This window comes from Silene latifolia, chromosome 10 (assembly GCF_048544455.1).
Source record: "Silene latifolia isolate original U9 population chromosome 10, ASM4854445v1, whole genome shotgun sequence".
Classification (NCBI taxonomy): domain Eukaryota; kingdom Viridiplantae; phylum Streptophyta; class Magnoliopsida; order Caryophyllales; family Caryophyllaceae; genus Silene; species Silene latifolia.
In genome coordinates this window covers 52,824,111-52,968,289 of record NC_133535.1, presented here as the reverse complement: position 1 = coordinate 52,968,289, position 144,179 = coordinate 52,824,111, and the positions used below count along the sequence as shown (strand labels likewise).

At 34.8% G+C, this 144,179-nt stretch overlaps 3 protein-coding genes across 3 annotated transcripts; 2 read left to right on the top strand and 1 right to left on the bottom strand.

Moving 5' to 3' along the window:
- Nucleotides 1-16,794: 16,794 nt before the first annotated feature.
- On the top strand, nt 16,795-17,241 carry LOC141607588 (uncharacterized). Its single transcript, XM_074426939.1, has one exon. The coding sequence runs from the start codon at nt 16,795-16,797 to the stop codon at nt 17,239-17,241; it is 447 nt and encodes a 148-aa protein (XP_074283040.1).
- Nucleotides 17,242-48,805: 31,564 nt separating this feature from the next.
- On the bottom strand, nt 48,806-105,757 carry LOC141605632 (protein NRT1/ PTR FAMILY 5.4-like). Its single transcript, XM_074424494.1, has 4 exons — nt 105,446-105,757; nt 104,751-104,968; nt 70,681-71,195; nt 48,806-49,808 (listed from the first exon to the last, which is right to left on the bottom strand). Exons 1-4 carry the CDS (start codon nt 105,510-105,512, stop codon nt 48,977-48,979), a joined length of 1,632 nt encoding a protein of 543 aa, XP_074280595.1. The 5' UTR covers nt 105,513-105,757; the 3' UTR covers nt 48,806-48,976.
- A 654-nt stretch (nt 105,758-106,411) lies between these two features.
- On the top strand, nt 106,412-108,875 carry LOC141608996 (pectinesterase QRT1-like). Its single transcript, XM_074428277.1, has 3 exons — nt 106,412-106,704; nt 107,880-108,075; nt 108,384-108,875. The coding sequence occupies exons 1-3, from the start codon at nt 106,652-106,654 to the stop codon at nt 108,447-108,449; spliced, it is 315 nt and encodes a 104-aa protein (XP_074284378.1). The 5' UTR covers nt 106,412-106,651; the 3' UTR covers nt 108,450-108,875.
- The last annotated feature ends 35,304 nt before the right edge of the window (nt 108,876-144,179 follow it).

Sequence of the window (144,179 nt, the reverse complement as noted above, 5' to 3'; positions counted from 1 at the left end):
TCAGCTATGTCCAGTTTCTCGTACAGCCCTTCCTGATGTTCTTCTAATACTTCGTTTTTACCAAGCACCTCAATAAGATATTGATCCAGTGAATCTCTTTCGCGTTTTATTTCAGCGAGATCATACTCAACTTCAGCGAGTTTTTGCTCGATATCCGACATTATTTCCACATTGGTAACGGAACTCATATTCTGGTTCAGGCAAAAAATAAACGTATTTTAAAAAGAGTGACAATAAACTTAAGGCATTATGGGAAGTACCAACTTCAACCATATTTAAGGCCATACTATAGGGTAAACCAAATTAACGTGGGCTTTCACATTGTATAATCATGCAAAGAGCAAACAATGTTATTGTGAAAACAGACACAAACAAAAGGTAAAATAATCTTCTCCTGCAAATATTAAGCACATTGCCAGATTGAAATATCTACTATACTTAATTTTGGCAAAACGTTCGAGCCACAAATGTAGTTTGATTTTCAGACCTGAAACAACTTTTAATTCGTCTGGGGACTATAGTATATATTTCTTTTCGCAAGATAAAAAAACATACTGATTAATCAAATAATACTTATAAATGAAATAATCTGAATGTTATATAGGCTACTATTTACATAAAGATATGCATTTCTTTTACAGGGATAAAATAATAAGAACAAAAAAAAACCAGAAACCAGAAACCAGAGCACCTTTTCAAGGGGGTGAAGCGTTTTCTGTATGATTATTCCATAGATTTTGCAATTAGCACACTAGTTTAGACAAGTATTTATAGTGAGTTTTATATTTAAACTGATTTTGAAACAGTATTGAATGGCTTTTGTAAGTATTTCTAATATTAATTAAATAGTATTGTGTCGTTTACTGTCATTAACATTCAATACATTTTTTATATATGCTATATCAAAGTGCACAATAATATTTCGTATGAACATTATCAATAAAATAAATGTTCCTTTAAAGGCATGACAATGGACATTGGCAGGAATACATTATATACGAACCTTTATTTGTATGAAATAAATTACCAGAGCATATTAGAATTCCATTACTGCATTATTCTTGCAATTATATTCAATATACTTATTTACATGAAGATATGCATTTCTTTTGCAGGGAAAAAATAATAGGAACAAAAAAAAACAGAAATTAGAGTACCTTTTTAAGGGAGTGAAGACGGTTTGTATGATTATTCCTTAGATTTTGTAATTAGCACACTAGTTTAGATAAGTATTTATAGTGAGTTTTATATATAAACTGCTTTGGATTAGAATAGGAGAAGTTACAATTTATGAGTGTAGTATTATTTGTCTTTTCACATGCATTAGTTTACAACTGCCATTTGACACATGTCTCATTTGATCAAATAATCATGAATAGTGGTGTCTTTTCACCTGAATTATTTTACAACTTACATCTGAGAGTGTAATTATTAGATGCATTAATTTATATTATTTAATTTAAATGGTACATTGTTATTGCACGTAATGGACATTGTAAATACAGTGATGGGACAATTCTTTTCATGATGTATCGAAAATCCAAAAATTACAAAAGGTACTACGTCAATATCATGAAATATCGGTAACAAATAAGAGAATGTATTTATATTCTTATATTCTGAATGGACATTGAAAATCAACAGTAGGTACAAGGGGTATGAGGTAAATATAAAACTTATACTCAAATGTACCTCAGCTGTTTATATATAGTATTACTCGGTTTGATTTAATAGAATAAAAGCAAGTTCGACCGCTGGTCGGGAAATTGATGTTGGGATAGAGTCAAAATCTTCTTTTTCACTGTCTACAACAACAAGATTTCCTAACTCGGGTGCCAAATGATATTGAAACAGGTGCAATGTCCTCCTTGTTAAGAGATTGTCTGTCAAGTAACAAAGACACCTTCGGAAAACCACTACATTATCCCTGGTAGTCGTTCTAAACCCAAATGAAATGCTTGTCTGTAATCTGCTTTCATATTCCTCTCTTAAACGGGCTTCCTCATTGTGTAAGATAAACATCTTAGCCCAACACTTGCATACTGCTTCCATGTAATGTTTGTCATCTTGATTAACTTTTTGAAAGATTTGTACCATGTAAGTTTCATCTTGTAGTACTGTGTTTTTTGCATAGTTGTCCTCCACCCCTGCAATTATGGCGTCCTTCCCATTGAATAGCCATCCTAGCATTGTCTTCTTTGCGTCAAGATGATGTTCAATGAATTGTTTTCTATCTTCCTCTTCAGAATTTGTTACCAATCCCAAGCAAAATAATGACATGATTTCCTCTGTAGACAGATTAAGAATGGTTATTCCGAAATGTTCATTGAACGATAGCATTTAGAACATCATACTGTAAACTTTAAAAACACTATTAATTGAACGATGAACACTGTGAGCAATATTCGAAATTGAGTAAATTGTACATTAGTATTTTAATTTACCTATTACTCCTATTTCATATGTTGTACACAATTTTCCTACTTGCCCCAATTACCCCAACACACGTAAAATCTCATACAATTGTAATAAATACATAACATCCCATTAAACTTGACATGAACATCCAATTAAACTGAAAACGACGAAATGTAACCAACAAAAGAGGCGTGATTTTCAGGTGATTTTGTCAATGGTTTAAATCAACCAAGTATAATTACCTAAAAAATACACCAAAAGAATGGACGAAATTCAGGACAAGTTAGTAAATGAACGTGATTACCTGACAATGAAAAAGTATTGAAAACGAAGGTGGAGTATAATCAAAATTTATGGAGAAGTTACCTAATACTCCATAGTTGAAAGAAGTATTTTCTTTGGAAAGATTGTTTGAAAGAAGTATTCCTTTTATCTATTTTGGATTTACACCTAATTGTGTGTTTTATAATTGAACATAAATTGGCTATACTTCCATAATAGGTATTATTAGGTCCACCCTAGATTTACGTGTGTTGGGGTTATTTGGGGAAGTAGGAAAATTGTGTGCAACATATGATATAGAAGTAATAGTTAAATTAAAATACTAATTGTACATATTTACTCAATTTCGAATATTGCTATTTCCCTTCTCTTTTCTGCCCTCTTCTCATATGATTTGTTTAAATATTAGTGTATACGGAGTATATTTTTTTTATTTTCCTTAAAATGAACATTCTCGTATTAAAATGACCACGCACGATATAAATTAATTGTATCAATTGTGAGATCCTAAAGCAAGAAAGTTGCACAGGATGTAAATTTGTTTTCCTTAAAATGAACATTCTCGTATTAAAGCAAGAACATCATTGATTTTGGTGAACATTTATTTTCCTTAAAATGGACAATTGATCATTATAGAATGTACATTATAACAAGTAGCTTGGGATGAATGCACATCCAGTACAACTTTGGTGTACATACGCCAAAGATCAAAAGTACATTATCAATACAGCAAACCCAATAGACATCAACTAACGCCAGATATGTCGACAGCACAAAAGAAAACTAATAAATCATATTCAGGAACTATTTGTGAATGTCGTGACACGCTAATGCATGTCTAATAATGTTGTTACGATGTTTGTTGTGCTGAAATGTTAGTAGCGTGCATAGGTACTTGAATCTCAGCATTGTTAACGATCTCATCTGCAAAAAAAAAAAAAAAAAAAAAAAAAAAAAAAAAAAAAAAAACATGAAATTAGAATTTAATAACCAACAAGATAACATTGATTTGTTCTAAATAAGTTACAATTAAAATGTAAAACTCACTTCAATTTTGGACAGTGCACAGTCCCAAGTGGCTATTCCCATAAATGTTTCCATGTGCCGTAAATACCACAGTCAAAAATATTTCTGTTATTTCTCCATGGAAGCATTGTTATTGTAGGATCCATGCCCATTACTATATTACTTTTCTCCATAGTTGATTGATTTTCAGCCAAAAACCGTGCAAAAGCATCACCCTGTAACACAATAATAAAAATTAGACGAGATGAACCATAATGTACATGAATTTACCAATGCAAGTGAACGATAATAATTCATAGTTGAGGAGAATGTAAATTTACCAGTTCAAGTACACTATCAGCATACTCTTCTAAGACACTCCCCCTTCTAATGCGATTGTCAAGAATCATGAGACATTTCCTTTGCAGGTCGAAAACGTACAACACAAAATAATTCTCAAGTGCAATAGGGAAGAAGAACTGGCATCAGGGAAAGAAACAATTATAAGGTCACTGACAGGTAAAGGTTAATTTCATGTTAAGTAATAGCACATTTTGAAAACTTTGACAATACATTCACTGACTTCTATTCAAATAGACTACTACAGTAATACTGAATTTAATTTCAATTACTAAATGAAGTGAGGGACTGACTAGTTCAATGGATGGAAGATCAATCCACTCAAACTCATTTAATTCTACTTCGATGCGACGCTTGAAAGGTTTGTAACGATGATCATCAATAGAAGCACATGTGTTCTTCGTTAATAACAACTGCACAATGAAGATAAAATTTTAGTAATGTGAAAATGTTGGAAATAGTAAACTAAAATACATGAAAACACTTACCAAACTTACATATGTAAGCGTACTAAAAAAGAATCGTGTGGGATTGGTTGGATTCCCATCCTTTTCTTTGTAGTTTAGATATGCCGACCAAGAATCTATGACAAAGCTTGAGATATAGTGATACGGTTTTAATGACAATAGTTGATCGCAGGGAAGGACATTATTTTTGAACTCAAATAACGTATTACTACACAAAAAACAGTAATAGCATTATGATTAGCAGCAGATATGTAAAGATGAACTATGTAAATGAATATAAAATATTAAATCTTCTGTATGTAATTACCAACTGTTATCCACAGAGCCCTGGCCAGTGAACACATAATTTGAAATCTGATATTGCATTGATGTCAAAGGTATGAAGGGATTCGTGTTGTCAATAGCATCAAGGAGAGGTTCACAGGAAGGACTCCTACTAAAATGATATTGATTCCCTGTTTTCGGATATAAAGGTGGACGATCAGCAGACAGTTTCATTCTTTATTTACCCTGCTCTGGTGCTGCATAAACAGAAGAGTCCTCATCTTCTGGGAACACACCTAAACTGAATGACACAGCAGCGTTTGTAGGCGCATCCTTATTCCTCTCAGCAATTAATTTTCTCACTTTACGAAGAGCCGCTATGTGTTTGCTAGCAGAAGTGGGTTGTTTGTTGAAAACCTGGTCTGTTTGATATGACCTTTGAATAGGTGTTTCAGTTAAATGAGCAAGAATTTCTATAGGTGGCATCGCATGACTTGTTCCTAAGGTGGCCCTAACAATGTCATGTTTGTCCCTCACAATCTGTTTAATGCGTGGCCAGTTACAAGATGGATCAATAATCCCATCTTCAATGGGGCTGTCAGGAACATCAATCAACAAAGGATAAGAGGAGTTTTTTAAGATGCTACACGAAGTGCGGCGAACTCTAGGACGATTAACAATCTCTTCTATTGTAGGGCTGTCGGGAACATCAATTATCGCAACAGAAAAAGAGTTTTTGTCAACTGTTTGTAAAGTATGACAAATGCTAGGATGATGTACTACTCTTATTGTAGGACTGTCAGAAACTTCAATTATCTCAGCAGAAGAAGAGTCTGTGGTGAATCTTGATAGAGGTTGACAAACAGTAGGTGAATCAGGACTGATTTGCACAACCATAGTGACATCTGTGTTCTTCAGTTTTAAATGTTGTTTTTTTTTTAAAAAAAAAAAAGAAAAAAAAAACATATAAGACAGAAACATAAAGCCATTAAAAATACAGATATCCAGAAAGGACATGCTAAACATTAAGAAAATACATGAAGAAAATACATCCTAAATATTAAGCCATAGCAAAGAACATCAAAATTATTAGGAAATAATGCGTACAAATTCCGACATATTGATATGAAGCACAGGTATCCAGAAAGTAAATGCTAAACATTAACAAACTACTTCAAAATCATTAGCAAACAATGCGTATAAATTCCGACATATTGATATGAAGGACACGTATCCAGAAAGTAAATGCTAAACATTAAAAAAGTACATGAAGAAAATACATCCTAAACATTTAAAAATATTAAGCCATAGCAAAGTACATCAAAATCATTAGGAAACAATGCGTATAAATTCCGACATATTGATGCACCTGAGAAATAATATTAGGACTGATTTATAATGAACATCCTCGAACATTAATAGCTAAGGAAACTATGTAAAATTCGAAGCAGATGAAAAGTAAACACAGTTGTTTTTAGCAAATAATTAAAGGCAAAGAGTATAACCTTCATTCCGATAGAGAGCGATAAGAGTAAGTGAACGATCTGAGAATGAGAAAACGTGCGGGTACAATTTAATTGTGAGTTTATCAAAAAGTAGTAAGATATTAAAGAGAAGAAGTTTAAAGTGGCGGTATTTTTTTAAAAAATTGGGTCATACTATAATGCCATAAGTCCATTCTTTTTTTTTCTTTTTTTGTTTATTCCAACTGCTAGAACCATTTGAACCTCTACTTTTATATACCCATTTTATACTTAAAAACTTCAGATTAGGTCAAATTAGGATATATGGCCATTTAACACAATGGTAATGTTATAATTTGTCAATGTATTTTCTAAAAGTTCTAAATGTACTTTTTCGACATTCATAATGTACAAATTAGCTCAAGTTGTTGGATTACGAACGACCACAAGATCGAAAGACACCCTAGAGAGGGCGAGTGAACGCTTTTTGGGGACGGGATTAAAACTAGGGGGCCAAGTATCCTAAAATGGCATGGGAAAGGGTTTAGGTTGGATTATGAACGGCCGCAAGACCAAAAGACACCCTAGAGGAGGCGACTGAACCCTTTTTGGGGACGGGATTAAAACTAGGGGGTCAGGTATCCTAAAATGGGACGGGAAAGCGTTTAGGGTTGCATTAGGCAGACCGCTACCGCGAATCCACCTAATCCAACTCTAAACCCTTTCCCTTTGTGTGGTTTGTATAGCCGCAAGACCAAAAGACACCCAACAAGGGGCGAGTGAACCCATTTTTTGGGAAGGGGTTAAAAATAGATCTTTGACAGTTTATTAAACAGGTTTTCCTGTTTACACTGTATATATTATGTAATTTATGTAAACAGTTTAATTAAAATGTCCATTATCTATATTCATAATGTGCATGTTCTGATAATTAGGTGCAACTAAAATATCATTAAGCACTGTTTGAAAAATGTACATTATATTATATTTAAAGGTACATTAAATTATTTTAAAAAGAACATGAAATATTAATTAAATTGTAATGCATGTGATCGTTCAATAAGATAGAAAACTTCAAAAGTTCATTCATATACTTAGATTATGATGTCGCTATAGATAGATCTTTGACGTGATTTTAGACCTATTTTCCTGTTTTCAATGTATAATAGAAATAAATGTGCTTTCAATTTAATTCAAATGTCCATTATGTATGTTCATAATGTGCATGTACTGTTTTACAAAAGAGATTTAAAAGCAGACCTGAAATGTACATTATATTATTTTGCTAATTCAGTACATCATAAGTCGCTATTAAAGGAGATAATAACGTTGAAGTAAATAGCACGCCAAAAATAGACAAAGTAGTACTTTAATTAAGTGCAACAAAACATTGATTCACAAATTCAACATTTTGCTTATGCAATTACAAATCATTACACATACTAACGTACACTAGAATTAAAACATCATACTACATGAACAGGGATGTCATCAGACAAATTCTAACGTACTACGTAGATAATAATTGAACATTAAATGTAATCACTAGCTTTAGAGAAATGACCCTTCTTCGCATGATCAACGACAGTTTCATGGCAATCGTTGTGGTCCAACATAAGTAATGAGCATAGATATTTGTATCGTAACACTTTAAGCACGCTCCGCTGCCAAACAGAAGCCAACAATTAACAAGATAGGCAAAACACAATGAACATGAATTTCTTTAAAATAAGAACCAACACTCACATCATTTTTCATCAGGCCACATTTCCAAGAGATTAATCCCATAAATGTTTCCATGTGTCTCATTGTGTATATACCACAGTCATCAACATCGTAGTTATTTCTCCAACTAAACTTTGCAACAATGGGATCCATAGCCAACACAACGTTGCTAGAGTCAGAAGTTTTTGGGTTCTCACCCAAAAACCTTCCAAGAGCATCAATCTATGACAAAACATTTTAAACCAGTGTTAAGCGCGACTAATAGTCAAAATTCAATAGAACAACAAGAATGTGTCAAATTCAAACATATTGTTAACAGTGGAGATACACCATATTTCTTGATGACGTCTTCATCTGAGAGTGAGTTGTTAAGAATGACGAAACGCTTCCTCACCAGGTCAACCACATATAAGAAAAAGTGTTTCTCGTGTACAATTGGGAAAAAAAACTGAAATTACAAAACAAATGACGTACAACCATAAGTACAGTCAAACTCTTCGAAGGGTACATTTTAACTAATCGTGAGGCACATGTAAAAGATGAGAACGATACATTGCAATATAAAGTGACCTCATTTAATACAAACGCAAAGAAAATTCCCTTTGACTCAAGCAGTTGAAATAAAACAAAAGCAGAATGCAGACATGGAATGATAGTATGACTCATGGTCTATGTTCCCAGCGTGTGCATATAGTTGCAACTGCTCATGCATATTAGATATTCCCCACATTGAGAAATTACAACATTAATATTGTAAATGTTTAAAAAGTACATTTAGTACGTTTAGAAAGTACATTGAGAAATTATAGCATTAACATTGTGTTAAATGGCCATTTATCCTAATTTGGCCTAATCTGAACTTTTTTTAATATAAAATGGGTATATACAAGTTGAGGTTCAAATGAGTTTAGAAGTTGGAATTAAAGAAAAAAAAGAAAGGACTTATGCGATAATAATATGTCTCAATTTTTTAAAAATGCAATACAACAATGGCAAAGAAAATTGCAAAGTATTTCAAGCAAACAATAACAACTTACGAGTGCGATTGAAGTTATGTCTATTCCCGGAAAAGCTGCAACTCCATTTTTACACGAGCCTCGAATAATTCATAAATTTTTTCATCACTTAAACCTGGGCTGGGCTTCGCTAATACAGACTGCATGGGAAAGTAACGAAAGAGGGAAGTGCAATATTTCAAAATACATATTACACACAGCATTTAAGAGTGTATGTAAATGTACTTACATGCACAAGCGTGGTAAAAAAGAACCGCTTCGGAGTACCAAGATTATTTTCTTCCTCTTTAAAATTCAAATATGATGACCAGTAATCAATTACAACACTCGAAACATGTTCAGACGACTTTAATGACCACAAATGCATTCGCATTATAAATAAGTCTTGTACGAATATAAGTGCTCACTAGAGCAAAAAATATAACAAATTACTTGTCAGGTGTGAAACAGTGAAAATGACATACACAAAATGGTAATTTAGCAAGTACACATTTTAGATTTCCTGGAACGACGATTGTTAGTGCCCCGGTCACTGAAAACATAATCAGCCACTTGAAGGTGCACCGCAGTAAGAGGTGTTAACACATTGGTGACATCTTGGATAGCAGAAAACAGCGGATCAAAACGAGATGACTGTTGCTTGTTGCTGGATAGAGGTATATAAGAAGTACTTGCCATGAAATGAACCCTTTTGGTAGCTGAAGAAGATTCACCAGTGACAGGGCGATCCCGTTTAATCCCTTTAGCTGCGGCTAACTTTGCCTCACTCTCAGCAAAGTCTTTCTCCAACCCTAAATCGAACGAAAATTCACGAGTGACAGGTACGGATGAATTTCTCCACTTAGCACATTGTTCTCTGTGTTTAGCACGAGCAAGTTTCAATTTGTACGCTTTCTCAGCTGCATTTGCTACAGCAATAAACTGTTCATCCTCATCTAGTGTGCTGGATTCCCACGGCGGTGCACACGACACATCTTCGGTACCACCACCATATGTCAAATATACAAATTCAGTTGCTGAATGGGCCTGTTTGACACACTCTTCACCTGGAAAACATTGTAAACCAACCGCGTATTTCTCATCTAACACAACCATATCTTCCATGACTCTCTTTGCTGAAGCTGTGTAGTCATCTGCAAACTCCTTGGATAAGGCACAGTATGAAAGTACATCTTTAGTACTATGAAGGTACAAAGAAAATATTTCAAAGTGAATCTTGAAAAGGAATAGTGAATACTTCGAGAATCAATGGATATACCTCCGGAGACGAGTACGAAATTGGAGATTTTGTATCAGGACTAACATCCCTCGACACTCTCCGCACTTTTTCAACCACTTGTCTACATGGATTAGAAAATCTAATTCTTTCCATCGGTCGACCTTTTACACGACCAAGACCAAACTGACCAGCTTCCATCTCCTGCTTTTCCCTTGAGAAAAGTGCAGTAGATGTCCAATTCAAAAAAGTATAGTAATCTCTTTCTACGAATCGTTTTTCATGGACAACACGGTCAACATAAACAAGCTGCAAGTAAAAACAGGATTATGACTGGAAAAGGGCAGGTTTTAAAACCATAATAACTAACAATAAATGTAACCCAGAAGATTTGTACTATTAGAAACAGGAGAGGTCCACCAAAGTGATTCTTCTTCCGCTTCTTGACCCAATCCTTTGTTATACCGCAAACTCTCCGTGACAAATTGACACCAATCAAGCTGACCAATGGCAGACACATTCCTCAGCGATTTAGTACATGGTGATTGACGAACGGTTTCTGATTGTTGCGCATTAACAAAGACACAGAAAGCACCACAAAATTAATCTTAAATTGATCACTGTAATCATCATGACAAATAATATGCTCTACAAGGGTCTTGATATACACTTGACCATCAACATGAAATTGAGCTTTCCAATGCGCGTAAAACGCATCACATTCTGCATCTTCGTCACTACAGCATGAAAGTAAAACATGTTTTCCTCCAATTGGGAGGCCAACAGCATCATGAATACAAGAAGCAGAAACACGAAAGCGCTGTTTATCAGGTAGAATGATGAAATACGAATACGGGTTGTAGTTCTCAATTAACCAATAACCAAGGCGTAAAGGAAGCCTTGTAACCCTTAGCCAGAACAATGAAGAAAAACCAATCTCTTACAGAGCACACCATTGATTGTAATCAAGGTGTCGAAGGACATCAACAAAACTTTTAGGTGACATCCGGGTGGTAATACGGGAGAACGTTGGAGTAGGATCATCAACAGTAGGACTGAGGTTGTTCAACCTCGGAGAAATACGGCGTGTAACAGTTCCAGGATCACCTTTGCGCTTCAATAACTGAAAGTAGTTTTGCATGTAATATTAATCAGTTGTGTTGTGTTGTATATGTTTCACGAAAAAATGTCCTATCAGTTTTATTGAAATGTGTATGATCTACAACAATAATGTGCACGCAATAATGACCTTTTGCATGTGGTCTTAAATTGATGCTACTTACGTTAAAAGTAATTAAAATTCAACAAAAATCCAAAAAAGCACAAATTAGATCAAACTAAAAAACAAATAACAAATCGATATGTATAAGCAAGTTACGAAATCAACAAACAATGTGACAAATACAAATTCCGATAGCATGCAAATGAAAACGCAAATTTCGATTTTAACAACAATACTGAACTCAAAATTCAACAATAAATGAATAATCTGGCAAAATGAACATAAGAAACATTAATTTAGGTTACAGTAGAGTTTCATAAAACGGACTAAATAAATTAAGGACGAAATCGAAAAAAGCTTGAAGCTAAACAGTATATACCTTCATGACGAAATAGGTAAGAGAAAATCCAACAGAAAGACGAAAATGCAACTCTACAGAGAATAAGGAGAGAGAAATAGTTGAAAGCTTAACAAAGAAGGTCGGAATCCATGGTTGAAAGCATAACGAAGAATCGTGAGTTAAATTTCAGGGAAAAAGAAAGACAAAGCCCTCAAGTTTTGGTAAAGGAGCGCGCGTTATAGGCCCTTAGATTAGCCGCGTCAGACAAGATCCAACGACTGACGCGCGTTCTCACCGTTCTCACGCTTGTGCCATTCTCATATGATCCAAAATCTAATAATAATTGTAATACTCCGTATTTATAAGTCTTGGGGTACTCTATCGAGTAGGCCTTACTCTGTCGAGTAAGGGTAAGTTGCGTTTTAGAAAAGTTTCTGACCTGTTGGGTACTCGATCGAGTAGCTGGGGCACTCGATCGAGTAAGGGGGTACTCGATCGAGTACCTTGGGTACTCGATCGAGTAGCGGTTTTCTGGGAGTTTTCTTGGGTTTTGTTAATTATGCGATTAAGGTATATAAGCTTTGTCGTCATTATTCTAAATCACTTTTGCAAAACCTAAATTACTGTTTAAGAGAGAAAGAAAGCAAGTTCTTCATCCTAATCGCATTATTAGCAATACCCGGAGTTTGGAAGGTCAGTTCTTAGCGTTGATTATACCGTTGAGTTCCTTGCGTCGAGGGTAAGATCTATGTACCCTTTTTATTGTCCTTCCTTTAATTTGGTTAAACCCTAATTTCGAGATTTGGGGGTTTATGTGTAGTATGTAATTTGGTAGCCTTTATGTGTTGTATGATAGGAGGGGGGTTCATAGAGGAAGCTTTTTATTCAGCAAAGAGAGACCGTCGATTGTGTGCTTACCGGTAGGATTTCCTACTCGGTATTAGTCCCATAATGGGATATTGGTTGATGTGTTGAGATTGATTGTTGATATAGTAATTGTATTGTGACGGTTGTGATTGCGATTGTGTTTGTGATTGTTGTCTGTGGTTCTCGAGGCGTGTCCTCGGCTGAGTGGGGTCACTTGCGGGAGTGGCTTCACGCCCTAGTTTCGCCTTTCGTGGAACCCGCCACGAAAGGGGATGTGCACATTAATGGACAGGGTTATCGCTCACTATGTGGAGCGGGGATTTGATGGGTGCAAGGCTGCGGTCCCCCCAGCGTGGTGGTCCGGTGGACGATCAATGATTGAGATGATTGGATTTGGCGTGATTGTGTGTGTGTGTGAAAGTTAAGCTGCTGTTTATCTTTTGTTAGTATATATTGAATTGTGTGATTAGTATCGACCCGGTGTTGTTTTGTAAACTGCGGTGATCCATTCGGGGATGGTGAGCAGATATTGAGCAGTATTGAGATGAGTCTTGGGATAGCCGGGATTGCCACGACATGATGATAGGAGTCTTCATTTGTAGCTTATTAGTTATTTACATTTCAGTTAGAACGATCGGTTTGAGAACATGTATCGTACTTTTGGTTTGGTTTTGAGAATTGTAACTCTTCGCTAAGTATTTATAATTAAACGTTGTTTCTTCATTGTTATTTGATTATCATTGCCTCGGGTAACCGAGATGGTAATGTCTTCATACAGGTGGTCCTGGTAAGGCACTTGGGTATGGGGGTGTTACAAATAATAATAATAATAATAATAATAATAATAATAATAATAATAATAATAATAATAATAATAATAATAATAATAATAATAATAATAATAATAATAATAATAATAATAATAATAATAATAATAATAATAATAATAATAATAATAATAATAATAATAATAATAATAATAATAATAATAATAATAATAATAATAATAATAATAATAATAATAATAATAATAATAATAATAATAATAATAATAATAATAATAATAATAATAATAATAATAATAATAATAATAATAATAATAATAATAATAATAATAATAATAATAATAATAAATAATATATAAATAATATATAATAATAATAATAATAATAATAATAATAATAATAATAATAATAATAATAATAATAATAATAATAATAATAATAATAATAATAATAATAATAATAATAATAATAATAATAATAATAATAATAATAATAATAATAATAATAATAATAATATTATTATTATTATTATTATTATTATTATTATTATTATTATTATTATTATTATTATTATTATTATTATTATTATTATTGTTGTTGTTGTTGTTGTTGTTGTTGTTGAGGATGTTTTTGGGGACCACGTTGTTTCTCAGATCTTGCATCTTGTGGGCGTTAAACATCGGCATAACCTTGTCCGGGACACTCTTTTCGACATCCGCTATAGGTCCGGTATTCTGCGGGAAAGGAGGTTGATATCGGTTTGGTTGATGGACATGGTGGCTCTCTTCGTCCTGCGGATTTATTGCTTTATTCTTGGGACGGGGGCGTGATGTGTGCGTTGACTTGACAGGTTCTTCTCCTTTGACTCTCGGGAGGATGGCGGATTTTGTGCCTGGCGGGTTGTCGCCCGATCTTTGCTCGGCGAAAGTGTGCTAAGTAAGGGGATTTGTGCGCGGTGGCGGGTTACGGTTTCCTTCCTTTCTCTTTCTCTTCACTTGGGGAGTGGGTTCGGATCTTTGTTGCCTTGCTCAGCGGATCCAGAAATTCTTGGTATCTCGGGATGCGGGGGCTCGGGTGGCCGCTTACATTTTTACTAGACTTAGCTTTGCTATTGCTAAGGGTGTGGGAGCCTAGATTGTATCTCGGCTCCCCACCAATTTCATGTAAACTTTTATTTTTCTTTTAATGAAAGTCACACAAGCATCCTTCCATAATAATAATAATAATAATAATAATAATAATAATAATAATAATAATAATAATAATAATAATAATAATAATAATAATAATAATAATAATAATAATAATAATAATAATAATAATAATAATAATAATAATAATAATAATAATAATAATAATAATAATAATAATAATAATAATAATAATAATAATAATAATAATAATATTAATATTAATATTAATATTAATATTAATATTAATATTAATATTAATATTAATATTAATATTAATATTAATATTAATATTAATAAAAACTATTAAGTTTAAGATTCGCAAAATTGAAATTGGAAATTGGTGAATTTAGTAGATTTGAATCAAGTGAGTGAAATTTGAATCGAATGAGTTGAGTTGAGTTGAATGAATCGAATCGAATAGAGTGAATCGAATCGAATCGAATCGAATAGAGTTGAGTTGATTTGAATCGAATCGAATCGGATAGAGCCGAAATTTGAATCAAGTGAGTGAAAATAAGCCAGAAAGAACAAGGCCTAAATATGCATGGAGATGCGTGCAAATGAAGTACAAAAAGTCTATATAATATGCACGCATCACACCTTACACAACTTACTCTTCCTTCCTTTTCTCAAAAGAACACGTTTTGAGAAAATAATTTTTTTGTTCCAAAATCTAATATATTCAAGTTACTAGAAGTAGTAATAGAAAATAATAATTAGATTATTTTTAAGGTTGGCTACTAATGTAATATAGTTAATTAGTTAGTAGTTTTAAGAGGGTTATCTTGGTACAAATTCTTGAGTAGTAGATTCCAATATTGAATCTAAGTTCATCCTTAGAGCACTAGGATTTTCTTAAGAAGACTAATTTGGAAGGTGTCCAATTAGTATAACCATTCGGCCCTTTATGTAAATTGATCGATTTCTTCTTACTTTATGTTATTTTGTTATGCATGCATAAGATCTAGTTAGTTTATGACTAAACTAAATTTATATAGTTATTAAAAATGTCTACCTGGGCATTCCCTATCAGGGACTTGATTGACTGGTGCAGGTGCTGAACAGGCACGGTGCTTCAGAGAGGAGTACAAAATGCCATAGTGATGAGCCTGATGTACCAGGTATGGCAACAGAGAAATAGAAGCAGGAATGAGATGGTTCTGATTAGGCCTGAAAGGGTGGCAGGTGCAATATTGGAGGATATGAGGTCAAGAGTTCGAACCCGGGAAAAAACAATGATGAATCTTGCAGAACGAGATTGGCTTGCTAAAATGCGTCTTATAGAATGATATCTTTTGTATGATCACCATAATGTAATTATCTTTTTCATATTAATATAATTCTCACATTTCACCAAAAAAAAAAATGTCTAATAAGAGATTAATGAATCCTACAATTGGTATCAGAGCAATGGTTGTTGCACGCATAATCGGTCATTATTTTTCCGAATTAAAATGTTAACATATAAAACTAGAAATTTGTGATTTATGAGGATAAATACCACGAAATTTTTGCATGAATAACATTCTGTTCTTAAATTGATTTTAGGTCATTTTGATGATTTATGGTATTTTATTGCTCTTTAATATGATTTTTGTATTTTTATTACATATTATTGAATAAAATGACACTTAAAATACTAAAATTAGTTAGATTATGATTCTGACCTTAAAATTTTTACACAACCTCACATGCATATTTTGCACATTGTATGTAAAATTTCATATAAAATGCTTTTATATAGCATGATTTATGATTTTTACATGATAAAAATTGATTAAATAGAGGTATTTTGGTTAAAAGTGGTTAGACTTCGTTTATGCCCATGAAATTTTATTATGTTGTCACATACAATATTTACACACTGTATGTAAATTTTGAGATAAAATAGTTTTATTTTTCAAGATTTATGATTTTTAGATGTAATAATCACATAAATATTGACTATTTTAGCAAAAATAGCTAAAATGAATTTTATGGCATGAAAATTTTTCCCAATGTTGTGTATATGATATGAACATCAGATCTAAAGTTACATGTCAAATTTAGTTTGATTTGGATGATTATTGATTTTTATATTGTAAACTTAATAAATAGCAACTTTAAATAGTCATAATTAAAATGTGGAAGGGGTAATATGGAATGAATGGGTGATTCCTAAACATCAGATCATGGGTTGGCTCCTAGCTCATGGAGCTTTCAAAACTAAAGATAAGCTGATTAGGTATGGGGTGGATATTGATGATAGTTGTTGGCTATGTGGACAAGCATCAGAAGATTTGGCTCACCTGTTTTTTGGATGTGATTACAGTACCAGGATAGTTCAGCATTTGCAACAGAAAACTGGTCTAAAACTACCAGTCTGCAATGCACTGGACTGGTGTATGCAGGGTATTGGCACTAAGATGCAGAGGGGGGTAAGAGCAGGACTGATTGTGGGAGCTGTTTATCACGTTTGGCATCATAGAAACAAATGCAGGAATGAGGGTGTTCTCCTAAGGCCACAGCAAGTTGCATCAAACATTGTTGAAGAGATGAAGATGAGAATCCATCGTAAAGGCAAACAACATTTAACTATCCTAGAGCTAGATTGGCTTAAGGGCATTGGCCTGATGTAACTGGTTTTGATTCTTTGTATTGCCTAAACTCCTTCTTTTTTTGATATATATATATATACCTCTCACATTTCACCAAAAAAAATAAATAGTCATAATTATAAATTCAATTTTTGGGCTTGAAAATTTGTCATTTACAGGTTATAGATATTTAAATAGGATATTCAAAAATTTGATTTTGATTTTTACATAATTTTATGTTTAATTTGGAATTAAAAGTTTAAAATTATGTATTATACGATTTATTTGTGAAATAAGTTGAATATATTTTATGGGAAATTTTTTATTAAATTTATGAATGTTGGGAATTTTCCAGAATATACAAAATTATGATTTTGAAATTTTCGAATTTTTATGACTTATTGGGAATTATTTCTTTTTATTATGAATAAAAGTGTTTAAAGAGCAATAATAAAATATCAAGTTGAATTATTGTCAAATATTTAGTAAAGACTAAATTTTTGAGTACTAAGATGGTTGGGGTAATTAACTTGGACATAGATTTGATTTATGTAATATTGTGTGATTTTAATAAGTTAATAGTCACAATTATCCATAAAACCGGACCGACTATACGATATTAGCTTAAATAGGGCGATTTGGCACATCATATGGCATGATTCATACATATATTAATGCTGAATTTTTATTATGATTGTCATATTTTAATTTATATATAATTTTGAATTATGTAATTTGTACTTAGTATGGCCTTAGTTTTTAAATTGATATTTCCCGAAATGAATGGGGATATCGATTCGGTTGTAATTAATGTGATCTCGTATCACTTTTATTTTTCTTTTTTCTTTTTATTTTTTATAATGTATAAAGTAGAAAAGCTATGTAATTTATTTATCTCGGAGATCCTTGAAGACGGTGCCATTCCAGAAGGCATTCCGACAAAGATGGTATTGTCATGGAGTACGTGCCAAATGAAGTTCAAGGGACCAAAGGAGGTTTCCGAATTTGTAAATAGTTTATTATATTTATTATTTTAGGAAAGCCATACTAGGATTTTATTGTTTTGCTTTGCATTTGTTTTATATGTTTGCATGCATGGCCAAATCGCCATAACTACAAATGCATATCATATTTTATCGTATCATCGACCGTGTCAATTATAATTATCGCTAGTTCACCGCTTTAGTTCACTTAAAATGAGATAGATAATAAAATGACAAGACCTCTCACTAAATAATAATTGAGAATTAGCCTTACCAAATAGTAGAACCATGAGTCCCAATTTCATAAGGAAGTAGGCTCGGCTCACCGGGGTGCTAAACTTGTTACGTTGGGTAAGTGGGTGGTAAATTGTTACTACATTAAGATTTGGATTGAGCTCAACGGAAGTATTCGCGACCGTAGCCGCATGTGTTCCGGGCTTAAGATAAATATTAAAGTAATTTTATCGACCGAGAGTTCTAGAAGTAGAATCGATTAAAGTGTTAATCCACCGAGTTATATTAATTAGGGATGAATCGGCTCACCGTGCCCGAGTTGATATGTATTTGGATCTCGAGATCATTTATAATAGTTGGGTAGAGGTCACTATATAAATGATAAAACATTCTTAAATGTTTTTATATATAACGATGAATGTTTGATTTTCCCACTATTTCGTTGTTTTATGTTCTTTATTATCGCTCCTAAACATATATGATATCAATTCGATTGTAACACGAGTCTCTGCTAAACCAATATTACTTACGACAAATAGAATCTCTTTCTAAAATGAACTGTATCATAGGTTGTGGACTAGATCCATAGGAATCGTTCTATTCCATAGAACTCGATAGGAATCGTTCTATGCAACTATAAGATTAACATCTTAAAATTTCTTACATACTTATATTCTCTTGTGAAGAATATGATTAGAAGTATTACTTGATCAAAATATGTTTTGATAATATCTTCTATGCATCCATGGTTCAAAAGTCTTATTGCTCAAGCTAAACACTTGTCATCAAAGCACTTAAGTTGTTAAGCACATGACAATGTAAAATTGGTAAATTAATTTGTTATAAATTTTGATTAACCAAATACCACAATAGAGTTCATCCTTGTAAAGTATTAACTAGGAATTTATATGAGGATAAGTCTTCATCAAGTAGAAATTCTTGAAGTGAGTGAGAGCAATAAGAAGTAAAGTATCTATCTTAATTGTTAAAGATAGAACTAGGCTCGAAAGAGAAGGTGTTAGACGCTAAAATAGAGACAAATCCCTAATAAGTAAAGATCAAGGTAGTTGGTCGTGTGACACCAACATATTCCTTCTTGAATATGTATGACATTGACATAGCCTTCTTGCGAGTTATCACGTCATGAGTATTTGATACAAATTTGTGAACAATGTTAGGAAATACCACATTTCATGATTATGAAATATGGCAAAAGGATATCAAAAACCACCTTTCTAAATGAGTATTTAGAGGAGGATGTGTTCATAACACAATCCGAGGGTTTTTTAAATCCTTAGAATCCTTACATTAAATTATCGTACGACGACTAGCAAGAATAAATTCAGAAATTTACATAAATGGAACTAGGGTAGTTGCCATTTCATCCATGGACATATAAGTGTTATAGTGTATTCATTTTAATTATGTATTTAGAATTGTACTTCAATACTTGTTATGATGTACACTAAGTCTAAATAAGAATATAATTCAAGTTTTTGTAGAAAAACGCAAAGGGTTTCACTATTGTGCAATTAAAACAAGTGTTGTGCCCTTACATATCACGATTAAGGTTATGGTAAAACCATATATATCTAGGTAATTATATTCAAACTAAAATAAATATCATATATATTGTATAAGACTCAAATTGGTGAACCCCATTATTTCTCGATTCTCGATTGAAATTGCTCATAGAGACTAGTTTTGACTAGTGTCCCAAACCATTTGATAGAGAATCTCTTGGTAAGTGTGAATCTTGTATTCAAAGCAAGATTAATTCATGACTTCATTCTAGAAAAGAATTATGAATATAACAAGATATTTGCCCTATTTACACTTTGATGTGTATGGTTGAATACAATTCAATCAGAAAGGGTTATTACTTCTTCATCTCTTTTACCAATGAACTAGGTAGATACTTGGTATCCACTTAATGAGGTAAGAAGACAAATTCTTTGAATAAGTTCAATGAATGTTTGAAAGTATCAAAACCTAGAGATTATGACCAAAGTATAAGTACTTTGTTAAAATTGGGAACAATAAAGTGAAGACTTTTATGCACCAAAAGAAGTGTGATATGGTATCACATGTTCACCTTCATAATATTAGAAAGTGACAAAGAATCCTATACGATATGATTGAATCTTTACTATAAAGTTGGAAGTAGACTCTATCACAATTTGTCTAGTATTTATTTATTCCCCTAAAACAAAACATTGTTAAAGCAATCAAGTACAAATCATATATGATATGATTAGGCATGGTACCTAAGTTGTAGCTTGTTTCGAAAGAAAGCATGCGGCTTTCTAACCCAACTATCACGAGAACAACATGTTTGTGGCTCGCGATGCTGTCTATTAAATAAAAGAGGATTATTTTTTAAAGACAGAGTGGGAGAAAATGTTCAAGAGCCACAAACTGAGAATAAGACGTAGGAAGACGTTCCTTCCTGGTCAAAATCAGTAAATATTTCTTCGAAATCTAAGTGGACAGGAGTTATGTTATTTTAAATTTAAAAAAAAATAACAAACCTGTAACTTATTATGATGCTTTATCTAGTTCCAACTCCGCAAAAGTCCGAAGCAAGCATAAACATGAAAATGTTTATTTAGCTTGGTTGGTTGGTGGCAAGGGTTTTGCTTGCAACAACAATACTTCATTGTATTCGGATATGATTTGATATAGTTGGATTTTAAAATCATCTTGCATGAGTTTTGTAAATCGCAACTATCCTAAAGTAGGATGCGAACTTAAGAGGAAGTCTTAAGTAGATGTCAAAGAGTTGAATTGTATGTTTTGATCATGTGATAAATATTTCTCGAATTATCGAGTTGTTCTGTTTATACATGGAGTTTAGTGGGAGTAATGTGGTGTTACTAGTCTTATATGTAAGGGATTTATTGATCATTATGAATGGTGGAAGACTTAAGAGAAGGATAATACATCTCTAAGGTATCTAGACCTATAAAGATAGTTCTGGGAGGATATTAGCGTTAAATGAATATTCTTATATTGATAAGAATCTAGTCAAGTTCAAAGGTATTGAACATGTAGAAATTGAATCCACTTGCTTCCACTGGGGGATTAATTCCTTACGCTAAGATATATCACCATTCTTAAATTTCGCATACTTGGAGTATGACGAAAAGTTACAAATCAAAATTTTGAGAAGAAGTCTCTGTATAGCCATATAGTTCATTGGTTAGTACTCTTCGAGCACTAAAGATATGAAGCTAAGCATTTAGAATTGAGATGGATTTATGTGCAAGGAGTTACACAAAAACCATGTTCTAAACTCATAAGGATGGTTAGAGAACCATCTTGGCTATATTATTTAAGGAGCAGAACTGCTGGAAACGTTCTAGGCAGTAGAACAATGAGAGATTTATAACGAAAATTGAGTACACTTGCAATAATGAGATATGCAAGAAGGAAGGGATGATATTAGGATTTGGTTTTATGAATTGGAGGAACCATGGTAGTTCGTTCCAACAACCAAAGGTCCTATCCCTACACACTGTGAGTACAGTGGGAGTTATTCCAAGGCTAAGGAACCTGTCTCTAGATTGGATCTGGACATGTACTCAAAAGGTTGTTATAATCAAGATTATACAAAAGGGAATATGGATTATAGATTATGTACTAATTGATATTGTATCAATTTTACATATGTGATAATGCATTCATCGTTTGAGTTTTATATTAAACTCTATTATTACTTTGTCATATCCAAATGGCTTGTTAAGACAATATTGAACCCCATTAAAGTGAACTAGATTGACATAGTAATCGCCCCTAGTTACTTATATGAGGTGACATCTCGAAGTAATTGGAGTGTGATGCGATTGATGGCAAGTTCAAGTGCCATAAATTCATAAGAGATGACTAATCGATTACATAGACACTGTATGGGACACTCTGTCGAGCTTATGACCGCTTATAAAGTTCTGGAAATTTTTATTGCCAGGTCGTAGACCTGTCAAACGGGTCGGGCGGGTCGGGTCATGCGGTTCGGGTCAGAATACGGGTCGGGTCAAATACGGGTCGGGTCATACGGGTCACGGGTCGGGTTAGGGTCAGAATACGGGTCAAGAAATAATTTTTAATGCCTTTTTTAAACGATTTTTTTAATTTTAAAAATATTTTTTTTAAATATTAAATATATTTTAAATTATTATTTTAGTCATATTCATCATATACAATAACTATATTGATATAATTATTAAATAAAGTTTTTTTAATAATTATTTTATTATTAAATATTATAAAAGTTATATTAAATTGACTTTTTAGTTGAATTTTTAATTTTAAGTAATAAAAAAATAATTTTTTAACTATATTTTCAAATATAATATATAAATAATAATATTTTTAATAAAATTCATGATTTTCCCTTGACCCAACGGGTTGACCCGTTCGGGTCGGGTCTCGACCCTAAAATAACGGGTCATTTCGGGTTCGGGTCAAACGGGTCGCGGGTCGAGAAAACCGGGTTTGTAACACTAAGAAAACGGGTCGGGTCGGGTCGGGTTTTGACAGGTCTACCTGGTCGTGGCGAGAGCTACTATAGTATTCTTATGAGTCGATTCTTTGACTAAAGACTGTTCGCCTAAGATGGCACAGTTTCAGAGTGACTTTGATTTATGTTCTACGACCTTCCTAATTGGGGTCAAATGGGCACATTTTGGGTCATGATGAGCTATGGCTATTCGAAGGAAAGAGTGCAATAGGAATTGTCCATCCCTGTCAGGGTTATCTTATATCTCAAGGCCACTCGAGGAATAATGAACTGGAAATGCGTGGCCACGCTCGGAAGGCATCTACGATAGATAATTCCGGTCAGACAGTTATTCTCCAGATCAAGAAAACCACTCATGATATGATCAAGTGCAAGTACGACCTGCAAGACACCTTGCATTGAGTGGAGATAGTAATAGGACAAGAGAATTGGTGACGCACACTTGTCGTGGACAAGTGGGAGATTGTTGGAGTATGTGTCCTCGACAATAATGCGATCACATGTTTAAATCTCATAATAAGAATATATGAGGGAAAGTAATATTTTATTGTCAATTGATCCACATTAATCGGTAATGATTGGCTGACTAGAGTTTGACATTACTGTCGTATGACGGTGGTGATCAGTTGACCCCTTAAGGTTATACCTCTAGGGTAACACTCTTAATTGATTAAGTAATTAAATTGTATGTTGATACAGATTAATTAATTCCTTAAAATGGAACAAATCACGAATGTGAGTAAGAATATGAATCTTATTGTAATTCGATTAAATAAGATTCGTTTTAGTAATTATGATGTTATATTACTAAAATTTTGTTTATGAAACAATTATATTAAGAATGAACGGATAATGATAATATCAATATGTTGTAGATTATATTAGCATGGACTATTTTATTTACTTGTAATTGAGATTTACTAGTCAATTATTGTATATAATTAAATTAATATATTTAATGATATTTAATTGTTACATATGCATTAATATTATTAATTACATGTTATATGTCACATGTCACACATTATATGACAATATGACAAACTGACAAAAATAAAATGGACTCCATATTACATGAAAACCGGTTTTTTATGTAGTAAGTGGGCTTTGATGGTTTTGTTATTTAAATAAAAAAATGGACATCATGATGACACCTACTACTAGCTAGCTTTTCCTGTGAAAAACAAAAGCAAAATTGGGAAGATTAATTTGTCTACCCCATGCCACTACCACCGGTTTTTCCACCCCCTTGATAGAATAAGAAGTGTTCTTATTTTTGGGGGGATTCATTCTTACACCTTACACAACTTATTACTCTTCCTTCCTTTTCTCAAAAGAACAAGTTTTGAGAAAATAATTTTTTTGTTCCAAAATCTAATATATTCAAGTTACTAGAAGTAGTAATAGAAAATTATAATTAGATTATTTTTAAGGTTGGCTACTAATGTAATATAGTTAATTAGTTAGTAGTTTTAAGAGGGTTATCTTGGTACAAATCTTTGAGGAGTAGATTCCAATATTAAATCTAACTTCATCCTTGGAGCACTAGAATTTTCTTCAGAAGACTAATTTGGAAGGTGTCCAATTAGTATAACCATTCGGCCCTTTATGTAAGTTGACCGATTTCTTCTTACTTTATGTTATTTTGTTATGCATTCATAAGATCTAGTTAGTTTATGACTAAACAAAATTTATATAGTTATTAGAAATGTCTAATAAGAGATTAATGAATCCTATAGTATGTACCACGGTATGGGTGACGTCAATCGCTATCCATCTTTAAGCCCAGATAAGAATTTGGATCGTCCAGACGGGACGATTGATCGAATGGATTGGATTGGGCCTAGGAAGGCCGAATAAAACGACCTAAGAAGGTCGAGTAATGAAAACCGACAACTGTCTCGTATAAACTATTCCCTAACCTTGTTCAAGTTTCACCCTGGGTAACACGTAAGTATATCATCCCCAGCGGAGTCGCCAAAGTGTGGACATAAGCCACCCGCGGCGCGCGCGGAAGCGCTTGAATAAGCGTGCATTTGTGGAGTCGCCACCAATTTTTATGGGAAATTGGAACCGTTCGAATACCCCGTGCCATGTCAAGAGACAACGTAGTGAATGAACACTAAGAACTCGTTACCCTTAGCATTCTATGTTTAGAATGACTCTCGTGGATGCCAATGAACACGGATGTTCACAGAGATCTGGAGTAAGGGGTGAGGGTACGTATTAGCAAGTCCTTTTACTGAACACCTAATCCCGCCCGCCTCGATAGCGGCCTCTACTAATGATTAGGGAAATCGTTCATATTTGATATGCTGTCGATTATATGCATGCAATGCAATATCCAACGTTTTAGTCCTAGCATGTGAGATTAGACTATGTCGGTGAACAAATAATTTAGCAATTAATTATGTCGAAGTTGTAATTTAAGATTGGTTACATCTGAGGAACAAGTAAATAAATCATACAACAATCGATAAATAAATAACGATAAATAAAATTACAATGAATTACAATGATTTAATTGATTTACGTCAAAAATACACTCGAAACGGAAATTTGAAGAAAAGAAAAGAAAAGTTTAGAAATTAAAGTGACAAAATAGGACAGATTAAGGGTGATATAACGATTATTAGTTAATTAATTACGTAATTAAAGGATAGATCAAAGCGAGAACGGAAGTTCAGGGATAGAGATCATCTCAGAAGAGGCGCAACATCTGTTGCGTCCCTTAGAAGAAGGGCAGCTATTCCTGCGTCTGTTCTTGAGTTGAGCTCTGGTTGTGAAGTCAGAACCGCGGGTAGTTAATGTTCTTTGGTATGTTTTACGATCAATTATCGACATTAGACTCAAGTGAAAGTGATTTAGTAGGTCAATTACTTCTGGAACCGTCATAAAAGCGATAAACACGGATTAAAACAAATTAAAACGAGTTTAAAACGAATTAGATTTATTTACGATGAAGGAATGAACTTTGAAAGAACTTGACAAACTGAAATCAAACAAAGAAGACATGTACAAAAGACGAATTCCAGAAACTTGATATGAACAAATCGAGTCTCTAAAATCAGAGTTTGATTTAATGACGAAAACCCGCAAATATCGATTTATAAGGGATTTAAATCGAAAATAAACATTATAATTGAAAAAGAATATTAAAACATGGTTTATATACAAAGGAATGAAGGGAAAAAAGAAAAATAAGACAAAAAGAACAAAAACCACAGAAACCCGGGGAAGAAGAAGAAGAGCAGGAGCAGCGGCAGCCTCTGGAAGAGGCGCAGCACGTGCTGCGACCCTTCGAAGAGGCGCAGCTGCTGCTGCGTTTCTTCTCGACGTCTGGTAACTGCTGTTTTGTAAAAAAACAGTTTGTAATAAAGGTTTTTTAAAATCGGTTTTAAATGTATTTTTGATGTGAATCTTACATTAATCGATACAAAAATAAAAATACTATAAAAAGATGGGATTTAACACCCTCAGACTTACATGTTTGACGAAACGAGATTAACTAAGTTAACGTTAGTGATTGCTCAACTCGAATGTATGTAGAAAGTGCCCTCGTCGGAGGATTTTAGATTAATTGATTGATGAGTAGTGGTCAAATTGGTCGGTCATGCAACGTGACTGGTACTCAGAATGATCTGAGCTTACGTGGTCGATTGATCAGGCACGTAGGCGTCGAAATCTTAGAGCACGCTCTAGAATGCAAAGAGAAAGGAGAAGGGCGGACACTCGCGTAAAAAATATAGAGACCGGAGGTCTCTATTTATACTAAACAATGTGAAGAGTTTTGGAATGACCCAAACTTTGGAAAGAAATCACGGAAATATTCCGTAAACAGCAAAAGAGGGTTGGAGAAAAGGCGCAGCAGCTGCTGCGGTCCTTCCAAGAGGCGCATCACCTGCTGCATCATTTCCCCAGAGGTTTCCTCCAGCGGAAGAAAGATTTCCGCGTTTCTATTACGGAATTTCGGTAGATCTATACTTCCTTATTCCGTAAAATATGATTTATGGATGATATTTTACCAAAAGATATTAAATTTAATTATGGAATAAATATCCGGAATATTCTAGAACATTCCGACTCGGCATTTTAAACGGTTTCTTAGAAAATGAAGCGGTTTTTGGCCCGGACTCCAAATGAACTCTAATTACTGTCAAAATGACTGTATCGGTACGTATATGATGACCAAGGGGTAGACATAAGTGTTTGAGCTATCACTTACCGATAAACTTACGGACTATCATAAATCGTTCTGTGTACCAAACATGCGGCCCAATCATCACTGGGTGGTTGACGGAAGATGTAGAAATGAGGTATCTACAGAAAGTAGGTCAAAACGAGAAATAATAAAATAGAGAACGGAAACGATAATTATAAATATTCAAAATACATTATTAAATTCCGAAATAATCAATTTGATAAAATACGTTTATAATAAAATATTATTATAAAATACGAAGTGTTAAGGTCATTGTTATGGGTAGTGTGATCACGGTGGTGGTCATGGGTGGTTGATGGGGTGGCAGTAAGTGGTACAAAATGGGTGGTAAAGGGAGGTGTACGGATGGGTTATGTTGTTGTTGTCAAGTGTTGTTGTGGAGTATGATGGTTGCTGGTGGCGATAGCGGCAGGGACACTGTAGGGTGGTTGGTGGCCGCCGGCCGTGGCCAGTGGTGGCCATAGTTGAGTCGTTGGCGTTGTTGTTCATGTTTGTGTTGGTGTTGTTGTTTGTTGTTAGTGTGAAGCCGTGTTCGCTGTCATTGTTGGCTGTGGCCACCATGGTTATTGGTGGTGGTCCATAGTGGCAGCCACTGGTGGTAGGTGGTGGTTGGCCATAGGTGTTGGGTCGTTGTTGCGGGTTTTGGGTAGCTTTAAGACAGGTTTTGTTTATTTAGTTACGTATTTAATTTAATTAGATTAATTAGTAATTAGATTAGTTCGTAATTAGGTACCGACTTTATGGAGGAGCATATTTGTATCCGGTTGCATTATTGTTTAGCGGGATTTGCTAAAAGGTAGGTTAATCCTACTCAGTTTTAATATATTTGAATGGTCATGTGAGTCGTGTTGTAGTGGTTATTGCATTATAACATGTTGTCGTATTCATATGTTACGAGAGATGCATTATAACATGATATGGGTTAAGATGACTTGGTGAGTCGGTAATTGGCATATTCTGTGGTATCTTGTATTTATTGTGTTGTCATGTATATTGGAGGATATGACGGTTTATGTTGGTTACTTGTTGTTGAGGAGACGTGAGGCGGTTGAGAGACCGTGTAACCCTCGGGTCGCCTCTTGGAGCTTCCCACTCCAAGAGGGATGTGCACATTAATGACTTGAGTATGGAGGAATTCGTGTGGTTGAGACACGACGTTTGGCAGAGGATCTAGTTGGCTTCCGGACCCGGTACGTCTGGGCGTGTCCCGGTACCTATTTGTGGTTGTTGGTATATCTGGGCGTGTCTCAGTACCAGTGTGGTTGTCGGTATGTCTGGGCATGTCCCGGTACCGTGGTGGTTGTGGGTACGTCTGGGCGTATCCCGTACTAGAGTGGTTGTTGTTCGATAGCGTCTCATTCATATTATAATCATGTTGCATACTCACACACTTTGAGTTGTGTCACACTTTATTTATTGAAACTGACGTTTGTGTGTTTGTGTAATTGTCACCTATTTTCGGGGTGGCCTGTGTCGATCCATATGATATTCCTGATCATATGGGGTGCAGGTTGTGTACAGGTTTTGCTTGTTGACGTGATCGGGATTCGGGCCGCGCTATGGACTTTGGAGTCGATAGTACTTAGCCACTAGGTGGATGATATAGTCATAGACGAGTTGTATTTATCATTTGTTTACGTTTATGGTTTGTAATCACTAGACTTATTTATTTATAATAAATATTTTTGTATTGTATCTACGATTTACCGCCTCGGAAAACCGAGTTGGTAATATCTCCCAATTACCTTGACCGGATAAGAAGGGGGTGTTACAAAAAGGTGATGTAGTATTGCACCGTTGCACCAACAAAAGCAACACGAGTGGCACCCTTGATTATCCTCGGCTATACGACCTAGTGGCCATACATTGTTGGTACACTAGTCAAGATCCCTTTTTTCCTAACTATAAGAATCGGGAATCAGTCTTGAAAAAGTCATGACAAAGCATCATTGCATGATAATTAGGGTACTGCGTACGTGTCCTTATACGTATCATCAATATGTGTCCAAGTATGTGTCTAGTAAAATGTATTAGGGTTATACTTATGTAATATTTAGTATGTGGTCGAGGAGGGCATCAACCGTTCAGGCGGGGAGAATGCCATTCCCGCTTCTTTCAAGCATCATAAGAGAGCCTATGGTGGGCATCAAGCCTAAATCAAGTGCCGAGCAGCTCAAACGAAGTAGCGACCAGCACAATGCCAGTCAAATTACTCTAAGGCAGCTCAATATGAGTCATGAGCCGAGATTCACTCCAGCAGTTCATGACAAGTTTGCCTAGTTCATACTAGGTGGGTGGTTACCAAGACCCCAAATCGATAAGGGTGACAAGGGAGGATAACTACCCAAGTAGCTGCCCTCCCCTTGCCATATTCAAACTTTTCCGCCAAAACTCCCCATAAGCTCCCATATGTGTCGCTTCACCAAGAGGTGTCAATGACACTTCTTGGCAAGATTACCCTTCATGCAGTTTGTATAAATAGGGCCTTGAGCCATCATTTGTATTCATTCACTTATCAACAATATTGTAATTATAATTGTATTATAATTCAATAAAAGTGTATCTATCTACATAGTATAAAAGCTGGGTTTTTTAAAGACTTCTTATTGGTTGATGGATTTTTATATGTGGGTCCCCCCATATTTATTCTACGTATTTAATTACCCTCTCTCCTCAACCCAATTCTTATTTTTATTTCATATTCCTATTTTAATTACATATGTTAAAACATAAGTTAAAATGTCAAAATTTACATAAAATGTTGCAATTTACATACCTTCAACGGGTCTAATATGTCAAATACCTTTAATATAATTCTAATAAAATACGGTTGTATATTATCTGATATTCATCTAATATTTATCAAATATTCGAATCTCCAAATATGCCTATTTATATTGTTACGGTATTGAACACTTAATCACGCTCAATTATATGCTCATGTATCTAATGATAGCGCCTGTTATAATCCGTACATTTTTTGTACGGGTATAAAACTAGTTAGCTAATAATCTCGAATTTTTTGGTTAAATGGGGTTATTTGACAAATTAATTTGCGTTTTGGAGTCGAATTCAAACTATTTAGGACCAATGGGTCCACATCATCAGTTTAATTTTTTTTTTTTTTTTTGTGTTTTCAAGCAAAGCCGCTAAAAACCTTAGCGGTTTTAGTCTTGTAATTTTTCAAAAGTGGCTCAACTTTTAAGAGAGGAGAAAGAGATGAAGGCGCTGAATTCCTCAGCGGTTTTAGTCGTCCTTGGTTTGCAAAACATATGCCTTTAACTCTTCTCCATCAATCAAACACCAAAAATCATTTCCTCCTTCCTCCAGAGCACCCACAATAGAGAGGATTGAGCCTCCTCTTAACCTTCTCTTTCCTCTAAGAGGACATCCTCTCTATTGTGGGAACTATTTTGGGTGTCCTCTTATATAGAGGAAGATGGGTGCTTCCTCTACTTTTAGAGGAAAGTAGAGGAAAAGAGATATTGGCCCTTGTGTCCACAACCTAATCTTTATTTGCCATATGGATAATATTTTTATTTATAATTTTTATTTATTATTGGAAAAAAATTATTCAAATGTACTTTTAATTGCTATTTTACATACATCCATATTTGTCTTGGTCCGTCTAATATTTGGTAGAAAGTCAACTGTTGAATTGTAGTATAGATACATATTGCATGTTGTACATATTTACACCAATGCATGCATGCTGTGTATTGTTTTTTATTTTTGAAACATGCATGCTGTGTATTGTTTGTATAGAGTATGTGGGTTGGTTGTTATACGACATCACAACAATCACTAGTCTCTAGTCTCATAAATATGTAAAAGTGATATAGAGATATTAATTTGGCTAGATTTTTGTAGAGTGGTTGAGATTTGATTAATAACTACACCAATATTAAATTGTTCTCAAAATTTATTAACACTAACTAATACCTATATAGTTTTTACTATAAAATGAGGTTTAGTTTTATCAATTTTTGAACACATTTTATCTTGATCAGCCACATTCCTTAACAATAAAATTAGTTTAATTAATTATGAATTACAATAATCCAAATTATGGGAATAATAACCCAAATTATCAAATTAATCCAAACTCTCAAGCTAATCAAAGTGTACCACTTGATCCAAATCTTGTTAATCACCCCCAATTTCAATTGATGTTACAAATGGTTCACCAACAAAGACCATATCTGAATAGTGTGGCGGATAATTCGCCCACAATTTCTCAACAATTTAATTTAAATCGTAATTTGGAATACTCGCAACAAAATTTAGTGTTTCCTTTATCTCAACATATATCCGAACAAGTTGAGCACTCTCTGGGGGATGTCAACAGTAATGCAACTCCAAGTGCAGAAATAAGGAGGGCTCGTCATCTCGAAGAAATTGAGGAAGTTGCGATTCAATTGTTTCCCCAAGGAAACAATGTCAATGTCAATACTAACCAAAGGTCACAAAGAGTGACATGGTCTATACCAGAAGATGAAGCACTTGTTTCGAGCTATATTAATGCCGGAGGTGACGTCGAGAATGGAACTAATCAAACATTTAAAAATTTATGGAATACTATTACGAAACTTTATGAAGAAGCGCGAGAAAGTAATCTCGGCGAAATAAAAAAAAGGTCTTTAAAATCTCTACAAAATAGATGGGATCATATTAATCAGACGGCGTCTAAATGGGCCGGTATATACGCGGAATGTCAAAGAAACAAAAAAAAGTGGACAAAGCGAAGATGACGTTGAGAAAGACGCTCATGATAGTTTTTGTAAATTATTCAACGGTAATAAATTTAATCTAATGCACGCGTGGGCATTGATGAAAAAGAAGAAAAAATGGCAACCTTGGAGCAATCAACTACCCTCGAGGAGTGGTGGAAGCTCTAAGAGATCTGAACCTGATACATCGACCGAGCAACGACCCGAAGGCATTAAAAAAACAAAAAAAAAAAAGGTAAGGAGGTTGTGTGTTCTTCTCTTATGAGCCTTGACACTTTTCATGCATCCATTAAAGAAATTGCTCAGAAAAGAGACGACTTAGGAGAACGGATGATTGAGCTAATAACGGAGCGAAAAGAAGAAAAAAAAATACAAAGAGAGGAGGATGCTAAATTTAGGTTCTTAAATATGTTGATGGCTAAACCCGTCCTTGACGAAGATGAACAAGAAATGTATAAGAAGTTGAAGGAGGAATTTAAGAGTAGATTTTCTTTTTAATTAGTATTACATGTTTGTATTGCTTTAGTGTTGTTATTATTGGCTACACTAAAATGTACACTAGGTACATGAAAATGTACTCTAGCTACACGTTTAGACGTACCAATAATTTTATGTATTCCATTTTCTTTTCTAAGTTAATGTATTTCATGTCTTTCCTTTCCTAGTTAAGTTGATGAGTTTATTACTACAACTATTATCAATTGTTAGCCCGAACGATTATTAAGTTGATGAGTTTGTGTAAAAACATTAACATTGAAAGCTTTTGAAAACCGTGGAGATGTTTGGTGTATGTTGAGCATTTAAAGTAATCTCATCTTTTATCAAATAGTGCATTCTTATAATCAATTTGCATGAAAACATGACATTGAAACTATCCGAAATGGGCAGCATTTATCGATGCCATAACCGCTCCCCAAACTCCTAAGCAAAAGTTGTTCACTAAACTTCAAGAGAGTGCTAGAAAAGACGTCGAGCGCGCCTTTGGGGTGCTACAAGCTCGATGGGCAATTATACGTCAACCAGCTTTAGCATGGAATGTCGATATATTATGGAAAATAATGATGGCATGTATTATTATGCACAACATGATCATAGAAGATGAGCGAGATGGGTATCTAAACTACACAGATCCAGAAGAATTTGCTCAAGAACTAAATGATGTTGAATCATCTACCAATATTCCCGAGTCATTTGTTGTTACCCCTGGAATGTACGCGGAAAGAAATTTACACAACTTTATGGCTAGGAGGGGAGAGCTACATGACAAACAAATACACATGTCTTTGAAAAACGATTTGGTTGAACATATATGGACTATGTTTCAAGGCTCGAATATAAATTTAAAATATGTATAACAATTTAATGTTAAGTTTCATGTATTTTGTTTTATGAATTTTATATCTTACTTTGTATTATGAATTTGATGTATTTTGTTTTATGAATTTTATATGTTATTTAATTTAGTAACACAAACTTTTTTTAAAATTAGTTTTATTAATTTGTAAATTATTAAAACAATATAAAGTAACCTATAATATTAAATATAAATAAATTAAATATATATAATAGTAAGAGGATCCTCTCTATTGTCGAGGAAAAAAGAGATAGTAGAAATGAAGAGGATGAAGATAGTGGAAAATGAGGTGGATGAAAGAGGCAATGAGGTGTCAAAAAAATAGAAAGAAAGAGAAAAAATAAGAGGATGAAACCATCCTCTCTATTGTGGGTGCTCATAGCTTCCTCCTTATTCCTCTATAGCACCCACATACCTCCTTCCTATCTGCCGCCACCACCAACGCCTAAACGTCACCCCTCCTTCCTCTCCACCGCCACCACCACCAACTACAAAAATAAGCAACATTAAATCTGAGTTTTTTAATTTGCCCCAAAAAATTTCCAAATCACCTTCTAACTTTGCAAAACCAACTCATTTTCATTAAAGAAGATGAAAGAGCTTGTGAGTTTTTAATTTTTTTGACTTTGTTTTGTTTTCATTCAATTTGGGGAGGAACAAATGTAAGAATGGGTGTGTTTATATTGTATTTAATACATTTTTGAGGAGGAACACCAAGTTAGAAAGATTTAAATTTGGAATTTTTTTTTTATTGAGGGGTTGGAGTGTTGCCAAATATGGTTGCAGTGGGGATCGAAAAAGAAGGCAGAGATGGAATAAAAGAGGAAGGAGTTCTTCACATGGTTTAAGCAAAATGGCAAAAACAAGAAAACAGATCCTTTAAGAAGCCGCTGATGTTCTCAGCGGCTTACAAGAGTAATGGTCAGAAAATTTTACAGGTGGTCTGTTTGTGAGACAGTGGTGAAGCAGCTAGAAAGTTTGGCGGCTTTACATAAAAGCAGGAAAAAAAATACAATTGATGACGTGGACCCATTGGTCCTAAATAGTTTGAAATCGACCCCAAGACGCAAATTAATTTGTCAAATAACCCCATTTAACCAAAAAGTTCAATAATCTCTATTCATATAAATTACTTTATATCGATATTACTTTGCAATCTTCTACTCATATGCATTGTTTTCTCATTGTAATCAACGCACCATAAATTATCCGAGTGATACCAGGTTTATAAGCCTAAAGTGAAACACGTTTGATTTTGTATCTAAAAAACATCAGGACATGACAATGGGCACCTAGTCAGTCGGGTTGTTCACTATATATGTATTTGACAACCAAGGTTATAAATCATGATAAATCACTGAACACAAAAAAAACCTTTTGAATTATTGCTAATAGTTGTGGTTTTCTTTTCCTTCTTCATCTGCCCCTATACATAAATCACAATAGTTCCATTTAATTGTACGTTCACTAATGCTAATAACTAATAGTTCTTTATAAATTGTGCGATAAATGAGTGATAACTAATGTAGAATATCAGACAATATAGAGAAACATAGAGAGAGATTATTGAGAGAGAATATGATGAATTATATTATATGAAAGTTATGAATTTCTGATGTACAATGGAGGTATTTATAGTTACAATGTAACAACCTCTAACTGATTTTGTTATGCTGACATAAGCAATGACATAAGCATCTAACTAACTTATTTGCTTAACCAACATTAACTAACTTAATATTATATCTCTAATATACCCCCCTCAAGCTAGATTTTGCCTAAACACAATCCTAGCTTGCGAGAAAAATGTTGATGTTGATCAGTGCCCAAAGCCTTTGTCATAATGTCTGCAACTTGTAAACCAGTCCTGAGATGAGTAGTGTAAAGAAATCATGCATCTTGCATCTCCCTTACATAGTGACAGTCAATGCTCAAGTGTTTGGTCTCTCATGGAAAACCGGATTTTCAGAGATATGAATGGCTGACTTACTGTAACAATACAAAGGGATTGGCTTTGGAACTTGTTGGAAAATATATCTCTTTAATTCAACATATTCATATATGTTACATTTTAATTTAGTCATAAAATTAAAACTAGATCTTATGCATGCAAACTAAAATAGACAAGAGAAGAAATCGTCATTCTTACAATAGAAATTTCGGATTAAAGAGCATAAGTAAGATCTCCTTCTTACTTGTTCTTGAGCTTTCCTTATATGGATGAACAAGGATTCAAGCTTAGAATCCCTCCTTAAAGCATATACCCAAGATGACCCTTAAAAGACTATTATTATTTGATCTAGAATAATTATAATCTTACTAAAAATTGACTCAAAAACTATTATTTTGATCTCTATTATTTCGGTATATAGAGGAAGGATTTTTGGAGTTTTATCTCTCTAATTTTTCATAAGATCTAGAGAGTATTAATATTTCTTACACTAGAATTATATAATGTAAGTTGTGAATGAATTAAGAGAAAAAACCATTGGCCTTTTCTCCTTCAAAAACCGGGTATGGGGGGTGGCAAGAGCCAATGCATGACCAAGATGCTCTTTACAAAAGCCACTAGGTGTGCATGGCTATATATTAGGTTTAATGATCATGCTTTCCACTTAAAATAATCAACACAATTTTTAACCTAATACTCCCTCCATTTCAGCACTTATATAAAATGGAAAGTCCATTTTATATTTGTCAATTGTCACATGTTACTAGTCATGTGAAATTGTCATGTATTTTTAACATATTAAAAATCAACGTATTAATAAAAATAATACGTCATGTACAAAATCGACTTAGTAATTCATAATTACTTGTACCAAAACGCTTTACCAATTATAAATCACAACTTCTTGTATTTATAATAAATTATTCATTCAGTTTCAATTGTTTCCGTAAATAATAATTTCATCTAAGTAATAAAACAATTCGATCACTTAGACCGTATCTTATTTAATCAAATTAAAATGAGACACGCAAATATTACTTCCAAAATCGTCCGTCAATTTTAAGTAATTTAATTAACTCGTATCATCATACGATCAATTAAATATTCAATTAAGAGTATCATCCTTTAGGTATGACCTTAGGGGATCAACTGATCACCACCGTCGCACGACAGTAATGTCAAACTCTAGTCAGCCAATCATTACCGATTTGTGTGGACCAGTTGACAGTAAAATATTACATCCCACATGTATTCTTAAAATGAGATTTAAACATGTGATCATCATGATCGACAGTTGTGATCGCATTATTGTCGGAGGATACATATTCCAACAATCTCCCACTTGTCCTCGACAAGTGTGCGTTACCAATTCTCTTGTCCTATTACTATCTCCCACTCAATGCAAGGTGTCTTTCGGATCGTACTTGCAAATGATCATATCGAGAGTGGTTTCCTCGATATGGAGAATAACTGATTGACCGGAATTATCTACCATAGATACCTTCCGAGCGTGGCCACGCATTTCCAGTTCATTAGTTCTCGAGTGGCCCCGAGACATTGTTATAACCCTGACAAGGGGTGGACAATTCCTATCGCACTTATTCTCTTCGACTAGCCACAGCCATCATAACCCAAAATATGCCCATTTGACCCCATTTACGAAGGTCGTAGTAACACAAATCAAAGTTAATCTGAAACTGTGCCATCTTAGGCGAACAGTCTTTAGTCGAAAGAATCGACTCATTAGAATACTATAGTAGCTCTCGCCACGACCAGGCTATATAAATTTGGCAGAACTCTATAAGCGGTCAAAAGGCCCTACAAAGTGTTCCTAACAGTCTGCCTATGTGATCGACTAGTCATCTCATATGACTCTATGGCATTTGAACTTGTCATCAATCGCATCACACTCTAGTCACTTCGAGACGTCACCTCATGTAAGTGACTATGGGCGAATACAATGCTAATCCGTGTTCACTTTAACGGGGTTCAATTGTCTCTACAACCCGTTTGGATGTAACAAAATATAAGGTGAGTTAATAATAACTCAAACGACGAATGTCGACATCACATTCGGGTAGTCAACACCATATTACAACCTTGTGATGTATATCGTATTGTCTAAACACTAGTCGATTGCAACAGAAGTTTAACATACCATGTGTCCATGTGTTCATACTTCTTGTATTGCACTTCCTTTATATTCATGTTATCTCATAGCATGAACCTTACCAAGTACACATCTAGGTTCCCAACCTAGGTTTAGGTTCTTTATCTTGAAAGAACTTTCTTGTTGTTTATCACATAACCAACAAATTGTGGTGGATAATATAACTTGCACTGGTCAAGTGTTCTACCAACTCACAATGCACTAGGTGTACGTTTTGTAGGGTCTTGCAACAATTGTCAAGATGATTAGTCTAGCACTTCTCATAAGTCCTAGTCATATTAGAAAATACTAGTTTTGAGTAACTTCTTACTATAACAAGTATCTTTTCAAACTTCTTATTTATCCTCTTAGCTTGAATAGCTTAGGATTTTCATAAATCCTTACGCATATTCGAGCTTCAATATGTGCAACTTCTTGTCACATAACAGAGTGTTCCGTCAAACACTAGAATAGCTCATTAGTTCTTCTCAAGAATTCATGACAATTCTTCTATGGCTTACCAATGACTCATCATGCTCTTAAGCATATGATTCATTATAGGACATGTTCATGATTATTCTAATGGTGGAAACATTAGTAATTTTAAATCATGTGATCAAACATTCTTAGGTTCAATGAATGACCATGACTGCTTATGGTAATTCCATTTTCATCGATATGAATAACCTACGTTTCTCGTTGATTTTATGTGTATGTCTCAATACCTATCCAACATCCCATGATGTGATTGGATTCATCATAGTCCATTTTCATCCAGAATTGAAAACTCAAATACTTCTTTGTGAAAAATAGTACTAGCTCGTCATTCTCAATGAGTAATGAGTTATGAATTTTAGAAGATGATTGCTTCCACTAAATTTCATGTCTTCACATGATAATTTCAAACTCCCACTTAATTCCACATGTTTCGCAATTGACTACTCAATCGAAACATTTCAAGAATTGAAATACATTTTGCTCTGCCAAGTTATTAAGATTAAAACCATATATATTCCCAGCATATCCTTTCAAAATACCTATTTTGAAAAGGTTTTAGTTCTAAACTTATGGAAAGAGATTTTAATCTCTAACTCATTCATTTTTATAATGATGCGTAGCAATGTCATTATTTAAATGTGAAATTCCATTTAATACACGTCCTTCTCAAAATACCCTTTTCCGGAAGGAGGTTTAACCATTTCATAATGAGGTTAGTAATGACACTAGCGTGGTTAACAATTAACTTAGCTTTTGTGGATATCGGCATATCTTCCTTTGCAACTTTTAATCATAAATCTTATTTATTTTCAAGGATACAACTTTGTTTCATTTAGGCTCTTAAGTAAATATCAATATTGAAACTCTTGGTCATATGTTGTTCATAAACTAGTCAAATCTCTTGTTAAGACTTTTCTTTAGTCATTTTCTTTCAAAACTTTCTTTTGGTCTCCTCGTGTAGTTATCTTAGGAACATATTCTTTTGATTACTTCACTTGGTCTCTTTTGTCATGTAGATCTCATCTATTCGTGTATACTTTCTATTTAGGTATACAAATCATTCTTTCTTTCATAGATCTCATTTACTCAAGTATACAAATTTATCTTTGTATTCTTTGTGTCTTCATTTTTCTCCCACTCTATCTTTATAATAAATACACTAGATATTCAAAGATAGCTTATGAGACACAAATAATGATTTTGAAGTATAAAGAGGACTATCTCATAGATTGACTAATAGTTTTTGATGAGTGTACTTGGTAATTGACATTCCTTTAGAAGAGTTCGTCAACTCAACATCACTTTATAATTGATCATACACAAGCTTTAAGCTTGTGGACATATAATGAATCCCATCATTATAGGTGTCTATTGGATCACTTTAAGTAGATGATCTTATGTTTCTATGTGCAAGCATATAAAGACGAATTTTTAGAACAAATAAATACGATAAAAGGGGTGACTTGGGTTGCAAACCAAGCCACCTTAATCCAAAATACAACCATTGTTTAGAAAGGATCAACCATTTCCATGTCGAAAACGGAAATCAAAATGGTTCTAAAAATCCGAAACACAACTTAAAATAAGACAATAATAAAAAGCCAAGCTTCATTGGTAGCTACTCCTAGCTCCTTAATGATTTCTCAAGCTTGCTTTTCCTTTCCCTTGTCTTTGCTTGGAGGAGGCCCTATTTACAATAAAAAGGAGATACATTATCACAACTTTGTATCAAAATACCATAGTTAAATTAGAAACATAAAAGAAAGGATAGTCATTTACCTACTGGAGTGATTTTTCCAGCTTTGATGTCACCAAGGTACTTGGAACAATTCCTTTTCCAATGTCCAACACCATTACAAAAATGGCATTTGTCAAGAGGACCCTTCTTGGTCTTGGAAGTGCTAGCTTCAAAAGTCTTAGCCTTGGTGGACATGGGAGCTTGCCTCTTACCCTTTTTCCCATTCTTTTTGAACTTCCCTTTGCTCTTAGTACTTATATTAAACACGTCCTTAGGTGGGTTAACGTTTAACCCCATGTCTCTTTCGGCTTGCACAAGTAACTTGTGCAACTCTTCAAGAAACACGTCCTTGTCTTGCATGTTAAAATTCACCCGGAATTGAACATATGCTTTGACTTTGGATAAGGAGTGTAGAATCCTATCTACAATGAGCTCTTTGGGGATTTCAACTGTTTTAATCTTCAAAGTCTCGACTAGCTCCAACAATTTGAGCACGTGAGGGCTAACCTTTTGGCCCTCCTTGAAATCGAGATCAAAGAATACCGAGGCCGCCTCATATTGGATGATCCTCGGTGTTTGTGAAAACATTGTCACAAGTTTGGAATAGATTTCATTAGCGGTGCCCATTTTAAAGGCTCTCCTTAGGAGATCCGCCTCCATAGCAAAAATCAACACATTTTTCATTGCGGTGGACTCTTTGTGGTAAGCCTCATATGCTTCCCTAGTAGCGGCACTCGACCTAGCATTAGGTTCGGGTGGAGAGGCCTCGGTGAGGTAACGAAGCTTCTCGTCACCTTGGGCGGCTAATTTGAGTTGGGCATCCCAATCGGAGAAATTTGACCCATTCTTTTCAAATTTACAACGATCCATGAAGGATCGGAGCCATGAAACATTAGTGAGAGGTGCGGCGTTGGTGTTTGGTGCGGCCATTTGTTATGAGAAATAAAAGTGGTCTACAAAACGAAAATAGAAGGAATAAAACATTTGTCATTTTCACAATAATAATAATACTTGTAAATTTAATATAAACAAGTTTTATTGCATTTATCTAGTGGCCTCTACCCAACTTGATAAATGATTCCAAGACCCAAATTCATATCAACTTGGGGCACGGTGTGCCGAAATACCCTTTATTAACATAACTTGGTGGATTAACTCTTTAATCGATTCTACTTTTAGAACTCTTGGTCGATAAAATTACATTAATATTTATCTCTAGCCCGAAACACATCCGGAAATCGTCGTGAATACTTTCGTTGAGTTCAATCCAAATTTCGAATAAATGTGTCCATGATCCAAATTCATATTAACTTAGGGCACGGTGTGCCGAAATACCCTTTATTAACATAAATTCAGTGGATAGACATTTATCACCCACTTCCCCTACGTCGCAAGTTTTATACCCCGGTAAGGCCGAGAGCACTCTCTCACGAAATAGGTTTTCATGGTTTCTACTTTTTGGTAAGGCTAAGTCTCAATTAATTATTTAAGCGAGAGGTCATGTCAATTTATTATCTATCACGTTTTAAATGAACTAAAGCGGTGAACTACGATAATTATAATTGACACGGTCGATATACTCGATAAAATGATAATGCATGTTTTAGTTATGGCGATTTAGCGATGCATTCAACATATAAATAAAATGCAAAGCATAAATAAATTCCTAGTATGGCCTTCCTAAAATAGTAAATCTAATAAACTATTACAAATTCGGAAACCAACTCCTTTGGTCCCTTGAACTTCGGTCTTGGCACGCATTTCAAGGCAACATTCTTTGATGGATCGCCTTCTCGAGTGGCACCGTCTTCAAAGAACTCCGGAATAAATAAATTACATAATAAATTACATAATTTCCAATTATACATTTGTAATTAAAAATAAAAATAAATCTATTAAATTACAAAACGGTGATACGAGATCACAATAAATTACAACTGAATCGATATTCCCATACATTTCGGGTAATATCAATTAAAAAACTAAGGCCATACTAAGTAAAATTACATAATTCAAAAATTACATAAAATTAAAATATGACAATCATAAATAAAATGCATCATTATAATATGTAAGAACATGCCCAATTTTATGCTAAATCGCCTTTAAGGAGCCAATATCGTATATTAATCGATTTTTACGGATTTGTGTGATTTAACCTTTTAAAATCACAATAATTACATAAAATCATATTTATGTACAAGTTAATTACCCTAACCATCTTAGGACTCAAAATTAGTCTCCACTAATATATTGACAATAATTAAGCTATATTTCTTAATATTGTTCATAAATGGACTTAAAATACAAAATTATGTCATAAACTTCAAATTAAATCATAAAAAATTTCAAATAATTTCAAATTTTGAAATTTAAACTCATGAAAATTCTGGAAAAATACCATGACACTCATATTGTTCAAAAACTTAGGTTAAAAATTTCGAAAATTTATCGAGAAAAACAATGTTGCGGTTTATCGGATTTATCAATTATTACCATAAAAATATGAGAAAAATATTTTTATCAACTTTTCACTTTTATATCTGAAATAAATGATAAAATACAACATGTTATGTTTTTCCTTAGTCATGAAGTATGTTTTAGCATTTTTACTAATTAAAGTCACTATTTATGTGATGTTTTCATCAAAAATTCATAAATCATGCATAAAGACTTCCTTATAGCCAAATATTTTACACACATCTTAGAAAATTTCATGTAACAACATACTAAATTTCCATGACCAGATTCGAAATATAACTCATATTAACCTATTTTCCCATTTAAATACGATTTTAAATTGAAAAATCCATATTTCGAGCATAACAACTCATTTAATTATGAAAATTTACAGGCCATCAGTAGATAATATATGTGAAAACATATCCAAAAATCACAGAAAAAAAAAGAATTTTAGCTATTTTTATTCCAAAAATGACATTTTTATCATAAAAATCACATTTTAATGCCATTATTATATAAGATGAACAATAAAATCCATAAATAAACCAAAATATCCTAAATACATTTTAGGACCAGAAACTTTAACATGCAAATAAATTTCATGATATGTCATAATAAACACAAATTTATAAGTTTTGTTTGTTAATCTTATAACTCGGAAAAACAATAACCGATTTACATGCAAACAACCTAAGGCTCATGATACCGCTTGTTGGAAAATATATCTCATTAATTCAACATATTCATATATGTTACATTTTAATTTAGTCATAAAATTAAAACTAGATCTTATGCATACAAACTAAAATAGACAAGAGAAGAAATCGTCATTCTTACAATAGAAATTTCGGATTAAAGGGCACAAGTAAGATCTCCTTCTTACTTGTTCTTGAGCTTTCCTTATATGGATGAACAAGGATTTAAGCTTAGAATCCCTCCTTAAAGCATTTACCCAAGATGACCCTTAAAAGACTATTATTATTTGATCTAGAATAATTATAATCTTACTAAAAATTGACTCAAAAACTATTATTTTGATCTCTATTATTTCGGTATATAGAGGAGGATTTTTGGAGTTTTATCTCTCTAATTTTTCATAAGATCTAGAGAGTTTTAATATTTCTTACACTAGAATTATATAATGTAAGTTGTGAATGAATTAAGAGAAAAAACCATTGGCCTTTTCTCCTTCAAAAACCGGGTATGGGAGTGGCAAGGGCCAATGCATGACCAAGACGCTCTTTACAAAAGCCACTAGGTGTGAATGGCTATATATTAGGTTTAATGATCATGCTTTCCACTTAAAATAATCAACACAATTTTTAACCTAATACTCCCTCCATTTCGGTACTTATATAAAATGGAAAGTCCATTTTATATTTGTCATTTGTCAATTGTCACATGTTACTAGTCATGTGAAATTGTCATGTATTTTTAACATATTAAAAATCAACTTATTAATAAAAATAATACGTCATGTACAAATCGACTTAGTAATTCATAATTACTTGTACCAAAATGGTTTACCAATTATAAATCACAATATCTTGTATTTATAATAAATTATTCATTCAGTTTCAATTGTTTTCGTAAACAATAATTTCATCTAAGTAATAAAACAATTCGATCACTTAGTCCGTATCTTATTTAATCAAATTAAAATGAGACACGCAAATATTACTTCCAAAATCGTCCGTCAATTTTAAGTAATTTAATTAACTCGTATCGTCATACGATCAATTAAATATTCAATTAAGAGTATCATCCTTTAGGTATGACCTTAGGGGATCAACTGATCACCACCGTCGCACGACAGTAATGTCAAACTCTAGTCAGCCAATCATTACCGATATGTGTGGACCAGTTGACAGTAAAATATTACATCCCACATGTATTCTTAAAATGAGATTTAAACATGTGATCATCATGATCGACAGTTGTGATCGCATTATTGTCGGAGGACACATATTCCAACAGAACTGATATCCTCAAATCTGTTAATAGCCTTTTAGCCAAACAATTTCTGATGTAGTATATGATAAGCTTCTATATTCAGACTCAGCTGAACTCTTGCTGACTGTAGGTTGCTTCTTAGTCTTCCAAGATACTAAAGACTCACCCAAAAATATGCAATAGCCACTTAAGGATCTGCAACTGTATTGACACTGACCCCAGTCTGCATCACTGTATGCAGTGACTGTATGAGCAGTATGAGATTTATAAAAGAGACCTGCATTGATGGTTCCTTTTAAGTATCTGACAACATGTAAGGCTGCCTGTAAATGGGGTTGTCTAGGCTGACTGACAAACTGACTTAAGTGTTGTACAGTATAGGATAAGTCTGGTCTTGATAAATTTAAATATAGGAGTCTACCTATGAGCCTTCTATACTGCTCAGGTTCAGACAGTAGTTCACCATCATCTGTAGACAACTTGAGACCCTTTTGTAAAGGGAATGCTACAGGTGTACAATTCTCCATCTGCAAGTCCTTGAGTATATCAATGATATACTTCCTTTGATTGATCATGATGCCAGATTCATTCCTTGAAATTTTTAAACCAAGGAAATATCTTAAGACACCTAAATCCTTGATTGAGTATGCATTATGCAGTTGCTGCTTCACATGTCTTATCTCTTCTGGTGATGTGCATGTTATTAAAATATCATCCACATACACCAAAAGAATAGTGAATGCAGATGTGGCAAGATCATACTTTGTGAACAATGAGTAATCTTGCTTAGACTGCTGATATCCCAGGTGCTGCAAGAACCTTGTCAACTCTTTATTCCACTATCTTGAGGCCTGTTTCAGGCCATATAATGACCTATTTATCTTACAAACTAATCCCTTGCTGTTGTTATAACCCTCTGGAACCTTCATATAAACTTCCTCCTCCAGAAATTCATGCAAAAAGGCATTGTTTACATCCAACTAAAACAATGGCCAATTCTGAGATGCTGCTACAACAAGCAATGTCCTTACTGTGGTTAACTTTGCAATAGGGGAAAAAGTGTGTTTGAAATCTTTATCCTTAACCTGATTGAAGCCTTTATCAAATAACCGTGCCTTAAATCTTTCAATAGATCCATCAGGTTTGTACTTGATTTTATAAACCCACTTAGACCCAATGGCCTTCTTCCCTTGAGGCAACTCCACCAACTCCCAAGTGTTATTCTTCTCCAATGCTTGAATCTCTGCTTGCATAGCTTCAACCCACCTCTTGTCATTATTGGCTTCTGAATATCTGTATGGTTCTTGTTCTTTCAGTACATCAGCAAGAGAAGCTACATACTCAGGATCATACTCATGCAACGGATCCAATAATGCTGCCTGTAGAGCCACTGAATTTGCAGACTTCTTACTTTTAGCAGGTATCTTGGAACTGCAGTGATAATCCTTCAACCATGAACTCACTTGTCTAGGCCTAGCAGATGCCCTGACTGGCTCATTAATTTGAGATCTAGCAGATGCCCTGATTGGCTCCTCAGGCTCAGTTCTTGTAGAATTGCTTACTTGCTCATCTGATTGTGAGAAAGTTGCAGGAATATTGCCAGAAGATTCTGGTGTATATGTATCACTTGTAGCAGTGACATCAGGATATAGCACCAAAGTGGATGAAGCAGGGTTCGCCATGTTTGTTGTTATAATAGATATATCCTCTACTTTTGTAGAGTTATAAAAGAATTGTTGTTCTTTAAAAACAACATCACGACTATCAAAAACCTTATGTAAAAGAACATCATATAATCTATAACCTATTTTATTGTGTGGATATCCTATAAAGACACATTTTCTAACTTTGTTTCCAAATTTATCAGAAAATGTTGGAGGCATAGTAGCATAACATACACATCCAAATACTTTGAAAAGATCATAAGTAGGTTCATGGCCAAAAATAAGCTGAAACGGGGTCAAATTCTCAATGATAGGGGAGGGCATAAGATTGATTAAATATGTAGCAGTTAGCACACAATCTCCCCCAAAATTTGATAGGTAAATTAGCTTGAATTTTATGTGCCCTAGCAGTCTCAAGGAGATGTCTATGCTTTCTCTCAACTCTCTCATTCTGCTGAGGTGTGCCTACAATACTAGTTTGCTGAACAATGCCCTTAACTTTAAATAACTCAAAACAGTACTGCTACAGGAACTCAGTGCCATTATCAGTCCTCACTGTCCTGACTGTTTTATTGAACTCTGTGGATATATAGTTTAAGAAATCCCTGAACAATCCTGGAACTTGGTCTTTATTTTGAAAGAGAATGGTCCAAGTATTTCTGGAGTAATCATCTAAAATAGTTAAAAAATATTTTGCTCCAGAAATAGATGGAACTTTGTAAGGGCCCCAAACATCAATGTGCAACAAATCAAAACAGGCTACAACTCTTTTATTACAAACAGGGAAAGGCAACCTATGATGCTTTGCTTAAATACAAATTTCACAATTAAGATCTTGTTTTATTACTGCTTTCATACCAGGTACAAATTTCAACTTATTAGCAGACAAATGACCCAATCTACTATGCATTAAAGAGAAAGAACTAGTTACAGCAGTGGAACATGTTGATTTATTTTTAACAAACTGAAAAGAAGACTCGAGCAGTTTGGTAACAAGACTAGAAATACTATTATCAACATTAACAAAATGCTTGGAACCATGATATCTATATTAGTCAGCAACCTTGTGCCCTCTAGCAATCACATCCTTACTTGAATGGTCCTGAAAGACACAGTCAGTGGAATTGAACATAACTGAACAGGCATTGTGATCAATAAGTTTGCTAACTGTGATATTTTGTTTAAAATCTGGTATATAAAACACATTAAGCAATTTTATCCTATCTGTAAGTCTAACCGTCCCTGTCTTATAAACAAATTTGACAGTGCCATCAGGTAGACCTACTTGAATAGGTTTTAAAAGATCAACAACATCAGTCAATATATGCAAATTGTATGTCATATGGTCTGAAGCCCCTGTGTCAATGATCCAATCAGCCAACAAATAAGATTTATGAATAGCTGAAACAAAAGAAGATGGAATAATACCTGCAAATTGGGAGGAGGATAAACCAGGTTGTTGATCAGAAATCCTTTGAAGGACTTGATCAATAACAGAAGTTATAATGCCATTAAGAACTTCAGGAGAAAAACCAGAAGGAGGATCAATATGAGAAGTATTAGTTGAACAACCAGCAGAAGCAGATACCAGCACTTCATCTTCTAAGGGAGAATCAAAACCATGAGATTCAGCAGCATAACAGCATTAGCAACCTTTTTAGAAGAAACAGTGTTGCCAGACTGAAAACCAGTAGCCTTGGATTTGCGTTTTCCTTTATCATTTGGAAACCCTTTGACCACAAAACAATTGAGAGGATTATGACCAAACTTGTTACAGTGAGGACACTTGTTTAAGCCAAAACAAGTAGCCCTTGTATTCCCCTTCCTTTCACAATGATCACAGTATTTGTCATTGGACACGGGAGGTTTCTTTGGATCTGGCACTTTAAAACTTGCATAAGCACTTGCTTCAGTGATGGTATGAACAGATTCAGTGATCTATTTCTGCCTTTCAATCTTTTGCAAGAGACCAAGAGCTTTGTTGATGCTAGGGAGGGGATCCATAGACAATATTTGTGATCTTACTGTATCATACCCCCCGTTTAGCCCCATCAGAAACTGAATAAGCTTTGTTGTGTTCTCTCTATCAATGATTTTCTTGAGCAAAGAACATGTGCATTGGTCAATTTTGCCACATGAACAGAGGGTTAAAGGATCTAACCCATCCAATGTTTTCCACAGATTTTTCATTTTACCATAATAATCAACTAGTGATGAATTTTCCTGTGACACACCCTCCAATTCTTTCTTTAACTGCTAAACTTGCAAAGCACTGGCCTGACCGTACCTCTCAAGCAATTCAGACCACATTTCTTTTGCAGAATTAACGTATTTCATGCTGTCCTTAATTGAAGGTACTAAAGAATTCAAAATCCATTGCCTAACCATAAAGTCACACCTAACCCATTGGCTATGTTTCTTGTCAGTCTTAGGAGGCTTAACAGAGGTGCCATCAACAAAACAATTCTTGTTTTCAGAGGTTAAAGCCATAAAAGCTTCCCTCCTTCATCCCAAGAAATAATGGCCCCCAAAAAGACTAGTAACAAGGCTAGCAGTAGGTTGGTCAGACTGAGATAAAAATAAGGGATCATCGAAATATTCATAGGAAGAACTAGAAGGAGTAGTGATGTCAGGCATGATTAATGTTGTAAGAAAGACGAAGAATCAAGAATTTGGTAGCGGAAGCGAATGAATTAAGTAAGGAAAACGAACTTGATACCTCTGAATCTTGATTGAAGAAGGAAGTAAATGAAATAACCCAGAAAAAATGAAGAACCAGTATGAATGTAAGATGAATCTTCAACCAAGACGATGAAGATCAAGCACTGTTCAAAACCAAAAAACGTATACCACTGATACCATGTAGAATATCAGACAATATAGAGAAACATAGAGAGAGATTATTGAGAGAGAATATGATGAATTATATTATATGAAAGTTATGAATTTCTGATGTACAATGAAGGTATTTATAGTTACAATGTAACAACCTCTAACTGATTTTGTTATACTGACATAAGCAATGACATAAGCATCTAACTAACTTATTTGCTTAACCAACATTAACTAACTTAATATTATATCTCAAATAACTAATAATTTAATTAATTTAAATTATCTTTAGTTTCATTATATCAACTTTTGAGTTCAAAATTCCAAATGTATATTGTCTTTCTTATAATTCAAGTCTATAAGTATCATGCCATATACACTAAAAGTCCATCATACATCTGTCAAGCACTCAAGCACTGTCAATTCTATGTGCGTGTGTTTTATTCTTAAGCATTCTAATCAACGTACAACAACAAAACATATACTCCTACTGATCTACTTGCGATCTTTTCCAAACAAAACGTTTAGAAACCAATACATAGACCACCAAATTCAAAGAACAAAATCCAGACACAACCCAATAAAAATGATCCAGATGAGCTCGATTAAGGTTATCTATTAACCACTTTTCGCCCGTTCTTGAACTAATCTCTTGCACAAGTGATATGACCGCAGTACTCATCATAGCTCCAATTCCTATGGCACCATTAGTAAATGCTGATCCCATACTTCTCATATCCTCTGGCATTTGATCATAGAATATTTCTTGTATACCAACATATGTGAAAAACCCACTTAGTCCCATAATTATAAATTGTGGAAATAACCAACTTACACTCATAGGGACAGTTTCTTTCGGAAGATCAGTTAGTCCATTCCTACTCGCGATATTCACTCTCTTTTTCTCAACCAAGGCAGCCACCATAATTGTAAGGACCGACAATGCTAAGCCAATCCCGATCCTCTGGAGGGTATTTATCCCGGTTGGGCATTTAGTGAGTTTTCGCATTATAGGAACAAAGAATTTGTCATAAATTGGTACAGTAATTAGGACTGTGATTCCTTGAAGGACTTGTAAAGAGGCTGGTGGGATCTTAAATTTAGACCCAATTGAACGGTTCATGGTAGAGGCTTGCTTGATAAAAAAGGTGTGGACTTGAGCCACTACGATTGCATATGCAAACGTGCAAATCCAAATTGGGATTAAACGAAGAATGAGTTTCACTTCTTCTACTTGATTTTGTGAGCAAAGTCTCCATGGATCCTTTCTTTTGTTCATTACGTCTTGCTCATCTATTATCATTGCCTTGTCCAGAAATCTGGTACCACTTTGCCAAATTAGTTAAAGTATATACATATATTTTAAAAATACATTTTGAATTTAATCAGTTGAGTGAATTGAAATATCTAATATGTGAAAGGATGGTAGGTTATAAAAAAATCAATTTCTTATAGTATCTTATCTCTAAAAACTAATCTCTTCGTTCCGAACATTTATTTATCTATTTTATTTTTCTGGTATCTCATTCATTTGCTACATTTCTATATTAAACCTACTTCTAATGGATAACTTGGTCGTCCACATCCCTACATTTTACATAAAAAATATGTCAATAAAACAAGTTTTAATTTTTTAATTCATGTGAATTTCGAATGCTTAGTTTATAAAAGTATTAATAATTTAGAACCCTTGTCAATTTAGAGTTGTACTTTTCTCCCTAGACTATATATGTTCCGTTTTTCATGGTATGAGAGCATTGACCTATAAATTAATTTTTGGGTTATTTGATATGAATAATCCAAACTATTAACCATTTTCTCATATTAATCCGAACTGTAATTAAACTCAAAATAAACTGTACTTTTACTACCCTTGTCTCAAACTACACTTGATCCATTTTTTACCTGTAAAACCCGGTAAACCAACAATAGGTTGATCTCATATTTATTATTAAGCCTACTTTCTTCTTACTCCTATGCCCCCTTTATCAGCAACACCGCCACTCTACCAACCCTAACCCAGCTCACTACTACCTACCTCCAAGGTCCAACTACTCTTCATACTATTGTGATCATTTATTATTTCCCTCACATTTCTAATTCCCATAATCAATTCCTCAATAACTGAATCTGACATTCTACTCAACCTTCTTCACTTTTACTCTTGAAACTGCAATTACGTTGAAATTACTTATACAAACCCTCCCCCTTTCATTGTCACTTCACTTTAATCTTCTTCAAAGTTTCAATATTTCTAGTGAAATATCCTCATCAATCTATCAATTAAACAATTCATCTTCTCAGTTTGAAGCAAAGTTTCAATATCTCAGCACTAATTTCCTTTACAGAACAATCTCATAACAGAGTCTTCAGTTTAAATCTATTCGAAATTCTTGATTTTAGCAGGAATCACATTGATTGTAAAATCCCAGAAAGCATTGAGTTGATGGGGATCTAAAGGTTTGTTGTTCATTTCGTGGTTGTTCGGATGTCGTCTCGCTGCAGCGAGGAGAGAGGAAAAGGCGATGGTGGTGGCGGCGGAGACGGGACAGCGGAGATGAACGAAGGGCATGTGTGTGATGACGAGGATTTGAGTTTAGAGTGAGGCTGGGAGTCACAGATAATGTGGTGGTAATGGTGGTGTTAAGGTGCTATAAAAATGGTGACGGTGATGCTAAGGTGGTTCAGTGGTGTGGGGCGGTAAACTGGTGATACGGTGTGTTCTTGGTGTTTGATTATTTGTGAATTGTGATGGTGCTGTGCTGATGGAAGTGTTAAAAAGCATTGTGGTTAATGATTTTTTATTTTTATTTTTTTAATTGTGACCTGACAAATCGGTAACAGGTTACCGAGGGCGTTAGGAGAAGATAAGGTTAATAGTACGATTTATTATGGGATTAAATGAAGTTTGGAGTAATATAAGAAGACCGCACATAGTTTGGATTATTCTTGTAAAATAACTCTTAATTTTTTGATTTCATGTTTGTTGCCTCCTCAAACTAATCAAGATTCTATAAAGAACAAATAAACCAGTCACCATTCCGCTTATGGCACGTTGTATTGCCAAAATACCAAGACAAGCACGTGTTTATCTCTTTAGCATGCACACTAGAGAAATCTGTTTGCCCCTATCACCCGCGGCTTCATCATTATGTAATTGTGGGGTACCCTCACTGCAATGTTCACCCTAACGTGTTGCCCGTACTATGGCCATAAGTAACTTAAGCGCAAATTTAATTATACCATCGACAAACTCCACCTCTTAATTAAACACCATCCTCTCTCCCAACGATATCACAGAAGAGGCCATTGATGATCTCAACTCCGCATATCAATCAAATTATTGATGTTATCCATGCCTACGATATTAACATACCATACTCAATGTTTTATGAAAAGAATAGCAATCGACAATCCCAGATATACATGTGACCAACCACCTCAATCACCACCTAAAACGCTTGTCATCTACCCCGAATACACCCACTTTTAAGAACGACCACCCTTATACTGTCACTTTTGCTCGCACTTCACAATCTCCAAAACTTTGGTGCTTTGACATCATTGACTCCGACTATTACCTCTCACAAACTGATTACCGGAGCCTAACTTTACCTCTCTTACTAGGTTCTGTTTTGGTATGCATATGTGGTAGTTTCAATAATAAGCTCTATAACTTTAGTTGTGAATTGTCAGGTAGGGTGAATTACACTACTGGAAACATTAATAAAAATAAAAATAGGCTTCTTGCCCGACTAAATAGATTCCAACAAAACCTTACTCTTTACCGCTCATTCAAATTCTTTCTTGACCTCTGTAATGTTCATAGGTCTGACCTCAATCTTATCCTTGAGCAAACAAAATTATTTTGGAAAGATCGATCTCGTTAAGACTCGGTGGCTAATGGTGACATAAACACTACCTCCTTTTATAAATTTGTCATTCATTGCCGACATTAAAATAACATCATCTCACTTGAGAATTAATTGAGCACCATCATATCCCCACCACTGACCTTAATATCCATATTGTTTTTTAATTCTCCAATCTTTTATCCTCTGATTTGAGTGACGCATCTTACTCTCCCTCTAGGATGTTGAATCCACTTCCCCTACTCTATCTGTCCTCTAATAAGGAGATTAATGTTGCTCTTTCTCTTGCTAGTGTTGGAAGGCTTTCGGGTTTTTTCAAAAGTTCTTAAGAAATTATAAACATAGACAGGGGCGGATCGAGGGGGCCCGGGTGGGCAGGTGTCCACCATGAATTTAAGAATATTTATCTTTCAGTAATATACTATGCATGTAGATGGTGTAGCACAGTTGGTAGGAGGTCCATATTTGGTATCGTTGGTCCTGTGTTCCACTACTACAAGGGGCAGATTTTCACAAGTATTGCTGTGTATGTTTTGGGCCTTAGACCACACCACGGGCCCATAGTTTACTTGCTAATAGTTTTTTTATCAAAAATTTGTTTTTAGCAATATTTGAACCGCTGGCGACCAAGGTATTAAGTTAATGTCTCGACCCTTGATCCACTAGCATTCATTGCTTATATAGAATTATAATGTCCTATATAATTTAAAAGAGACATTTTTCACTACTAAGTAACGTTCTATAAAATTTGATGTATAGCTAACATTTTGCTCATTAATTTTTTTCAACTTCTTAAATCTGTATATAAATTGAATTAAAATATCCATAAAGTGCCTCATAAAATGAAAGATGATTTATTTAGAAAAAAATATGTGGATCTGCCCTTGGACGTAGAGGTGGCAATCATTGACACGACAAGAACCCGACATAAAGTTAACGGGTTAGGGTTAAGATGTTTTGACCCATTTAAGTAATTGGGTTGATACGGACATGACATGAAACTTAAATGGGTCGGGTTAGGGTTGAATTCTTTGACACGAACCTGACAACCCTAACCCGACCAGAACAACCCTTTATTTAAAAGTGTCCTAAAATATGTGGGTTGAGTCATTAATTCAACCAAAAAACTTAAAAATATGTATTTTCATTCATCGTTTTGAGATAATAAGAGTATAAAAAGTAGTTTATTTTATTAGTTTATTAGAATAAATGGGTTAAGTGGGCTAAATGTGACATGGTTAAAGATAACTGGGTTAAAGATGCCATGTTGGTTTATAGAAAAATTAAATGGGCTTGGTTAGGTTTGAGACAGATGACCTATTTATGTAATTGGGACGGGTTAGTTTTTGGGTTTGGGTAACCTGCTTAAAGTTGACACAGACGGACACAACACGAGCTGATATGTTTTCCATGTCTACATACAGTGTGATCCCATTCCTTTCGTCAGTGACATTTTTTAGAGAAAAACCCTTATCACTAATGATACTACCATTTCTCCCGTTCCAGGGATTTCTTACCCACATAATATCTTCCACTTTAAGCATTAATATAACTCTTATAAGGTCGTCATCGGAATAATCTTTTATGAATTGCATAATCTATCTCATTCAATCTACTCTAAATGCCGCCCCAGCATATCAAATATTGCATAACACTCCTTACTCACTCTCTACAGAGTATCGACAAAATTATCAGAGGTGTCCTTTGGTTTGGGAATGCGTCATCTAGGAAACTGCATTTTGACTAGAATATTGTCATACAGCAAAAATATATCGGAGGTCTCGACAAATATTTTATGCATTGCATTATCTCTTCCTATCAAGGTAGCTCCATGCCTGAAGAGGCACTAACAAAATTTTTATCATTGCACCAGAAATCCTCCATTCTATGAAACTTTCCAAAATCCAATCTGGATGGTTTACTATCAAACCTAACATGAAAAGGGCTTTTACCATAATCGAGTGGAACTTTATTCATAAGTGCCTCATGAATTGTCACATAATAACACTATTGAGCTTATCATGAACTGTGTAATATTATCCTTCCCTTAGGTTCTCATCAATGGATCTTTATCCTATATGCCTTCTCACCCTCAAGGGGCATTTATCAAGGCAACCCTTTCTCTCCTTACCTATTTATAATTTTTATGGATACCCTTTCTTCCCATATCCACCAAAATCTTGCCTATATTTTGATGGACTCCTATCACTTTAGGGAGACGTAGTGCGACATTCTCTTATTTCCTTTTGGCGGATGATATAAAGGGAAGCTTTGTGCGTCTCAAAACCATGAATAATGAATTTTAATTCTTCCTTGGGAAAAAGCTCAACATTAATAAAAGCAAGCTCCATTTCTCTCTTTTCCACCCCTTCTCTGTGTCGTCTTATGTTTAATACTTCCCTTTATATAAAACACTCCGCATCTCTTGGTACCTTGGATTCCCTATCATCACTAGGAAACCTGTTAAAATTACTGTTCAACCAACAATTGATAAAATTTAATCTTGCTAACTGGATGAAAAAAATTCTTTCTTAAGCGGGCATAATCTATCTTATTCAATCTACTCTAAATGCCACCCCAGCATATCAAATGTTGCATAACACTCCCTTCTCACTCTTTACGGAGTTTCGACAAAATTATCAGAGGTGTCCTTTGGTTTGGGAATGCGTCATCTAGGAAACTCCATCTTGACTAGAATATTGTCATCCAGCAAAAATATATCGGAGGTCTCAATACTAGAAGTTCCTCTTGCCCTAATCTTCCTATGCCACTTGATGCGTTAGAGAACCTATTTTGTGAAAACAAATCCGACGAGTCCTACTCTTCATAACAAATATGTTTCTAAGAGATGTCATCTACCTCCCTTTTTTGAGGCCTCTCATATCTAGATTAACATTTGGAAAGGTTGGACTTCTTTTGCTTACTACATGGGCCTTTTATCAGACCCAACCTACATGGCTTCTCTAAAGACCATTATTTCTAGTGGTTGTTGGGATGTCAGCCAAATTTAGTACCCTCGCCAGCTTGAGTTTGTTACTAGCATTCTTTCCAGCCCGACCTCGTGGCGCGGATCAGAGTTAATCTTGCGATATTCACCACGTACTAATAACTCTTTACCCCTTTAACTTGCCTACAATAGTGTCCTTGACAACTCAATCGATCTTTAACCACCCCTACTCCACCTTGGATTGTCTCTGAAAATTCCTACATAACCAAGGATTCGAACGTTCACGGGGCTTGTTTGGTGGGATACAATTCCACATTGTTTTACTCTATTTTCTATATCAATTTCTCCTTATCCTTCTTTTGATACTTGTACGCATGAGCCTTAAACCTCCCTCCATATCCTTCATGATTGTTCCTTCTCTCGTTTAAATTGTAGCTCTTTTTCTACCACTCCCGACTTCTTCATTTTCAATTTTGGTGATTTTACCACTAGCCTTTCATTAGATCCCTAGATACCACCTTGTTGGAATGTGTGTCCTCCGACAATAATGCGATCACGACTGTTAATCATGATGATCACATGTTTAAGTCTCATTATAAAGAATACAATTGGGAAGTAATTTTTACTGTCAACTGATCAACATATATCGGTAATGATTGGCTGACTAGAGTTTGACATTACTGTCGTGCGACGGTGGTGATCAGTTGATCCCCTATGTCATACCTATAGGGCAACACTCTTAATTGATCATTTAATTAATCATATAACGTTACGAGTTAATTAAATTACTTGAAAAATTGACGGACGATTTTGGAAGTAAAATTTACGTATCTCATTGAAATTTGATTAAATGAGATACGGTATGAGTAATTGAATTGTATCATTACTCAGATGAAATTATTGTTTAAAGAAACAATTAAATTTGAATGAATTATTATAAATACAATTTATTGTGATTTATAATTGGAGAAATATTTTGGTACAAGTAATTATGAATTACTAAAGTCGATTTTTGTATATGACGTATTTTTATTAATACGTTGATTTTTAATATGTTAAAAATACATAACAAATTTATGTAACATATGACATGTGACATAAGACAAAATTGACAAAAATAAAATGGATTCCATTTTATGTATGTACCGAAATTAAGGGGAGGTTTAGACTAATATTGTGTTGTTTAAATTAGTGGAGAACATAATCCTTCACTAATAGCCTAACCATGCAACCCTAGTTTGCATTGTGAAGATAAACAAAGGCATGCATTGGCTCCCTTTGCCCCTCCTTCCCACCGGTTTTTGAGATGAAAAACCATTTTGGTTTTTCATCTTATTTTACCTAATAATACACTAAAAATGTAGTTAGTGCAATTCATTCTTTACTCATCCAAAAATAAGAATTCTAGAGAGATAAAAAGCTCCCTTCTTCTTCCTCCCAAAACCGAAAATATTAAGTGTCTTATAATATTTTTGGGTCATTTTTCTACAAGATTAATATTGTACTAGTATCTATAATATTAATTTTAATTAAGAGTAAGCTTTGGGTATAAATCCTTGGGAGAGATCCTACACTTGGGTCTTTGTTCATCCAAAAGGAAAGCTCAAGAACAAGAGAGAAAGGTGATCTCTCTTGTGCCCTATAAACCGAAAATCCAATGTAAGAATGGATGTTTCTTCCTTATTTTGTTTATTTGTTTGCATGCATAAGATCATTAGTTAATTTTATGACAAATTAAATTATAACATATATGAATATGTATGTATATATATCTACTTTTCTTTCACACCTATCCCTCACTATTTTGAAATTAGTGTTGATGAATTCATTATCACGCTTTTCACTCCAAAACTCGTATTCAACATGCTGGAAATCTCTATTTGAACATAACCAAAAACTTTATTGAATCTATTTGTAAATAGATTTCATTACCGTACTAAAATTTTATTTTTTTTAATTGTTATTGATAGAGTGATTCCCCCCCTCCTATTTTCTTTGTTTATTTAGGTAAAACCCCCTCCCTTCTCTCTCAAACTATACGGTTTCTATCTAGCTAACTTAATGCTTCTCTTTTTAAAAAAAGAAAAAAAGGTATGAGTAAGAAGAGGAGTGATAGATTAGGGTATTTTGGGTTTATTATTTGCATACAAAAGTATCCATTTGTAGCTTAGATTGTACGGAGCAAGTACATATTTTACATTATAAAGATTGTTCGTACAAGATTTGGATTTTATTATTAAAAATGAGTATAACATCATCGCCGCCTTCAAAGGTCTTCCTATAGTAAAGTAGTTAATAACATACCATCTATATCTATATAATATAATAATACAGAAACCACAACATGTTTTTTTTCCCACCTAACCTTCCACTAACACAAAGCACAATTTTTCCATCAATTTTACAAATCTAATTGAATAATATCTATAAGAAATTCCCCCTAATAATAGGAATCTATAACTTAAATAAAATATTTCACTAGGAATTGGTTACCAACCTACGTAATTCCATATTCTATGACAAAAATTGATGCTCTCATCATTCTTTCACATCTCTAGCAATATCCTAGATTGCATAAGCTTCCCTTGACTATTTTTTACCGTCTTCCTTTTTCTATTATGATCTCATCATTCTTTCATATTTTTTTTCTAATCTAATCTCTATATATTTAACTTTCATCATCCATCTTTCAAGTTTTCAAGAAAGACAGAGGCTTTATATTACCTACTCCACCAAATGATATTTAGATTATTTTTGTGATTAATCAATCAGGTTAAGGTATTCTACGAATTAGTCTGTTATTCTTTTGTTTTTGCCAAAAGATGTTATCAATTTTATATGAGCACAATTTTGTTAAAGCATAAATTTTTTAAGCATTTATGCCATCAGTAATACACTTTCAGATCAGATATAATTACAAATGATTACGACATTACGCCCTTCAACCCATTTGCAATAACTTTGATCAAATATTCAAAGTTTTCTTCATCTCAATGCATGTATCACTAATTTTAAAGTCTTTACAAGTTTAACATTATAATTTCTATACTTCTTTATACGGAGTACATAACTAACTTTTCCACGACTATTCATCTTTTTGTAATAAGATCGATGAATGGGGCAAGCACTATAGCTTTAGATACAAGTTTTTCACGACTTAAGTATGAAATTATTTGCTAAATTCAACCGATTGATTTTTATAATTTCAGAACTCCATAAGTAAATTTTAGTACAAGGTTAATTTAGTATGAGGTTGATGTTATTGAGTTTCGATGAATAAGAAATAAGACTATCTTATTGGCCTACTGTGGGCTATTTTTAATTAAAAAGGTACAATTCTATTTTTGTATGATTAATATATATCTATAATGAATATACTCATTGCATAGTGAATTTTTATTACATACTTACGTTGAAGTAGACGTGAAAAATGCAAGTTTTCTGTAAAACATACTACGAAATACTATAACTGACTCCAACTTATTTCGGGTTCTGCTCTTGACCTATATATTTAGTTTTTCGGTTATTTTCAATTAGAGAAGACTTTAGTGGTGATAGTCATGGGGTCCTTCACTCTTTGGCTTTACTCAATGTCGAACAGGTTTTTTGATGGTGGCAATTCCCATTATATACTCCAAAATTAAGGTGGATTGCAAATTTTGATATGTTAGGGCCAATTAGCATTTTTTATTAGCGTTATATCTCAAGTGCATTCTGAAAGGAGTTGTAAAATAAGTTTGATGAGATACGTTAGTGTTTCATTAGGGAATAGAAAATCGTGGATGCATGGAGTATTATTAAAGAAGGTTGCATCAACAATTGTTCACCAAAAAGTTTATTCTTAAGTGATTAAACTAATTAAATACAAGGTATTGAAATATTTGAGATAACCAAGTAGCAGGCTTCCAATCCCAATCTAAATGAGATACACTCATGGTAATTGCCCATGGATCAGATCGATCGGGTGAACTTTCATGGTAAATCCATTAATCGTACAAATATTCATCCACCCATCCTTTATTTGTGAAACTTATTACCCGTTATGTATCGATCTTGGATAAATAAGTATGTCGGGTGATATGATTACATATATTTAATTTTCCAAACTAAAAAATGATGAAATCTTATTCACTAACAAGGGTAACGTAATGCTAGCTCTTTTCGTTTAACCAAATCTTTAATTCTAGAGTAGAAAATTTTGAGCAAATACTTTTTTTTATTTCTTAATACTGTGTTGTTTGACCATATAGTATATGTTCATGTTTCGATAATAACAAGAGTACTTTATTATATATCTCTGTTGCTCGTAATCGTTTGTTTAGTCTTTGTTAGATTGAATAAGGGTTACAATTTAAGCAAGCAATGTTGTAGTAGCCTTGACTATAACTTTGAAGATTTGTGAAGACACATTAAAGTAATGTTATAGCTGCTTGAGCTATAACCTTGAAAATCCACTTCGCACTTTTGGTGATCATTTCAAGACAAGGCAAGTACAAGCATTAGAAGCTCAAAATGAGGAGCTCGTAATCAAATTGAAGAGATGAATCCTACATTGAAGATCTCCAGGAAGATTAGATAGCGTAGGTCATCGTCTTATAACGGTATTTAAGGAAATAATTTTGGTAAGTAAAGTTATAGCTGTTTTGATTATAACATTACCTACCAGACTCAATGTTATAAGAGATTTAGCTATAAAATTGAGCTGTGGTAATAAGAAATGCACGACTTGAGTTTGAAATTGTTTTGAAAATAGTTTTTCAAATCTTATATTTATATTCTTTAAATGAAAACCTATTTTATAGTAGATTGAAGTTTGTACTTAAATTGGGTTATGAATATATAGTTACCTTTTTAGTTTGGTCGACTTTTGTGACAACTTATGGATTGTTGCTAGGTGGCTAACTAAGGTTTTCTACTTATTCATATCTAAACCCTAATTTATTTAACCTAATATCTTACTAGGGTTTCACGTTAGATGTAGTAGGCTTATGAGCCGTCTCCTACTCGTGTGATACTCCTTGTGTAAATAAACATTAGCGTAAATCTAAATAAGATTATTATTAAAGATATTTTATATCTTTATGGTTATTTAGATTTATTCCATATCTTATACTAAGATATTGATAGGTTAAATAATAAGATTGGATCTCATACTTACTATATACTTCACACGTGATCTATATAGAATCTAGGGTTTTATAGTAAAGATCTTAAATAAATATTTGTAATAGATATTTTATCTCCTTATATTTATTTTATATCTTTCATCTAAGATATTGTGAGATTAAAATAAGAAAAAGATAAATCTTATTCTTTTCTTAATCTACACGAGATCCACGACACAATCTAGGGTTTTATTATGAGAACCTAGATCCCCTCTCTACTATAAATACTACACATAATAATTCATTTAAACTACTTTTTCAATATTCGAACAAAATATCCTTTGCAAACAACTTTAATTTTATTAAGGGTTTTTTGATAATTTATACCTTGAATAACTCCCTTTTTCAAATCTTATACTTAAGATAACTTTCCTTAAAATCTTATACCTAAAATTACATTTTCTTCCAAATTTGATACCAAATCTCAAAAAATTGACGATCTTGCCCTTACTTAAACATCATCACCCTTTCCCCACCTATTAACCCACACGTCCACAATTACAAACACTAAAAACCATCAAATTAGTAAGGGCAAAATCGTCAATTTAGTGCTTTTTTTAAAGATTTGGTATCAAGTTTAGAAGAATATTATTTTACGTATAAGATTTGAAAGAAAGTTATCTTAGGTATAAGATTTGAAAAAATGAGTGATTCAAGGTATAACTTATCAAAAAAACCCTTTTATTAATCATTTTGCAAGTTAAAATTGTTTTTGAAAAGTCGTGTGCTATTTTATATTGCATATATTTCTAAGTATCGCCATAAGATAATAGCGCTTAAATATTGTTTCTTACTCGTTCATATTGTGAAAACTAGAATAACAATCAAGCAATTTCTTATTAACGTAAGGTAGACAAAATCGAGTATTTAACGGTACTCATTTGAGTTACAACTAAAGTTAGTTGTACGAGTGGATTGGTAACTTTGTAATCTGTAGAAAGGTACTAAAATTATTAATCGAGAATAGTGGACGTAGGTTTCGACTGTGAAACTGAACCATGTCAAAAGCATTGTGTCACTCGCATGTTTCCTTTCATTTTATTACATTTTACATTGTTCAATTAGTTAGTTAAAGTTTAATCGATAAACTTTAAGTAATTAATTGTCCAGGCACGCTTATACGAACAATTTAAAAAAGGATGATGGAAAACAAAATTAATTTTCATTCAACGGGAGGCAAAAATTCACAGAAGATCATAAAACCATTTTTGTTTTCTTAACATCTTTTATTGTTGTAATTAGCTACTCGAGTTATTGATAAACATGAGTAACTTAAGCTTCAAAAGAAAGTATCGACAAACATGTAAAATTAGCTAGGTTCCCCTAATTCTGTTTCTACCTTCTCCATTCACAATCACTTAAAATATTGAATATTTTGCTTGAGTATTTGACTTTCCACACAACACAAGATATATTAGTTTTACCGATTGTAGAAGGGATAAGGAGAATGCATGTGGGGGACAAGGTGGATAACAACTCTCATCATTTGCATACGTTTTGTTGACTCTGGTTCAAATTTCTCTATACAGAGATTTGCAACAAATTTGCAAGGAAAATTAACCTTATAATATAAATCTCAAAAGAACCATGTTTGATTATAAAATTTTTAAATGTTTTTATATATGCCCGTGCAACTTTGCATGAGTTTTAAGCTAGTATTTAGACTAAGATTATATCCATTGTTTCCCATGACACATTCACACACACACACAGTAACATTAATAACCTCTGCCCGCTGTCAGCTAATATGATCGACCAAGATAATTTCTTTACTTATTCATAATGACTTTTTACTTTTATTTTACGTGAGCAAGGCGCATTTTTTTTCTTTTTTCTTTTCTTTTCTTTTCTTTCTCTTTTTTTTTTACATTTTTCTATTTTTCTCTCTGGAATATACTTCAGTTTTTCCATTTTATTCTTTACATTTACTAGTTGCATAAATGTTAAGACAGTACAAAAAAGTAGGACATTTAATCTTTTTATATCTTGGATTACCAAAATACTCTTATGTTTACAACTTTAGTATCACAATCACCAAAGAGGAGTATAATACGGGTAGTTTGGTCAGTTATTTGATTAAAGAAGGCAACGTAAACAATCAAATGGAACGAACCAAAACGAAATACGTAAAGAATTCAATGGAAAGGTGAAAGTATGATTCTGTTAAAAAAATTGATAAGAAATGTAAATATTTTAAGATCATATAATATTTTGTATATTCCAATTCTCCCTACTACTAAAAGAATAAAAGCTCTTTAAAATTTTCCCGCTCAAGTGAAATGCTCTATGATTGATCCTCACTTCCCACAATATATAATAACTATATAATTTTAATTTACTACCATAAATAGGAGATACTGTAATACCCGCTTTATTAGGGGCCCGTTGACCAACCTTTGACCTCGTGAGATCCGTAGTGGGAGATGGTTGGGGAGTTATATTGAATTGTAGACTAAATACTCGATCTAGTTAGGGTCACTCGGCCGATGTGGTTCCTATAAGTATGATGTGGTTGGGAAAACGGTTAGTTTCCAACTTATGAACACCGACCTTGACTTGACCTTGGACGAGATAGCGGAACTTTTGGGATTGGAAAAAGGCAAGGAGGGGTAATTGGAGGATGTGGGAACGGACAGTGGGGCTACCTGTTTCCTTCCTTTGTTAACGAGCCGACCCATATCTAGTGTGAGTCATATGCTCATTAATGATGTGCAGCATGTGTCCCTTCGTATATTTCTGAGGATGATTACGTGTCTCTTTTACTCCAGAGTTACCTCATTCCTGATCACATTCTCCAGGATATGCCTGGGCCAGTGTTGATTCACCGCCGTAAGAGAGTGACTTAACCTCCACGAGAGACTCGGGGAGCTAGGGAAACTAGAGAGGTCGGGATCAAGGTACCCTTTATTCCCTAGTACCAGTTCCAATACCCGGCTTACCCGACTCCCTGGCCCTAGGATGCAGGTGAGTGAGCTCACGGAGAGGTTGTCGAACGCCTTGATTTTGAGGAACATGCATGAGATAGTGTACCTCCAAAACGTGGGAACTACTTGTACTCGACGGTATGGTGGAGAGGAGTAGGGGATAATAGCGGAGTCTTCCATAGATATGGAGTAGGTAGGGTTACGTGGGGAGCCCCGACGAGCTATGACTTCGAATGCCTCGCAGGTCCTTGCGGTGTAAACTATGGGAGCCAGCTTGACTCGGAGGGTCCATGGTTTGATAATGTTGTTGCAGCTAGAGAGGATGGTGGAGCAAGGACGTCTGGCGTGGGGGTCAAGGACCAGATGGATGAGGATGTGGGTACGGAGCCATGAGCTTTATACCTCATAGTAGTGATTCTTTTTTTTGTTTGGTTGTTGAACTTCTCTCGGACTTGATTTAGTTGTTTAGCTTGCAAACTTTTTTTTATTTCTGTGTTATAAGCCGGCCATAAGGCCAAGATTTTATTTTCTAATGAGTGTCGTAGACTATGTTATAGTTGAGACACGAATTTCGTGGTTATTCGATAGCTTGGTATTGAATTATGCAGGTTGCTCGGAATTTCATTTTGGTAAAATGTTAAAAATTGCATTCTACTATATGAGTACTCGGTCAGGTACAAGGGTCACTCAGCAGAGTACAAGGGTCACTCGACCGAGTACACAGTACTCAACCGAGTGTCAGATGTTACTCGACCGAGTACCCAGGGATGATATATATGATTGTGTTCATGATCTCATTATTCGTGTATGTGATATTTTGACCAGGTTAATTCTTCATGTTGGACAATGTGTATGTTATGTTGATGTTGGCGTTACGGTTGTGATGGCTTAATGATGTGATTAGAAATTGTGCCGGAAGTAGAATCTGAAGTAGTATGAATATATATGTGGTGGTGACGTGAGAACTATTTTACACGTTTCGATTTGTTACCTACCATTTGTATACATGCACTAATTATAGTTTAGATCGATTCATGTTAGTATCTTATTATGTGTGATTCAACATGCTCTCCTTTTCTTCAGTCTGTTTTGGGAGTGAAATTCAGGGACGAAGTTCTTTTTAAGGGGGTTAGATAATATCGCGGAAAAACATTATTATTAATTTCGTTCTAAGTTTGGTAACTGCAACGAGTTTTGCTAATTGTTTTAGTTGAAGAAGGTAATGGTGATATGTAGCATGTAATGTTCATGTAATGTTTGGCGACATAATGTGTCGTATTCGTATGTAGCATGTGATGTTTGGTGACATAGTCGTATTGGTGTTCATATGATGGTTATGAATTTGTTACGATGTTGACAGTGTGGGGGTTGGAATCGTGGTATGGACGGAATAAGCATGGGCATAATGTATAAAGATTTATGCGGTTTTATGATTCATATCTAGTATCACGTGCCTCTCGGATTTATTCCTTTTACCTTTTGTCAAGCATGTGGGGGCGAACTTTGGGGTCGAAATTCTTTTGAGGAGGGGAAGACTGTAATACCCGCTTCATTAGGGACCCGTTGACCGACCTTTGACCTCGTGAGATCCTTAGTGGGAGAAGGTGGGGGAGTTATATTGCATTGGAGACTGAATACTCGACTTAGTAAGGGTCACTCAATCGAGTGTCTGTGGCACTCGACCGAGTGTAGAGTACTCGGCCGAGTATGCTTCTTACTCGACTAAGTGCTTGTGGCAGCGCGATATAATGTTACGCGGCGACTGCGACTTAAAATTTTTCGTAAATCATTTCTACCATTTCCTAAACCTAATACTCTCGCTCTCTCTTTATTCCTTCATCTCTCTCTACCCTTGTGATCCTCACCATGAACCTCATTCAGGGAAGGATGTAACTTGGCGCGGGATGTTTTGAGTCAGACCTTTCTCATCGCCGGAGTCTAGATGTCCTTGTGGTAAGTTTGTGAATACTCTTTAATCGATTAATTCGATTCTATTAGTGTAATAATAGGGCATAATCAATGTTGTAGAAGATGATGTTAATACTTGCTAAGCATTAATGTGATTGTTGCTATTACTATGGAGTTCGCGAAAGGTAGGGTTTCCCTACTCAGTACTGTTTACGATTGTTTACCTTGTTATGGTTGTTGTGATTATAGTATTGCTATTTTAATTGTGATTATGGGAGTTGTTGGTTTGGTTATGGTGACCTATGTTGGGAGATGGTTTCACGCCCTTGTTTCGCCTCTTGTGACTCCCGTTACAAGGGGGATGTGCACATTAATGAGGTTGGGTTCGCTCGTTGCAATGAGCGGGAATTTGATGTCCACGCTGCGGTTTGGCATCGGCAGGGGTAGGTTACCTGTTACGATGGGAACTCGGCTACTCGTTGCGATGAGGGCCATTGGTTACTATGGAGTTGGGAGTTAGTGGAGGTTGGTATTGCCGTGTATACTTATAATGTCTATTGCGCTATTATTTCAAATTGCATTGTATTTGGTTAGTGACCTTATGTGGTGTTTGTTAGTTATATTCTTTTTTGTCTGTGCATGCGGTGATCCATTTGATATTGCCGGCAAATGGTGAGCAGTGAGACTTTCAGGTGTTTTATGTTTGTCGTTGGCTGATGAGCTATTTTGGAGGGATCGCGCGACATAGTCTTTAAAGGTTGTTGATACATGTAGTTTTCCACCAGTTGTACTTTTGTTTGAGAAGACGAGTTGTATAGCTTTTATCTCCGATGTAAGTTTTAACGAGTTAATAAAATATTTCTTTAGGGTCTTTGTGATATGTACTACTTCGGGCAACCAAGATGGTAACGTTCTTATTTATTCGAGATGGTCTTGTTAAGGCTCCTTCGTAAATATGGGTGTAACAGATACTACTACTCATTTTAAATTTGTAAACACACATTAATGAGATTTTTTGGTTTTGTTATACATGTGGCCGGGATTGCATTAATAATTGGTATGAGACAAAATATTCTACAATGTTTTTTTCGTAATTCTATTTTTCTGTCTTTTGATATAAAAGTACTACAAGTTGACTATCTCTTTTTGCAAATTCTCTAATTTTATTATTCAATTAGGTCATTAGTTGAGGTCATTCTTTTGGTAAATGTAATTGTATAATAATATACCCCCTCTTATTCTACATAACCTTCCCTCTTTCCTTTTTCATCTATTCATAATACCTTCCCTCTTTCCTTATTTAGTAAAGTTTTATACTTATTTTAATGACCTTACCTCACAACAATACCCCACAATACCCATACTTTATCTTATTTTAATCACCTTACCCCACAACAATACTTATTTTAATCATCTCACCCCACAATAATACCCCACAATACCTTCTCTCTTTCCAATTATCTCACCCCACCACAATACTTTAACTTATTTAATTCAAACACCCTTAATTTCCGTGCCACCAATGAATAGGGAAGGTTATCGGGAATAGGAGGGAGTATTATTTTTAATAGTGAAGTAATTTATATAATTAGATTCGGTTAAAACGCCAATGTTATTTGGTGTGTAAACTATCAAATATTCTCTCTTATTATACCGCTTAAGCATGTTAGAAGATATAATATTTAACGTCTTTCTACATTATCATCTAAAAAGTCGCGCATTTGCGCGGGATCTACACTAATCATAACAATATGTTAGTTCAGGAAAAATTCGTTTATCTTAATACTATGCTGGATTCAAGGATCCTTTCACAAAAACAGTATCAGGACGTCGATATATCACAGGGTGTATAAGAGTGTGATATGTAATCAATTCATTGTCTTTCTTATTTGTTTACCCATCTCCTTCATAAATTACCTGATATAACCGGTAAAAAAATTAGCTAAGTCTGATTTGGGGAGGGAGTTGAATATGAGAGATTAAATTGGGTTATATTAAAGTTTGGAGTAATATAAAAAAGATATACTCATCTCCTTCCTAAATTACCTGTTATAACCGGTAAAAAAAATTTGCTAAGTCTGATTTGGGAAGGGAGTAGGATAAGAGGGATTAAATTGGGTTATATTAAATTTTGGAATAATACTAGGTTTGATGCTCGGCTACGCCCAGGGTACCTTTATTTACCATTTAAATTTTATTTTTTATGAAATATGATTCGCTAAATTTGGTTAACACATACATTTACAATTTATATCTTGAAAGTTTGATGAGATGTAAAATTAATCAACAAATTATAAGACACATTCACTAGTCCCGATGTTAATGTTATTACTTTCACTACATCCCCTGTTAATATTATTACGTTTACTACTTCTTCGGTTAATGTTGTTTCTTTAACTACTCCTGCTATTTTTACGGTTAACCCGTTAGTTTTGTCAAACTCATATATTTAAATAAATTAATATTTTCCTAAAATCGAATTGTTATTTAATTTATCATACTCTCTCCGGTTTTTCTACTGTTACTTTCATTATATGTGTTGTGGCTACTATTATTTTCACTTATCCCGTCATCATTGTTTTTTCTTTAACTACTCCTGCATTTATTATTATTAATTTCACCCGTTGCTGCTAGTATGACTTTCACTACTTCCGCCGCTATTATGGTTGCTTTTACTTACTCACATGGGTGTTACTATCATATTAGTTTATTATCTATTCGTTGTATTAGAGTTATGTATTTAAATAAATCTGAAATATTAGATTAAAATATTATTTAAGAGCAATCATTATTAGTTACTAATTAAATATAGTGCGTGATACATTTTGTTGGACTCATGGACTCAAATATATAGGTGGACTCACCGGATCTTGCCTCATATATATATATATATATATATATATATATATATATATATATATATTAGAGGCGGGATCTCGTGAGTTTGGTTCTTATGGTGAGTTTGTGCTTTAAAATCTAAACCATTAAATAAGAAAAATTGAAGGGCTGAGATTTAATTGCATAAAACAATTGAGAATTTAAGATTAAAACAATCTCACGCAGATGAAACAACCAAAATAAATCACCACCTCTCACTCTCTCACAAATGGCGACAACGTCATCTCCACCTAACTCTGCCGCCGAACACCTTACTGTCTCCTCCGTTTTCTCTCTTCAACTTCTCCAACCTCCGACATCTACGCGCATACCATCACCTTATCTCTCTCTTGGATGATGTCGTCCCGATTCTTCTTCTGTAAGTCACCTGACTCGGTGTTTGATCACGTGTTGAACTCGGTCATGGAATCGAAGCTTCATAACTTAGGGTTTATCGATGGTTTTAATACTGTATCTATTGGTCTTGTTGAAGATTCGGTGTTTCCGATTCATGTGGTTGTTTCGTTGCTTGATGGTTTCCAATTAGTAGTTAGGGTTTCGTGATTTAGCCCCTAATGTTGAACAATGTCTGATCTTTATCGTTTGTTCAAATTTTTCCAAAGTTTCATTTTTAAACCACAGTATGGTCTTTGTCTTTCAGAACTGCGCCTGATTTTGATCATAGAAACATAAACTTGTTTCCAAGTGTGAACTTTGCATTGTTGACTTTATGATGCTCTTCCGATCGGAGTATTTTGATTTCCATGGTGGTTATGATCTGATCTAAGTTCTTAGTTTAGCTTACCTCTTTGTGAGATGTCGTGTAATTGTGAGAATGGCAAGTTGTGTTCGTCTATTACAAAGTGAGCTCTTTTATGACTGTCAAGTTCCGTAGATGAGGTTATTTCATATACTTCATGTTCTCTCCTAGCAAACTGACTCCGAGTTTCTAAAAAGCAATATCGTTTGTCTAGGAAGAAATTTAGGTGAATGGTCTTCCATGTTTTCAATTATAGATCTTTTTGATCAGGTTACTTTTTTATCTTTATACTTTTTCGGAAAGGGTCAATGAAATGTTCAGATCCTTGACTTTTCACACGTTTATCACCCTCTTGATCAATTGAGCAGATCTTTTATGAGCCTTTGGAACTTGTATCACTTTGTTCAGAATTTATGACAATACCTTTTTGCAATAGGTGGTTAGCAACGAAATAACATCACAATAACACCAGAATAACAATACCACTAGAATAATAGCACAATAACACGTGGTAAAAAAAGAGTTAAAAAATCAAAGTAGTAAAAAAAAATCAAAATGACACTGGAATAACATCACAATAACACCAGAATAACAATAACACTAGAATAACAGCACAATAACACATGGTAAAAAAAATCAATGTAGTAAAAAAAATTAAAGTGACACCTGTATAACATCACAATAACACCAGAATAACAACACAATAACATGTGGTAAAAAAATCAAAGTAGTAAAAAAAAATCAAAGTGAGACCGGAATAACATCACAATAGCACCAGAATAACAATAACACCAAAATAACAGCACAAAAACATGTGGTAAAAAAAGGGTAAAAAAATTAAAGTAGTAAAAAAATCTAAGTGACACCAGAATAACAGCACAATAACACCAGAATAACAATAATAGCAGAATAACAGCACAATAACATGTGGTAAAAAAAGAGAAAAAAATCAATGTCGTAAAAAAAATCAAAGTAAAAAAAAGCACAATAACAGCATAATAACAGGAGGTAAAAAAAGAGTAAAAAAAATTAAAGTAAAAAAAATCTAGTACAAAAAGAAAAAGAAAAAAAGGTAACATAATTAGAAAATTAGAGAAAAATATAAGAGAAAAGAAAAATCAAAGTCGTACTAAAAAGCACAATAACAGCATAATAACACGAGGTAAAAAAAAGGAGATAAAAAAATCAAAGTAAAAAAAAAAAGAGTAACACTATAAAAAAGAGAAAATAAGTAAATGACAATGGTTTTATATGACGGGTAACATTAGATCTTGGTCATTCATCTATAATATAATCTAGTGGCTAAGATTTTAAAGCACAAACTCAGCATAAGAAACAAAACTTACAAGAACCTAACACACACTCACTCTCTCTCTCTCTCTCTCTCTCTCTCTCTCTCTATATATATATATATATATATATATATATATATATATATATATATATATATATATATATATATATATATATATATATATTGGTAAAAAAGGCACCAATAGTTTAGATTATTGCTATGAAATATTCCTATATAATAAAATTAGTGATCTTTCGTTTTTAAAATATTTTTATAACTTAATTTTAAATAATAATAAATTTCATCAATTTAACTTCAATTGTAACTGCATATAACTTTCAATTAATGAATTCATCAACTAGAAGAAAAAAATGCTACAGGTACCTAGTATAAAAGATGCATAAATAATCATATGTTAGATATGCCGCATGAACATTAGATTACCTCAATTGATTAGTATGTGCCAATTTGTGCATTTCCAAACCACTCAACCCGTCATCGTCATAACACAATCTTTCACTAGTATCCACATTATTGAAGTCCCGCTTTTTATAGGCGACAACAAACACTTGAGCTACTCGAGTGAATGGGCTACCCACAGGTCTCTCCTTCCTATAAGTACGGCTTCCGATGAGAAATACCAGCAACGCCAACCCTGCACTGGCGGTCGGTATACTAAACCCTATAGTCCAACTAATATTATCCTCGACATAGGTAACAATTACAACGGCGGTCATTCCACCAATAGCAATCCCAAGGAACCACCAGTTAAAAAAGGAGCTCTTGGTCTTTTTTTGCTCGGGTGTGTCCTCGTCAAATTGATCTGCCGCAAAAGTTTGAACGCATGGTTTGTGGCCACCTTCTCCGATGGCTGTTATATATAACCCCGCGTAAAAGAGTGGCATCATTATATCGTGTGGTATTTGTGAAGATGTTGATATTGTAATTAGAGTCAAGCCCTGTTAGTTTATTTGTTCCATAATCAAAACGTCAAAGTTAATCTATGTGCATCAACCTTTCGAATTTATTACAAAAAACGCGTTAAATTTTTAAAGCATTTTAACATACAATGGGACCGGGGACAAACTAGGCTATTAAGATAAAATTTTGTTAATTTGTCATTATAAAATTCTAATTTATAATGAAATTGAGCCAAAAACTCAAACTTACTTAGGCCCTGTTCTTTTGGACTTAAAGTCACTTAATTTAAGTTCACTTCAGATCATATAAGTTCGATTCGATTCGAGATCGATCCTACAAGTTCGATTCGATTCAGATCGATCCTATAAGTTCGATTCGATTCGAGATCTTATAAGTTCAGTTCAGTTCAGATTCTATAAGTTCAATTCAGATCCTATAAGTTCAGTTCAGTTCAGTTCAGATCCTATAAATTCACTTTAGAAAAGTTATATACAGAGTATTATTTTTAAAACCGACGCAAAATATATACATTATTATTTTTAAAACAAAATTATCACTCTTCTTATTATTTTTTATCGTAATGTAACCGTAGTATAATGTATGAACAAACTAATATATATATATATATATATATATATATATATATATATATATATATATATATATATATATATATATATATATATATATATATATATATATAAAGCGGAAAAATGTTATTATCTTACCTTGTGTTTTAGATTATATTTTCTTATCAGTGTTCTTTCTTGGCTGCCCACTAATTTCTTGTAAAATTTTTGTTTACAACAACAACAACAACAACAACAAAATAATAATAATAATAATAATAATAATAATAATAATAATAATAATAATAATAATAATAATAATAATAATAATAATAATAATAATAATAATAATAATAATAATAATAATAATAATAATAATAATAATAATAATAATAATAATAATAATAATAATAATAATAATAATAATAATAATAATAATAATAATAATAATAATAATATTTAAGTTAAATTAATTTAAGTTAATTTAAATTCGGATCGTGTAAGTTCAGTTCAGATCCTGTAAGTTGATTCGATTCAAATCCTATAAGTTGATTCGATTCGAGATCCTATAAGCTCGATTCGATTCGGATCCTATAAGTTCGATTCGAGATCTAATAAGTTGATTCGATTCGAGATCTTATAAGTTCGATTGATCAGATCCTATAAGTTGATTCGAGATCCTATAAGTTGATTCGATTGATTGAGATCCTATAAGTTGATTCGATTCAGATCGATTCGTTTTGATCCAAAAGAACAGGGCCTTAGCTCTGCATCATCTTAAATGAAAAAAAAACACCCACTGATCTTATATAATAGTATACGATGTAAAAAGAAAAGGAAGCAAATCATTTTTTTTTTCGGGAAAACGTGGGTCTTATTATATTAAATCCAACTCCGCCAAACAAAGGACGGAGGGCGGAAAATCAATTACATGAACCAGTTCCTCACCCTCAACCGAACAAAGCCTAGCGGTCAAGTGTGCAACTGTATTGCCCCCACGCTTTACGTGAACAACTCCTCGACAATCAAGAGAATTTGTTAACTTACATACATCCTTAATGCATAAATCAAACATACTTCTATCTATACCATCTTTCTTCACAGCACGGACCCCATTGAGGGCATCCGTTATGGAAGCAAATCATTTATCTCCTAAAGAAAACCCAAGTTTCCTATATAATTCACGTAATTTTCAATGCATGTTTTTTTATCCCAAAAAAACCGAGTACCCTCATTATTAACTCATTATAAAATAAAAATTTTCAAAATTGAAATTGATAACATTTTCTTTCCTTACAGCTTTAATTTATGAAATGTTCAATGGTTTACCTATAAGTTTTTATGAAAGAAATTCGGACTTCGATTTTCAAACCTATAAGTTTTACCTTGACTTTGTATTATACTACTATGTTTCACCCCTTTTGTTTTTCACTTTTTCTTTGCTATATTTTTGCATTTTGATGTGTGCGTTCACCTATAGACGGTTCTAAAGAATAACTAATGTCAGTCGACCCCAAATCATTTTAGGATCAAGGCTCTGATGTTGTTGTTGTTATTATTGTTGTTGTTCAATGGTTAGCCATATTAAGTATTAGAAATAATATGTGTCAGAAGTACAATTGTTGAAGATATAGATTATAAAAGATAATACAATTGGTCTCCCTTGTGACGGGTCACCATTTATGACGGATATTTTGTGAGTTAAAATGGTAACAAAATGGGTTAGTGGAGAAAGGGGACCACATGAATAGTGTTGCAGAGAGAGAGAAAGTGGATACTTTGTGAGGTAAAATGGTATCCGTCACTTCAGAGTGACAGATATGTCATGTCTACAATGAGAATTTGTGAAGATAATATTACTTCAAAATATGCTTCTAGGTAGAGGTAAAAAATTTTCTTCATCCTGTAATGAAACGGGCTCGGATTTGTTTCACACTACGCCTCAAAATTCTCCACTACGGCTAGACCTGTCAAATGGGTCACCTAGTCGGGCATCGGGGCAGGGGTCAGATTAATTCAAGTTTTCAAGAATTTGTGCTGGGTATGCTTGTTTCGAATTCGAGATATTTTTGGGTGTGTTGTTATCAAGTTAACTAAGAACAATAATTAGTCTGCGATATTAAATATTCGGTTCAACTTTAATCGAGTGGGGTCAATTCGGGTTGTGGGTCAAATTCAAGTGCATTGTTCAGGTGCACGTTAGGCATGTGTCAGGGTATTCGATCTTGGTGATTAAGGTCAGGTCAATTTTCTCAGGTACAGCTTGTGCCGTGGACCATGGTGATTATTTAGCAAAACAGGGGTTTTATGTATGATGACTTGATGAGGACCTGAGAGGCAACAATTTTTTTAATGCTTGAAAAATGTATTTTGAGATTCGCCTTAAACTACTTTATAGGAATTGGAAAATCATGTGAAGTAGCTAAATGAAGGTTTGTTTGGTTGCCCAATTTATGGGAAGTAGAACTTCCTATGGAACTTCAATTCCTACATAATGTAGTAAGTCACTTACCTAGCCCCCCCTAGGTAAGTGGGAGTTCCCACATGAATTCAAGTTCCCACATCCAACCAAACAAGATTTCTACAATTCACATGATTTTCAACTTCACATGAATTTAATCTTCCCGGTACTTGTATCTTCCCATGGTGAACCAAACGACTCCTAAATAGGTTTACATAGTAACGAATTTTTTTTTCTCAAGTATAAAGATTAAGTCGCTCTTAAAAAGCGAGTTTCCCATAAACTAGTCTTCCATCAATACAATATCATTAATAATCTAATATTACCGAAATTCAAAAATAAATACAAAACCGCTACATAAGGTAGCAACTTTGTTGAAACAACATCGAGTAACTGTGCCTTAGACATGTCATTTGTTTACTTATTTCATTTTTGGGCTCTTCACTTAATTATTTAGCTTTTAATTTAGGAATGTTTTCTCTTAAGTAATTTGATCATTCACATTATTACGATATACTTGTTATCCAACACTGGTAACTCTAAATAGTCATCTTCTTTTTCATTTGTCTTTGTTGTAGAAACAAAGATAAAAAAATGACCATGATGATGGGAGAATTAAATATATCGCGTGTTTTAAAAAATCCTGAAAGTGAAATCGGCCCAAAAATTAAAAATAAGAATAGTTTCACATAAAAAAACCATTGCACGAGCTTGCTAGAAATCAAATCGACGACGTAAACCATTGAAGTTAGACCTTGCAAAACTGTTTTGACCTGAATGACCCGACTCGAATAACCCGGCGCAAAAGCAAGTGAGGATCTAAGCTTGACCTATAACCCAAATAGACCCGATTAATATGACTCACGTGAATGTTTATTTTTACATAAGTACATTATTCCTAAATAAAATGAAAATAGCTCACCTGAATATGACCCAAATTCAAAATGACCAGACCCAAATTCTTGCAAACCTGAAAATAACCCGACCCAAACAAAACTGATCCAAACCCGACTTCGTTAACACCCTTACTAGGTCAAATTGAAGTATCACACATTCACTCCTTAGCCGGTATACCAAGTCAATTTTAACTCTTGTCCATGATACTCCTTTTTAGAGGTGGCAATTATTGACATGACCCGAAAATACGACATGAACCCGACACGAAGTTAGCGGGTTAGGGTTAAGTCGTTCGAACCCATTTATGTAATTGGGTTGACACGGACACGACACGAAACATAAATGGGTCGGGTTAGGGTTGAGCTCTTTTAACACGAACCCGACACGAATAACCCGTTTATTTAAAAGTGTTACAATAAATTTCGGTTGAATCAATAACCCAACCAAACAACATAAAAATAAGCATTTTCATTCATCATTTTTGGGATAATAGTGTAATACTCCGTATTTTAATAAATAGTTAATAATTAATATCTATAAGTGAATAAATAATAAATAATATGTTGTTGTCGTAAAAGAAAAGAAGCAAAATAAAATAAAATAAAACGAATAAGACGGACCGGGGTGGACCGTGAGCTAACACGGTTTGGACCGTGTGTGGGGGTGACGGGTTGGAGGAGTTTGAGGGAAGGTAGTATTTGGTTTGGGTAGTATTGATGTGACCATTATTTGAGCACATTTAGTCCCCGAATTAGCCTTGTTCCTATGCTTTTTAATGCATAATTGGATCATTTACTATCTCTAGTCCTTTGTTTTGCATATTCTTTGAGGTTTTGTTTCCTTGGTAGGAGAGGAGTGCAAACCTTGCATTTTCATGGCAAAATGGAGCTAAACTGATCAAATCTAATGACCAAGCATCAAAGAGAAGACAAAACTAGAAGGCCTTTGTACATATTATAGTAGATGGGCAATGATGAAGAAATCCTTGGATCCCCGACTAAATCCCGGATGATTATTGGAAGAAGAAAAGAAGGAAAGGGAGCTGTGACCCAATCCGCCCATCCAACCAAGAAGACGCCCGTCCAAGATGAGGGGAATCCGAGCGTCTTTGCAGAAGGGACGCTCGTCCAGCAACGCCACAATCCGCTCGTCCTGCCCAACAATCCGCCCGTCCAGCCACTAGGAAATCCGCCCGTCCCGACACCTTGGACGCTCGGATTCCCTTACAGTCCCATACGTCCTTTCTTCATGCTCCATGAAAGATGCGCATATTTATGAAAGACCGGCAAAAAGGATACCGGCATCTCTTTTGAGAGGAGCGATTCCTCAAGGATTTAATCGTCATTTAAGCCCTTAGTAAACCTTAATTTGTGTACCTAATCCCCACTATAAATACCCCATTAGTCTAATTAGATAATCATGTTCTTCTTATCAATCTCTAGTGTAGTTTATATCATTCTAATCTCTTCTTAATCTTGTAATCAACTTTTAATCAAGTCTTAATACAAATCTCATTTCCTTAATTTCTCTTTTGTTCATCTTTTATTTTGGGTAATTGAAGATTATTTGGGTTATTATTGGGAGATTGACAACCTTCCAATCAATCATCAAGTACTTATATTATTCTTTGCTTTATTTTGGAATCATTAGTAGGTATAATCCTCTTAATCCCTTTTTAATTATTGTTAATTATCTTCATTTATTCATCATGTTTTGCTTTGTTAATGTGATTGACAACCTTATTAACATGCTAAATTTGATAATGAGTGAGTAGTTTCTTTAACTAGGGTTAATGGGTAATTAGGGGAAACCAACATGGGGGATGATTCATGCTTAATTTAATATGTTTTCATAGTTTATTTGCTTGCTTGTTGTGATCTCAACTTATGCACATGTTATGTTTGATGAAATGCGAGCCTATGAATCCTTGCATTTTTTACCCATCACTTACCTTTTCAATGAGACTTGTAAGACATAAACCAACTCGAGTCTCATTAGACCATGCATATAGTTGAGTAGGAGGGATTAAGTCGACTTGTAGGTGTTGTACAATCTAATCTATTCGGCTCCGGGACCCAAAGCTTCCTAGGATTGTAAGATATAAACCAACTCGATCCATCACAACAATAATTGATTGCTTATAATTTGAGAATATGTTTGTATGATCAATTCCCATGAATTCCCTATGACCCCATGACACCCTAGTGCTTTTAATCAATAGTTTACATCCCTTTTTAATCATCTTGCTTGTTTACTTTTATTGCTAATTAGTTTTAGTGATCTTCTCATCTCAACCCCAAATCGTGACACCCTTAGACACCGCTACTTGCAATCAAAAATCCTACATCAATACCCGTCCCTTGGGATCCGACCTTTACTTGCCTATTTACTAATAGTAGAGTTGTTTGTGAAGTTATAAATATTGTTTTGGTCTAGGTGCTCCTAACGACAAGTAACCGAAAAGTAAAAGCTCCGAGTGAGAAATTCCGACCAAGTATTCAAGGTTTATTTCTAAGTTCTGGCAAGAGTTGCAAGAGTGTATGGGCACGACCTTGAAAATGAGCACTGTATTTCATCCAACTATAGATGAACAGACTGAGAGGACTATTCAGACTTTAGAGGATATGTTAAGAGCTTGTGTCTTGGAGTTTGGAGGTTCATGGGAAGAGAGGTTAGATTTGATAGAATTTTATTATAATAATAGTTACCATGCTAGTATTGGCATGACACCTTTTGAAGATTTGTATGGAAGGAAGTGTAAGAGTCCAGTTTGTTGGGATGACGTCACTGATGCCGTGACATTAGGACCTGAGTTGATTCAGTAAATGGTTGAGCAAGTACATGTAATTAGACAGAAGATGAGAGCTGCACAAGATCGGCAGAAGCGTTATGCAGACTTGAAAAGGAGTGAGATTGAGTTTGTTGTAAGAGACAAAGTGTTTTTGAAAGTATCACCAATGAAGGGTGTGATGCGGTTTTGTAAGAGAGGAAAACTGAGTCAGAAGTACATTGGACCTTATGAGATTTTAGACAGAATTGGTGAAGTGGCATATTGTCTTACATTACCACCAGCTTTGGCAAAAGTGCATAATGTTTTTCATGTTTCACAGTTGAGGAAGTATGTGAGTGATCCTACTCATGTGTTAGCAGCTGAGACAGTTGAGATAGATGAGAATTTGTCTTATGAGGAAGTAGCTAAGGAGATTTTGGACAGAAAAGTGAGAAAGACTAGAAATAGTGAGATTTCCTTGGTGAAAGTTTTATGGTCTAATCATAAAGTAGAGGAAGATACTTGGGAAGTTGAAGCTGAGATGAGGGAGAAGTATCCTCATTTGTTTGCGTAAGGTATGTTAGTTACGAGGACGTAAACTTTTTCTTTCGGGGGTAGAATATCACACCGTGTTGGTTTTGCGTTGATTTTGATCATTTATGATAATAATATAGAAAAGCTTGTGTATCGTTTATTGTTGTGGTTGTTTGGTTCGAGTAATGTGGTGTGGTGAACTTCGGGACGAAGTTCTTTTTAAGGAGGGAAGACTGTAATACTCCGTATTTTAATTAAAATTAAGAATTAATATCTATAAGTGAATAAATAACAAAAAAATAAGTTGTTGTAAAATAAAAGAAGCAAAATAAAATAAAATTACACGAATAAGACGGATCGGGTTGGACCGTGTGTGGGGGTGATGGGTTGGAGGAGTTTGAGGGAAGGTAGTATTTGGTTTGGGTGTTACCTAAGCTCTAAGATATTTTCCTTATTTTATTATTAAAAGGACTTTCCTAGAACCTTCCTACTTCTCCTACCAATTTATATAAATACCAACCCTATACCTCACAATCATAATTATTCTTCTTCATAAACTCAAATACAATTGTGAGGAGAGCTTTTGTGAGACAACCTTAAGACGGAGTTTTCACCTTGCAATAATTAATTGTGGTAAGTTATCTAATCACCTAATATCAATTATTTATGTTTGACCTTGACCATACCCTTGACTGGTTACCATGGCCGTGTGGGAGCCGTTGACCATGGCCTGTGAGGGAGCGTTGACCGACGGGTTTGACCACCGTCGGATCAACCGGTTATGGGGATGTGTTTGTGTCGTTTTGCGGGATTGTTTTGGGTTATTTACATCTTAAATTCATTAATAATATTAGTTTATAATTATACATAAATTAATTGATTGTTTAGGTGGTGAATTTGTGGAGGAAGCTTTTTGATTGTTTGATTGCTTGAGGAGATTTGCTAAAATGTAGGTTAACTACTCAACTATACTATATTGGTAAATGGTGAATTGTTGAAAGATAGATTATTGTTGTAATTGTTGTCCTGAGCATATCATCGTAATTGTTGTCTTGAGCTGTTTTTCAGATGGTATTCCGGCTATTTTTTACCAACAATGTTGGCACCTCGTGAAGAAAGATTGCACAAAAGCTATCCTTTCCATCTTAAATTCCGTGATTGTCTTGCGGGAAATGAATAGAACCTTCATTACATTAGTTCCTAAATGTGATAGCCCTGAAGAAGTGAAGGACTACCGACCTATTAGTCTTTGTAATGTTTTTATGAGGATTGTGACAAAATGCATTACAAATTGGATGCAGAAAGTTATGGGTTATCTTGTTGGGGATTATCAAAATGCATTCCTTGCGGGAAGGAGTATTAGTGATAATATTGTTGGCTCATGAAGCGATTCATAAGGTCAACACGCATAAGCGAGGAAAATATGGAATGTTTGCTTTCAAAGCTGATATGAGCAAAGCTTTTGATCAGGTGAAATGGGATTTCCTCCAGGCGGTTCTACTTAAATTTGGTTTCCCGAAGAAGTTGGTTAACCTGATTATGAGTTGCGTTTCCACGGTGAGCTATGAAGTTTTATTTAATGGATCCCCCATTTCTCCTTTTAGACTGCAACGTGGTCTTCGTCAAGGGAATCCCTTATCGCCATACTTATTCATCCTGTGTATGGAAGTTTTATCATGCAATGTGGAGTGCTCTCAAAGGGAGGATAAGCTCCATGGTATTCGGCTATGTCGTGGAGTGACGCCCTTAACACATTTATTTTTCGCGGACGACTCGGTCTTCTTCCTTCAAAACAAAGGTACGGTTACCCGCCATCTCAAACGTCTTCTCGTTGATTACTGCAATGCTTTGGGCCAGGTTATCAATGAGTAAAAGTCGGGAATCATATTCAGTCCAAACACCAAACTTCGAAAAGTTAGGACTTGTTTGCGGACCCTCAAAATTAAAAATAATAGAGGGTTTGGAAAGTACCTTGGCCTTCCAACGGAGTTTCAAGAATCAAAAAACGATGTTTTTAAAGGACTAGTGGAATCTGTCACTAAACGGATCTCTTTGTGGAATAGGGTTTTCTATCCCCGGCTGGGAGGCTTACCTTGATTTCTTCTGTCTTATCAAATCTCTCCATTTTCTTCCTATCGGTATTTAAAATGCCGGTAAGTGTGACTAAGAAGATTAATGCTCTCTTGTCACATTTTTGGTGGGGGAAGTAAATCAGGTAAGCATCTTCACTGGTGTAGTAGAATCTTTACAAGTCTTCCGAAGCGAGAGGGGGGGCTTGGTATTCGTAATGTGGATTGCCTTAATCAAGCCTTATTAGCAAAGCACGCGTGGAGGCTTATGTCGAACGAAGGGTCGTTGTTCTGTTTAATTTTTCGTGAGAAGATTATGGGCACGTTGGGAATTGAGAATAGAAGGTGGATTTGTAGTAAAAGAACTTTTTCCTGGGGGGTCCGAAGCATAATCCATGGGTTAAAGTTCATTAGGGAACATATTGGCTGGAAGCCTGGTATTGAGTCTAATTTAAATGTGTGGGACAAAAAGTGGGTTAATGGACTGGCGCCAGAACCTAAGGACTGCCTTCTTGACAGGAGTTTTACTTTTCTGAAGGATCTTCGTGTCAAAGACATCTGTCTTAATAATGGAGGGTGAAATGAAGGGCTGATCAACTTAATTTTTGTGGAAGAAAGCGCGAACCAGATCCTAGCTATTCCTCTTATCAAATCACAAACTCAGGATGAGATTTTCTGGCCTTTCACAAGCAGTGGCATTTACACTGTTAAAAGTGGTTAGGGTATTATCTTCAACGACGTTTTTGATGAGAATGGGTCTAGAAAGGATAAGGAACGGTTGAACTCAAAATGGAAGCTTTTTTGCAAGCAAAGGTTATGGAGTCTTCCAGGCCCTCAGACTTGGAAAATTCTTCTCTGGAAGATTATCACAGGTTCGCTTCCGGTAGGCAGTGAATTCATTAAAAAGAATATGACTTGGGCTTCGTCTTGTGTCCTGTGTGGTAACAAGGGGGATTCTTTGGAGACTCTTGACCACCTTTTCCGAGATTGTGTTATTAGCTCAAGGATCTGGGTAGGATCAATGTTGGGAATCAATGCAAGTCAGGCTGCGAGTGTTGATGTCAAGGACTGGATTGTTAATTGGATTCTCTATATGATCAAGCTTGACGATGGGATTGTTCTTGTTCTTCACTTCATTGTGACCTTGGTTGGCATATGGAACTTAAGGAATAACATTATCTTTAGGGGAGAAAGCTTTAACCCTAGTGTTTTTTATTCAAAAGATCGTCAATTGGCTGAGGATGTCCTTCATTTAAGAGCAAAGAATAAAAACGAGGCTTTGAAACCGCCTGGCTTTTAGGCAAGCGATCATGGTAGTTCTTTGGATAAAGATTTCGATCTTCAAATGATTCATGTGGGTCAACCTTTTTATGCTATAGAAAGTTTTTCCTCATGTTCTCTTGTGAGAATCTATGTGGATGCCAGCTGGAAGGACTCTCGGCTTGCAGGTTTTGGGTGGGTTGTTTTTAGGTTAGGAGGGGAGATTAGGTATGAGGGGTGTGTGCACGGCAGGGCTGAATCGCCTCTTCAAGCGGAAGCTCTGGGGGTCAAGAATGCTGTTATTTGGGCGCAACGAGCGGGCATCCTACATCTGGAAATTTCCTCCGATTGCCTTCAACTCTTGACACAATGGGTGGGAAAGGAGAGCACTCATCACCACATTAAAGGAATTATGGATGACATTGCACTTATCTCCTCTTCTTTTCATTGTCTATGTTTTAGCTATGTATGCAGGGATCAAAACAGTAGAGCTCATGGCTTGTTAACAAGCCATGAGTTTGCACTAAGAACCTTTCTTTTTAGCTGCCAAAAAAAAAAACTACTTCGTGTAGCATGTTTACACTTTTTTTCATGCTAATTTTACACTATTAATCTTAGACCGATTTCCGGTAAAACTGCACTTTGAAAAACCAACATTTCCTTGCTTACCTGATAGAAAAGGATCTGATCTTCGTGGACTTATTTAGTCTAAATACTATGAGGCAAATCGTAAAACGCAATTGCTTTTAGCAATAAAAAAGAAAATTGTTAGTAAGAGGTTAATAAGGGCGGAATCGCCACTTTTCATATCGGTCTTGAGGAAAATATGTTCTACGTGTATCGATTTGTGTTAAAGGAACAGGGACCGATAACGAAACGCTTGGTTTTCGGATATGGATAATGATAAGGCGTCATAGATGGTCTACAAATTGGATAATAACACGCCGTCACATACTCTTATATTGGGTTCATCATTTTGTATATGAGAAGATAATAATAGTAAAATACAGTACCACCTACTAGCGTAAATAATAGTGTATATGAAAGTAATTGATCGGCTTACCCAACTGGGTGCCTCTTGACTGGTATTTATATAGAATATAAATAACGCTTGGTTCAAGAGAGGTGGCTATAAGGGTAAAGGAAAAAAGGGTAAAGGTGGTGATGCTGGTGGACAGAAAGGGAATAATACGTCTACCACTTCTAATTCTAAAGATGTTGCTACAGGTACAGTTAATGGTATGAAAGATGCGTCATTGAATAATATGAATTTTCTATCTATGTGTGCTTCTGACTTGGTGTCTGCAGGTTCTCAAAATTTTGAGGGAATAGCCGGAGCTCACTCCTCTGTCGTGTGTCAAATTTGTAACTCCCCAGGTCATTCTGCTAAACAGTGTCCTATTTGTTACAATAATAACTCCACAACATCCAACTTCAATCCTTTCCCTGCTTATGCTACTCTTGGGTCTGGTGAAAGTAATGATAACTCGTGGTATCCGGACACAGCTGCGGCGTTTTATATGACACTGTCAGATGGTATGCTTTCTTGTAAAACTCCTTATACTAGCTCTACTCATGTTCAAGCTACTAATGGTGGTTTAATGTCCATTGCCCATACTGGAAAATTAATTTGTACCAACGCCTCTCGCCCGCTTCATCTCAATAAGGTGTGTCATGTCCCTGCAATTCGTTATAACTTATTGTCTGTTCGACAACTTTGTGCTGATAACAATTGTCGGGTTGAGTTTGATGCGTCTTTTGTTTGTGTTAAGGATAATGAAACGGGGGCGGTTCTTCTACGGGCACCTAGGACTGGAAATTTCAACCCTATTCAAGTTTGTGCAGAGTCTACGTCAGTTAGTTCGAGTAGTTCGAGTCATGCCTTCTCGGCTCTTCCAGTGGAGACTTGGCATCGTCGTCTAGGTCATTGCGGAGATAGGATCCTTTATTCCCTTCGCCATAATAAGGTTATTTTATCTTCTAGGAAAAATTTTGATTGTTCTTCTTGTTGTTTAGGCAAGTCTCATCGCTTAGCCTATGCTGATGTTGAGCACAATGCTCCTTTTCCCTTGTACTTAATACACTCGGATGTTTGGTGTTCCCCTATTCTCAGTAATCAACAGTATCGGTATTATATGTGTTTTGTTGATGATTTTTCTCGGTTCACTTGGATATATCCTATGAAGAAGAAAAGTGAGGTCTATACTATTTTTTGTGATTTTCAGCGTATGGTCGAAAATATTTTTAATCGCAAAATTAAGTTTTACCAAAGTGACGGGGTTGAGAATTTGATAATAAGTTTCTCATTCAGCGTTTCTTAGAGTCAGGGATTTATTTTCGAACGACTTGTCCTAAGACCCCTCAGCAAAATGGTGTTGCTGAACGCAAACATCGTCACCTTCTTGATATGGCTCGTACAATGCTTATTGATGCGGGTATGCCTGGTGACTATTAGGTTGATGTTATATATGCGTCTGTTTTTGTTGTCAATATATTGCCTAGCTCTGTCTTGGGTAATACTTCACCCTTTGAGAAATTATTTTCAAAATCATCAGATTATAATTTTTTACGTACTTTTGGCAGTGAATGTTATCCTAATTTTCCTGCTACTTCTGCGAATAAGTTATCCTCTCGTTCCGTCTGTTGTGTTTTTTGGGGTATGCTAATCATTACAAGGGATATAGGTGTCTTGATCCTAGTTCTGGCCGTATATATATTAGTCGGGATGTCAAATTTGTGGAGTCAACGTTTCCTTTTCATTCTCTGACTCCCCCTACTCCCTCTAATATTATTCATTCTCCGCAATAACTTGTGCATGACTGGTCCTCGTCTCAGGCCCCTTCGCACTCCACCCTTCCGCTGTCTACTCCGGCTTCTCCTTTATCGTCAGTGGGCGTGTCCCCCAACCTGGTTGACCAGGCAGTATCTCTTTCACATACTACGCCGACAGTCCCGCTGTCATCTGTGGCTCTCACTCCCGCCTCAACCAGTGGCATGAGTTCGTCTCCGCTACGAACTCCTCTGCCTTATGAGGCTCCCCCCACTACATCTCCTCCTGCCTCTAATTCGTCTAGTCCATCTGGCCCGTCTGTGTCGAGTCCTGTGTCCGAGTCTAGGTCCCCCGCACTCCCTCGTAGTCTGGGATCTCCCTTGTTCGATTCCCTTATTAGTGCGTCTAGTCCGGACAACTCACAGCCTGGTCCATCTATACCTCCTCCCCGACCTCCTGCGTCCAATGCCCATGTAATGCAGACTCGTGGGAAGGATGGTATCTATATGACTAAGACTATTCCGTCTATGAGTGCATTTTCTGTTTTGGAGGAACCTAGTTGTTATACTCAGGCTGTTAAGTATCCCGAGTGGAGAGACGCAATGGCTACTGAATTTAATGCTTTAATTGATAATGGCACATGGACATTAGTACCTTTTTCAGATTACATGAATCTTGTTGGTTCTAAGTGGATTTACAAGGTTAAGTATTACTCTGACGGGTCTCTTGAACGCTATAAAGCTCGTTTGGTTGCACAGGGTTTTCATCAACAGGGTGGTATTGATTTCCATGAAACTTTTAGTCCTGTCATTAAACCTACTACTGTACGTATTGTGTTATCGCTTGCTATTGCTGCAAATTGGCATGTCCGCCAGCTCGATGTCAAAAATGCTTTTTTGTATGGTCACTTAACTGAAGAGGTTTATGTGAAACAACCTCCTGGGTTTGTCCATCCCGAGTACCCTTCTCACGTGTGTCGTTTACGTAAGGCTCTTTATGGCTTGAAACAAGCTCCTCGGGCTTGGTTTCATCGTTTTGCTAGTTTTTTGCTCTCTCTTGGGTTTCTCTGCTCTCAGTCTGACACATCCATGTTTATTCATCGTACTCCTTCTTCTATGATAATTCTTCTTCTCTATGTTGATGATATTGTCCTCACGGGTAACTCTTCTAAATTGCTCACACAACTCATTGATCTGTTGTCATCCCAATTTGCAATGAAGGATCTTGGTGACCTTCATTTATTTTTAGGTGTACAGGCGGTACGGACTTCTGGTTATCTATTTTTATCTCAACATAAATATGTCTCTGATCTTCTTCGTAAGTTTCATCTTCATACCTTGAAGTCTTTCCGTACCCCCCTCCCCTCTAGGACGGTGTTATCCCTCACGGATGGCGAGCTCCTTGCAGATCCTACTGAGTTTCGGAGTATGGTAGGTGCATTGCAGTAATTGACTATGACTCGTCCTGATATTGCCTTTGTTGTTCATGTAGTTTCTCAATTTATGCATGCTCCCCGTACTACTCATCTTCATACTGTAAAGAGAATTTTTAGGTACTTGTTAGGTACATTGGAGTATGGCTTGTTCCTCAAGACTGACAAACCTGCGGCACCTACGGTTGTGGTGGCCTATTCCGATGCCGACTAGGCCGGGTGTCCTGATAGTTCCCGCTCTACGACAGGTTATGCAGTTTTTAGGTCCTAACTTACTCTCCCGGCGTTCTAAGAAACAACCCACTGTTTCGAAGTCATCTACCGAAGCAGAATATCGTGCTCTTGCCTATACTGTTGCTGAAACTTTGTGGATTCGTAAGATTTTAGTTGATGTTGGTATCACACTTCGTCGTCCTGTTTTGCTCAAATGTGACAATATAAGTGCAAAGTATATGACTGCTAATCCAGTTCTCCATGATCGTACTAAGAATATTACTGTCGATTATCATTTTGTTCGTGAGCGTGTTGCTCATGGTGATTTGGTTGTTGAGTATGTTCCTACTAAGTTTCAGTTAGCCGATATTTTTACGAAGGGTTTGTCTTCGCAACAATTCTTATACATTCGAGATAATCTGTCTGTCCGTCCTCCTCCCCATCAGATTTAGGGGGCGTAATAGTGTATATGGGTAGTTTTGTAATTGTCTTATTTATATTCTATATAAATACCAGTTGGGTAAGCCGATCAATTACTTTCATAGTAAATATCCAAGTAATGAAAAGGATTTTGTTATTTATGAAACGTCTAAATAAGAAAATGAAGTTAGGTCAATCTTAAAACAATAAAATAAATCACAAATGGATGAGCACATTTATTATCTTGTACAACAGTTTTACAAGAGAAACTGTACATGTTTAGCTTTATTGCATTGACATTTTATAGTGTCTAACTATGTTTCTGATAAGACATTTTTAGTATGTAATAAGAGGGTCGATTTAGTGAATTTCATGTGTTAAAAGCGGTAGTTTTTGAGCTATAATGTGCGATTATCAGTTGCACTTTGTAATTGGTTATTCGATTGAGTTTTCAATAGAATGTGAGAAACTAATTTCGTTGACGAAAGAATAATGAATTCGAGCTTTAAACTTATATTAATGAAAAAGTACAAAGATGAAGATGGAGTCCACGATGGAGAATAAGTGGGTTTGAAGGCACAAAGGCCCGTCTTAGAATGTGTGGATGAGGATGAGGCGAACATGGTGGTCGTGTTTTGAAGAAGCAAAGAATGGTTGTAACACTCGCGATTTCATCTTTATGAATAAATTATTAAAATAGTTATTTTAATGATGTTTACTTTCATTTTGTTAAATAAATTATTTTAACTTTGTTAATAATTGCTTTTATTTTTATGTAGAATTCCATTTTTAATTTAGTTGGGTCAAAACAGCTTATGTTTAGTCCAATTAGAGTAGCTAATTTGATTCTACACAAAATTCGAGTGAAACCCGACTCATTAAGATATGGGTCGAGTTTAGTCTAATCGGATTAATGTTTTAGGTCTAAAAGTTGAAGGAAACTTTCATTTCGTCATATCTTCAACAAAATTCTAAGCACTTTCTCTCTGCATAAACCATCACTAAACCTTCAAACTCAAAACTTTAGGATTGATGCCACTTTTTCGTTTCTCAACGAAATTTTACGATTCTTGTACCATCCTTCTCATCTTTCTTTTTATGTATTAAAAATCTCATCTTCCACCCTTTCTCAAAAATCCATCTTTTACCCATGTATTGGATCTAACTTTAAAAATAACATAATTTCTTCATTTCTCATCCAAATTTGACGATTCTTGCTTTCTCGTTCTTCCTTCACCGTTCCCTTCTACGTGATGTAAGTATGTTACTTTCATTTTAATTTCTCAAAATCTCATCTTTTAAATTGTGATGTCTTTCTTATCATTTTCTCTTCATAATTGTTTTAGAGTAGACATTGGACCTTGTGGAGGTGGATCATTAGCTTTTAGGCGACAGTTTTAGAAGATTTGAGGTAACAGTGATGGGTTACTTACATATTTTGGTGTGAATGAGATATCAGATTATAAAAATATTGATGAACAGATACTACCTTTATGAATTTGGATAAAGTTGTGGACTTTATGTTTAATTTATGTTTTAAATCCCTTTTGATATGTTTGTGTACAATTCTTATGTTCCATGAGTTGATATTATCCGTGTTAATATTGATTTAGATGGTGTTCTGCGGAGTTGATGTCAATACTATTGTATTATGAGTGTTATGGGGAAAAAGATGAATGATATGTGATGGGATTGCTATATATCCATGCTTATGCTTACTTAATTTGTCATATGTCTCAGATGTTTTAGTCTTATGCTTAGTATTGAGGTTTCATGTTAGTTTGATTATGTTGTGCCCAACATTGAAGTTGGAGCCATTTTGGGTAAAGTTGCGGTTTTGTGTTGTTGAAGATTCTTGTAATCGGTTGATGGTTTGTTATGTCCAATGCAATAATGAGTCATGTGAACCATTATTGGGTGTATAGATGTTGCATTTAGTGAGGATAGATGGGCATTAACATGTTTAAACAAGTTACATGAAAGTTGGAATGAAAATTGAAAAAGAAATAACAAGTTTGGAAATCGTAAACATGAAGGGTCAACATTAATTTCTCATATCTCAAGCTCTAAACATGCTATTGATGTAATTCCAACTGGAAGGATTAGCTTGTCATATTATGGTTCTAAGGTAGGTTATGCGTTCTAAATGACCAAAAAATGATAGAGATATGACCATTTTAGGAAACCTTATCGCACATTACCCCTTGACTATTCATAACATACTTGACCGTTAAAAGTCCTTTTAGAGATAAATGGACCATTCAACCTTGACCGTTCATAACATAATTGGCCGTTCAAAGTTCTTCCAGGAAGGGACCGTTCAATTTCCCAAGTTTGCACTCTCGATCTATAGACCCTCTTTTCTCGCGTTATCTTGTTAATTATATTCTAGGCCTTTGTTCTAATGCTTATGGGGGTATTTTAACACTTATTTAACATTAGAACAATTTTATTAAGTCTCATAAACATATTAAATGATGGTTTTTGGATGTTTTCACACATATATGTCATGTTTGCCTTCAATGGCAATGGATTCATGTTTGGTTACTTTGTTACCGCTTGTCTTTCTTTACCTTATTGATATAGATTTAAACCTTTGTTCTAATACTTGTATATGGCGTATTAACACTTTTTTATATCATTGGAATAACTTTTTTATGTCTCTCATTGTGATAAGTAACGGATTGTGGATGTGTGGCTCAAATGTATCATGTTTACCATGAATGGTGATCATTAGAATCATGTTTATTTTGATACAGTCAATCTCTCATTTATTTTGTGCCCTCATTTATTATTGGACTTAAGGTCTAAGTTATGAGAATATATCCCATGTGTGTGATTGAATGGCTGAGTTTGGATAAATTTCTTGGTCATGATAATATCACTGAGTCGAGTACTTATACATTGTACCTCAAACATATTAAGCATATCACTAACTCGAACATCTGTCTATAGTATTCATCTACTTGTGCTAGTGTTAATATGACGACGTTGTTGAGAAGCGAACGCGTAGCGTTGGTCCACATGGCCGTCAACTGTTGTATTCATGCGTGGTGGTATCTTTGTGCTTAGCATACTAGCTTAACTTTCTATTCGCGCCACTTCCATGCCGTTCGGCCGGATTTGGTATGCTCGTTCTATTTCCGCCTTTTTCGTGTCGTTCTGCCGAATTTTGGGTACTCGATTTCCGTTCTGTTGCAATGAGTCTTGGATGCGAAATGTTATCATATGTCGAATCGGGAAATTTTCAACCCGAGAGTCTGGATCCAGGTTTATACTAGGACCGTATTATTATTGTCACACTACCGAGATGATTGAGTCTAGAGTCATCTTGTCTTGCTTAGTCATGATGCTTTGTACGTGCCATTTCCCGTGAGAGTTAACCTCTTGTTTGGATTGATTGTTTATTTGGTTGTTTACTTATTTATAAGTTGTATTTCATGTTGTTGTTGTTGTTGTTGTTGTTGTTGTTGTTGTTGTTGTTGTTGTTGTTGTTGTTGTTGTTGTTGTTGTTGTTGTTGTTGTTGTTGTTGTTGTTGTTATTATTATTATTATTATTATTATTATTATTACTACTACTATTATTATTATTATTATTAAGTATTAAGTAGACTCATATGCCTTATAATTATCCCTCGTTCTCATGTCAAGTTATCTAAGTCACATGATTGCATTGTATTATGATGGAGTTATTCTTATCTTTGTTTTTTTGGATATAATATGTCTGAGAAAACCCTAAGTTACGCCTCATTGACTATGACATTCATATGTAATTAATGAACATGTTATAGGTTGGTGCTTATTTGGGGGTTTCGACGACTTAGCTACCGAACGTTGTACATATAACGAATGACATTTCTCGTTGTAGATTAGATTTGTACTTAGTATTATAATTGTGTTTTATTAAGGGATTAAGACCCCCCATATCTAGTTAACTTATATTTTGTATAAAAGCCTTTTTAAATTTAAGCTTTGGTTTATGATTTAGTGACTTCGTGGTTTTTATCATTAAAGTTTTTAAAATCTCGCATTTTCACTTCAATGTTTATATTTATTTTATTGTGTAACCGCGGGGGTTCAAAATGGCAGCAGCAAATAGCGAATTATCCGAGGGACATCTGAGAGTGGCTTGACACACATTCGACAGTGATTTGTGCAAGTGTCGTGCAATTCATTCGACATTAGTTTGTGCTATAGTTTAGCAATTCGGATAGTGAAGGCTGGTGTATTGTTTTGCTTTACTCTATTTGTTCTGAGACTCGCTTTGATTTTGATTATTAATTGATTTTTTAGGAAGAGTACTTAAACTTCCTATTTAGGTTTTTAGAAACACTTATGCTCTTATCTTAGAACATATTAGATACTCTACTGTGGAGAAGAACCCTAATTATTTAGAAAAGCTAATTCATTCGTCTTAAGACGAACTATTGAACCTTTTGTGATAAATTTGTGAGATTATTATTCATCCTTTTTTTATCTTGAGTATTATTTCATCCTTGTGTTAATTAATTGATTTAGTATTTATCTAAATTAGCATGTACAAGTAATTAGGCCGGGTTCATATTATTTCATATGCTAGATTCAGTTAAAGGCTCAGTTTGCTAAGTTATTCTTATCATTGGTAGCAATTATGAGTAAATTATCATACTTAGTTTATCGTAATTTATTCATAAAAGGGTCTAAATTTATAGTTTGAATATTGACAGCATTATCAGTATTAATTATATCTATTGATTTCTCCATTTGACTTATTGCTTCTAACTACTTGACCTTGAATTGCATGATTTGGTTAGTAATAGAAAAAGTAATTAGGGAAAATTGGGTCTAAAATAATTGAATATTATTAAATTTCACAATAAAGCACTCAAAACTAATCGACTAATTATAATCGATAATTGAATGACTTACCGATAGTTAATATTAGTTTGTGTCAAGATTTATCCATTATCTTATTTCACCTTCGATTTAATAATTATTTGCTTACTTAGTTTACGTAGTTCTTTCAACAAATTAATTTCCCCCTAAGTTAGTAATTTTACTCTACATTACTTACACCTCAATTGACTTAGTCCTTTTCTGTGGGTTCGAACCTTGTTTTCATTATATTGCTATTTTTTTTAGTAGTGTAGTCGAGTAAGTGACATAAACTTACTTTGGTGGACACACGACTTTCAGCCTGACAAGTTTGGCACATTGCTGGGAAAGACAATAATTAATTTTTATGTTTATAGTGTAGAGTGTTTTAGTTAGTTAGTTTTGCCTTAATAAAGATTATTAGTTGGTCATTAATATTTTTAAAGAGTCTAAGTTATTTCTAATTGTTGTTGACTGTTTATTTTTGGTCTCAGTTAATAAGTCGTCAGATGGCTAATTAATATTTATCCCAAATGAGCATGAATTATTTTTTAAATATTTCAATAGGCTCCATAAATATGTTATTCAAGTGTCCTCATCTTTATCAGACTTCATAGCTTTGTCATGTGATTACAATGGTCTGAATAAGGAGACTCTTGGTCATGGTGATTCTTTAAGTGAGGAGAGGTTCACTAATGAGTTTAGTTATGAGGAGAAGTGAGGATTTTTCAAATATTTAGCTTATGACACCGAACAATGAGAGTTAGAGAATTATACAACTTGAAGACCTAAAATGAGATCAATTGATACTTTGAACCCAAAAATAATTTATCTATGTCGATAAAAAAGATGATTAGAACCCCGATGGCTACCCAGATGAACCTTCAAAGTATTGTTGTTCAATACGGGCAAGAGACTAAGACTAGTATCAAGAATCTTCAAAGGTAGGCAAAAATAGCGGAAGCTATTGCTAAACTTGAGGCATGAGATGAGTCTGTTCTTAATTTGGAGGAATCTGAAATTTGTTATGATAGCAAACTCGAAAAACCTCCTTTCTATTAAAACCAGTTTGAGTTACTCTATTAATAAGTGTAATGATAATGATGATGGTTTTTGGGATGATGAGGAGGATACTTTGATACACTCCTCACCCACTTCCCTTGTTTCTATGTTTGTTGATTCATCTCCCACTAGTTTTATAATGACACATATTTTTGATGATTTTTTTATTAATATTGATCTGATTGTGCATTACCCATTGATGATTCTTCAAATGTGATTGTTCAGAAGGAGAAAGAGGGAGTGTGTATACTTTTTGAGGAGACCAATGTGAGCGACACCGAAATTACTGAGATAACTGTCATTGATGTTGTGAAAAACGGCTTCTCTAAAGGTAGTGAGCATATTACCATGGAATTTAAAGAGAATGACAGTATGGGGGAAATTAGAGGATAATATGTTCAATGATTTTTATTTATTCAGAAGGAGCTGAGGAACCACCATCAATACCTTTTGAGGTTCTTTTGGTACTAGTTCCTTGCGAGTCTTATGTCTATCTTTTTCTCTATTCGACTTTACCTTTAAAAACTCATTCTACAAAGCGGAGTACAATGACATGGGTTCATTCTTTAAACATAAGGGGCGGGAACACATTTGTTGAATGTTTGTGCCTCGATTGTTTATTTGTGGTGTCAAGTCATTTATACCTCGTATTATCAATTTTCTAACCTGTGTGCAAGTATATTTGACAGCTTATTAAGGGCATTGAGTTGTTCTATGCATGACTTGGCATATCGTTCATCTTCCATGTTCCAAAGGTAACTTAAGGTACGCTACTATATCGTATCATAACTCAGGAGATTTTACCATTCCGTGAGACAATAACCCATAGATATTAACAAAAGCTCTTCCGAGAGGCAACCCATAGATTAATGTTTTTGCTAAACAAATCTACCAAAGAGAGAGAGAGAGAGAGAGAGAGAGAGAGAGAGAGAAATAAAAGAGAGAAAAAAAAGTAGACAACATCTTGAGCTTTAATTGCTTATTTTATTGAGGAATTGGTGTCATAAAACGTGAGACATAGAAGGGTGGTTATTAGAATTATGGCTAAGGTGTGGTGTAACCGCGATATGATATTATGAGCACCTTTTATTTCAGCTGGATGGATTTTTCGTTCGAAATAAAGGAGTTAGGATCAACCATTTGAGCTTGGATTAAATTGAATTTTAACATGTATCATTTGGTTGTTTGATTAGGGTTGAAGCGTGTGGACATCGCCACCAATCTGTGGACATTGCCACCCGTGATTTGCGGTTGTTTGTTGTAGTTGCCACCAAGCAATTATAGGGTGCTTGGACACCGTTCGAATCAACTTTATACCTTGGTCAAATAAAGTATAAAGCCATGTTGGCATAAATACTAAAAATAGAGACTCGTCTCCTTTAACATTTTATGTCTAGAATGACTCTCATTTGCCATGGATATGGGCATTCACTATCCTAAGGTTCTGAGTAATGGGTGATGGTACATATTGTAAATCTCCTTAATTGAACACCCAATCCCGCCCGCTCAAAGTGTCCTCTGCTAGTTAATCGTGGTCGTTAAGTACAAGAATTGATAAAATGGGTTAATTGCATGAATGCGCATTCATTAGTAGAACCTAACATGTGAGTTTGCTCTATGTCGGTTGATTTATACATGTATGGATTGAATTGTATGTGTTGAGCTTGAATTTTGGGGACCTGCTCTTCTGAATATTGTTGGGTTAGTGGAAAAACCGGTGAGGATGGACATTGATACTCAGGAAAAACACTGATTGCATATGCTAGAGTAATGGTGAAGGTTAAAATTAGTCAGCCTTTGGCGGATTCTATGAGGTTTTTGGATGAATTAGATGTGGCTCATCACCAGATTATACGCTATGAATAGAGGATTATCTTGTGTGGGGAATGCAAAGGGCTAGGTCACAAGACTAAGAATTCCAGGAAATAAGAGATGAAGAAGGAGAAACAGAAGCTGAAACAAAAAAAGTCTGGAGGCCTGTCTAGCCTGCTGCCAAAGATAAATAGGAAATTATTGATGCTGGGTTTGTTCTGAATCCTTAGGAGTTCCATGCTATCAATTCTGCTCATCATGGAGGGATAGAAAATGCCTTGATAACTCCTGCTAATATTGGAGTGGGGGCTCCTATGGTCACTCCTATGCTAGGTGTTGGGCATAGAATTCTCAACTCTTCAACTACGATTATCACTTGTATGAATAGGCAGGATGGAGGTTGGGTTGGAGATGGAAGCAACAATTTTTCCTGGATTCTCTATACAACAGTCCCTGGTTGTAGTGAGAATAGAGGTGGGAAGGAGGTTGGATTAACATCTTCTTATCATGTCTAGCTTAGGCTTTTGGAATGTTAGGAGTGTAATAACCCAAATAAGCAGAGAGACGTTAGGTGGTTTCTGCAAAATAATAATATAGAGCTAGTAAGGTTAATGGAGACCAGAGTTCGTAGTTTCTCTATTAATAAGGTCCATAATGGTTTGGGTAATAAATGGTCTTTGTTTGCTAATAATAGTGTCTGTGAGGGTGGCACAATATGGGTGTTGTGAGATGATTATGTGTTCCAAGTTGATGTTCTGGGTTGTGAAGCTCTGGCTATTCACACTAAAATCACTTATAGGCCCACTATGGAAGGTTGGTGGATGTCTTTCTTTTATGGTTTTAATAGAAGTGGAGATAGAGAATCTCTATAGGAGTCTCTTGATGATTTTCATAGTTCTGGTCTTTGAAATGAATTTTGGTATCGAAAAACAAATGAATTGGAGCTTGAAACATACATTAATGGAGAAGCCAAAAGATGAAGATGGAATGCAAGATGGAGAATGAGTGGATTTAAAGACATGGAGGCTTGTCTTGGAGTAATGTGTGCACGAGTATGACTCGAACCTGGTAGTCGCACATTGATGAAGCAAATAACGGCAGCATCGAACAATGATTTATTCAACAAACATTCGATAGCGGCTTGACACACATTCGATAATGATTTGTTGCAATTGTCAAGCAATTCGTTCGACATTGGTTTGTGCTATTATCGCACAATTTAGACTATGAAGGCTCGGGTATTGCTTTACTTTACTCTGTTTGTTACGAGACTCGCTTTGTCTATGATTGTTAGTTGACTTTTCGAAGAGTACCTAAACGTATTATTTCAGTTTTTAGAAACACTTATGTAATTATCTTTGAACATATTAGATCTCTTTTGTATTGTAGAGCCCTGATTATTTATGAAGTGCTAATTCCTCTCTAACACCCCACGTTAGTTGAAGAGGTCCAGTGACAGGCTTAATGACTAGTGCTTAAAGGGATTGAAAGTACTATTCATATCAACAAAGTGCACTTTCTTTTATGGTCATCTATGCAAAAGAACTTCACAGTTAAGAGATCTTGGCTAGGAGTAGTCTTAGGATGTGTGACCTCCTGGGAAGGTTCCCGGAATGCGCATGAGTAAGGACAAAATGCGCTATAAAGGACCCGTGTTGATCTGTGGGCCATGTACACAGCCTGCTAAGCTATCATAAGTAAGCGCTCCATACCCGGTTTGGGCATGGCTGTTACACCTCTATCATGAGACGAACTATTGAAGCTCCAGTAATAAATTTATGAGATTATTAACCTCTCTCTTTTATTATCTTGAGTATTAGTTAATTCCTCATATTTATTTCGTATACTATATTCGATTTAAGGCTCAGTTTGCTAAACTAATCTTATCATTGGTAGTAACTGTATATTATCGTATTCAGATTGTCATAATTTATTCATAAAGGTGATTAAATGTATAGTTTGAACATTTATAGCTTTGTCCGTCCGTATTAATTATCTCCATTAATTTATCAATTTGGTTACTAATTGAAAGGTAATTTAGGACAATCAATTTGACCTTTATTATTAAATTAGAGGGGAAATTGGGTTTAACATATTTTAATATTATTAAATTCCACAATAGAGAATTCAAGGCTAATAGATTGATTATAATCGATGATCGTATGAGTTACTGGTAGTGAATATTAATTTGTGTCAAGAGTTTTTCATTCTCTGATTTTACTTAAAATTAGTAATTATTTGTTTAGTTAGTTTACTTAGGGGCTGTTTAGTTGAGGGTGTAAAATAAAGGGAAAGGAAATCAAAATTAATGATTCCCTTTGTTTATATTTGTTTTTTACAAACAAACGGAATGAGATTCCCCTCCTTACCTCCAAATTCCTCTAACTCCTTAACACTCAGCACCCCCTAAGGGAATGTGATTCCTTTTTTCCCTCTAACCCACTTATCCACTAGACCACTACCACAATTATTCATCACTATTAAACTGTTGCCAAATATAATATAGTAAAAAAAATTATAGCGATGGACGTATGTTTACTTATGACTGAAAAAATGAATTGTATCATGTTTATTGAATTCGCTCTGTTGTGTTTCAAGTAATATTGATAGAATTTTCTGTTTGTATATATAATAGCGAGAGATAATTACTCCGTATTAGATTTCATCTTCTTTACATATGTATGAATCAGGGTAGTCTTATTAACAACAACACCAACAACAAATAATTACTCTCTTTTTATCTATATATTTGAAATACTATGTATGTATGATCACTTCACGAATATCATCATTTTTTTATTGGATAAGCGCCGTAAAAAATGGCAACAGTAAATGCTAACTGGAACTAGCTTTTATTTTATCGTTATTCTAATACAACAATAACTAAGGGGGTGTTTGGCCAAGCTTTCTAAGTGCTTTTCTAATTGTAAAAGTAGAAGTTGGGCCAAACACTATAATTTAGGGAGATAAAAACTACTTTTGAAAAGTCAGAAGCTAATAAAAAGCTACTAGAAACAGAAGCACCAAATTGATGCTTATGCTTCTACTTCTCCCAATAACTCTTAGGATTATGGAAACTAAAAAAAAACTAAAAAGCAGTAGTAGGCCAAACACATCAATTTGTTAAGAAACTACTTTTACAAAAGTTAGGCCAAACAGCCACAACTTTTTCAAAAAGTAGTTTATGAAAAAACTCATTCTAGAAAGTAAAAGCTATTTCACATAAACTAGGCCAAACGGCACCTAAGTATAAAATCTTAATAAACTTCAAATTTTCCTAAAAAAAAAGTATAAAATCTTAATTTTCTAAAGTACAATTTTTTATTGATTAGTTTAAAATTTAACATCTAAGGGAGAAATACGAAAATACTTGAATGAATTTACTATTATACCCTATGTTGTGCTTAATTTAATTTTAAACGGCTCACGCTATCTGATTTTCCAAAATTTAAAGTATGATTGTATTACAAGAGAATCGGCCTTTGTTTATTGCCTTTCGTCTATGTTGAACCATATATGTTGATGATGACAAGCCCTTAAATCGTTACTTTTCCTCTTGACTATTGGTTGTTGGCTAGATATGGATTGTGATAGGTTTGCAAGAATGAAAGTCACTCATAGAAGGAGCTTGAAGCTTTGATTTGATCGAGTTTAGTCCTTAAAGTCTAGTTATTGTAAAGGTGTGAATCTTGAGGTCAACTCGATTTGTCTATATTGAACAACACTAAGGGTTGCTCAGTTTAGAACAAGTTCATAAGAGCACGAGTAAAACTATTTTCCGGAAGCATTTTGAAAACTATCTTTATTTGAGCATATCTTCTTAGACGTGATATTCTGATGAGATAAACTTCCATATTTTGTGGAAAATTTTCTCGGAAAAGGATGAAGTTAACTCATCAAGAATAATTCAAAAGTATTTTATAATGAAAGATATTTTAGCATTATCTTAAGATATTTTATTTTCTTATTGTAGGAGTAAGATCAACTATATCTTTCCTATAAATAAACAAATGCATTTCAGAAATCCTCAGCACATTTTGAAGAGCTAAATTACAAATCGGTTTTCAAAGTTTATTTTTCCATTGTTTTGCAAAGTTTTTTTAGTCATGTTTTTTAACTATATTTTTCAAGTTCTTAAGATCTCACACTTCTAGCAATTATTGTTCTCCATTATTCTAAATTGTGAATCATATAAGGACACAATATTGTTGTAATTTTCAGATTTGTGAGTTAGTGCTTTAGGAGTACGGGGTTGACTCGAGTCGCAGGATCGGGTTGATCGTGGGGATTTTCTTTGTAACGGGTGGGATTATAAGGAAAATATTAATTAGAGATATAGCGGACATAGATCTTTAGAGAGTTGGTCGAACCACTTCAAAAATTCATGTATTTTTGTTTTACTTCTCGCATTTTTCATTTTGTTATTTTTGTTGCTATCAATCATGATTGCATTCTAACCACTACTGCACATTATCTTTGATTAAACAGTCGCCATTGTTGGAGTGAGTGTCCTCCACAATAGTGCGTCTACATACTAAATCTCGTATAACGAATATTAGGGATTTATTTTATATATTTGTCAGTTGATCAACGTTAATCGGTAACGTTCGGCTGACTAGAGTTTGACGTTACTGTCGTATGACGGCGGTGATCAACTGATCCCTTTCAGTCACACCTATAGAAAGGAGCCCGAGAAGGTTGACTAATTATGTATATTTGATATATAATATTAGTTATTGTATATATTGACTTACGTATAGTCAAGTGTGTTTAATGGAATGTGGAATATATATTTATTTATATATATATATATATATATATATATATATATATATATATATATATATATATATATATATATATATATATAGGGTCGGAATCCGGTGAGAACCACTAATATAATGAGACCCGTGAGAACCCTTACTAAATCATCATCAAATCTTGTTCCGAAAGTTTTGATGGATCATTTACCTTTAGTTTAGTTTATTCCAACACATTTTTAGTATAGCTAGACAAAATTGTTTGATTTTTTTAACAAAATATAAACTTAATGTAATAAAATACGATTAGGTATACTAAAATGGCTATAGATGCACGAAAACGAATAATAGGTGCATGAAAATTGTTACATGCATGAAAATGATTAGTAGGTGCATGAAAGTATCAGGCTGTAGGTGCACGAAAACGAGTTTTAGGTGCGTGTAAATTGTTAGATACATGAAAATGAGTAGTAGGTGCATGAAAATTAATGAAATATTTCTCGTCTCGATTCCGGTCAATAGTTTATGCTTTTTCGACCAAGAAATATGTTACCTAGGCATAAAATTCTATGCCGAATCCAAATATATCGTTAGTTTTTTGGAAAAAAATCCTTAAGGTAGAGTTCTCAAGGTTCTCACTATGTAGGTGGTTCTCACCGGATCCCAAATCTATATATATATATATATATATATATATAGAGGAAGGATCAACTAAGGCCATTTATATATTTGAGCCATAAGTCCTATTGTGAGCCATTGGATGGAGGGAGATGGATGGCCAAGATCAACCTCCAAAAGTGTGTTTATGGACTAATATCACTCATTCTCTCCTCCTTCACTAATCCTTCTAATTAATCACTAATTCACTATAACTTCTTTTCCTCTCATCCACTTCTCTCACATATCACACAACTCATCTTCTCTCTAAAACCCCAAAAAATAAAAACCCAAAAAATCCAAATAAAAAAAAACTCCAAAACCCAAATAAATAAATAAAACCCAAAAAATCCAATTAAATCAAAAAACCCAAAAAATCCAATTAAATCAAAAAACCCAAATAAATCATTCATTCTTCTCTTCCTCATTCACCACCACCCACCACTATCCCACCCGACACCAACTCGCCACCCACCACCGCCGCCACCACACCGCCGCCACCGCACCGCCGCCACGTTTTTTTTTTTTTTTTTTTTTTTTTTTTTTTTTTTTTTTTTTTTTTTTTGGTGTTTATTTTTATGTTTTGAGTTGTTTTTTCCATTAATTTTTTGTTGTTGTCTTTTATTTTCTTTTATTTTGTTACTTCTCGTTTTTTATTCATTTTCTCAAATCTCTTCTTGTTATACTTTTTTTTTAAGATTTCGGGTTTTAAATCTCGTTTTTTTTTATGAGATACTTTTTTTTTTCATCTAAGATCTACTAAAATATTTTTCATAAAATTTGTTGTTTTAATCTTAGCCATATAAAAATTCTTATAATTTGTTGATTTTAATCTTATAATTGACTAAAGTTATACAAAAATGGACTAAAGTTATACAAAAAAAGTATGAAGTTATACAAAAATTGACTAAAGTTATACAAAGAATGGACTAAAGTTATACAAAAATGGACTAAAGTTATACAAAAATGGTCTAAAGTTATACAAATATGGACTAAAGTTATACAAATAAGGACTAAAGTTATACAAAAATGAACCAAAGTTATACAAAAATGAACCAAAGTTATACAGAAATGGACTAAAGTTATACAAATATGGATTAAAGTTATACAAATATGGGCTAAAGTTATACAAATAAGGACTAAAGTTATACAAAAATGGACCAAAGTTATACAAAAATGAACCAAAGTTATACAAAAATGGACTAAAGTTATACAAACATGAACCAAAGTTATACAAAAATAGACCAAAGTTATACAAAAAAGACTAAAGTTATACAAAAATTGGACTAAAGTTATACAAAAAATTGGACTAAAGTTATACGAAAATGAACCAAAGTTATACAAAAATGAACCAAAGTTATACAAAAATGGACTAAAGTTATACAAATATGGATTAAAGTTATACAAATATGGACTAACTTTAGTCCATTTTTGTATAACTTTGGTTCATTTTTGTATAACTTTAGTCCAATTTTTGTATAACTTTAGTCCAATTTTTTGTATAACTTTAGTCCATTTTTTGTATAACTTTGGTGCATTTTTGTATAACTCTGGTCTATTTTTGTATAACTTTGGTTCATTTTTGTATAACTTTGGTTCATTTTTGTATAACTTTGGTTCATTTTTGTATAACTTTAGTCCAATTTTTTGTATAACCTTAGCCCATTTTTGTATGACTTTAGTCCATTTTTGTATAACTTTTGTCCATTTTTGTATAACTTTAGTCCATATTTGTATAACTTTAGTCAATTTTTGTATAACTCTAGTCCTTATTTGTATAACTTTAGTCCTTCATATGTATAACTTTAGTCCAAAATCCAACTTTAATCCAACAAACTTATAACTTTTGTCCAAATGTATAACTTTAGTCCAAAATTATATAACTTTAGTCCAAAAATTGTATAACTTTAGTCCAAAAATAAAAAACCAACAAAACTGAAAAAATAAAAACCAAATCTCGCCAATACTAGATCTAAAATAAAAAAACCCGCCAATCTAACAAAAAAAACCCGTCTAAGAAAAAAACCAAATAACAATGAAATACAATACAATAACAATAATTGAAATAAAAAACGTCAGATCTAAACATTTAAATATTTAAATTTGACAAATTTATATATCGTGCGTATAACTTTAATAGACAAGATGTATAACTTTAGTAAAAAAAAAACCAAAATAGCAATGATCACTGAAGTTGTACATAAGGGCATTGAAGTTGTACACAATGACCACTGAAGTTGCACATATAAGTTTAAATTTTAAATCTGAAAAATAAAAACAAATGAGAAGAAGAAACAAAGTAAACAATACTACATTAATCCATAATAACAAAAAAAATCGTAAATCAAAGAAAAAACCAAATAACAAAAAATAGTATAACTTTAATGTTTAAATGGTATAACTTTAGTCGTAAATTGTATAACTTTAATGTTTTAAGTGTATAACTTTCGTCGTAAATAGTTTAACTTTAATGTTTTAAGTGTATAACTTTAGTCGATAACTTTTATAAAACCAAATAAATCATAATACAATAATAACAATAAATAAGATTTAACAATAACAATAAGATTTTAAATCATAAAGATCTTTGCATTAAATTAATACTTGATCAACCAATGAATAAAAAATTAGAGAAGAAGAGACCCATACGAAAAGTCGAGATCAAACAAACAATTGAATCAAAGCTCATTTAAAACAGCTCACCTACATTTCACATTTATTACGTCAATCATCAAAAACAATGAATAAAAAATTAAGGAAAAGAGAAAGAGAATCTATCATGCAGATAAAAAATTGGGAACAAAAAAAACGGCAGAAAAGCAATTATAAATGAATGACGCATGTAAATAGAAATGAGTAAAGGAAAAAGATTGTAACTTGGGATCACATTCAATGAGATGACCACCATCTTTGCACAAATAACAGTAATCTTTTCAATTTTACAGATCTAATGTGCTAGATCTACAAGAATTAAAACGATATTTAGTTGGGTTTTCTTGCGGTGGTGGCGGTCTGAAATGGCGTCGAGGACGGAAGAAATAGCATCGTCGGTGGTGTATGAGGTGTGGGACAGGTTAGATGGTGGTGGCGCCCGTATGGTCGTGCGAGGAAGGGGGAGTAGATCTGGTGTCGGGTGGTGGTGGGTGAGTCGTGGCTGCCGGCAAGGGGTGGTGTTGGTGTTAGATCTGGGCACGGGAAGGTCGCGTGGTGGTGGTCGTGTGGTGGGTCTGGTGGTGGTGTTGATGAGGTGAATGGTGGGTGGTTCGTGGTGGGCCGCATGTGGGTGGTTGTGGGAATGGTGAAAGGAGGGATGTCGGTTGTGGTTGTTTTTTTTTGTTTGTTTTTTTTTGTTGGTTTTTTTTTTGTTGATTTGGTTTTTTTTTTTTGAGAGAATGAGAGAAAGATGAGAGAGAATGAGTGTATCAGAGAAGTGTGAATGAATGAATAATGAGGAAGTGAGTTGGGAGATTAGAATGGTGGAAGAGTTGTACAAAATTAGGTGGAGTTATACACAATTAGGGAGGGAGATTAGGGAGGTTCATTTGTGACCCTTGAATGAGATGTAATCTCATCCCTCCATCCCTTCCATCCAAAGGCCCTTATAAGGACTTAGGGACTTATTAGATGTAGTGGCCTTATAAGAACCCTTCTCTCTCTCTCTATATATATATATATATTGTTAATTATATGATAATTAAGTAATAAGTATAATATCTTATTTGGATAAGATAAAATTTAGTATTTAAAAGTTAATTTACTAAATTTTTATTATTTATTAATAAGGTATTAATTTTAATACGGTACGTATTTATATATTGTGAGGCAAAGGTAATTAGCTATTCTAACTTACTAGAAGTTGTAAGCTAATAGAATTATATGGGACACATTTTATATTGATAAAATGGTCTAATAATACTTATAAGTTGGGTGAACATTATTTGTTAATTTATATTATTTAAGTGTTAAATAAGTAAATTAATATTTAATTATATAAGATAATTAAATATAAGTCTTATAAGCATTTGTGGGACAAATGTCGAAAGTTGAAATGGACTCAAAACACCCTATATAAACCGTGTATGTGGCATAATATACCAACAATTTGTTGACTATTTTGTCCAACATCACATGGCATGGTTCTATGAATTGTTTACGTTTGATTGCCTATAAATACCAATAACTTCCACATGAAAAAGGGTTGAAAAATTAGAAGAAAAATTTGGTCTATTCCTCTTGTTTGGCCGGTCCATATTAAGTGTGTAAGACCACATTTTTCTTCATAATTTCTTCATCTTTTTATCCTAAAACTTACATAAAATTAATACTAAAAATATTATTAAGGTAATAATATTTATTAGTAACTTATTTATATATACAAACACTACTTAGTTTACCTAGTTAGTAATTTAAGGTAGTCCTTGGGTAAGTTCTTGGGTGCTACTAAAAGGAGGCTTCAAGTTAGAGGCTCAAGGAGTTCATCCAAGCATTTTAATTCCATAAGGTTACTATTGTAGTAATCTTATTGCCATCTTACCAATGTAAGGAAATTCTTCCTTTATGTTTTTTATATCATATAGTTTACATGCATGTAGTTTTAGACCACCTAATAAAATTAACAAGTAATTTTATTAACTCTTGAATAGTCTAATATGGTCTAAAATACTAACAACCAGTACTGTTCATATTGCTCGAGTACTGGTTAATGAATCACATTTATCGTGTTTGCTAATTTAAATTTTAAAGGGTACTTATTAATTCACCCCCTCCCCCTATTAAGTATAGCATCCATAAACTCAACAGTTTAATTCTTAAAGAGAAACTTGCTAATTTGATGTTCTTAATTACTGTCCGACAAAGTACTTTATCCCGCCTTCTTACTTCTTATTTCTAAAATTCTAGAACAATATTGGCTCCAAACATTTGTTGATAACATTTTCTTTTACGATGTGATAAAATACGATGAAACAAAATGTATTAACCTGGATAAGTCACATCTTACCTTTCTTAAAGTCATAGTATTAAGGTTGAAGAAGAGAAGTAACATAATTCTTACCAAGAGATAAATGCTAGAGGACACAAGCGTAGTTTTAAAGCGACCAAGGTAAGAGTCCGCAAAGAAGGCTGCAATGAACAAAGCAAGAGAAGAAGCTGCTTGCCATGTATTCACATTCTTAGCTGCTGTTACAAGTGGTTGTTCCATAACTGTTGTTAGGTACATTATTAAATTTGCTGCTATCCCATAGTATGCAAATCTTTCCGCCATTTCCATAACTACATGTTTCAGATGAAAGATCTAAGTGTATCAGATGCTATTATGTTCAGATAAACCAATTGAATGTTGATAATACTCATTATGAGGGTATAAAACTCTCTAAAAACTAATACTATACTTATAACTATATTTAAAAAAGAAAAAACAATAATAATTTTTCAATAAATAAAATTCATGTACAAGGACCATCAAATGAACATTATTATATGTCAAAAAGTTATAGTAGTAGAGTTTTTGCTATATGTTACTTTCGACAAACATTGTATCGAACTTAATTAAATGTCTGAATTTTGATACGTGAAGGAGAGAGCAAATATCGGGAGGTGTAGTTGTTTGTGATCGTTCATAAGTCTTAAAACTAGTTTTGTCAAGGTTGATACCCTACATGTTATTTCGTTGCGACAATATCTTATTTCATTTAGATAAATTAGTCAAGATAATAAAATAATGATGAAATGAGTTAGAAGTGGGCTTACATATGATAAAAATGGCTGATCTCCATCCTCCTTTGAAGTCTTTTGTTTCGTGATAATCCATTGGCATGGTATTGTTTTATGAATTTAGAGAAGTTAAACAAAAAAATACGAAGAGAAGAGTTTGTATGTTGAATTTAGAGAATCGGAGTATTTGTTTTGTAAGAAGTGTATGACTTGCTACTACAATTGGAGAGAAAATCAAAAGTATATGAACTGATATTTTCTACGTTGATGATTTTTTTTGTTACTCGAGAGTCTAACCGATCCTCACACTTTTACAGTGTAAGTGTGAGTACGGGTTTGAGTGAGTTTGAAATTCAGTCTCAACATATTTATACTATTTATATGGGCATATAATAGTTATATTTAGCAACTGAACTTCAGCTAAATATAGTGGGTAAAATGAAAAAAGGAAAAAGTTACAAGTTTACTCCAATAATTGATGGAGAACTAACAGGAGGGATTAGAATTTCAGAGGCTTACATTTGTATCAAATATAGATCACCCATTTTATGGTATGGGTAATTCATGACGTTTGTATGATCCTTTATTTTCTAAAATAATGAGGTAGTGTTTGGGTACTACTATTTCATTTCATATTGTTCATTTGAGATAAAACAATTTTAAATAATGAAATCAAATTCCAAATCAATTGTCTGGAAAGATTGTGATTTTCAAATGTTGAGGAGCAGGGAGTAAGTGTTGAGCAGCATGAGAGTAGGTGTTGAGGAGCAAGGGAGAGAGATGAAGCCACCATATTTGGAAATGCGTGGGGTGTGGGGTGGTATTTGAAATGAGCCTTTTTCTTAAATCTTAGAATTTAAGAGAATCTTTATATATATATATATATATATATATATATATATATATATATATATATATAGAAATAGGATCTCGCAATGAATCGAAAGTTCACATGAAATTACGAACTCCCCCCTCATCCCCCTATCAAATAAATCTACGGCTGATATTAAATCCCAAACACCCTTTTATTTCCTTTCTTCTTTCAAACACAGACCCCACCCCTGACTTCGCACATATTATTCTAATACCCCCGGCCAGCCATACCGACGCCGGCCACCCGTACCAACGTTGGCGCCGGAGCTCCTCCTTTCGTACTACACAGTCGTTGTCGGAGAACAGCTGCTCTTCTGCGAAGTTTGCATTCTATCGAAAAAGAGGTGATGTTTGTGGCTTAATTCGACGATGGTGTTGGTGGCTTCTCCACCAACGTTCACATTCACCATCAGAGACCTCCGGTGAGATCAACTTCCCCCATTAACCTTATTTTACAACATGCCATTTTCCAAATTTGTTGTTATTTATGGAAAAATTGATTTGAAATTCCAGATTTGTAAAATTTTAAGCATTGGTAGTTTGCGACGGTGGATGAGTGGTGATAAGGTGAGTGGTGGGATCGTTGTCGGATTAATTCGTTATCTGGGTTGTTGACGATGGCGGCAGTCAGGTGATGTGCAATATACCGACGTGTGTATAGGTTGGCGACATGGGGGCAGGTTAGGTGACACCGTCGTGGCGACTTGTTGCCGACGTGTGTATAGGTGATTGTTGACGACGTATCATGGTGGGTGGGTAGTGATAGGGGTAGGGGTAATGTGGTGGTTGTGAAAGCGGTGCATCCATGGTGGTTTGTGGTATGGTGGCGCTGGTGGTGGTAGCCGTCATATTTGGTGGATACATCGATTTGCGTATCCGGGAGTATTGATATATGTATTGAGATACTAACATGTGTATCTAGATGAGTAGATACACTTATTTGAGTGGTAGATTTGATCATCTCTCAAATTAGGTAGACATTTCTTCGAGTTGGTAGATACATATCTCTAAATAGCTAGATACAATCGTTTAAATTGCTAGATACATATCTCTAACTAGCTAGATACACTTCTTTAAATTATTAAATATAAACCTCTCCATACTCTAACATTGAGTAGTACTCCATATCGTTGTAGACTTTTGGCGAAAACTTGACCTTCTTTTTTAGTGTTTCAAATAACTGTCTTGTTAGGTCTAAGGACTCCTTTTACAGTGGATGGATGGACTGTTTTTTGTTTCTGGGTTTTTATAACTTGGTTGTGCTCAAATTTGGCTAATTTTTCGAATAATGACGGAACTAATCGAAATATTTTTAAAATCAGGCCTGAAATTAGGAATGTTACATTTATGAGCAACCTTGATTTAACATTAGGGTGGTTCTTTAAGACGAGACACTTGCTGCATACAGGGGTACTTCACAAATCTCCTTCCAGATTAAAATTAATCGTTATCTAGCAAGATTAAAATCAGTCAGCTAATACTGTAATCAAGATTTTTGGTTGACTATATAAGTGAATTATGTCAAGATTTTTGGTTAACTATATAAGTCAAGTTTTGGAAATGAAATTATATTAAAGTTTAAGTTTGGAATGTGCAGGCAAAGAGTGGTTGTACCAAGTTCTAAGCTATACATTTCCTTCATAGGGATGGCAAATCAGTCAGCTAATAATGTAATCACCTGGAACAGCAAAGCCTCTGACAGGACTAGCAATGGTGAAGAGCTCGGAATTTTCAGATCCGCTACTATCACTATTTTCTCCGAATATTTTTGTGCTTCTGAGATTACATTTCAGGTATTTCTTGCTTAGCTACCTCCCATTTCAAATCCATTTCCAAATACTTTTATATCGTAGATGAGGAAATCCATCCTCTCTTAGTCACAGGCGAGGGCCATTAGAGTATTGAACTGGGGTAACGTTGATGTAGTACTGGTGGTCGTGGATAATAGCATCGTGTCTGATTGACAACAGTGTATATTCGTTGTCTGTAAAGACTGGATAATAAAACACATAAAAGAGTAACAAAGTTATGTACTGATGGAACCTATTGCGGTAGTGATAGTGAATAAGCTAATGTATATGAGTCCTTATGCTTGGTGCAGAACACAGTGGTAGCAATCCCGGGTTGGTTAAGGAGAGTGTCGGATCTGGCGATGGTGTTCAGGTAAAGAACAACAAGTTTTTCTGATTCGGAATTATTTTATCATCGACCATAATTTACAAAGGTTGAGGTGAGTTGGAGAGGAAGGCCGTCGGCGAATGGTCTCTTGCGACGGTGACAGTGAGAGGCTTAGATTTCCCGTGACGACTCACTTGGCGGTTGCGAAGAGAGTGATATGTGACTCGGTTGATCTGCTGAAGAACACCATAATTCACCAAGACTGTTACAACTCAGGCGCCATCAGACAACGCCGGCGAAGCACTGACCTTGCAGCATCAGTTGTCTGCTCCAACGATGGATTTCCCGGCAAAGTTAACATTGCTATGTACGAAAATGTTCAACGAGTTCACCTATCTAATTTAATTTTCGAAATTCCTTGTTATTATGTGTTTCAAAACTGAAATTTTATCATACATTTGTTTTCATACCTATTCACTTAGTATTGTCGGTGGTTAATGGATGGGTGTAGTGGTAGGCGGCAGTGGTTGCGGTGACGACCGGTGGTGATGGGCATGGTGGAACGATGGATACACAAAATACCAGCCCCGATACACATGGTATTACTGCTAGATACACAAACCGATTTGTGTATCTAGTAGTAATAGCATGTGTATCTAGTAATAATAACATGTGCATCTGGGGTAGAATTGCAAGTAAATAATTGTAATAATGTCCTAAATCGGAACATTTCAACTCGTAAAATGTTGTTGACGGTCAAATATTGTCCACTAGTGGTCGGGGCGGCGATTTGATCACCATATTTGCGCGGTCAAAGGCAGGATATTGAGGTGGTATGAAGACAGACGGGGTTAGGAATTAGTTCGTCCCCAAGATATTGATGGCACCAGATCGTTGCCGTTGAGATCTAAATGGAGGAATGAGTGTGGATGATGCTAGATGGAAAAATGGAGGTATAATGAGGAGTGATGTGTTAATGGCAGGGGGTTGAATTGAAGATCGAGTCAGACAAGGTCAATTTGACATTGACTAAAATCTTTTGAGTGGAATTTGCTTTGATCTTTACTTCGTCATTTTAATTAACTTTCCCCCCTTTCGCTTTTCTAGGACCGTCTTAATCTCGTTTCTCTTCGCTTGATCATCGTCTTAGTATCTTTGCTCATTCGCATTGTTGTCACGTGCTTTCATTAATATATATGCTTTTTAAAGTTGATATCCATACCGCCATAAGCAACTTCTATTTATTGATATTTATATATTTTTTAAGTTATTAAATACATACATTTAGCTAACTTGATATATTTCTTTAAGTTACTAGATACATACATTAGGTAGATACACTTATTTAAGTTACTAGATACATACATTTAGCTTGTTAGATACATTTCTTTAAGTTACTAGATACATACCTTTAGCTAGCTAGATATGCTTATTTAAATTACTAGATATATAATGGGTTGTGTATTCGAGAGTTAATTAGGCAGATTTTTTTTTTTTTTTTTTTTTTTTTTTTTTTTTTTTTTTTTTCTTTTCAGATACACTCTATATACTTACCATATACACCTCTCATTCAGATACATCTTATAACATATCTAGATACACTTTTTCTACACTACAATTCTAGATGCATTTTTACACTTTTTTTTAATACTATTTTTTTTTTTGGAAGGTTTAAGACTAACTCCTAGATACATTTTGTACTATTTCCGGATACATTTTATATTATTAGCGGATACACTTTGTGTAAATTGTTACAAGTTTTAACACTAACTCTCGGATACGTTTTATATTTTTTGCGGATACATTTTATAATTTTTGCGGATACACATGACATTAATGCCAGATACACATTATAATACTTACGGATACACACGTTCATACTTAGGATATACATCGTATTAATACGGATACACGTGGTTATACCTTAGGATACACATGTATCCCGTATTAATACGGTGTGTATTTGGGGTGGTGTTTTGTGTATCCACTGCCACCACCATCCCCGTTGCCCCCACCACCGCCACTACCACTGATAACGACACCGCTGCCACCACCACCACTGCTGCCGCCACCACCACTGCTGCCGCCACCACCACTGCCAGCCTACCACCACCACCACCACCACCATCACTGTCACCACCATCACTGTCAGCACCACCACCACGGTGTCAGCCACCACTACTCGGATACACAAACACAACAAGCTAGATACACAAACACCAATTCTAGATACACAACCCACCACGGTATCTAGTTTGTATACCTACTGTATCCGTGTATCAATCCCACACATTGAACATCACGATCATCACCGAACCACCACCACCACCGCAGACCAAACACACACCACGACAAAATTACGACGCCGGTAAGGACGGTTTCAGACTCTAAAATTTCAGATCTGAATACTAGATTTACAAATCGAAAGTAAAAATATAAAGAAAAGACCGAACCAGCCACATCAACTCGTCGGAAATTATCCACAATTCCGATTTGAATACTAGATTTACAAATCGGAAGTAAAATATAAAGAAAGGTGTATTTGAATGTATCCACTAACCCATATCATATCACAACAGTCCCGTCACCAACGTCGGCAATAACACCAACACCAACAACAGCTGATGTTGCTCACGACATCAGCAACCACCGCATATGATTCCACTACACTGCCACACAAACTCACCGCCCCCACCATCAACAACCCCGACAGCCACCACCGACACCACTGCCCCCAACACCACTGTCGCTACCACCACCGCTGCCACCACAACCAACGCAACACTGGAACACGCAGTACTAGCACCAACACCACGCACACACGACTACCATCAAACACGCCAAATAAACACTTCAACAGACCACCACCACTTATACTTTTGTACTCAGAAAACGTCTATGTAAATCCATACAACTCAGAACCTAGATCTAACAGCCTACAACTCAGATCTCATCTTCTCATTCTCTAAATTCGAGATCACTAAGCAACATCAGCCATGATAACGCCTCCCGCGAACCACCCGTACATTCTAATACCTCCATATACTTGTCAGCCAACAACGCCTCTGACGACCACATTGATAAACTTGAAATGCGCCTTAATTGAGTGATTTAAATCGTAGATCTACGAAAAACGAAGAAAAATTTCAAAAAACTAATAACATTGAACACATTTTTGAGAGATTTCGAATCAAATTGAATTCTTAATGACTGAAAATGTGTTAGACGGTGTTACGACGGCGTCGGGATCGACGAACTGAGTGAATGGTGTTTATAGATGAGGAGACAGGAAGGATGAAGGGACGATCAGAGTCGTTGGTCGGCGTTGGTGGTTACCGGAGTTTTTATGCCGGCGTCAATTAGTTGGGGATGGGAGGGAAGTTACAGGTGAGAGTAGTGATGTGTGTGGGGGTACCATGACTTATGAGTGAGATTTTGGTGTTTTAAAGACGTAATCTTGTCCACTGTTTTTTATAAGCGCGTGTGTTTTTATTCAAGGTCTATAAGTCAGTTCGTACGGTTCGCACCATAATTTGGTTCGTACGGGGTATATATATATATATATATATATATATATATATATATATGAACCACCCATATAATGAGAACCATGAGAACCACTTAACAATCTAATAATACGCTGAGATTACCTTAACCAAACCCTCAACTTTTTTCGCGCGTCTCCCCCAAACCCGCGTAATCTCAATCATTTCCTAATTCTGCTTCTCTCTCATCATTCTAGCCTTCCGCCATCGCCTCTTCCATCATCAACTTCTTGTTTCTCTTTCTCTACAATCGAACGATAAATTCTTCGACAATCAACCTTGCGACGCTGCTTCAATCAATGACGCCTTTAAATTCGAGGTAAAATTTCGATCTTTATGATTATTTGTTGTGAAATTAGTTGATTTAGTCGATTAAATTAGATTGTTCGTGAAATTAGGGATTGATTAACCGATTAGAATTCTGAATTGAACAATTATGGTTCTGAATTTAAGATTTCGTCAATTAAATTGGAGAAACTGAGAAATTAGGGTTAGGGGATTTGAGAAATTTGTTGAAACCATGAAATTAGGGTTTGATTCGTCTCTTAAGTTTCTAGATTGATAAATCATGCTTCTGATTTTAGAATTTCATGAATTAAATTGGTAAAAACTGAGAAATTAGGGTTGAAGACCGTTTATGTGCATCAAAATCTTGTTTATGTGCATCCAAATTCCTGTTTATATGCATCAAATTCCTGTTTAGGTGCATCAAAATGTGATTTTGTGAATCAAATTGGCCTAATTGAGAAATTAGGGTTTCATGAATTAAAATGGGGAAACTGAGAAATTAAGGTTGGATACCGTTTATGTGCATCAAAATCTTGTTTATGTGCATCCAAATTCTGTTTATATGCATCAAATTCCTGTTTAGGTGCATCAAAATGTGATTTTGTGAATCAAATTGGCTTAATTGAGAAATTAGGGTTGGAGAAATTGTGAAATTGCCTACATTTGTTAAAATCAGGGACTCAATTTCATGAATTATACTGTTGTATTGTTGCTTATTTAATTTTTGACATTTCTTGTTGCGGCAATAATGACAACTCCTCAATACTATCACAAACTTCTTCAAATGTCATTACAAACGAAGGAGCGAATGTTGAAGCTAATGCATGTCAGCCTATATTAGAAATATCTGCAATAGCAGTTGAACATGATGTTCCTGAAGTTGTGACTTTCGAATTTGTTGAAGGTACAATTCTATTCGTCCTGGTAGTTGCTTGATGTTTTCAGCTTTTTAAAGGTACATTTCATATGCTTTTGTATCCCTCATCTTTCTTACTTTAACTGCACCACATATGCAGATATCATAGTAGAGGAGGCAGAGGACGAGGAGGCAGCAGAAGGTTCTTCAAGCAACACGAATCGGGTTTTTGAGTGTCTCAACCATCTTAAGCCTGATATTGGTATGCTGTTCGATAACCTTGAACTAGGTGTTGAGTTTTATGAAGCATATGCAAAAGAATGTGGGTTTGTGACTAGATTAAGCTCACAAAAGTCTAAAAATGGTGTTGTTACGCATAAAAACGTTGTGTGTAATAAGGTTGGAGTATGTGAAGCGAAAGGGAAAAGTCACAGGAGGCAAAGGACTAGGATAGAATGTCCTTCTTATATTAAATTTAAGCGAATTTTGGAGGAAGGTCCTGATATGGGTAAATACAAAATATATGATTTTCATGAAGGTCATAATCATATGCCACAAATACCATCAACAATGGTACATTTGACACAAACGAGAGAGTTGAATGTAGTTACCAAAAAAATGATAATTGACAACTCCAAAAATAGCATAGGTCCAGTTAAGTCGTATAGGTTGTTCAAGGAGTATGTTAGAGGTTATAGGAATGTGGGTGCGTCATTGGAAGACTTTAAGAACTTTTCTAGAGATATCAAAAATTATTTATCAGAGGGAGATGCTCAAATGCTTATTGAGCATTTTATGAAGATAAAACACATGTGTCCATCTTTTTATTTTGATTTTGAGGCAGACGAGATAGGTCGATTATCACATGTGTTTTGGGCTGACCCTATTAGTATTAAAAACTATTTGCTATTCGGGGACATGACCTCTTTCGATACGACCTTTAGAAAAAACAAGTACATGATGATATTTGGTCCTTTTACAGGGGTGGATAATCATAAGAGATGCGTGACCTTTGGGGCTGGACTTATTATAAATGAGAGTAAGGAGTCCTTTGCTTGGCTATTTACGAAATTCGTAGAGGATATGGGGGGTCGTCATCCAGTTTTTATGATAACTGATGAAGATGCGGGGATAGAAGAAGGAATGAAATTAGCCTGGAAAGACAAGGTGCAACACAGATATTGCATGTGGCACATACTAAAAAAGTTGCCTGAGAAAGTAGGGCTGTAATATGTAAAAAGATACCGAGTTCTGAAGAAGATAAACCGATGTGTTTGGAGCGAAGATGTGGAGCCGCCTGAATTTGAGGAAAGGTGGACAACAGTAGTGGAATCTCATGGGTTGTCGGATAACGAGTGGCTTAAGGAGAAGTACAACATTAGAAATATGTGGGTTCCAACTTACTTTCGTGATCTGTTTTTAGGAGGCTTGATGAGAACGACCTCCGGTCGAGTCGAAAACCACTTTTCAAAGAACAAAGTAATCCTAATTTAACCCTAGTCGAGTTTTGGATGAGATTTGAGAGTTCAATGGATGCTCAAAGATGGACTCATTTGAAACTTGTTGCACAATAAAAAAACTCCTTCCCCCAGTTGTCGACTCCATTAGCCCTAGAAAAGCATGCATCAGAAATCTACACTCCAACAATTTTCGGCGAGTTTCAAAAGGAAGTCGAAGCAGCTTGGTATTCATGTGGTGTTGGGGATAAAGAAAAAGATAAAACCTATCCAATTCTATACACAGATATCATAGATCAAGTTCGAAATAAAACGTATAAGGTTGGTTTTAAGAAGGATGATGTTTCAGTGGTATGCACTTGCAAGAAGTTTGAAAGACATGGAATGCTCTGTCGACATGCTCTGTGTGTCTTTAAAGATCGGGGAATTCAGAAAGTTCCAAGTGACTACCTGCTTAGTCGGTGGAGCAAACTAGCAACCTGCCAGCCAATCGTCGGCCCTAATGGCGGTTGCTTTTGCGATTGTACATCAATGGATGTACAGAAAAACAAAGTTGGCGAGTTATGGTCGGAGTTGTTTACTTGTGTGGCACTTGTTGAACGAGTCCTGGGCATTGTGATGAGTTGCTTGGGATTTTGCGTGAGTTCAAGGAAAGGGTAAAAATTACCCCTGATGAAAGTGGAAATCTTTGGTTTTGCAAAGGTAAAGGACAAGAATCTTTGAAATTGGGATGCTTTTAGGAACAAGCATCCCTAGTGAGATTAAGGTTTTGCCTCCAAGGCGGTGCAAAAACAAAGGGTCGGGAAAAAGGTGATCTCACAAAGAGAACGAGTGGGAAGTGAACAAGAAAGCGCTAAGAAAATGCGGGGCTGTGGGGAGATGGCGAACCACGACGGAGAGGAATTATGACCGAAGGACAATCGACAATGAGTAGAGTAATTTTTTATTTTACCTTATTGAAAAATTCGGGAATTTTATTTTATTTGATAGATATTGGACATTTGCCTTATTGAATAATTCGGGAATTTTTATTTTATTTGATAGATGTTGGACTTTTTTTCTTAAAACGAATGAATGTAACACTTATAGAATGAAAAGCCTGAGTGTTCCTGTCACCATTATTTCGTGCACATCCAACGGTATTTCATGCACATACACATGTATTTCATGCACAAAGAACGTTATTTCATGCACACATTATGCGAGTATCAAGAAACCTTACGGCGATTAATTTGATCTACCACTACATCCTTCTTTGCTACCACATCCCCAACCGTCAAAGTTAATAATAAAATTCCAAAATCTAAATTAAAATGCAACATTTTAAAAGTTCACTTGAGATTACTTTAAGATTTGACCTTGGACACATGAGTTACATATTTCATGCATGGACACTGTTATTTCATGCATGTGGAACAGTTTTTAATGCATTTACGATGTTTTTGATTTCATTCTGACCTTTTCGTTGTCCAATTTTGAAAATTGTCTGTCGTTTTCGTTGCCTCGTGACATGTTTGTTATCCAATTTTGAAAATTGTCTCTCGTTTATGTTACCTCGTGACATGTTTGTTATCCTCGTTTTCGTTGCCTCGTGACATGTTTGTTATCCTCGTTTTCGTTGCCTCGTGACATGTTTGTTATCCAAATTTGAAAATCGTCTCTCGTTTTCGTTGCCTCGTGACATGTTCGTTATCCAATTTTGAAAATTGTTTCTCGTTTTAGTTGCCCCGTGATATGTTTTTAGAATTAGTCCAGAAACATGACTTCATGTCTTACACGCCTTACATATTCCAAAATCTAATATGTACTCTCAAGACTTAGTGTACTGCATATTCCAGAATAAACTCCACAAGAATCTAATATTCCAGGGTCTACTCCCTTTGTACATCCCTCGACTCAAGGAATCAGATCAAAAAATGGCAGTGTTTTGAATTTTGGATTAGGTCATCTGCCACTCCCTTTACACATCCCTCGACTCAAGTGTTTAGAAAATATCACCTAGTGATAATCCTACAAAAAAACGGGGGAGGTTCTTTATATTTACCTTTCTCTTGTTTCGCTTCCATTTGATGAGACGTGCAATCATACTCGTACCATATTCATCCAAATCCTACGTAAAAATTTTATTTTACAACAAATATTGAAATGCTTGAAATAAAATATACTGAATAATGTTTACAAAAGTTTGTTGAAAAATTTATACCTCGTAAGAACGCTCATCACTCCATGATGCTTGATCACACAAATTTTCTTGCCACTTTAACAAATAAACTCCACAAGAATACCCATTCTTTTGTTGAGGCACTTGCACAACCTCCCACTGAAAAGTCTTGATCTCCAACAACCTTGTGTATCTTGGAGAGTCTCTTGCGATGATCTCCAAAGCAGGCAGGAGCTATACAAAAACAAGACAGTGAGTGATTGTGATTGTGGTATAAGGCTATTTAATGCACATGCAAGGGTATGTCATGCACATACAAGGGTATTTCATACACATAAAGATCACCAACAATATTTTCATTCGACAATGCATTTTGGGCGATTAAAAATGTTGAGCGACCTTAGGATATAATAATTGAGGGGTAACATGTTTTTGTGCAAAAACTAATAAATCATACCTGTTCAACTAAAAACTTTTGCCTGACTTCACGGCGCCTGGGCAGGTTGGAGTCGAGTATGAAGTTCATCCTTTTCCCAAAGTCAACAACGCATGCAAACCAATGTGATCTCTCCACACAATAAGGAAAGAAAGCCTGAAATATTACAAACTAGTCAAGTAGGATTGATCGACTTCAAATGGAAAAAAAATGCATTGGGAAATAATTGCATGGAAAAAAAAGTAAGAGAATATTTATTTACCGGTTGGGTTGTGTTTAGATTGAGGGGCAAGTAGTCAAGTAGGACGTATTGACTTCGAAACCCCTTTTTACCAACAACTCCCTGAAAATTTGAGAACATTTGTCAAAATTCTTTGTCATTTCAAAAACCAAAAACAAGCATTTGACACAATAAGGAATATGAATACCAACAGCATCAATAACCATATCCATTACCCAATTTCCTGGCAGCAAGGTCTGCAGCGCGTCTTGGGTAACTTGCAACCAATCGGTTTCTACAACGACCTCACTAATGATGCACATGTTGCAATTAGATTAGAAAACACGGAACAACAGAGAGTGGACAAAAACTGAAGTTTTTAAAAAGCTGTATGGTCAGTTAGAACTTACTCCTTGTTCTTCTTATTATTCCGAATATAATTGATCAAGTGTGCATCTGTATATGATAAATCATCATGTGGCGCTTCATTACTGAGAAAAGGGGAAAATAAAAGCTTCTTTATTAACATGGAAAAATGGAAAAATGGAAAATAAAGTTACTTAAGATTTCGCATTACCGAATCTGACCGCCATTCTTGTAAGCCTTTGCTGCAGCTGTCACTTGAAGTTTATAAGAGTTGTATCGCCAAGTTAGATTTTCATTGCAAACCCTCACAACATAACGTTTAACATCAACTCTCTGAACAATAACAACAAAAGAAATCAACATCAGTGACTTCATATTTAATGCACATACAAGGGAAAGTTGAATTAAATAATACAGACTTACTCCCTTTACGACCCACCTTTGAACCTAAGCGTCCCTTAGCCCCGTTGTACATCTCCATATGACGCATGAGGTAGATTCCAGTATCATGCTCGACATCAACGACAACGTGCGGAATATACAACTTAGGAATCAAAAGCCATGAAGACACCAAGTTTGGAATCTTACTTGAAAGCGTACCCAACAAGTTCTTCTGATAAAGGTAAAACAATGACAAGTAAATAATCTCTCACAAAAATTAGACGAAAATCAGGCACTTTATTGCAAAAAGATCTGAAGATATATCACAGGTCTAACATGGCGAAAATAGTCAGTTGACGGAGGCATCAAGTGCATCACTTCTAACAGCTTCTTACTAACATGGTAACAGAAGAGAAATGGCAAGGGTGTAACAATAGGAATGAAAACCTGTACGACATTGAAAACAAAGACAATAATGAAAAGAAAGACACTTAGTTGAGAACAGCCATGGAAATGTGAAAATCTTGAAGGACTTACCAACTCCACGTCTGCAAATTTGACATCCAATGAGTCAATCTGTTCATTAAATTAGGTGACCCGTATTAGAGAATAAAAACTTGTAATAATTGGGCACTTATTTGATGCATGTTCAGTGTTGTTTAATGCACCTAGATTGGTATTTCGTGCATCTACAATCTTATTTCATGCATTCGAAAGTCTAATGCAGCCCAAGGTTGAGAACAGCCATGGAACACTTACGTCAGTTGTCTCTGTGATAAATAGACGGCAAGGGCATTTACGATTTCTGAATTTGTTGCGCTCATTCAAATAATCACACCACACATAAATGACATCTGTATGAACTCGACGATCAAGAAGCAAACTCTTCATATGACTTCGTGTGAGAGTCTTGCCCGCATAAACTAAATAAAACCTCCCTATACGATTATGATAACATGAAACTTAGTGTTATACAAAGAAAATGTAATACATATATGCCGAATAAGATTAAAATATAGGAGAGTGATACATACTCTTCATCTAAGTCCTTTGAAAATGCATAGTCTCCTACCAGTTTTTCCGATCGACTCAAGTCACGAACCATGTCCACGTTTCTGATAAAGTAAGGTGATCGGTAAACATTTGCTACCTCAACACACCTCTTAGGGAGCACCCTTCTACCAGCCACCTGCTTCTCAATGGCATAATCTGAGGGGGCAGTTGGAGAAGAGGGCACAATTGGCGATTCATCCAACGATACTTGAGAGGAGATAACTACAGGCGATGGTTGGGATGGTTGGGATGAGATCAGAATTGGCGATATTGGCGATAAAGGACGAACTACTGGAACAGACGTTATAGTTGTTGTGCTTGAATGAGGAACACTTGAAGTAGCCTACAACCTGGACTCAAGGAACTCTTGAGAGTTATATGGTGCATCATCACCACTAAAAAGGCTGAAAGACGGTCCTTCCAGAAGCGCCTTATCCCTCTTTTCCTTTTCCTTTTTTCCGTTCCACAAATTTTCATGATTTGAATCAAACACCTTGCCAATATGAGTGTATGCATTATTAAGGATCCCTTCTAATTCAGCCATGACAGTGGGATTGTCTAGAAACGCATCATCTGCACAACTCATGTCAACCTCCTCCTTCTTCAACTCCTCCTCCTCCACTTTACCCTCATCCTTCTTCAACTCCTTCTCCACTGCCACCTCCTCCTTTTTCTCCTTCAATTCATTCTTATCTTTCTCATTGTCCTTTTCCACTTCATCCTCCTCCATCTTCTCCATGGTAGCACCCTCCCTTTCAATCAAGCACCTTCCCTTTCACCTTCTTCGTACTCCTTTGTGAAAGGAAAATCCTTCAAATAAACAATCGCCAACTTTGACATTTGTGTGACAAATAGGAAAGCGGGAGCCTTACACTTAGCATTTCTAATCGCTTTGGTAAAGTCACCATAAATGTCTGCAAGTCGAATGGTTGTGCTTGCCAAAACCTTGATGGATTCTTTCCTCTCATCAACCGGATCGCCTTCAAGTTCGAGTTCGGGTTGAGGTTCGGGTTGAGTTTGAGGTTCAATTTGAGGTTGAGGTTCGAGGTTCGGAGTAAACGTACATCTGTACGGGTTCACGTTCATGTTGAGGTGCAAAATAAGCAAATATGGGTTCAACAGAGCCCTTGCCAAAGCCACCCCCCTTCTGCTTCTCCAACTTAACCCTTTCTCTAATTTTCTCATCCGTCCAATTCGCTAATAAGGGAAATGATCGACGCACCGTTCTCGTCATGAAAACACATCTATCCAAGTAGATAATCTGGAAAATCAGAATCGGTCCCTTAAAATAAGTTTTAGGGGAATTAGCTATAGCCGCCTTCCACGACATGACGTTGTTGATCATATGGGACCGTGCAAATTTACACCAATTCATGTTAGGGACATCGGCGAGATTTGAAAGGGAGCTTAATATCCGAGGGCTAGGATGATCACCTACTACCCCCATCAAGAGAACATTGACGATATAGATGAGGAAATTCCTCTTGAAATCGTCTCCACCATCCCGTTGCTCCATCATCTTATCTAAGAGAACCTTTTTCGTAATATCTGAGGTGGTAAACTGAGCCTTATACCTCTTGACAGCCTCTGTGTACTCCTTTTCCTTACAGAACATTCCAGCTGCGACAATGTCCATCGGTCCTATAGGAAGTCCACTTGCAACGTGGACATCCTCATCAGAGATAACAAGATCACGGTTCATCAATGAACAATTGAACGGATTAAATGTCTCGACAATCCATCTGGCCAAATGGCCATTGATTTCTTCTGACTTAAGTTGTAACAACCCTCCGAACCCCATACTGTGTATGGCTTCAATTTGCTTTTCGGATGGCCCCAACTTGATGAAATTAGTGATCAAGGAAGGACTCATCCGAGTGAGGAGAGGCTTATACTTGTCAGAACGCTTTCTTTTTTTTATACTTTGCGTTGGCTCTTTGCTTGTTGCTGCTGCTTTCCTCTTGTTCTTGTTAGGAGGCAACTCTGGTGCGACTTCGTCGTGAACTTTGGCTTTAACACGCGGACTCCGTTGCCGCGGTGAAATTTGTTCGCCTCTCTCTGTTGTAGGGTTTGGTTTGTGAATTATCTCTGTCAAAGTAGTCGACATTAGTAAGGTAGCTTATTTCATGTATATACAAAATTGTTTTATGCATATAGGTAGTTATTTGATGCATATACACGGTTGGTCCATGAATTCATAAGACTATTGTACGCCAAACCAAACAGTGATTAGCTTTAGGAAGACAGCTTATTTCATGCATGTACAAAAGTTGTTTAATGCACTTAAACAGTTATTTGATGCATATACACGGTTGGTCCATGAATTCATAAGACTATTGTACGCCAAACCAAACAGTGATTAGCTTCAGGAAGACAGCTTATTTCATGCATGTACAAAAGTTGTTTAATGCACTTAAACAGTTATTTGATGCATATACAAGGTTGGTCCATGAATTCATTAGACTATTGTACGCCAAACCAAACAGCGATTAGCTTCAGGAAGACGGCTTATTTCATACATGTACAAAGTTGTTTAATGCACATAAACAGTTATTTGATGCATATACAAGGTTAGTCCATTAATTCATAAGACTAGTGCACACCAAACCAAACACCGATTAGCTTCAGGAAGACAGCTTATTTCATGCATATACAAGCTTATTTCAGGAATACAAAATTTTAAAAAGGGGCCCGGGTGTCCCAAAACGGGACGGGAAAGGGTTTAGGGTTGGATTAGGCGGACCGCTACCGCGGGTCCGCCTAATCTAACCCTAAACCCTTTCCCTTGCTATTGTCATTCGAACACGAAAACCTAAAGACACCCTAGAAGGGGACGAGTGAACCCTTTTTTGGGGACGTGATTTTAGAAAGGGGCTCGGGTGTCCTAAAACGGGACGGGAAAGGGTTTAGGGTTGGATTAGGTGGACCGCTACCGCGGGTCCGCCTAATCCAACCCTAAACCCTTTCCCTTGTTATTGTCATTCGAACAAGAAGAAAACCGTAAGGCATGGTTGTTTAATGCATATGGATTGTTTTTTGATGCATCTATAAGGCTACTTGATGCATTCATAAGGGTATTGCACCTTAAACCATCACCATTAATATTCGAACAAACGACATATACTGGAAATCTTTAAAAGGGACAAGAAAAGGTAAACCCTCACCATTGTTGTTACCAGAAAGCATATCTGGTGGTACTTGCTCAGTAACTTTTGGTTGGATACGTGGACTCTGTCGACGTGGAGGAGGAATTTGTTCGGCTTTGGTTTGTAGTACTTGGGTTGGGAGGATTATCTGACAAAGTAAGTAGGTTAAGAAGGCAGCTTATTTGAGGCATATACAGGGGTATTTTAATGCACTGAGATTGTTTTTTGATGCATCTACAAGGCTGTTCCATAGATCCAAAAACTTCATGTATTTATGAAACAATGAGAAGCTCGATGATTAACAAAATAAGGAAAAGAAACTTCATTAATAAAACATATCATCCATACATGACAAAGCTTTACAACATTGAAAATGGGAAAACACGACTACATAATTATACAAAGGTGGCTTAATACATGGAATTATACAAGAGTACCACAAAAGACTGAAAATAGGGCAACTTTAAGACCTGAACCGTTAAAGGCCTAAATAGAGGAAAAAACCGAAAAAAGGCAAACTGGCCCGAGTTGCTAAGTCTGTTGAAATGGCAACTGCTGTGTCATGTGCAGGAGATGGTGTGGCTAAAGCATGAAGCAACTCATTCACATGTGCACGTTCAGCATCATCAAGAGCATTAAGATGTTCTCTTTGGAAAATATTCTTCTCTTATTGATGATGCAGGAGCAATTTAGCTGCCAAATCTTCAGTCATAAAGCATTTGCATCTTTTATAAATTATTTTAGGACCCCTACGAACAATTCTTACACCATTGATATCATTGGTCCGTAGAGAAATGCCATATGCATGTTCAATGCGAGGTGCAGTTGGGTGTATGAGGAAAAGCTGAGACCAATTCCTACAGACCAACGCCATATTTGCCTTATCTTCGTTAAAATCTAGTTGGTTAAATATGTTAGTCACTAGATCTTGATTATTGAAAACATCATCAAGTTGGGCTTGATAATTGATTCTGCCGGTAAGTGAACTTTGTCTAAGGAGCAAATGACAAACCCATAGCCTTTTTTTTTTCTCTTACGTAATTCTTGACAAAAAGTGCTTTATCTTCTTCATAAATTTTGACTACCCACCCCTTGCACCAATTGGCCATACTTGGCTATGTATAAGTAGTTGACCAGTAAGAGAATGACCTACAAGCATCACAAATTGAACTCTCGAATGAAAAAACTAGAAATAGGAACTAGTAAGGAAAAGAGTACAAGCAGTCCGTCATTTGAAAATCACATAAAGCATGCAGAAAAACACTAAGATAAATTCAGGAAATATCACATTAAGCAAGCAATACAGGTATTGCATCCAAGTTTAGAGAGAGCATTAAAATGTAGTCTATCATTATTTTGGGGTAAGGAAGGGATGAAACATAAAAACAGATAAAACTATGCAGATTTTCTTACAACATACTTTGGTCAACAGCATCATTTAGAGTTGAATTTGTTGGGTTTTGTGGGAAATAATCTTTCACTGATCTACCTCCTTTTATTTGTGTAATTTTGGTTGGTGTGTTTTTCTTCCTTTTGTGATCTTTCGCCTTTATATCTGTGAATGTATTGGTGATGTTAACACGGTGAAAATAGAAATTTCGGCTAATGCACAACCGAGAGCATTTAGATTTTGGAAAATATGCAGATTTTCCGAGTCAAGGGCCCTCTACTAATTAAGCATTGGCACCTTATCGACAATGAACCTCTTGCTAATTTTAAAGTGACGCCGTGTTTGATGCGGACGGGGCCTTATTTGATGCACATTGAACCCTATTTTATGCACGCTGGACCTTATTTCATGCACGGACAGAGGACGGGTATCCTAAAACCTCAGCTTACTTGGCTAAAAATACGGAAACAACAAGCAACTCGACTATTCTTTCAGATCCAAACAATATAGATCATTTAAAACCAAAAGACCCTCACAAAATACGCAAATTCAATTATTTAAAAGTACTTGAACATGCAATCAGAATAAAAACTCACAAATCCGCAAATTCAATTATTAAAAATTACTTGAACATGCAATCAGAACAAAAATGCGAGAAATCGCTAAACTATAAGCAACGTATAAACTCGATTTTCTATGCAAATGTGTTCAATACATTAAAACTCTGAATTTCTGTCCCGAATCTAAGAATTCATTATAGAATAACAATTAAAAGACCTTAATTAGGTAAATTACTGCAAATTAGGGTTAATAGTTTAATATGAATTGATGAATGTCGGGGGAATTGATGAATGTCGAAGGAAAAAATACATGCATGATAAAATTACAGTACAATCGCCATTATCCGAAGCATAGTACCTGAATTTGTAGGAATGAGATTGATAAATCTCGCGAAAATGCTCCTGATGAATGGATTGAACCGTCATATGAGAAGCAGATGATCGGAAACGATGAAGGTAGGATAGAGATGAGCAGCGACGACGATCGGAGAAGACGAACGGGAATGGCGACGATCGGAAACGGGGATGATGAGGGTCGTAGAGAGAGAAGAAGATGAGTGAGAAAGGGAAAATTGGGAAATGAATGAAATTGAAGGGTTTGGGGAGTTGAGCGCGTAAAGTTGTAATATTATTAGTAATATTAATTAGTAATGTTAATATTAGTAGTATTATTAGTGGTTCTCATCATCCTAGTGGTTCTCATATGATCCCGAATATATATATATATATATATATATATATATATATATATATATATATATATATATATATATATATATATATATATAAACCGCATCCGGTGAGTCTAGGTATCTTAGGTGAGTCCGTCCCACAAATAAGGACCATTGGATTTTATGAACAATCAAGGACTGAGATTGAATTGTAGATCAGGTATATAAACCTAGTAACTCAATCTAACATCTCATAATTCATTATCACTTTCTCTCTCTTCTTTTCACTCTCTCTCTCTCTCAATGAACTACTCTCTCCTCTCTTTCTTTTTCCCCAGTAACAAAATTTCCCCCAAATTATTCAAACCTAATTATAATCCCTAAAGTCTTCTTAAATTTTACTCTCTTTCAAATTTTGGTACTCATGTAACATAAATTCCCCCCCCCCCAAATTATTCAACCTGGTGTTAAGTTGCAATTCAGGAATCAACCAATTGCAAAATCAATAAAACTCGCATTTCAGATTCTTCAATTGAGATCGGAAATTACGTTCGCATATTCTCAATCGATTTCCAAATTATTCTACGCCTTTTAGTTAATTTCGAATTCTTATTCAATTACAGGAATTCGATTTTGTTATTGAATTTCGAATTTCTATAATTGATTTTAAACCTAGAATTTATATGTTCTTGATTGAATTTCCAGGTTATTCTAAGCCTTCTAGTTACTTTTGCATATTTCGAATTTCGAATTTCGAATTTCGAATTTCACGTTTCAGATTCTTCAGTTCATGTTTAAAGTTAGGGTTATGACATGGTTAAACTTATAGTTTTTCGTTCTTTTGTGCTTTGTTTGATTACGATTAATTCATGTGATGATGTACGATTTTATGAATTATTTCGTGTTATAACATCAACTGATTTCTTGGTTATTTTTAGATCTAGACATTTTAGTTACTTTTAAGATTCTTAATTCAATTACAGCAATTAGATTTTGTTATTGAATTTTGAATTTCCGTAATTGATGTTCAACTTATAATTTTGACGATACATTTTGTTTCTCGGATTTTATGTCCATTCGTTGTACGGTGAGAACAACAAGTGTACAGATAATTTCATTACTCCTTTGCATTTAAGTTTTTTTTTCTCTGTTTGGCGATTTTTCTTTTATTCCATTAAAATCATACGGAGCTGATATTTTATTGTCATATTGTTACAGTAATATGTTCACAGCTGTAACAGAGTTACTGAAACACTGTTACTGTAACAGTATTACTATAACAGTATTACTGTAACTAGTAACAATGTAGTTCTATATTAATCGTTGTCACTGTTTTTCATGATTTTTCTTAATATTGTTGGTTTATATGCATTATATTCATTAATTTTCGCTTTTCACAGAGTCAAAAGAGTTAATAATGTTCGGTGTAAACCAACTATAATAGGAGGGGATGTTCAACCACATTATCCACTTTTTTATCTCACAAACCCGGGGGCGGTAAGGAATGAGTTAGTTCATCATTAAGCTAAAAGTGAATCAATTTACCAAGGCTTGACGGCTATAACAGATTTATATTGAAGGAGGGGTTGTAGTATTGATGAATTCGACGACGCTCTTAATCATCGGTCGTCCTTTGTTAATGATGAAGACATGCAAACACTTTCGAGTGATCTTTTCTATTTTTCATAAACAGGTTTTTGCGGACCATTCTAAGCTTTACATCGACACTACGAGGTGCTTCAAAGTAATGGGGATTTTGTTACGGTAATGGTGTTACTGTAACAGTTTAATGTGTTATGGTAACAGTATTGGTGTTACCGTAACAGTTTAATGTGTTACATTGATAGGAAAATTGTTCGCCTTGTGTTACAATAATGTAGAATTTGTTGGCGTTAGATTACACTGATTTCTTGTACAATTGTGACTGTCTTGATGGCGTAATATTGCATTATTTTTGTTCTCTAAGCATTAAGAAACTATAAATAGATGACGTTATACACTATTATAATATTTTGACCATCAATTTTTCAAATAAGTCTAGATATTTTTTGAGATTAATAGGAGGACGATAACTTTATTGTTATGCATTTCATTTAAAATGTTAAGTAGTTCGTTTAAAGGCTATTATCTCAACTGGTAGAGCGCTGTGCAAACCTTGCACAAAGTTATGGGTTCAAATCCCATATAGCCTAGTTATTTTACATTCATATTGTAAACCATTTAAGCGGACCATAGTCTAATATGGCTTATTATATCGTGTGTTCTACGTCACTTAGTTTAGTTTATTCGAGAACGTTGTGCATTCCTCCTAAATTTTTTTGTAGCGTTGATCATGAGTTGTAACGGTGGTACTATAACATCATTTACTCATTAAAGTAACAATGATACAGTAACAACATTACCGTAACAATGTTCATTGTTTCATCAAAGTAACACGGGAACAATATAAAAAGTACTGATTGTAATTCATTTCAACAACAAAACGCAAGTGAATACATATAAGTTCTGGTGCTCCTGATATGCTAAAATGTTTCGCAATACCACATCACCATAATCTACAATAAATATACATCATAATCACACATCAAAATCTCACGACAATGTTAAAAGTCAAAACTAGCATTTCAACTTCAATAACGATGCCTTTTTTACGCCTATCTTCATGACCGATTATCCAGAGTCTTACTCCGTTTTGTATATATCTTCTCCTTGCGCGCCTTTTTTGTATTGGTTGATTTCTCAAACCTTCTTTTTCAAATATTCTGACATTCAAAACAAAATATTCGACCATTAATAACTAGAACTTATGCGAAGTTTGTGGTCCATCATTATTGATAATTTTACAGTAACAATATTATAGTAAAAATGTTACATTAACATTATTTGTGAGTTTATGACCATTGTTATACCATCAAATTTAATGAGAAAAAACCAATAACATAAAATATACAATGTTGTAACAGTATTTCAAGTTCAGTTTCTATCATGCAGTAGTAATGTTACATAAACGCTATTACAGTAACAAGAGAGTAGTATTTTATGAAATCATTACAGTTCTGTCATGCAATAGTAATATTACAGTAACACTATTACAGTAATCAATACCACGCAAACATAAAAGCGTACATTAACTACTCAGCTTTTATAAATCGTTAACCCTAATTTTTAGGCGAAAACTAGAACATGAAGTATCACAGAATTTAATAACTAGGAAAACAAAAACTAGAATTAATTTCTCAATTTCTATGTTCGAAAAAGTGAATATACAATCAATTGACAGTTTATTTATATAATTCAAGATCAACAAAAGCAACATGCAAACTAAACCTTATTTTTTGGCGAAAAATCAATTACTCAGTTCGAGCAAAATATTAACCTAAATCAATTAATAATTTCTTTATATCATCAATATAATCAACAAAAACCACAACAACAATAACAATTATCATCATCAACAACAACAACAACAACAATCTGAAATAACATAAATCACAACGAAATTTTTGTAAAAATATAACGAAAATTGAGAGCAATTTATACCTCTTCTTTATGCGATAAACCGATCTAATATAATCTAAACTAGACTTTTTTGTAGATCTTCGCTTGATTTTAATAAAAATTTCGTTTGATTTTTAAAGTTTTTTGGAAAAAGAGGCGGTTGAGGGAATAGATCGTCTGTTTTATTGTTGAATAATTGATGACTATGGTGTTTAGAGAGAGAGGGGGAGAGAATACTTGTAGAGAGATAAAATTAATGACAATAATGAGACGAGAAAGAGGCAGTGTTTAGTTTTATAATTTTGCAAATTGATAGGGGGTGATGTGGAAGAATGAGGGCTTTTGGATCTTGTTAATCCAATGAGCCTTATTCACGGGACGGACTCACCTAAGATGTTGGACTCACCGGATGCTCACACACTCTCTCTCTCTCTCTCTCTCTCTCTATATATATATATATATATATATATATATATATATATATATATATATATATATATATATATATATATATATATATATATATATATATATATATATATATATATATATATACGGATCCGTGAGGCCGTTAATTATGGCGAGGCGGCCGGCCTCACCAAATTACTTCATGGTTTTGTGAACGTTGGACTTAATTTCGTGAATCCTAGACTCGATTTTGTGAATCTAACACATAAACAAGTGACATTGGACATATATTAGCATTGATAAATATATTATAATCGTATATTTATATTTGTTCATCTATGTGGGACTCGAAGCCTAACCTTGCGCAATTGCACAATGCTCTACCTTTTGAGCTAATAGATGATAAGTACAAACAGTAAATTGTGCATCAACAAATAACAAATACATGAAACATGAACTACTTCCAGGTGACGAGAAAAATGACCACTCAAAATACCAAGAACCTGAACCAAAAACAGATGCAAGCAAGATTCTTAGAAGATACGGTAGGGTCTTCCCATGGTACTCTTCAGATACAAGCACCTAACCCGTCAAATACCAACCGATAATCCGTGATCAGAGCCTTGATGAACACAATACTACAATTATATCGTCATCGACTAGAGAAATGAGTGAAACAATTTAAACTGGGATGTGTGACATAGTAGGAGTAAAGCAACTTACATTTTGCCAATTCTTCTTTAAGAGGGACACAAGGAAGTTGACACTCATTTGCACGTTCTTGAAGATCTGCTTCTCATCCATGCTGTAGTTACCGACAACAACACCCATGCAAAGCACCTTTTTAAGTTGGAACTTGATGGTGGCTTTGGTCTCATTCACCTTGTTCTCAAGAGGTTCTTGATGGGTGACGAGAGTAGGGAACTTACCCGAAGATGTAAGACAGATGAACCATCCAAATTTTAGAATTTGAAACAATAACAAAGTACAATAAGTACATTTGTTATTTCCATTACGGAGCATCAATTGCCAGTAGTAGTCTATATGATGTGACTTGATAACATTTAATCTAAACTTTCCTACAAAACAATAGACTACCAAGCACTACTACAGATACAGCCTATAACAACGGGTAAAAACCGTTGTAAAAACAAAAGGCGGACGTTGTTAAAGCGGCCGTTGTAGAAGGTATTTACAACGGTTTGGTTATTTAATGAAACCGTTGTCTAATGTATTCACCACGGTTAAAAGCCGTTGTTGTTGGGTGTTCTCCGTTGTGGAAAGTGTTTCAAAAATTTGGAGGGAATAATATAACAACGGTTGTCGTATGTATAACCGTTGTTGTAACTTTCCCTCCAAAATTGTGAAGTCTTTTGACAACGGGTTTATGCTACATACCCGTTGCTGAAATTTTTAGTAACAACGGTTCTTAGTTGAAGCAAACCGTTGTTATAACTTTACCATCAAAATGTGAAGACTTTTAACAATGGTTCTTCGTTTAAAACCTGTTGTTGAATATTATGCACGGGTATTTGTGAAAGTCATTCACAACGGTGTTTTTTTTATTAACCGTTGTGAAAGGTCTTCACAACGGTTTTTTTTAGTAACCGTTTTTATTACGAACTCCTAATTTTTTGAAAAATTAAATTTGCTTCATGCCATTCAAAAACCTGCATATATCAGCAGCACCATATACCAGCACCAACATAAATCACAGCTGGGTTCATCAGAACTCAATAGATTCAATTCAACCACAACAAGACATCATATATATATATATATATATATATATATATATATATATATATATATATATATATATATATATATATATATACTTACAAGGAGTTGAATTTACATGAACTAATCATTCCTTAACTTCAACAAAAAATTTACTAATAAGTTGATCTAAACTCTGAGTATCATGCATTTCTATATTCTAAGACGTAGTTGCCCCACATGTCTCTTACCTCGTCTATATCTATACTTGAGTACTGCTCAATCTGTTGTGACGGGTTGATTGCATACTGCGGAAAAAATAAAGAGAAGACATTATGGTATATATAGTAGCAAGCAAGACAACATTAGCAACATCATGGTATATATAGCAGCAAGCAAGACAACATTAGCTCTAATTTAAAAAAAGTAATAAACACATTATTAAATTACTAACCTTTTCTGGAATAATGATATATCTTCGCCTAATAATCTCCAACATGAACCGACAAGCGTAGTATCTACATTGTATGCTATCTGGCTGGCGAGGGGCCTATTATTACATAAAAACAAATAGACGAGAGAAGGCTCACATCAGAATCTTGAACTTTAGATATTGTATTAGTATTAAACACAGATTTTGCACTTAATGTTATTGTATTTGAGCACGTACCCCTGTTATCGTAATAAAATCAGGGCCAACATCAGAATCTTTCGTGGGTTGATCCTGCTCGTTTGCTCTTTTCTTCTCAAAGGCCCTTTTTTTTTTAAAATAAAAAAGGAGGCAGAAACTCATTTTTTTAGGGGCAAAAATGAGTTTTTTTTCTATAAATAAAAATTGAAAATGTTATTATAAATAAATCAGTATTATAAACTTACATATTAATCAAGCGCTTAAAAGTCTCGCTTGGTTGATGATGTAAAGAGTCCAACCAGAAAACTTTATTCCTTGTCGGCATGATGGCTGCTAGCACCCAATGAGTCCTATATCAAGAGACATCATCATTATTAACAAGTACATATATTAGTTATGAAAATGCAATTGTAGGGGGAAACGTAATATTAATTTGTTTATTACCCTTTTTCATTATAAGCGCCAAAAATCAGCTTCTTGGTTGTCGCCAATTGCTGAGCAATATAATCTACCCGTTCTTGAACGAGAAATCCATAATAAATTAAGATAAAATAAAGGGGCACAGGAATCCGTATTGATCAGATGGAATATTCTTCTCGGGGATCACTCTCAATTTCAATATCCTACATTATTACGGTATTAATTCCGGTATTTAAAACACTATCTAGTAGTCAGAATATTAGAATATGAAATTATTTATTAAGAAACTTACTTCATCCAAACAAATATGTGTTGGATATCAATCTGGTCTAGGCCAGCCCATACGGCTAGCATATCCCATGATAGATGTGCTTGGCGCTCAACCCCTAGAATATCCTCCTCGAGCGGAATAACTATCAATTGCTCGGTGGTTATGCGATGGGCAGCCTCCTCATGCAGTTTCCTCATCGTCACCGTTCTTACATATCCCATGTAATCCTTCCCTTTATATTGTGTGTCGTTTAAACTCCTAACTTTCAATGATGAGGTAGTAGTAGCAGGTAAGACTGGGGACTTAGGCTTATCAGTCTTTTTTGTCCCCTACACAAAATTACCATGCTTTTTATAAATACAGAAAAAATATAAATAAAAGGAGCGAGGTTTTTAAAAAAATGGAGAAGTTAATTAAATACCACATCAAGTTGTTGTCTCGACGAGGTCGTTGGCATGTCTGTGGACTTAGGCTTATCCGCCAAAGCCGGCTTTTTTGTTCCCTACAAAAAAAAAATAACATATAAATTTAACATATAAAAACATTCAACAATTAAAAATTTAACATATATATAAAGGTATTTCTTATAACCCCAACTGCTTTCCGCTTCTGAGGCAGAGACGTCCGAGCCAAGTAGATGTGAGTTTTAGGTTATTGGATGAAATTTCCAAGCGCATCTCCCAGAATGGTAATGTCGTCACGAACTGGGACAGACAGTTGCAAGTTTTCATGGCCAAGTAAGACTGTAGTTATCTCTACTTTGGTATGATTCGGCAAAAGTTTTTCGCCATGAACTATAGTTTCCGCTGCTGCAGATTTGGTGTGCATTTCTACGAGACCCCGGCCAACATGCACATGTGGCTTTTCGGTTTTAGGGTCAGCAAGAATAACTGGCCTCTTGTTTACGGCCTGAAGAATATACACATACATTATTATATCTTTGCAAAAACGCTTCAGCATTCAAAAGATTTTGCAAAAACGCTTTCTGTCTCAGGCCGATTTTTGCACAAACTTCAGCATTCATATAAATTTAACTAACTAAACACTTCATGCATACCTTATCGAAAACAGGAACGGCTTGAAGGGGATGTATCTTGTTTTCCATCAGCCGTCTTCTCAAGTTGCATCTCCTTTTCGGACCCATTATTTACCTAATAAAATTAACCAATGGCACGATGTCAGAAGTTATAGCATTAGAGTGGCGGGGAACACACCCCCGATCTTACCAAAAAAAGAAAAGAAAAATAAGGAAGTATTAGGTACCAGATCGGCTTTAGTTGTTACAACTTCAGAAGCATTATTAGGTACCGATCTTTCGAATCTCGTTGACCGATACTTCCTTCTCATGTATTGCCAAGGTAGTAGCGGCCTCTTGGTAACTGTTGTTGTACCTTATTATTACCCCCTTTAGAAATGACATCCTCCATCATCTTCACTTCTTCTTCGGAAAGCTTACCTCCAAAGATTGACTTTAGTAGTACGGATGCCATTAATCAAGTCGCTTGCCAAGAATGTAATGTGTCACAATTTTTATCCCAACAATAACATGTGAATTGAACTTAAATGAAAATAATAGAATAAATGTTACCATGTCGGCCTTCTCAGACTTAGTCTTCCTTTTCTTCTTTATCCGGGCGTTTTCCCATAATATTTCGTTACTCAACCTGTAACGGGACGCCCCTCAAACGACCGGATGTTCGGGTCGGCCGATCGCTCTAGCAAGAACGTCATTACGACCCTTCGGGAGTGAATTTCCCTTCTTCTACCTCTTTCAATACGTTGTCTTATAATATATTAAATAAACTTCAAATTATATTTGTGACTAAAATAATAAAGTTAGTAATGAACTCGTCATAATAAAATAATGCTTACTATGTTGGCCAACACTTCCTCATCATATTTGTCACGCGACCGGGATCCTTTAGGCGTGTGCCCTTCTTTATAAGTTACATGCCGATCCACCTCTTTCACTCCCTTTGCCACCTACACATTAACATGGTAACATTTATACACGTAAATGTGTATCAATGCAAGTCCAAGTGTGATTAAAAAAATAAAGTCTCACAGGGGAATAATGCATGCTACTTACGAGGTTATCTTCTATCTTTCTGTAACCGCCTCGAGAACCATACCATTTCCCCTTCTTGCATGAAATGTTAGCACGATTTCTTCAGCTAATGGCCTTCAAATAATTATATAAAAGCGCTAGTAGATGAGATAATAAAAATATTATATAAAGGACTCATTAATTAAAAAAATGATAGGTAAATCGTTAAAAGGCGATGATATTTAACCTGTAACTTCTCAGTAGTTCTCATCTTTTTGAAAAGATCCCATTGTTCCTGCTTGATGGTGGGACACTTGTTTTCCGGTGGGCTCTTACGCATCTCCCCCGTTGCCTTGTCCACATACAACCAATCCCTAGCAACGTCACACCTCCACTGCCTGTGGACATCCGTTGTCTTATGCATTAAATACGGATCATGGCTTTCATCGGGTATAATAAAGCCTTCCTTTACACGATCCAAGTATAACTCCGCCAATTTTGGATTCAAATTTCTAAAATCATCTATATGGATAGGCACAAACTGTCTTGTGCAAGTACCAATCCAACTGGAGAAAAGACCCGCATTTGGACCAGTAGGGAAACCCATCTCACTCCATGTTATTTCGAACGGCTGTTTAGCGGCTATAGCTGCAAGGACTTTCTGGCACTTCGTAGCACCCCTCTCACCAGGCTTATTATCACCAGGCTTATTATTCTTTTGACTTCTTTTACGTTTTTCACCCATGATAATCCTAAAACCCAAATATGAATGATATAGGAAATGAACAACTTAACAACGTACATGCAGAGTATTATCTAAAACCCTAAACCCTAATATGAATGAAAATTTAAAACAACAGATTGAGCTTCTAAAATCCTAAACCCTAATAAGAGGAGTGAATTAGATGATGCGGGATGATAAAGATAACAAAGAAGACGAAAAACAAACAGATGCATAAAAAAGAAACAAGATGATCATCTTAAAACCCTAATGACGAAACACAAAATTAAAGTGAACATACCTGATGATGATGATGATAAAGAGAACGAGCAGGATGATAAGGGAAGGCAACGGAATCTGGGCGTCGGAAATTGGGCGACGGCCGGCAACGAGAATGTAGAAAGCGAGGAAGAGAGAAGAATTAACTCAGGATACCAACGGTTGAACTAATAATGTTGTGTGTGTTTGTGTATGGCATGCTGTATGGGTTTCTAAACTAGTTTTTTATTAAGACAAACTATTGACAACGGGTGCTCAAAGAAGAACCGTTGTTATATGTTAATAACAACGGGTCAATAAAAGTCAACCGTTGTCAAAAGTTTATTACAATGGTTAAAATATACCCGTTGTAATATATTTTCACCAAATTTGCGCCAAAATGAAATATGTCAAAAAAATCATTGACAACGGGTAGAGGTATATACCTTTTTTTTAAAAAAAATTACTGTAATTCCATTACTGTCCAAACCTGTAACAATACATACCGTAATGAGAAGCACCATATCGCAACATTATTCAAACAATTTCAACACCAAAGATCCACATCTAATAATAAGATCAAGAAAATAAGACAACACAAAGATGCATGCATACTTTGCATATCTAAGCTACAGGATTTACCATGCCATGCAAATTTGGGAATTTTTATTTAACAATATAATGACCATTATTGATTTACCAATAAATTAAACCATCAAATTATTGGTCTAAAAATGACTCAAAATGTTGGTCGTCCATATCACTGTGTCCTGATGAACTATCTCAGGATCGGGGACATTTCTTGGATGTCATAGTTTCTTCGTTAACCCAAATACCTTCACCATGGTCATCACGCATATAGATGCTTTCAGTGACCTCATGATCAGTGTCAACATCGTCGAAATAAGATACAGTGGTAGAATGATCTATTCCCTCAAAAACGACATCCTGATCATCATCACCATTATCGGATGGACTACTCCTTCTACTCCTTATAGACAAGACAAATGACCACTTCTTATCCATAGGATCGGTGACATAGAACACTTGTTTAGCTTGGGATGCCATTATGAAAGGATCATCCTTATTATTGCCAACCTTACCCAGATTGACCAACGTAAATCCCATCTTATCCTTTCGGACACAATGGATGTTGTTATCAACCCTTGATTACATCGAAACAAAGGCATTGTGAAATCAATGTAATCTAGTACCAATATTTCTTGAATAACACCATAATAAAGGCATTTTCCCCAAATAGGCTTTTTATCTTTTGAAGTAGCAAAGTGCATTGCCTCAAATTCAGAACTCACACCACTATTTTGCATTGTGCTCAACTCATCTTGCTCGCGAGTGTAAAAAGTATATCCATTAATGGCAAAACTGTTGTAAAAGGTGACCCTGGCATTTGGACCTAAACCAAGACGTAGTAACCTAGGAGAGATGTCATCACCAGTTTGATCAAGATACATCGTAAGACAATATTCCGAACCACTCGGAAACGTCTTCGTATGCTCGTTCGCAATCCACTTCTCGGTCTTGTTTTGGTGATCGTATTTGAGCTCATCTTTGTGTTGTTGAATATAAGGTTGCACCTCATCTTCGTTGTTTAGCACATACATGTGTGCTAAATGCAACATTTCACGTGTCACAATTTTTTCAACCCGGCCTCTAATACCTTTTCCGGTCATCCAGTCACTATGACGATTCTTAGGAACGCCAATCAACTCCTCAGGGGAGAGATGAGCGTAACAATATGAAAGAGCTTCGTCTAAAATAGCGCGTTCAGCAATACAACCTTCCAGACGATACCGATTAGATGTATAGTCTTTGTAGACTTTCATCAATCTTTCGAAAGGATACTGGTATCTCAAGTACACGGGCCCAAGGTACAAAATCTCCCTAACCAAGTGAATGGTCAGATGAATCATGATAGTGAAGAAAGAGGGTGGAAAATACATTTCCAAATGACAAAGAGAGGTTACAACGAGGTCCCGCAATGAATCGCGTCATCGGGATCGATGACTTTCTCGCATATGGACTGGAAGAAGAGACAGAATCTAGTTATAGCATATCTTACCTTTTCAGGTAAAATGGAACGAATAGCCACAGGTAGTAATTGTTGCATCAAAGTGTGACAATCATGTGACTTTAACCCGGTGAGTTTTAGGTCTTGCATCGACACTAGGCTTTTGATGTTCGACGAATAACCATGTGGCACTTTAATTCCATTCAAGCATGCACATAAATCTTTTCTCTCATTCCGTGAAAGGGTAAAAGCTGCTGGCGGTAAAAATGTACGATTATCTCTCTTCTGTGGTGCCAACTCTAGCCTAATACCCATCATTTTCATATCTTCCCTAGCTACGGCGTTATCCTTTGTTTTACCAGGAACATTCAGAAGGGTATTGATAATATTATCACAGACATTTTTCTCAATGTGCATGAAATCGAGGCAATGTCTGACCTCCAGGTCAGGCCAAATGGAAATTTATCAAAAAATATGGATCTTTTCTTATACCCACGAGTAGACAATTTAGAGCCGCTCTTCTTCCCATAATCTATCTCAATATGCTTTACTTTCTGATAAACTTCATGCCCACTCAAAATTCTAGGAGGTTGACGAAGTTCTTGTCTTCCATTGAATGCTTTCTGCATCTTGCGATAACAATGCTCATGATACAAGAACCTCCTATTTCCCATATACACATACTTACGAGAAGACTTCAAGTATTCAGACTCGATATCCTCCCCACACAATGGACAAGCCTCTTTCTCATGAACTGTGTGCCCAGAAAGGTCGCCATAAGCCGGATAGTCAGTTATTGTACACAATAACATCGCTCTCAAATTGAAAGTTTCGTTCTTATATACATCAAATACTTCTATCCCACTATCCCACAACAATCGCAAATCATCTAGAAGAGGTTCCAAATATACATCTATATCATTTCCAGGTTGTTTAGGGCCGGAAATTAACAACGACAACATCAAATACTTTCTTTTCATGCACACATATGGAGGTAAGTTATAAATAGCCAACACTACTGGCCAAGTACTATGTTGGCTACTCATGTTTCCGTGTGGGTTCATTCTATCAGTGGACAGCGCTAGACGTAAGTTTCTAGGTTCATTGCCGAACTCGGGATACTTAGCGTCGAACGATTTCCATTGCTTACCATTTGCCGGGTGTCTTAGCTTTCCATCATCGATCCTTCCTGTTTCATGCCAAGTTAACATTTTTGCATCATCGGGATTCGCATAAATCCTTATGACTCTTGGTATCAATGGAAAATACCATAACACCTTAGCTGGGATCCCTTCCTTATCCTTATAACGCCACTCCAAACATTTAGGGCAATTGGTTAAGTTTTGATATAATTTCCGATACAATATGCAATCATTTGGACATGCATGTATTTTCTCATATTTCATACCCACTCCTCTTATTATTTTTTTCGCCTCATATGTCTTAACAGGTAGAACATTACCATCAGGAAGCAACTCCTTTATCAAGGCTAAAACACTAGTGAAACACGTGTCACTCACCCCATTTGCCCCCTTGATATTATACAACTTCACCATAGCCGACATTTTTGTGAACTTACAACCAGGATACAGAGGTGCTTCAGACTCACACAACTTCTCATACATGTTGTTAAGGTCATCCCAATTACTAGTGTCATCACCTACATCTTCAAAAGCAATGGACTCATCATCATTCTCTTCATTATCTATAGACCCAACATTCAACTTCTCTACTTCCAACTCTTCCAACTCAAAAAACTCGGCAAACTCAGGATCATCAGTTAGCCATTCGTGTACCTCAATATCATCTTCTTCAGAGTTATTCTCTTCCTCTAATGATTCCCCATGAAAAATCCAAAGTGTATAGGATCGTCTAAATCTCCACTTTTATAGGTGTATTTTAACGTCCGGAAAAGCCATATAGCTAATATTACCACATCTTTCACAAGGACATGCAATACTAGAAGAACCTTTCAAATTGTTCGAAACGAATTCATAAAATTCAGCTAAACCATCCTTGTAGGTGCGGTCACTCATATTTGCATCAATCATCCAAGTTCGAGTCATTATTCTACATTCGTAATAATAGGCAACTAATTCAGAAAATACAATAATAGGCAAACAAATAAACGAAATTCAGGAAAGCAATTAAGCTAAATTATCAACAAATTAGATAATAACCCAAAAAATCCTATATCTATAAGCGTTGCTAAGAAACATATATATACCTGATTGATAAACACAATGAGGGAGAGAAGACGTGACAACAGTGACGGAGATGAAGACAGAGAGAAGATCATAGAGGAATGGAGGATGATATAGTAGCAGTATTAGCTTGTGTTTGTATTTGTAGCGTATAGCAGAATAAAGCAATATGTTGTTCTTAAGATTTTCATAATATTAATAACAACGGTTATTGAGTCTACAACCGTTGTTAAAAAGTATTAAAAACGGGTTCTAATATAACCGTTGTGATTACTTTTCACTAATTTGGCGCCAAACCATTAACAACGGTTAAAATTTAACCGTTGTTATTAGTTTTCTCATTAACAACGGTTGTTTAAGTATGACCCATTGTTAAAACCAATAACAACGGTTAACAACACATAACCGTTGTAATTAAGTTTGGTAAAATTCGCGGAATCAATTCTACAACGTGTTTTGATGATTTTCGTGAATAAGCGTTGTTAAAGGGCCGTTGTGGTTGCCTGTATTTGTAGTAGTGAAGTAACATTAAGCAACCAGAAAATAACTAGTAACACAGAAGTTGTTTAAGTCTTGTAACAATAGACTATCTGGTTTCTTCGGAGGATAGCTGTTGTATAGTTAATACTCCTTTTCCGCATCCTTTTCTTAACACAGAGACGGTTCTCAACTTATTAGCTCCACAACTTCATCAATTAGGAAACATGTCTAATACGAGTAAGATTAACCATAAACACATTTGCTTCTTTCCCTGTTAAAATCACCATGTCTAATACGAGTAAAATCAAGTCTAGATTTCACAAAATCAAGCCTAAGTTTGACAAAATCAAGTTTCACAAAATCAGGTCTAGGGTTCACATAATCTAGTCCAAGCTTCACAAAATTAAGTCCAGGTTTCACAAAATCAGGTCTATGTTTGTCAAAATCAGATTTCACATAATCATGTCTAGAGTTCACATAATATACTCCAAGCTTCACAAAATCAAGTCCAGGTTTCACAAAATCAGCTATATGTTTGAACCTTATTTTGTGAACCTTGGACCTAATCTTGTGAATCTCGGGCCTGATCTTGTGAACTATAAACCCAATTTTGTGAATCTTGGACCTAATCTTATGAATCTTTGAGCTAATATTGTGAATACTGAACCTAATTTTGTGAACCCTGGACCTAATCTTGTGAATCTTGGACTTCATTTTGTGACTTGGGGATTATCTTGTGAATGCTGGACTTAATTTTGTGAATCTAGGAAACTGGGTCTTTATTTTATGTATTTAGGACATGATTTTGTGAATCACAAAGTTGTGTCGACTAATATCAAAATCCAAAGCAAGAGATCGGTCAATAAAGAAAATTCACTCAACAAACGAAAGTAAACACATAAAAACTAAATGTTGAAATAGATAAAAATGAATTTTCAAAAACAAAGGATGAAATGAAGTAAAATTTATTAATCATGTTCAGCGCATGTTCATGATTGTTCAACATAATCAATTTGATTGGCTACCGCGGATCCGCCTGATCCAACCCTAAACCCTGATTTAAGTAAGGTAGGGAAAAACTGATTTAATTTGAACAAATCAAGTACATTAACCTAGAAGAAAACTGATTTAAGTTGGACACAAAAGTATTTATATAGCAGAAACTAATAGCGGATAACCCCGTCGCTTGCTACATAATACCTCCCTGCATACTAGTAGTAGCCTCACCAAGTAAACACAAGGTAGGGAAAAAACATAATTACTAAAACATTTCAGACATAGAAGTTCAGGTTTCGTAAAAACACATTCTAGAGAAGTAGAAATAAAAAGGCATAACAAAACAAGGTAAATGATTCAGGTCAAGGTTTGCAATAAGAGATTCTACTGTCACATTTGGACCTTCCAGATTCACAAGATTCAGAAAATAAGTTGTAGGTTTCACAAAATAAGCTATAGGTTTCACGAAATAAGCTATAGTTTTCACAAAATAAGATATAGGTTTCAGAAAAGCAGGCAAACAAAGTACTAACGAGCAGATGACAAACATTATTAAGTCCAAGTTTGAAGATAGTGTAACCATAAGCAACTAAAATTAACTGGATTTAAGTGATTTAATAAGTTTTTCACCAAATTGTAACTGATTCACAACCCAAAATCTGAAATGGAGGTAGTAAATAGGTAAGAAAGGAGGAAAACCGTACGAAGCAGCAGGAAAATTGCTTCTCAATTGCTTAGCTAAGTCTTATCAGTAATCCTGTTAGAATATGTGATTTTTCGTCAAAAGAAGTTGAACAAATATGCACTCACTCTGACATTCGTAGGGGTGGAGTTTTCTATCACAGAAAAATACGCAATAACCGTTTGCCAAAGTACTTAACCGCAACACAAGTACACAAGTCTGACGGCAGAGAATCGTGCAGGTCATAGATCCATTAAAAAGCAACAAATACAAGTCTACTAAGTTGAATAAAAATAAAGCATACCGTGAGGACTCTGAGTATTTCCACGCGAAACCTGTAGTTGAGACTGCTTCAACAAGGTTGTACTTCACTACATCCTAAGTAGCTTTCAGCTGGCAGAAAAATAATAGTCACCATCAGAAGTTCTTTACCTTTGGATGTTTGCTATAAAATAATAAAACCAATAGCTATACAGTATCTGTCCCATATTAATCGGGATATTGTGTATGATGAAATTCAAGGTGACAGTTACTTTTAGTTCCTTTGATCCATCTAGGGTGAAGTTTTTTTTATATATCAGTCACATTACCATAGAGTCATAGACAACCAATGTGTAAGCAAAGCAGCTAATAAGATGAAATGGTAGTTCATACACTCGGTTGGTAAACACATTTGCTGCAAACAACATAATGTTAAAGTGAACTAATAAATAAAAAGTTATCTTTAGGACTTAACTAACATCAGATGAAACACGACACGATATGCACAAAGTATAAGATCATGAACCAAATATCATTCTCACAACTTTATGGCGTAAATGTAGTAAGAAAATTAGACTTCTCATAGATAAGAATACTGTTAATCGCTCCTGGTCAGATTTTTTCGATCCTCCCATTCAAAAAATTACAGGCGTTCCGACGGTGCTTCATTATGCTTAATAAATAATTAAACCTCCATAAAAACAAAATAATAAGGAATGTAAGCACAGTGATAGTGGTGAAGACGAGATTAATTGGAGAAGACGGAAGGAAAAATACGGATAAATTGAAACCACAAACTATTGAATCGAAAGTACCTGAGTTAATGGCGGATGGCGATGGACGAAGTGAAGCTCACTATTAATGGCGATCGAAAGCTCAATAAACAATTAAACCTATATAAAAACAAAATAATAAGGAATGTAAGCACAGTGATAGTGGTGAAGACGACATTAATCGGAGAAGATTGAAGGAAAAGTACGAATAAATTGAAACCACAAACTATTGAATCGAAAATACCTAAGTTAATAGCGGATGGCGATTGACGAAGTGAAGCTCACTCTTAATGGCGATCGAAAGCTCACCTTTAATGACGATTAATCAAAGTGAAGATGATCTAAGGACGAGTTAAAGAGATAGGAGGAGGACGAAATAATTGGCGGATGGGAAGCTAACTAGTAATGGCGATCGATCGAAAGCTCACCTTTAATGGCTAAATCCGAGCTTAAGCAAGATGAATATGGTTTGAAGAGAGAGAAAACGAAAAAGAGTAAATGAAGGTGATGTATAAAATGTGTCGTTAGTTAGGAATAATAAAGGGGACAGGTGTCATAATCTGATGAGCCTACAATAGTTTGATCCAATGGTTTAGAAACGGTTCAGCTGCCTCACCCTAAGAAGGGTGCTTCAGGAGATTCAATTTTTTTTCTCTCTCTCTCTTTCTCTCTCTCTCTCTCTATATATATATATATATATATAGGATCATATGAGTTGGGTCACTTTTCGTGAGTTACCCCTCTGAATCTGGACCATTGATCTAACGTAAGATATGTGGCTGAGATTTAATTTTACATCTCATATATAAAACACTTTTTTTTACTGTTGACGTTCTTGTTTTTCCCACTTTTCGTTAGTTTTCATTCTCTCTTTCTCTCTCATATTTTCCCTCTCAAATTTTACTCCGTTTCCATTTTCGTTCGTTCGTTCTTCATCTTCGTCGTCCTTCATTATTGTGCTCACTTACTCTACTTCATTATCATCGTTCTTTCATTATCGTTGTTCTTCAACTTTTCGTCCTTTGTTATTCTCAACAGGTAATCAATACTTCTGCTGAACTATTTTTACCGTTGATTTAGTTCAATTTCGCATGGTCATCTTCTTGTTTTCTACTTGAATTTCTTGTTTTTCTGTGTTTATTCTTCATTTTGTTCACTATATAGTTTAATTTGTTGTGTTTTTGTTGTTAAATTACATTTTCATATTGTCTTCGCATAATTCTAGGGTTTCGTAATTTCATTTTTTTCATTTTTGTATCTGTTGTTGATGTTCTTCTTTTTCTGGTGAATTCGTATGCACTCTAATGAACATAATGTGTATGTGTTTGAATTTTTTTTGTTATTGTAATATATTGATGTTGTTATTGTAATGTATTGGTGTAGTTATTGTAATATAGTAATTTAGTTATTCTATATTATTTAGTTATTGTCTTTGGTTAGTGTTTTAAAGTCAGCTTTTAGTCAAGTCCAGTTATTTTAATATGAAAACTTTGTCATTGTATACTCTTACAAATGCAGCTGTTGTAACGTCACATGTCGGTTATTGTATTACTTTATCCTAATTATTGTATTATAAAAACCCAGTTATTGTATTAGTTGTTGTCATAATTTTTGTGTTTATTCTGATAATTTTGTATTCTGTTGCTCAGTGATAAAAACAAATGGGTCCTAAACGTAAGAGGGAGCCTGAAGTTGGTAATAGAGCTGATTTGAAACGCTCAAAAGTAAATTTTTCAAAAAAGAAGCTCAATAAAGTTCCTGGAATTCCAAGAGTGAACATGTGAGTATATGTTCATCCCCCATGTTTTGAGTTTCTATTTATTCTCCTTGTTTTGATGTGTCACACTTTAT

What these genes read in the sequence shown, in the direction of transcription:
- LOC141607588 (XM_074426939.1), top strand. Translation starts at nt 16,795, where the DNA reads ATGGGTTGGCTCCTAGCTCATGGAGCTTTCAAAACTAAAGATAAGCTG.
- LOC141605632 (XM_074424494.1), bottom strand. Translation starts at nt 105,512, where the DNA reads ATGCCAATGGATTATCACGAAACAAAAGACTTCAAAGGAGGATGGAGA. An exon ending in ATCAGCCATTTTTATCATAT is followed by an intron (nt 104,969 to 105,445) that starts GTAAGCCCACTT and finishes TGAAACATGTAG; the next exon opens with TTATGGAAATGGCGGAAAGA. An exon ending in CCTCTAGCATTTATCTCTTG is followed by an intron (nt 71,196 to 104,750) that starts GTAAGAATTATG and finishes ATAAACTAACAG; the next exon opens with GGCTTGACTCTAATTACAAT.
- LOC141608996 (XM_074428277.1), top strand. Translation starts at nt 106,652, where the DNA reads ATGGTGTTGGTGGCTTCTCCACCAACGTTCACATTCACCATCAGAGAC. An exon ending in TTCACCATCAGAGACCTCCG is followed by an intron (nt 106,705 to 107,879) that starts GTGAGATCAACT and finishes TGGAATGTGCAG; the next exon opens with GCAAAGAGTGGTTGTACCAA. An exon ending in CTTCTGAGATTACATTTCAG is followed by an intron (nt 108,076 to 108,383) that starts GTATTTCTTGCT and finishes TGCTTGGTGCAG; the next exon opens with AACACAGTGGTAGCAATCCC.